The 144,179-nt window shown below is 37.9% G+C and overlaps 1 non-coding gene across 1 annotated transcript; it reads left to right on the forward strand.

Annotated features, from left to right (window-relative positions):
* The first annotated feature begins 52,554 nt into the window (after window positions 1–52,554).
* LOC145007700 (small nucleolar RNA R71) lies at window positions 52,555–52,661 on the forward strand. Its single transcript, XR_013663072.1, has one exon. It is a non-coding gene; the product is annotated as a small nucleolar RNA R71 (small nucleolar RNA).
* The last annotated feature ends 91,518 nt before the right edge of the window (window positions 52,662–144,179 follow it).

Below are 144,179 nucleotides of genomic sequence, written 5' to 3' on the forward strand. Positions count from 1 at the left end.
ATGTGGTAGGTCATCCTAAATTGATTGTACATCGGAGGCAAAGAGTGAAGCACCATGTCGATCGCCAAGTCTTCGCCGAAGTCAACATTTAACTTGCGAAGGCGGTCGACATACCTTTGCATCTTTTGCAAGTGCACGGTAAGAGATTCTCCATGACCCATCTTGGCGGAAATCATGTTAGTGAAGATCTCGTAACGCTCTTGTCTCGCGTTTTGGTGGTACCTCTCCAACAAGTCTTGATGCATTTCGTATGGATACATGTCCTCGTAGGACTTTTGGAATTCGGAGTTCATGGTGGCGATCATGATGCAATGTACCTTCGTTGCATCTCGCTCATGAGTTTCAAAGGCGGTGATTTCGGCGGGAGTAGCAACTTCGGGGTTGATTTTCTCGAGCTTCTCGTCGAGGACATACTCTTTATCCTCATAGCGAGCAATGGTGCGAATGTATCTTATCCATTCGCCAAAGTTCGTTCCATCGAAGGTGACCTTTTGGCAAAGGCTCATCAACGTGAAAGAACTAGCAGAAGCGTTGTTTGCGTTTGACATCTATAGAAAGGACAAACATAGATTAGAACAAGAATCCCTAATTATCACCCAATAAGAAAAATTAGGGCTAGGATCCAACAATAACATTTACATACTAGAAAAGGGATGCCGTAATCTAACATGCAAATAAATTGAAGGTAAGTGAATGACGATTCACTAATTCTCCATTACAAAACTTAAACTTTTAGTCCTAAGTGTTTTTGAGAATTCCTAGGTTCGGATGAGATTCATTGAACTATTCAATGGCATGTTTAAATCTCGATATGCCCCTCTTGTTTGTGACTGGGATGCCGAGGATCACAAAGCGGGTGTGAATTACCATGCAAATTCACATGGTGCCTTCATTGTAACGATCACCTATTCGATGTGCCGGTAAACCACACACGCTCCATCGAACTATGATGAACAATGAATCACCCTTTGCCACCTTCGCTTAGAACCAATTAGTGTGCCGGTAAACCACACACGCTCCACTAACATCTTAGCAAGGTGCAAAGTGTAATTTCATGGGATTGCATCAATTCAATTTTCCTAAAGTAACTAAGATTGGGAAATTTTTTAAAAAAATTTAGTTACTTCGTATTTCTTATTATACTTTTAATGAGAGGATGAGGTTGCCCTATCCTACCCGTTCGGCTAACGACCCTCCACCAATCAAGCAAGCGGTGGGTGTGAGTGTACACCCATTAAGCGCCATTTTATAGGCCGCAACCTTATACCCACCTTGTAGATCGGCTTCGTGAATGAGGCCTACTAGCGGTAAGACTAACATTTAGTTATACATATATATATTATACTATTAATATCATATTAGTATAGGGTTGTATTTTAAACCTTTTAAAATCTAGGGATTGAAATTTAAGTTGTCTAAATTAAAACTTTTAATCACAAATATAAATTTCAAAACCTTAGGGTAGGTTTTAAACATTTAAAACATTGAGGATCAAATAACAAATAATTTCAATTAACAATTAATATCTTAATTATCTTTATTTGATTTATCTTTGATTTCTTTGAAGATAATTACCAAAATTATCAAAATAATTAATTAATTATCATATAAGGAAATTAAATATTTAATTAGTTGATAATTACCTTTAACTAGATCAAGATAACACTTATATTTATCAAAAAAACGGATTTATATTGATCTAATTAGTTTATGGAAAGTTTGGATAAGATAAACACAAAGAAATCCCGAATCTGGCCATTCCTGACGCCTGGACTCGCCGAGTGCACAAGGGGACTCGCCGAGTCAGGCCTACTCGACGAGTCCACCTTGGAACTCGACGAGTCAGTGACTCAAAACCCAAAAAATTGAATTTTGCAGGTTTGTTTCAGTTAATTAAGCATCAATTTAAAGAAAACCAATCTTTGCTCTGATACCACTGTTGGGTTTTAGCCATAAGAACTTTCCTATGTGCGCATGCAAAACCCTATTGCTTGGATCTAGGCTTTCTAATAAACATGCTTTGAATCCAAGACTTCTAATAGCTAATTAGGTTAAATAACAATGATGAAATAGATCTAGAATCATACCTTTGAGTTCCTTGTTGATCTTGTTGTCTTGGAGCTTCTAGAGTCACAATTGTCACTCCTCTAATGGCTTACAAACACCAATAGCAAGCAAGATGATTTAGGAGAGAGGAGAGGGGATGGAATTCGACCAGAGGTTCCTTTCTTCAGGTTCTATATGGTTGTACACGAATTCCCCATCCCAAGGGCCTATTTATACCTTTAGACTCCTTAAGGGTTTCACCCTAAACCCTAATTGGATAATCTTCTCTTAAGGCTATCCAAATCCATTCCATAGATATCCCTATGGACGATTTTAGCTTATCTAAAGCTCTTAGAATCCGTCCAAGGTGTATCCTAATGGATTTACAGTCTAAAGTCTAACTATCAAACAATTGATAGTTTATACCCTCTTATTTAATTAATCTCTTTAAGTCACCAAATTAATACCAATTAATTTATGACTTATATTAACCAAATAGCCAAATATTATTCCTTATAATATTTACTCTCTCTTATACAAATCATCCTTCAAGTTGCTATGGTGAAGGCAACCCAAAAGGACCATGCACCACCGAATATAGTTATAGCCTTAGACACTATTCCAACACTTAGCACCGGCAGAAATGCAAGAACTATCCAGCCAACTGAATGAACTATTGAGTAAAGGGTTCATCAGGCCAAGCTTCTCGCCCTGGGGAGCACCAGTCTTATTTGTAAAGAAGAAGGATGGGTCTTTTCGCATGTGCATAGACTATCGAGAACTAAACAAACTCACTATCAAGAACCGTTATCCCCTACCCCGAATAGATGACCTCTTCGACCAGCTCCAAGGAGCCAGCTACTTTTCAAAAATCGACCTGAGGTCGGGTTATCATCAACTACGAGTTCAGGAAGAGGATATCCCCAAGACGGCATTCAGAACTCGTTATGGGCACTATGAGTTTGTAGTAATGCCATTCGGGTTAACTAACGCGCCTGCGGTGTTCATGGATTTGATGAATCGAGTGTGTCGACCCTTCTTGGATAAATTTGTCATCGTATTCATCGATGATATCTTGGTCTATTCGAGGAGCGAAGAAGAGCACAGACAACACCTACGACTAGTTCTGGAGATTTTAAGAACCGAGAAGCTTTACGCCAAATTCTCAAAGTGTGAATTTTGGCTCCGTGAAGTAGGATTCCTTGGCCACGTAGTAAGCAAAGAAGGAATACATGTGGACCCCTCAAAGATCAAAGCAATCGAAGATTGGTCAACACCTGCAACGCCAACAGAAATCCGATAGTTTTTGGGACTCGCAGGCTACTATCGAAGATTCATACAAAATTTCTCTAAGATCGCTAAGCCTCTCACCACCTTGACTCAGAAAGGTGTGGTGTTCGAATGGGAAGATAAACAAGAAGCCGCCTTCCAGACACTAAAGCAAGCCCTATGCAGCGCACCGGTCTTGTCTCTTCCAGAAGGAACCGATGATTTTGTGGTGTATTGCGATGCTTCGAATCAAGGCCTCGGCTGTGTGCTCATGCAAAGAGGAAAAGTTATCGCCTATGCATCAAGGCAGCTGAAGACACATGAAGTTAATTACACAACCCACGACCTTGAACTGGGAGCGGTGGTGTTCGCCCTGAAGATCTGGAGGCACTATCTCTACGGCACCAAGTGCACCATCTTCACTGATCACAAAAGTCTTCAGCACATTCTCAATCAGAAAGAACTTAACATGCGCCAAAGAAGATGGGTGGAATTACTGAATGACTACGAATGTGAAATTCGTTACCACCCAGGCAAGGCCAATGTAGTAGTCGATGCCTTAAGCAGGAAAGAATACTCAGGTCGCCGAGTAAAATCCCTAGCCATGACCATCCACTCCCAACTAGCCACCCAGATCAAGGATGCCCAATTAGAAGCCTTGAAACCAGAAAACGTGGCAAGCGAAGCACTAAGGGGGATGGATAAGAACTTGGAAGTCAAAGGGGATGGAACTCGTTATCTCATGAATCGAATCTGGACACCGAAGTTCGGTGGGTACCGAGATGTTGTAATGAACGAGGCCCACAAGACTCGATACTCCATTCACCCTGGTTCAGATAAGATGTATCTAGACCTCAAAAGGTTATTCTGGTGGCCAAACATGAAGGCTGAAATTGCTACTTATGTGAGCAAGTGCCTCACTTGTGCCAAGGTCAAGGTGGAATATCAGAAGCCATCAGGACTACTTCAACAACCAGATATACCCAAGTGGAAGTGGGAGCGAATAACCATGGACTTCATAACCAAACTGCCTAAGACATCAGGTGGGATGGATACCATATGGGTGGTTGTGGACAGATTGACTAAGTCCGCGCACTTCCTGCCAATAAAGGAAACAGACAAGATGGAAAAGTTAACCAGGACGTACATTAAAGAGATTGTGCGACTACATGGTGTACCAACATCCATTATCTCTGATCGAGATAGTAGATTCACCTCGCGTTTCTGGCAGTCCCTACAGAAGTCTCTGGGAACCAGGCTAGACATGAGTACGGCCTACCATCCACAAACTGACGGACAAAGCGAGAGAACCATCCAGACGTTGGAAGACATGCTGAGAGCCTGTGTGATAGATTTTGGGAAGGCATGGGATACCCATCTACCGCTTATCGAATTCTCTTATAATAACAGTTATCACACTAGCATTGGAGTCGCTCCATTCGAAGCTCTCTACGGTCGTAAGTGTAGATCACCACTGTGTTGGGTCGAGGTTGGAGATACTCAGCTAGCCAGAGGGCAAGTCCCTGATAGCACCCTCACTGGGCCTGAAATCATAAGGGAAACCACAGAAAAGATCATTCAAATTCGGGAAAGACTAAAAGCATCTCGTGATCGACAAAAGAGTTACGCGGATAAACGACGCAAACCTTTAGAATTCCAGGTCGGAGACCAGGTACTACTTAAAGTTTCCCCCTGGAAAGGGATGATACGTTTCGGTAAACGGGGGAAACTAAACCCAAGGTACATCGGTCCGTTCAAAATCCTTGCTAGGATTGGTCCTGTGGCGTACAAACTCCGACTACCACAAGAACTTAGTAATGTGCACCCTACCTTCCACGTATCCAACTTAAAGAAGTGTCTGTCTGACGAGACACTCGTAATACCACTCGAAGAAATCGAAGTTAATGAAAATCTCCACTTTGTGGAGGAACCCGTCGAGATCATGGATCGAGAGATCAAGAGAACAAAACAAAGTCGCATTCCCATAGTGAAGGTTCGATGGAACGCGAAACGAGGGCCTGAGTTTACCTGGGAACGTGAAGATCAAATGAAGCAAAAGTATCCACATCTTTTCCCAAACCCTTGAAGTTCCCAGCCGAATTTAAATTTCGGGGCGAAATTCCCTCTAACGGGGGGATGATGTGACAATCGTCAATCTTGAGTCAAGTCAAATCATCAAGTCAAGACCGGTCAACTCGATTAAACCTTGTGTATTAGGGTTTGTGTTATGTTCATACTGTATAACTTGCTATATTAATGGGAAAACATCACTTGAGAAAAGTCTTGTGTTAAAAATTTCCTAAACCCTAGTTCTAATCAATGAACTAGAACGATAAAACAATGTTGCATACTCATCGGGAGTGTGTAAGATCCTTAAACAAGGCTTAACAGGGTTCACGAACCATACATTTCGATGCCGGACACTCACAACTATCCCACATGAAACCTCTCTCAATCGTTTCCACACTATCTCTCTCTATGTCAAATCTCTCCCAAATCTCTCTAAGTATGCGAAATCTCTCTCAAATATCTCTCTGTATTAGAAATCTCTCCAAGAATGTCAAATCTCTCCCAAATCCCTCTAAGTATGTGAAAACTCTCGCAAATATCTCTTTGTATGAGAAATCTCTCCAAGAATGTCAAATATCTCCCAAATCTCTCCAAGTATGCGAAATCTCTCCCGAATCTCTCTCAAATAGTTCCCATCACTTTTTAGAATCATTCGGGTCATTCCGACGTTTAACCGTGTCAAAAACAGCTTAAAACGGGATAAAAACGAGAAAAATAGACATTAGGAACCGAAACCAAGAGAGAAGCTTCTTAGGACCCGAAGGTCCTCTTAGGGACTGAGAGCAAGAAGAGCAGAACCGAACCCTCCTGAGCCGAACCGAACCCTCCTGAGCCGAACCCGAAGGTACTGTTCACCACTAACCGAAACCGAACTCTGCTCAAGAGGAACCGAACCGAAGGCACTGTTCACCACTAACCGAAACCGAACCCTGCTCAAGAGGAACCGAACCGAAGGTACTGTTCACCAACCGAACCGAAGGTACTGTTCACTACTATTCACTACAGTACGTTCGGTTCTGACATTCTCGCCTCCTATTCCCGAACCGAACCCCACCCTCGCTACTGACTCTTCGGACCGAACCCTCGCCCATCGGTTCTCGCGTCTGACTCGCCCCTTTCGTTTCCCTCTGTTCTCTCCCTCTCCCTCTCGGTTCCTTCCTTCTCTCTTCCTCCCTCTCGGTTTCTGCCTCTCTCTCTCTCGGTTCAGCACCAGAAGGCCGAGCCTCGGCCAGAATTCGCATATTTGCCACTTTTAGCCCATTTTTGATATTTTTAACATTTTAAGCCCGTTTTTCATGATTTTAAAGCGGGATTTTCTCCAGAAATTATATTTTAACATAATAAACTCTAATTATTCATAATTTAAACATATTTTGAGGAAAATCATTATTTAAATAATAAAAATCAAATGGGTGAATTATTAAAGGTGGAGTGTTGACTTTGCCTTATCCAATGTCACAAGCAACCACCCCACACCCACTCTTTGACTAACCACACCTCCCCACCTTACCTAGGTCACATCAATGGCATTTCCACTCAATTTACACTCATTCCCACGTTTTTGGAGCTGGAACAAACATCCTCTCTCCTCATTTTCTCTCATTTGCCCTCATTTCACTAAGTATCAAACACCACTTTCTCTCAAACTTTTCCCACTCCAAACTCGAGATTCAAGGCTGATCTTCACGTGTTCTTCCACTCTTAGTAAGTATAATTCATCCTCCTTATGATTATTTCACTTCATTCTACTCAAATCATGAATATCTTACACAAACTCCATCATATTAGCGTTAGAGCTTCGAATCTTCAAGTGATTCTTCAAGTGTTCTTGGGTTGAACACTTCTCTTCTTCAACACTTACCTGATGAAATCACTCAAGGTGAGTTCATACCCCTACATTTTCATGTTTTCTTAAGTTTTCAGGGGGGGAATACAAGTTAAAACACTAAGAACATAATTAAAATTTTCTAACAGCCTTCATCAGAAAAGTTCAACTCCATTCACGGACTGTTTTGGGCATCTTAAACAATTTTGTTTTCAAAACTGTACAAGGTGCAAATAGTTCAAGTTTGTAGCTTTAAAATGACTACTTGCACATCTCCATACGATTTTTCTACAATTTATGGTGATTTTTACAAAACGGCCTATCATTTCAAACAATAATCCAGACCAGTCTGTGATTATGGACATTTTCACCCAAGTTGGAGGTCATTAAAAATCTTGATAAAAATTATGAGTAAACTAGACACATTTTGTGAACTCTCAAAATTTACGGATCTAGTTTTCGACTTCGTATGATTTTTCTATGATTTTTACAAAACTGGGAAGAATTGCTAAAGTTAGCCAACAACATGTAAATATCATAACACTTTGTAATATGTTGAGCAAAGTGTATAATCATAAGTTCTAATATTTGAATGTGTTTCCTTGTTAGTTTATCATTGTGAAATGAAACTAAGTTATTCATATTAAATATTATTCATTCATTTAGAACACGTATTATGTAACTATAAAAAGTATAGTTGGATAAATTCACAACGCTAATACATTTCCATAAAAAGAATTCATACATATTATATACATTTTAGATAAACTATAATAGGTATAGTTTATGATACATCACTCAACACAGTCGTACAAAAAGGGTACATTCATACAAGAAAGATTTATATCCACACACATTTCACGTAAACTTGTTAACCTATGTTGTGAGACTCTCTCCCCGTACGTCCGAGTGCGGGATATAATTCCTGGTAGTTATAATCAAAATCTCCTTGAGGGAGAACGTGATGCTTGTATATAGATCTATATTGGGTTTGACACCCCACACCTTGCTGCTAGCTACAGTGGGACCTGCAGGTCTACGGGTGACAAATGTCATTTCATTTTCGCGACGCCTGAGAAACATTGTGGCAGGTTCACATAGTCACAGTATGATTATAGCGACTCACCTAGGGAGATAACAATTCATAAAGTTTACGGGGTTTCATAAAACCGAAGTAGGTTTTAGGTTGATTAAGAAATTTACTTTCCATATCATTTTAAACTCACGACATTTCTACTAAGAAATGAGGATTTCTTATACATTTTAGTCTTTGGTTATAAGGCTACATTTTTTTCGGATTTCAAGGAAAATATCGGGTTTTTCTGACACAAACGCAACATTTACATGTGATAGACTTCTACTAAGTTTATTAATAAAAGCTTATGAACTCACCAACCTTTGTGTTGACACTTTTTAAACAACTCGTATTCTCAGGAAAACACTAAACAGGTAATCAAGTGCTTTTGAGGATGGGACGTTAAGACGTCAAACTTTTCATATTTTGACAACATATTGTAATTGATTTTGAAACATGTAATTCATACAAGTTATGTAACTTTTTCAATTATATATATGTTGGTTGTGTTTGCTTAAATTACTATTGAAATTGTGGTTATGATACTATACATGAAGTCCTCCACCCCCGGACGTTTCCGCCATCCTTGGTTTGGGGGTGTGACACGTTCTCTTGTCATATAAAACATCTTCAAGCAAAGACTTCTATTTCTCAATATTTTTACTATCATTTTTAAAAAATGGAGCAACCCCCAAACATACCACCAACCAACTAAAACATAAAACACACCTTGACATGAAAAACCTTTGTGTATAAACATTTTACTTATGGGGTTTTCACAATACGATCAAGATTTTTTGAATTCTCCCAATCATACCTTCAAAAGCTTAATCCAAAGCTTTCCAAAACTACCATATCAATAAAAATCATATCCAAACCCTTTGTTCCAGCAATCATCTTTTCAACACCCACAATTCTATCATTAAAATTTCAACAAAATTCATCTCAACAACCACCATTGCAATAATCCCAACAACCGCCAATTCAATCATTCCAAGAAGAGAGTGTACCAGAAACCCAACAAGCCGAACGAATAAAGGCAAAAAAGTCAACCCCCACCAAGGTCCTAAAAGTTGGACCCAAGACGAAGAAGAGACGTCAGCTTTCACTTCGATTGTCATCTCCTCCGATGAATTTAAAGGGAACAACCAAACCAATGTTAGTTTTTTGGAATAGGTTGTTCTGCATTTCAATAATGCCACTGGTTCGAGTAACCATTAGAACAAAGATGCTCTTACCAGAAAATAACATTGAAAATAAGTATTTAAAAATTTAGTGGAATCTAAACAATCTTTACGATAAATACAAGAGTTGTAGAAACAAAATTGACATTTATAATACGAAGCTTCAAAGACATGAACTTGAATGTAACCAGAAACCTTTTATGTTGTTAGGTGCATTTCATGCACCTATTTTTCTTGTTTATTTCCGTACTTTCATTACATTTTACTTCCTAATTGTTACCTTTAGTTAACTATTTAGGCACTTGCATGTTTTATGCATAATGTCTGGTACTTCGCTAATTTTGATTTATTTTGTAGGCATTATGGTGCATGGTGCAGTGGAAAAATGGAGGAGAGTATGGAGCTATGATGATGGAGCTTGGAGCATTGGAGCATTAAGAGAAGGTGGGTTGGTGGTGTCGCAGAAGAAACTTGAACACATAACCCGAGTTGTTGTGTTTCTTATGTTTGTCCTTTTCATCATACATTTGAGCAACACGATTTGGGTCGCATTTAGATAGAAGACGGATCCAACTTTAAAGTTTGATTGAAGTTTTAGCAAAAAAAAAAAAAAGAAAGAAAGAAAAGCACATCCTGATTCAACCTTGCTGAAAGCACATTGTCAAAACACATGGCTATATGGAAAACACATGGTCATGCTAAAAATGCATGGTCCTGATTCTGACCATGCGTTTCATCCATGAGCACGTGAGCAATTACTTCTTTTACTAAAAAGGAGGAAATCAATAATTTTACACATACAAGCGGTTTTTGAGAGCAGAGCAGGTGATTTTGGGTGCTTTTAAAGATTTATAATCATTACAAACATCTTTAATTTAAATTTGTAAGAATTAAACTTTTCATTTCCATCTTTTTGTTTGATTTATTATTAGCCATGTAATTTCTAGTTCTTGTTCAAAACATGTTGATTGTTTGATTTGATACATATGGCTTAATGTTTGATTTATGCTTCTATTTCAGTGATTATGTTCTTGGTTAAACTAGAATCGTTGAACATGATTAATGTTTGATTGACCACCTATATGAATTGAGTTCTTGTGTAGTTAATTACCTTTTAGGGCACCTAATCGGTCTATAAAGTAAATGATTGGTAACAAACAATAGGTTTTCTTATTGTAGAACATAGATCACATGTTTTCACACTTTTGAGCATATGAGAAGAAATGAATATTGTTAGGAAGCGTGTAAAAAGTTTAATGCGGTTTTTGAATACAATCTAAGAGTGTGTTTAGGTTGAATTAGTAAAGCTATGTCTAGTCAAAAAGCGTTTTTTGATAGATAATTTGGTAAGAAAGAGGTATTAGAGCATGTTAGTATCTTTCAATACCAACTTAGAATAACAATCATGAATCATATCAAGTCGTAATAAAGTTAAATGAAAACATTAAGAACTAGAACTGGAACCATTTTAACACCTTGTTTTACAAATCTATTTAATTTTTCTACATATTTTCAAAGTAGATTGTTAATTACATTATACAACTCCCCCCCCCCCCCCCCATTTGTGACTAAACTACCTTATGCAAAGAGGTATAAACTTTTTTGTTGGACTTATGAGGATCGACCTTACTTGCCTTGTACTACTTTCTAGTGCATTATAGCCAGTGGTGAAGCACCACCGATTTTGCACCTCACAGCGGAACAGAAGCACCACCGATCGATAATCCCAGACTCCCTTTTAGACCTCCCGGAGTCCCTACGCACCTCGCTACCACATCCGAATCAAGAGGCCAAGAGACTACTGGAGCATCCCTTCTCTATACCCACTGAGACCACAATCAACCTCACAACATCTTCACTCATTCCCTTAGCCTCTTGGTCCAAGAAGATGCCTCCCACTTTGCGAATCGACCGGCGAAACCTTGCTGCCAGCGAGCTTCTTCTTCCTTCGGTCATCTTTGTGACCTGTGACGATCAAGGGCTCCGATGCAACGCCTACGCTTTGTGCTTGTGTTCTCCAAATCTTCGTTCATCTGCCTTCGATCACTTTTCACCTTCATTCTATCTACATTCGTTCATTTTGTTTCTTTTCTTTACTCAATCAGCAAATGCTGAAGACGGGGATTAAAATCCCTAATTTCATTTAGCTTGTGAAATGACCAAACTAACCTCGTTATTAAATCATGTATTCAAAATCAGTCCCAACCCCAAACATTGAATCCATTTATTCAAAACAGCCCCTCCTATGAAGATTCTTAACAAAATCAATACAATTCCAAACTTAGATTCCATTTAAACCATTTCAGTCCCTCCCTTGAATTATTTTAACCAAAGGAGTCCTACTTTGGTTAATTAAATTACCAAACATCCCCAATTTAAATTTTTTACGAAACAGTCCGAGAGTATTTCAATGTTCAAGAATGATTGCTTTGCGTTTTCTCACGTCAAGCTTTTCAAAAGAAACCGGATTCGAATAACTTCAACTCATGCTTCAAGGGTGAGTTCTTATTGCCCGATTTTAATATTTCTAATTATTTCTAGGGAGAATACATGTGCCTATATACTTCATTTATACAAACAACTTATCGTTTTATGTGAAAATACAATAATCATAGTTTATAAATGTGTTGTGATAGGGAAGGTATCCACACCCCTTATAAGGAATGCTTAGTTCTCCTTCCCAGCCGATGTGGGATCAGATCTAACCCACTTTCACCCCCCATTATAGGGTTCGATGTCCCTGTCGAACACATCAACCTATGCCCTGGATTTGATACCATTTGTAACATCCCCCTCTGGCACGTATCACAATATTGTCCGCTTTGGGCCACTCGGCACAAGGACTTCCCAGGGGGTCACCCTTCCTGGTACTACTCCCGCCCGAGCACGCTTAACTGCAGAGTTCTTATGGGATCTGCTGCCCTCACGGCTTTAAAACTTGTTGTGATAAGGAAGGTATCCACACCCCTTATAAGGAATGCTTAGTTCTCCTTCCTAGCCGATGTGGGATCAGATCTAACCCACTTTCAACTGTTACATCCCCTAATTTCTCGGCCAGAAAAGACCGATTTAATTTATGCTTTTTAAAATAAAATTAGAGAAATCTTTTTAAAAGATGTTGTGGAATTGGTCCCCAAACAAAATATGATAAAAGTTTATCAAAACCCTTCATTAAGAAGGTATATGTTTTCCATATATATATATATATATATATATATATATATATATATATATATATATATATATATATATATATATATATATATATATATATATATATATATATATATATATATATCAAAACCTCGGGATGTCATGTTCCGATACAGATCAAAAGCATAAACAAGACATTATAAGCCTTTCAACAGTTATTTACAACTACTGGCCTATAATCCAAATCTCTCTTCATCCTCCGACTATGCTCGGGGTCCACTACCTGTAACATAAAAAGCTGAGTGGGTCAGGCTTGGGAGCCTGGTGAGCATATAGGGTTTTCAACCCACAATAATAATAAACTTACAAAGTTCATCAATCAACAATAACCCTGATTACCTGTTCCCATTATCCTCACGTTACATCCCTAAACACTTATCATAAGGGACTTAGCCTAAAGAATATCATCGGGATGGACACTACTGCTAAGGGGTTTCCTCAGCCATATATGTCCTAAAGGCAACCATGAGGGGGATGGAGTACAGCGAATGAACACTCTCAGTTCATTAACACCTACAAGTTGCGGACCTGCTAATGTTTCCTACTAGACTGTCTAGAATAGTCCATGGTCCTCATCCAAACTCTGCTAGATGACTGGATTTCAAAACACATCGAGGCCTCTCATCAATTTTATTTTATCACACATCACTATCCACCCATGTTCTACCCAACATATTTGTAGATAAAAATACTTATACAGTTTAAAACTTGTATAAAACATCAACTCAACAGTTACCTCAAATAAACAATTAATATATCTACACATAGCACATATTATAAGGTAAATACTTCATATCTATGTGTAAAATGAAAGTGACTATACACTCACATGATTTGAAAAATAATTGGGCAGCAATTCGTTTCCTAAAACGATTGTTTCTAATAAAACCCGGAGTTTTATTGAGAAACCGGGCTTTGCAAAAGTCGGGCTTCGAAACCGAAAAGATAAATTTTCCGGGCTTCTCGAGCACTTCGTGGCGTATTCCGGGCTTTACAATCGATACCGGGGCTTTGGGGGATTCTAAGATAAAGAAAATATGGGTTTAGGGGTTAAAATTGACAAATTTTCAAAGTTACCCAGGAGGTCTCGCACCCTTCTATTTATAGGGGCGAGGCTTCTGATCCAAGGGCTGAGAAGAGGCCACGCGTCGCAGATCCAAGGGTTCGCAAGGAAGGCTCGCACGAGGGTAGCATGTGCGAAGGGCTCGGTGGCGACCTCTAATTGGACCGCGGTCTATTGGCCCACATACGAGGTTCGGAGGTTAGGCGGTGCAAGGTTCGGTTTAGATGCGAGCTTCGGATTGGACCTCCCTTTGGTCGAATCAGAAGAGGACACGAGGTAGGCGTTGCGAGGCTCGGACACGAGGAGTAGAACACGCATCAGACCTCTACTGGACCGGACTTCGGATGCGAGGGCAGGCGACACGTCTCGCCTGGTGGCTTCGTGACTCAGCAGCTCGGATACATGGCGCATGCAGAGCGAGGACACGTGGCAAGCATGCATCGAAGGTGACGTGGTCGAAGCCACATATGCGAATTTTCTCGGTTTTTTGTGAAAAAACTTCTAAAATCCATAACTTTCACATACGAGCTCCATTTTTGACGTTCTTTATATGCACGCGTAGCTAAAATTACGCTCTGCAACTTCCATTTAGACTTCGTCGGCTGATTTTGAATTTAAATTTTATATTATTATTTTTAACAGACCGGGATAGGGAATCCGTTAAAAATTCATAACTTCTTCATCCGACGTCCGTTTTCGTCAGACTTTTTACCGTTGTGCTCCTAATGATGAAAACTTCAATTCTCGTTTAGGTTGTGTCGCTTAAAAATTGGTCGATCTAAAATTCGAGTTTTTATCTATCTACTGCTAAGCTAAAACTTCGAAAAGTCATAACTTCCTCATACGAAGTCAGATTTGGGCGTTCTTTTTATCGAACTTCTCGGTGTGATGAATACTATGACTTTTGTTTAGATTACTAAGGCTAAAAAGTAGATTATCAAAAACTCACTTTTTACGACATTCAGCACCGTGCCGATTTTGTCGCGAAACTTCGACAGGTCATAACATCTTCGTTATAACTCGGATTTTGGTATTCTTTATATCCCTGAAATCCTTGTTTCGAGCACTAAAAGTTTATGTAAAGATATCGGGCTTATCTATAACTTTAATTTTGATGCTTATTTTTATTCTTAATTAAAAAAACCCTAATAATTAAGCATAAAACACATAATTCACATAATTCCTTTTCATTTCTTCAAAATGAGTTACAAAGGTTAACCCAAACTATCAACTCAACATAAATGCCTAGGCTAGAAACACGAGTGTTACAATTCTCTCCCCCTTAGGATGATTCCGTCCCCGGAATCACATATCACCAAACAACTGCGGGTAGCGACTCATCATGTCACTCTCTGTTTCCCAAGTGAGATTTGGTCCATTCGTATGTTTTCAATGTATAAGCACTAAATCAACCATCTTCCATCGCAACTTCATAGTCTTACGGTCAACGATTGCCTCAGGTTCTTCGATCAACCTCTTGTTGTCATCCAACCTTAACTCAGAAATCAGAATTATGTCAGGCACATCTCCCGTGAACTTTCTCAAGTAAAACACATGAAATGTGTTATGAATACCCTCCAGTTCTTCCGCTAACTCTAGCTTGTAAGCTTGATTCCCGATCTTCTGAAGAACTTTGAACGATCCAATAAACCTTGGACTCAACTTTCCTCATTTCCCAAATCTTATAAGTCCCTTCCACGGTGAGACTTTAAGTAAAACCAAATCTCCAACTTCAAAGGTTATCAGTCGTCTTTTCTTGTCAGCATAACTCTTTTTTCGATCTTGAGCAGCTAACATCCTTTCTCTTATCACTTTCAACTTTTCGGCAGTCTGATGGACTATTTCAGGTCCCATAAACTGCTTTTCCCCAGCTTCCAGCCAACATGATGGCGTTCGACACTTTTCCCCATACAAAGCGTGATAAGGTGCCATCTTAATGCTTGAGTGGAAACTATTATTATAGGAGAATTCTACTAGAGGTAAGTGTTCATCCTAGTTACCTTGGAATTCTAGGGTACATGCTCTCAGCATATCCTCTAATGTTTGAATCGTTCGTTCACTCTAACCATCGGTTTGCGGATGATAAGCTGTACTTAAACACAATTTAGTACCCAATTCCTCTTGTAGACTCTTCCAAAACCTTGAGGTAAAACGGCTATCACGATCGGATACAATCATTAGCGGAACACCGTGAAGTCTCACAATTTCCTTCACATAAGAATTCGCAAGTTTATCGATAGACCATTTGTCTTTGGTTGCTATGAAATGCGCACTCTTAGTGAAGTGATCAATGACCACCCAAATCATGTCGTGACCGTTCCTTGTTTTGGGTAGTTTAGTCACAAAATCCATGGTTATGTCTTCCCATTTACCTATGGGTACAGGTAAAGGTTCTAAAATCCCATACGGTTTTTGATGTTGTCCTTTAACCCTAGCACAAGTTACACACTCGACCACATACTTAGCAAAATCAAGCTTCATCGTCGGCCACCAATAATAGGGTTTTAGATCCCTATACATTTTTGTACTGCCGGGATGAATCGAGTACATGGTCTTGTGAGCTTCTTCCATCAGAAGATCTCTTACTCCGCCCGTCTTAGGTACCCAAATCCTATCTTGGAATACCTTCAACCCTTGGTTGTTTGTACCGAACACTAATGTTTTGCCCAAACGTTCTTCCTTTCGATCATTTTTCTCTAAAGCTTCCTCTTGAGCTTTCTTTATACTTTCCACAGTTGTCGAGACAACTTCAATTCTCAACGCTCTTGGCCTTTTCTTTTCAAGGTTTACCTTCCGACTGAGAGCATCAGCAACCACATTTGCTTTACTAGGGTGGTAAAGTATCTCACAGTCGTAGTCCTTGAGTAACTCTAGCCAGCGTCGTTGCCTCATGTTCAATTCCTTCTGATTAAAGAGATATTGGAGACTCTTATGATCAGTGAAAATTTTACACTTTGTGCCATAAAGATAATGCCTCCATATCTTTAGGGCGAATACTACCGCTGCCAACTCCAAATCGTGAGTGAGGTAGTTCTTTTCATGTTCCTTCAATTGCCTTGATGCATATGCTATCACTTTATCCCTTTGGGTCAGAACACAACCTAACCCAACTACAGATGCATCGCTATAAACTGCGAAGTCATCAACTCCTTCAGGCAACGAAAGAATCGGTGCTTCACACAATCTCTTCTTCAACTTCTCAAAGGCTTCCTTATGCTTCTCATTCCAAGCATAAGTAGCTCCTTTGTGGGTCAAAGTTGTTAATGGAGTAGCAATCGAAGAAAAGCCTTGGATAAACCTTCGGTAATATCCAGCTAATCCTAAAAAGCTTTGAATCTCCGTAGGACTTTTTGGTTGTTCCCACTTAATTACAACTTCAATCTTTGCTGGGTCAACCATTATTCCTTCTTGGTTAACCACATGACCTAAAAATTGGACTTTTTGAATCCAAAATTCACATTTGGAGAACTTTGCATATAACTTCTCCCTTTTCAGGACTTCTAGCACTTCGCGCAGATGCTTTTCATGCTCCTGCTTGCTTTTCAAATAAATCAAGATGTCGTCTATGAATACTATCACGGATTTATCTAGGAATGGTTTACAAACCCTATTCATCAAATCCATGAAAGCTGCTGGGGCATTGGTTAGTCCGAATGACATAACCAAAAATTCATAGTGTCCATATCTTGTTCTAAACGCAGTCTTTTCGATATTCTGCTCTCTCACCTTTAGTTGATGGTATCCTGACCTAAGATCAATCTTCGAGAAATAGCTCGAACCCTGTAACTAGTCGAATAGGTCATCGATCCTTGGCAACGGGTACTTGTTCTTTATCGTCACTTTGTTCAACTCTCTGTAATCGATGCACATTCTCATGCTCCCGTCTTTCTTCTTTACAAATAACACAGGGACTCCCCAAGGCGATGAACTAGGTCGAATGAAACCTTTGTCCAATAATTCCTGAAGTTGTGTCATAAGTTCTTTCTGTTGGATATATTGTCTAAGTTCATAACTATATTTGGTATGTACTTGACCCGACCCGACATGGTCCATTTGGGTTGCACTTCACCCGAACAATTTATGGATAATATTTGAGAATAGTACAAGTTATGATTTATTAATATATTATAAGTTCTAATATATTAATATAAGATCATATTATTTAATTAGTAGTGATCTATAATTAATCTAGGATTAATTTAGAGATCAAAGATATTACTAATTAAATATGGGCTTCTATATTTATAGTGTGGGCTAAAGCTTATTTAGAATGGGCTAGGCTTGCATGGAAAAGTCCATGGATACTCCATGGAGCTTTAACCCATGGATCTCATGGAAATGAAGAGACATGGGTTTTAGGGATGTAACCCTAATCCTCCACACTATATAAAGGAGGCTTTGGTTCTTGAAATGACACTAGTTGACACTTGTTGAGGTGAGGGAAAATTTCAAGATAGTAGTGACTATTCTCTCAAAGTTCCAAGTTTGTGGTGATTTGTGATTTCCACTTGAGGCATCCACACTATTGGTGCTAGGCTCAAAAACTCCAAGCAATCAACTACAACTTCAAGGTAAGTATTTCTCCTAGCTTTATTTGATTCATGTTCCCCATACCATGCTAGCTAGGATATAAACCTTGGAAAAATTAATTATATGCATGTATCTTAGACAAACATAGATCCAAGTTTTATTAGGGTTGCATGTACACATAGGAAGTGTTAGAATGCTCAAAACCCAACAGTGGTATCAGAGCCTAGGCTTGTTTGTTTGATACTTGATGCAATATAGTTGAAAAAGTCGGAAAAAAACTTGATGTCTGACTGCTGGACTCGTCGAGTCCATGGGGGGACTCGTCGAGTTCACTTGTATCTTCAACCTACTCATCGAGTAGGCTCATGCACTCGGCGAGTAGGGTCGACAAAGTGCAGATTTTCGACTTTAGTTGCTGGAAATGGATTAGAAACATTACCCTAAACTGTTTTGGTACTTCAAAACTTGTTTTAGATGGTGTAATGTCATGGCTAATTCATTTACAACAACTAGTTATCAAAATTACAAAGTTTAAGTGTGATTTTGATTCATGAAAGTGTTCATATTCATGTTCTTGTTCTTATGATGTTTAGATGATCATAGGAATTATTTGTAACCTATGTGGTAGATTAATTTTGATCATAATGTGTTTTAATGGAGTCCATAACTTGTCCTCAAGTTATGGAAAACCAAAAGTCACTTGGATTAAAAACCATTAAAACAACACAAGAGTTGGAAAAAATGAAGAGTCTTCCTTTTATTACTATATTAAACTCATAAGTTACAAGAAATGAAAAGTTTTGAAAGTTTACAAAACTTGCCCTCAAGTTTTGGAACAAGTAAAGTCTTATTAAAAAACTTTAGTTCCAACCCTTAGAATTTTAAAAGTTAAAATTCAACCCTTATACTTATATTATTATGATTTAATAATATATATATATATATATATATATATATATATATATATATATATATGTATAAGAACAAAGTCGTCTTACCACTAGTACGCCTCATTCACGAAGCCGGTCTATAAGGTGGGTATAAGGTTGTTGCCTATAAAATGGCAACTTAATGGGTGTCCACTCTCACCCACCGCTTGCTTGACCGGTGGAGGGTCGTTAGCCGAACGGGTAAGACAAGGACTTATAAATTCTCATTAAAAGTATGATGAATATTATAAAGTAACTAAATGTTTTATTAAATTCCCAATCTTAGTTACTTTAGGAAAAATGTGAATAAGGTGCTAATCCATGAAATCACACTTTACACTTTGTCTAAGTCGTTAGTGGAGCGTGTGTGGTTAACCGGCACACTAACTTAGACTTAACAAGGTATGTAAAGGGTGACTTAATATTTATCATAGTATCGATGGAGCGTGTATGGTTAACCGGCACATCGATTGAGGGGTAATTTATTAAGGGTACCAAGTAGTTTGCATGGTTACTTCACACCTCGTTTTGTGATCCTCGGCATCCCAGTCACAAAACTTGGAGGGCACACTCGAGATTGAAACATGCCTTTGAAAAGTTCATTGAATCTCAAAAGAATCTAGGAATTTCTAAGTACCAAATCAAAAACTTAATATTTACTATTTCGTTTTTTGGTGGAAATTGGTGAATCGTCATTCACCTACCTTTCAAATATGTTATTACTTAGATTACGGCATACCTCTTCTAAGTTATAATATATTGTGATTGGATCCTAGCCTTAATACTACATTTGGGTGTTTTATTAAGGACTATCTCTATATCTAAACTAAAACCTTCTTCATTTTCAGATGTCTGCAAACACTACTTCTTCTGGCTCTAATCCCAATGGCTCTTTTACTCTTATGAACTTATGTGGGAAAGTCACTTTTGATGGATCCAACTTTAATGAATGGATCAGAAACATCAGAATGATTACTCGCTACGAGGACAAGGAATATGTCCTCGATAAGGAGCTTAAGGAGATTGATGATACAGTTGCTACTCCTTAAAAGATCGCTGAGTTTAGGGCACATGAAAGAGATGCCACCAAAGTGGCATGCATCATGATGGCCACTATGACCGCGGATCTCCAAAAATCCTATGAAGATTTCTACCCCTATGAGATTCACCCAGACTTAATGGAAAGATACCATCAAAGTGCTTGTCAAGAGAGGTATGAAATCATCTCCTCCATGATAACAACTCGCATGAAGGATGGTGAACCCATCACGGGCCACATGCAGAAAATGCAAAGATTTGTGGACCGTTTGCTGAAGCTAAATGTGAACTTCCCTGAGGAGCTTGCAATAGATATCATTTTGCACTCCTTACCTTCATGTTATGATCAATTCCGCATGACGTACCACATGAACAAGGAAGAGGTCACACTCAGCAAACTTCAAGGACTCTTAAAGACCGCGGAAAGTGGTCTTAAGGGTAAGGAGGTTGTAACTACTCCTACTTCTACAAACTCCGCCCCTGTCTTGGCAATCGGGAAAGGACGAGGGAAGAAGAGAAAGAGTTCTCCGAAGGGTACCAAGGTTAGGACCCTTGATGGCTATTCTTCAAGTGGAACCAAGAAAGGTTTCATCACTCCTTCTTCTGACCCAAAAGAGGCTGAATGCTTCTATTACCATGAAAAGGCACATTGGAAGCGAAACTGCCCAAAGTACCAGCAAGATGTAAAGGATGGGAAAGTTAAAACCAACCATGCAGGTATTTACACTATCATTTGTAATAACTCACCCCATTCTAAATCTTCGGTCCTTGATACCGGTTGAGGTATTCATATTTGTTGTGACTTGCAGGGACTAAGAAGAAGTGAGAATGTGGAGCAAGGAAGAATAAACTTAATCATGGGGAATAGGAAAGTTACACCTGTCACCAAGATTGGAGTTTATACTTTGTCGCTAAGTAGTGGGTTTAGTTTAGATTTGAATAAATGTTGTTATTCGCCAGAAATGGCAAGAAATATTATTTCCTTTCATGCATTGTATAAACAAGGTTTTACCTTTTCATTTAATAATGAAGTTGGTTGTATTGATGCTTTCTTTAATAATGTTCTTTATTTTAAAGCATTACCTTGTGATGGCGTGTATGAAACAGTATCTGTGGTTGATAACTTAGGAAATAATGTGATGTGTATTGATTATATTAATAATAATAACTTGGATAAAGCATCGTTATGGCATTGTCGACATGGACATATAAGCAAGAAGCGCATAGGCCAACTCCAAAAGGATGGAGTCTTGGAGTCATTTGACCTAAAGTCAGATGATAGTTGTGAATCATGCTTACTTGGAAAAATGACAAAGTCACCCTTCACAGGTTCTTGTGAGAGAGGTGAAGGTTTGTTGGACCTTGTACACACGGATGTGTGTGGACCATTCAAATATGCCACAAGGGATGCTAATCGTTATTATTTGACTTTTACTGATGATTACAGTAGATATGGATATGTCTACTTAATCAAGCATAAGTCAGAGACTTTCGAGAGGTTTAAGGAATTTAAACAGGAAGTCGAGAATCAATTGGGCAGGAACATTAAGATGCTTCGATCCGATCGTGGTGGTGAGTATCTTAGTTCAGAGTTCGTCGACTATCTAAGGGAATGTGGGACTATCTCACAATTGACACCTCCCAGGACACCGCAGTTGAATGGTGTGGCTGAGAGGCGTAATTGAACCTTGTTAGACATGGTTCGTTCCATGATGAGTCGAGCTTCGCTACCAATCTCATTCTGGGGGTATGCCTTAGAGACTGCCGCCCATATCCTTAATCTAGTCCCTACAAAGAAAGTTGCCAAAACTCCTCACGAGATGTGGATTGGTAAAGTACCCAAACTAAACCACATCAAGATTTGGGGTTGCGAAGCTTTTGTGAGGTGCGAGTCTCATGATAAGCTAGAACCCCGAAGCGAGAGGTGTATTTTCATCGGCTACCCACAAAGATCCTTTGGTTACCTCTTTTACAGACCTAGTGATAATGTGGTCTTTGTAGCAAGAAGAGGAGTCTTTCGTGAAAGAGAATTTATAAGCCAAGGAGACAGTGGGAGGCAAATTGACCTTGAATAACTTCAAGAGTCAAGTGGTGAAGGAACTTCAAACCCTAGCCCTCAACTTGAGGAGGAAACTCCTGTTGAGCCAATTGACGATTCTGTACCTCTGAGACGTTCCACGAGAGTTAGGAATGCACCTGAGCACTACTATGGTTTTCATATTACTGCGGAAGGTGAGACACTTATTAGTGATGAGACACTAGTAGGTATGGATGAACCTAACAGTTACGTGGAAGCCATGGCAGGCCCCGAGTCTGCGAAATGGAAAGAGGCTATGGATAGCGAGATACAATCCATGTATGACAATCAAGTTTGGAACTTGGTTGAGAATGTACTAGGTCGTCAGACTGTAGGGTGCAAATGGGTCTTCAAGAAGAAGACCGACATGGATGGTAAAGTACACACTTATAAGGCTGGACTGGTTGCAAAGGGCTTCTCTCACATTCCTGGGGTGGACTATGATGAGACCTTTTCTCCAGTAGCCAAGATTAAGTCTATTCGGGTTCTGTTAGCCATAGCTGCATTTCATGACTATGAAATATGGCAAATGGATGTCAAAACCGCTTTCCTTAATGGAAAGTTGACTGAAGATGTTTACATGAGTCAGCCAGAAGGTTTTGTCAGCAACGAGTACCCTAATAGAATGTGTAAGCTTGAGAAATCCATTTATGGATTGAAGCAAGCACCTCGCAGATGGAATCTTTTCTTTGATGAAAAGGTCAGGGAATTTGGCTTTTCTAGGAGTGAAGATGAATCTTGTGTTTATGTCAAGGCTAGTGGGAGTATAGTCAGCTTCTTGGTATTGTATGTGGATGACATACTACTCATAGGAAATGACATCCCAACTTTGCAGGAAGTAAAGTCCTGGCTTGGGAAGTGTTTCGCTATGAAGGACCTTGGTGAAGCTGCCTATATCCTAGGGATAAGGATCTTGAGAGACCGGAGTAAAAGACTAATTGGACTTAGTCAAAGCACCTATGTGGACAAAGTGTTGAAAAGATTCAACATGCATAACTCCAAGAAAGGTGAGTTACCTATTCAGAGTAATGCCAGATTGAGTAAGACACAGAGCCCTAGTACTGAGGCTGAGATAGCATAAATGAGTCGACTACCTTATGCTTCAGCTGTAGGATCAATCATGTATGCTATGACGTGTACTCGACCTAATGTAGCCTTTGCTTTGAGCATGGTTAGCAGGTATCAGGGGAACCCTGGCAAGGAACACTAGACTGCGGTAAAGAATATCCTCAAGTACCTACGAAGGACTAAGGACTGGGTCCTTACCTTCGGTGGGAGTGATGACTTGAGAGTTGAAGGGTATAGTGATGCTAGCTTCCAGACTGATAGGGATAATTTCCGCTCTCAGTCGGGCTGGGTCTTTATTTTAAACGGAGGAGCAATCACTTGGAAGAGTTCCAAGCAGGAGACAGTGGCTGATTCCACTTGTGAATCAGAGTATATAGCAGCAAGCGAGGCAGCAAAGGAGGCTATATGGATAAAGAACTTCATCGGAGACCTTGGAGTTATACCAACTATAAAAGAGCCGATGGCGATTTTCTGTGACAGCAATAGTGCGGTTGCCTTAGCCAAGGAACCAAGAGATCATGAGAGATCCAGACACATTGACAGAAAATATCACTTCATCAGACATCGAATAGAAGAAGGAATCCTCGTAGCGAAGAGGGTATCATCGGATGAGAACCCAGCAGATCCCCTCACGAAGGGACTGAGTAGGGTTAAGCATCTTCAGCATGCTCGGAGCATAGGGCTGAAGGATGATATAAGTTTTAGTAGTTAGATAAATTATGAAATTTGTAAAGTGTAATTGACATTTGATGATGAATAAAAGGTGTTTTATTTATGAGTAAAGTGTTGCTATCTCTTTTCAATCGTTTACTTTATTTCTTTTTGCATGTTTTGACTTCAAGAATAATTATGTTTGGTATATCATATTATTCAAACCTCCACAGTCGGTCATATGTCGGAAGTAGGTATGAATCAAGACTGTCATGATTAGTTGCAGAGGTCTAAGGTTTTGGACATGGCTACAACAATCATGAGTGCTCATAAGTTCTAAGCATTGGACTCAACCCACGCTCACTGGAATCACTTCATGGAATCCTATCTTGAGTGATCGTGAGACGGTAATATCATATAAGTCTTCAAACCTAGAGATATGATTTGTTACTTACAAGTTGGTTATGCATTGATTGTACGAAAACGCATTGGTAACTCAATGTTATAAAACGTGCCTTTGTGTGTAATTCAATGAGTGGTAGAACAAACATATGAGTCGAAGTTTATCTGTTCCTTCTTGGATTAGAAGTTGATATCTGGGCCCCTCGATGATTATGTTTTGACCTATGTACCGGGCCCGGTCAGAACTAAATTGATGTGTTCAGTTAAATTCTATGTCAAACAAATCGAAAATCGGGAAACAAATGCTGGACAATAAGCAAGACCATGTTCCATGTATTTGTCCGGCTGATATCTAGAACAGAGGATTATATGATCACTTATCTTCAATGGTGCATTCTAGTTCAACAGAGTTTAAAGAGCTACGATTGCTGATCGGTTCCTGAAGTCATACTTGCAACTATAGTTATTAGATTTATCCAAGTGGGAGACTGTTGGATATAGTGTCTAAGTTCATAACTATATTTGGTATGTACTTGACCCGACCCGACATGGTCCTTTTGGGTTGCATTTCACCCGAACAATTTATGGATAATATTTGAGAATAATACAAGTTATGATTTATTAATATATTATAAGTTCTAATATATTAATATAAGATCATATTATTTAATTAGTAGTGATCTATAATTAATCTAGGATTAATTTAGAGATCAAAGATATTACTAATTAAATGTGGGCTTCTATATTTATAGTGTGGGCTAAAGCTTATTTGGAATGGGCTAGGCTTGAATGGAAAAGTCCATGGATACTCCATGGAGCTTTAACCCATGGATCTCATGGAAATGAAGAGACATGGGTTTTAGGGATGTAACCCTAATCCTCCACACTATATAAAGGAGGCTTTGGTTCTTGAAATGACACTAGTTGACACTTGTTGAGGTGAGGGCAAATTTCAAGATAGTAGTGACTATTCTCTCAAAGTTCCAATTTTGTGGTGATTTGTGATTTCCACTTGAGGCATCCACACTATTGGTGCTAGGCTCAAAACCTCCAAGCAATCAACTACAACTTCAAGGTAAGTATTTGTCCTAGCTTTATTTGATTCATGTTCCCCATACCATGCTAGCTAGGATATAAACCTTGGAAAAATTAATTATATGCATATATCTTAGACAAACATAGATCCAAGGTTTATTAGGGTTGCATGTACACTTAGGAAGTGTTAGAATGCTCAAAACCCAAAACTTTTATCTTTGTTGGTGCTAATCGATAGGGTGCTTTTGCTATCGGCATCATTCCTGGTAACAAGTCGATACGAAATTTTACTTGTCAATCAGGGGGCAATCCGGGAAGATCTTCAAGAAAGACTTCCGGATAATCACACACGACCAAAATATTATGCACCTCCTTCTTTTCCATGTTAGCATCGATCACGAACGCTAGATATGATGTACATCCCTTGGCCAAACATTTTCTGGCTTTCATTAGGGAAATGATTCCAGAATTTACTCTGCGTTTGTCTCCATACACCATAAACGACTCTTTCCCTGGCGGGTTTACTTTTACTATCTTCTTTCTAGATAATAATTCTGCATCGTTGGCGCTAAGCCAATCCATTCCTAAAACTATGTCAAATCCATTTAACTCGATAGGCAATAATTCCTCTTGGAACTTATTCACATCCAAGTCAATGAGGATGTTTTTCATACGATGGCTAATAGGTACAAACTTGCCACTAGAAATCTCGAATAATAAGGCATTAACTACCCTATCTACAGGAAAAGCTAGCTTTCTACCAAATTCATGCGATATAAAGGAGTAATTGGCTCCAGAATCAAACAAAATTTAGGCAGGCAATTTGTTTACGAGAAAGATACCTGAAGCGACATCGACTTCTTCTTTTGCAGCTTCAAGTGTCATTTGAAAGGCTCTCGCCTTCGGCTTTGGTGGTAGATTGGGCTTTGCTGCATCCTTCCTCTTTGGACAGTGTTTTAGAATATGCCCTACTTCATGGCACTCAAAATATACCCTCTTGTCGGATGGAAACACATTGGCATAATGCCCAGTCTTTCCACATTTGAAGCAAGTCACCTCCTCACTGCATCTCCTAGAGTGCTTTTTCTTGCACTTCTCACACCATTTCACTTCACCTCCTCCTCCTCCAAACTTCTTGGACTTAGAAAATTTGCTTTTCTTGTTGGAACCTGAAGTTCCTTCAAATTTTCTCTTTTCACCAACTTTTTCCCTCTCCAGACCCTTCTCTCTGATCTAAACCTCAACATTCTTAGCAGCCCAAATGGCGGCTTTCAAAGTGGTTGCTTGCTTAACCATCGGACCAAAGTCCGCTGGTAATCCGAGGGCAAACTTGTTGACCTTAGAGAGTTCAGTTGGAACTAGATGAGGAACAAGCTTCATCTTTTCCATAAAACTAGCAGCGTATTCAGTAACGCTCATCTTTCCTTTCTTTAAATTCTGGAACTCATTGGTTATTTCCAGAAGATCCTACTCAGAGCAGTACTGCAATTTCAGTTGTACCACAAAATCTTCCCAAGACATCTTACTAGCTTCACCCTTGGGCATCGAATCAGCTAGTAACTTCCACCATCTCAACACACCAGACTTTAACAGAGGGATTGCAAGTGCAGTCTTTTGTTTGTTGTTGCACTCGCAACTTTCAAACATCGTCTCCATTTTGGAGATCTAGTTCATGACTTCCACTGGTGTCGGACTCCCAGATAGACACGACAGTTTAGATGCAATGAAATCTTTGTATTTGCATCCGCATCCATCAACTCCTCCATCTTGGTTGTTTTGTCTAACTATCGGTGGTTTGGCTTGACCAAGAGTCCCACTGTAGTTCCCTCCTACTGATTGCCCTTCATTCAATATGGGCTGTTCAACAGGCATCATGGTCTCTTCCTTATGCTGTTGTAGTAATCGCTTTGTCTCCTCCATTTGGCGATCTAACATCATGTGTATCATTGCTTGTACCCCAGCCATCGTCATTAGCGCAGATGCAGCTCCTACAACAGGTACTTGCTCAACTACTTGAGATTAAGCTTGTTGATCCCTGTTTCCGTTTGCATTTGCAGCTCCTCTATGAGTTCTGGCCATTACAATCTATATAACGAATAAGGCGAATTTAGGTCTTTATCCTTGTTAGACATGTCAATTCCCTTATCACTCCGAAACGTTTACATGTTAGTTCTAATCTCGTAATCATACGCTTAGAATCCTACACACATAAGGTTTCCAGATCCGGTTGGTAACAGACCATAGATCCGAACAAATAATGGCACACATGGCAAACACATAGCATTTAGCACATAAGGGCATTTTAGGCATCTTCCCTAAAATAAACTAGCGCTCGTGTATAAAATATGGTAGACACTCATCTCACAATCATCACTTAGCATTCTAAGTTCAAGTCTAGAAATTCTACAATTTCTTAGTTCGCTTAAACTAATGCTCCGATACCAACTGTGACATCCCCTAATTTCTCGGCCAAAAAAGACCGATTTAATTTATGATTTTTAAAATAAAATCAGAGAAATCTTTTTAAAAGATGTTGCGGAATTGGTCCCCAAACAAAATATGATAAAAGTTTATCAAAACCCTTCATTAAGAAGGTATATATATATATATATATATATATATATATATATATATATATACACATATCAAAACCTTGGGATGTCATGTTCTGATACAGATCAAAAGCATAAACAAGACATTATAAGGCTTTCAACAGTTATTTACTAGCCTATAATCCAAAAATCTCTCTTCCTCCGACTATGCTCGGGGTCTACTACCTGTAACATAAAAAGTTGAGTGGGTCAGGCTTGGGAGCTTGGTGAGCATATAGGGTTTTCAACCCACAATAATAATAAACTTACTAAGTTCATCAATCAACAATAACCCTGATTACTCGTTCCCGTTATCCTCACTTTACGTCCCTAAAGACTTATCACAAGGGACTTAGCCTAAAGAATATCATCGGGATGGACACTACTGCTAAGGGGTTTCCTCAGCCATACATGTCCTAAAGGCAACCATGAGGGGGATGGAGTACAGCGAATGAACACTCTCAGTTCATTAACACCTACAGGTTGCGGACCTGCTAATGTTTCCCACTGGACTGTCTACAATAGTCTGTGGTCCTCATCCAAACTCCGCTAGATGACTGGATTTCAAAACACATCGAGGCCTCATATCAATTTTATTTTATCACACATCACTATCCACCCATGTTCTACCCAACATATTTGTAGATAAAAATACTTATGCAGTTTAAAACTTGTATAAAACATCAACTCAACAGTTACCTCAAATAAACAATTAATCTATCTACACATAGCACGTATTATAAGGTAAATACTTCATATCTATGTGTAAAATGAAAGTGACTATACACTCACATGATTTGATGATAATCGGGAAGCAATTCGTTTCCTAAAACGATCGTTTCTAATAAAACCGGGAGTTTTATTGAGAAACCGAGCTTTGCAAAAGTTGGGCTTCGAAACCGAAAAGATAAAATTTTCAGGCTTCTTGAGTACTTTGTGGCGTATTCCGGGCTTTACAATCGATATCGGGGCTTTGGGGGATTCGAAGATGAAGAAAATATGGGTTTAGGGGTTAAAATTGACAAATTTTCAAAGTTACCCGAGAGGTCTCGCACCCTTCTATTTATAAGGCGAGGCTTCTGATCCAAGGGCTGAGAAGAGGCCACGCGTCGTAGATCCAAGGGTTCGCAGGGAAGGCTCGCACGAGGGTAGCATGTGCGAAGGGCTCGTTGTCGACCTCTAATTGGATCGCGGTCTACTGGTCCACATGCGAGGTTCGGAGGTTAGGTGGTGCAAGGTTCGGTCCGGATGCGAGCTTTAGATTGGGCCTCCCTTTGGTCGAATCAGAAGAGGACACGAGGCAGGCGTTGCGAGGCTCGGACACGAGGAGTAGAACACGCGTCGGACCTCTACTGGACCGTAATTCGGATGCGAGGGCAGGCGACACGTCTTGCCTGGTGGCTTCAGGACTCAGCAACTCAGATACGTGGTGCATGCGGAGCGAGGACACGTGGCAAGCATGCAGCGAAGGTGATGTGGTCGAAGCCACATATGCGAATTTTCTCGGTTTTTTGTGCAAAAACTTCTAAAATCCATAACTTTCGCATACTAGCTCCGTTTTTGATGTTCTTTATATGCACGCGTAACTAAAATTATGCTCTACAACTTCCGTTTGGACTTCGTTGGCTGATTTTGTCTTAAATTTTATATTATTATTTTTAACAGAACGAGACAGGGAATCCGTTAAAAATTCATAACTTCTTCATCCGACGTCCCATTTCGTCAGACTTTTTACCGTTGTGCTCCTAATGACGAGACCTTCAATTCTCGTTTAGGTTGTGTCGGCTAAAAATCGCTTGATCTAAAATTCGAGTTTTTAGCTGTCTACTGCTAAGCTGAAACTTCGAAAAATCATAACTTCCTCATACGAAGTCAGATTTGGGCGTTTCTTTTTATCGAACTTCCCGATTTGACAAATACTACGACTTTCGTTTAGATTACTAAGGCTAAAAAGTATTTTATCAAAAACTCACATTTTACGACATTCAACATCGTGCCAGTTTTGTCGCGAAACTTCGACAGGTCATAACTTCTTTGTTATAACTCGGATTTTGGTATTCTTTATATCCCCGAAATCCTTGTTTCGAGCACTACAATTTTTTGTAAAGATATTGGGCTTATCTCTAACTTTAATTTTGACGCTTATTTTTATTCTTAATTAAAAAAAACCCTAATAATTAAGCATAAAACACATAATTCATATAATATTCACATAATTCCTTTTCATTTCTTCAAAATGAGTTACAAAGGTTAACCCCGGCTATCAACTCAATATAAATGCCTAGGCTAGAAACATGAGTGTTACAAATGGGCCTAAAATGGATTAGTTTACCTTTGATAAGCCTTATTGGACCATAACTAGTCGAGTTAACTTTGTTGTGCAATAACTGATCTAAGTATCCCTAATGGGCCACAAACCTAATCTTTTTTGCTAATTGGGCGGTGAACCACCCTAAGGGCCCATTGGGCCAAAAACTTCTTTATGGGCCTCAAAAACTTCGAACCAAGATACGAAGTGGGCCAAATTGATCTATTTATTCCTCCTAGCCCAAGATTTCGGTCCAAGATAAAAAAACAAAACTAATATGGAAAATATTATGGCACCACCTCATAATCTCATGGTGGTTGTCCATGCAAATAGCCCCTAAACAAATAAGCAAATTACACACATCTATGCATCTATCACATCTTCATCTCTCCTCTCCCCTCTCTTCTTCTACCTTTGGCCGAGAGTACCAACACCCACACACATAATGCATTCTCAAACATTTCCAAATTCTCTCAAGAACATCCTTTTCTCCATCCAAATTTTCGAAGAATCTAGGGTGCTTCCAAGAAGATCCTTCACTTATATCACCATCATTGGTAAGTTAGTGTTAAAGATAAGTCTTTCTTTCCATTCTCAAGCTAGAACAACTCCTTATATGACTTCATTTGGTGATCATACTTTCTAGAAAACCTTATAGTTTGAAAATTCTCTTCAAGGAAGTGTCTATGGTCGAAAACCACATCATCTTCTTCCAATCCTTCTTAAAAAATGTGAGCAACTAAGCAATGTGATTTCATACCCCCTATTTTCGATTTTTACATGTTTTGGGGGGAGAATACAAGTACTATGTGTTAATCTATATGTGTATGCTTGTTATATGTGATTTCTTTGGTTTATGCTGTGAAAATACGATATTATTTACTAAATCTAGAAATCTATGGCTAAATTGTGAAGGATACATGAAAAAATAACATAATAAAAAACTTACTTCAAAGATATAAGGGTCTTTAGGCTCAAGAAGTGAAAACAAAGTACAAATCCTTATAAGTGTCATTTTTGCAAAAATAACAAAGATTTGGGTAAAATATGACATTTTTGGTTTTGTAAGGATAAAATGGTATTATTCACATAAAAATATGACTTTTATGAAAATAACACTTTTCTAGCTTATTGGGCTTTCATTTGGGCCTCATGAGTTTTTGGGCCCAAAGTTGCGAAAAATGAAGTTTTGAGGGAATTAAGTGGAAAACCTAACAAACTATGAGTCTAAAATGTAAATAAACTATTTCATGGTCTGAAAATGACATTGATGCAAGAATTGGACTAAAAATGCAAAGTTTTTGATTTTGGGGTCAAAATTGTAAAACTTACGGAATTTGAGCCAAAAATATAAACATTTTACAATTAAAGGCTGGAAACGACAAATATAATAGTTTTGGGCTGAAATTATTATTTAAATAGATTTTGAGTCAAAAATGTCAAGAAAAATGGTTTAAGGACCAAAAATGTCAATTTCATAAAAAGGGACTAAAAGTGCCATTTTTATAGATAAAGGGGTTGCAATGGTCAAATTAAATGTTTTGGGATAAATACAAAAATATTAAATTATTGGGTTATAAATATTAAGTTTATAACGAATGGTTTTAAAAATATATATATGTATAACCAAAGCTTCGGTATAAATCAAACGTTAAGATACTTTTTTAACATTGCGAATAAACATTTAGCATACAACAAACACCTACACTATGAATTTAAACTCGATAAACCATAAATGATTCATTGGTTAGGCCCAAAAATCTTATGTTCGTGCTATTGAGTCTTTGTGGCCCAATATCATGATTATTTGGCCCAATATATTCAAACATGTTTATCGGGTCTTGGTGATCCAATTGCAAGCCCAATAGGCCTTTATCAGCTTTAACATGCTATTAGGCCTTAGCGGACCATTTGCATTGCTAATAAGACCCTAAACATTCATAATATGTTTAATGAGCTATAACGTGTCCGTAGCATACTCAACAGTCTATAATAACATACATAATTAGTGGACTACCGTTGTCCTCTTTCATGTCTGTTGGGCTTACTTCATATTCACGTAATCATCATTCGGATTGTAAAACAAGGTTATTCAATTTCATGGGATTTAGTGAGAAACAACAGGTGGCACCAATAAGTGTCAGTCGCAGTCTTTAGTTATAGCCAGAGTTTCCTGGAGGGAGAGCGAGAGTTTGTGTATATATCTATACGGGGGTGACTCCCCCACACCTGAGCTGTTCGCTATAGTTAGACTCGGCCAGTCTAGGGTGACAAAATCTTGATCAAAACCGGCATCCAATAAAATGCCAAGACAGGCAAATTAGTCATTATTATGCATGGTTATAACGACTCACATAGAGATCCATTACCATCCAAGTAATCATGGGAAATCATATTCATACATTGTAATGATACAATAAGACAAATCTATTATACTATTTGTAATAACCCGAAATTTCCGTATCATTTTATTGTAACTCTTTCGTAGTGCAATTCGCGCAACCAATCGTCGTTTCCAATTTCGATTTCCGATCTTCCGTTTAATTAAGTCATTATCTGGTACACATTTAAAATGACTTAATGGGTTTCTTAATACATTTAGAAATCATTTTAACACCTAACTTTAGTGATCAGAATATTTCTAGAAATTACCGTATCGGGTTACGGTAACTCAATCGGGTACGACCAAAAACCTCGTCTAACGTCGGTATCGGGTAGAATTCCACCGTGTCCAAAACTTAAACACTATATAAACGTGTTTAAGACTCCATTTGAAGCCTTTGGTCAATTTACCATTAAACACTACCAACCTCTCTCCTAATCCAAGTTTAAGGGATCAAAACTCAAATTTAAGGCTTCAAATCTCTAAGGTACCTTCCTAGCCTTAATCTATAACATGTTTGGCTTCCAAATTCGACATTTAATCATAAAATAGGACAACATATGTGAGTTTACAGCCTAGGAACATGCCTAGGCCGTAAACACCAATTTGAAGGGTTTTAAGCCCTTAAACTCCTTCCTAAACTCATTTGGAGTTTAGATATGGCCAAGGGACTTCAAGATATGGACTCTAAACAATTAAAACATGAATTTTATGAGGTTTGAAGGAGTTTACGGCCAAGGATCATTCTTGGGCTGTAAACTCATATTCAAAGGGTTTTTGAGCCAATTAACCCTTCCAAATCATAGTTGGGACTTAGATATGACCTTTGGGCTTGCTAATCTAGACTTGGAACACTTTAAACTTGATTTTTCAGTAATAAAAGTGAGTTTACGGCCAAGACATATTCTTGGGCCGTAAACTCCTCTTAAATGATGATTTAGTGCCCTTAAACATGTCAAAATGCTTTCAAACTCAACCAATGGCTTTGTGGTAAATCCTAGATTCATCTAAAAATGGTTTGGAGACCTTAAACACAACATATACCCTACATAAGTGAGTTTACGGCCAAAGAACTCCTCCTAGGCCGTAAACTCCTATAAGTTTGTAAAATGGTAATCTAAATTCATAACAATGCTTAGAAAATTAGTTTGAATCACATGTGATTGCCCTAAATAGTTCAAATTAACCATTCTTAGCCAAGGGTGAGTTTACGGTCGTAAACTCTATGAGTGTGGCCGTAAACTCATGTTTTAAAATGGTATAAATTCATTCCAAGTGTTCCAAGGCATTTTAGATAATCCATTCTAGCAATCCCTATGTCCATTTGAGCCCTTAAACCATCAAAACAACACCCACATGAGTTTACGGATGTAAACTCATGTATGTGTGTGTTCCATAGTTGTAAACTCTTTAAAATGTTTACTCTTGGGGAGTAAACTCAAGTCCCAAGTCCCTAGTGCCATTACACGTCCGAAGATGTCACCCGGGTCACTCCAAACGTTCATTTTGAGGTGTTTAACCTCATTAGAGTGTAATGTTCCATATGATTAGTGAATGTATCCCTAATTGTATATATATGGACATTATTTCATTTTACATAGGGACATAGCGAGTAATCAAACCCCGAACCAACGTCTAGCATTCAAAACCGACACGTTTCCGAGTCCGGTGAGTTCATATCCCTACCCTTTTTCACTGTTTTCAGGGGGGGAACACAAGCAAAGTACAAGGGAATTCTTGTACTCAAAACATGTTTTCAAATGTGTGTTTCACATTCTTATGATTTTATTACTGATTTCCATAACTGATAACAAATTGAACATGCAGATTACATAACATATATTTGTGAAATAGGTCTTTAAACTGTTATGTTTTACATGTATTTCACAAATGGTTTTCCACATTTATCAGTTAAAAGCATGACATTAAACATTTGAACATAATACTTGTACACTGTTTTGTCCTCGGTAACACTCCACACACATACACAAGTGGAGGAATATCATATTATTACTAGTAAATTTGTTAATCCTGTATGATTGGAGACACGTCCTCGGAGAACACTCCACCGAGATACGCGAGTGGAGGACTACACCCATAACCAGAATCTCTGGTATTTAGAGAGCGTGACTTGAGTGTATAGATCTATACGGGGCTGACTACCCCACACCTGGCTGCTAGCTACAGCCGAACCGAAATGGTTCAAGGGTGACGAAAGTCATAAGTATGTGGACGACTTATTGCCACATGTGGACTACTTATTGCCACAGGTTTCAGTCTATTGTATGGTTATGGAACTCGCAATTAGGATAACAGAGATTTACTTACAGTAATAATGAATTACTTTATACATCGTTTACATCTTTTACATTTTTCACTTACTGTAACTAACATTCAGGAAAGTACGGGACTTTCCTGGGGAAAACATGGAACCTAATCACGATTACATCTTTTACATCTTTAACATCGTTTACATTAGAAACCTATATGCAGGAAAGCATGGGGCTTTCTTGGGTAACACATACATAACTAGAAAGAGTAACAAACTGGATAACATTACATCTCTTACAATTTGTAACATACAATAAGGAAAGTATGGGACTTTCCTAGTAACACATGATAAGTAAACAGAACAGTTTAACCAGTCAGATAACCAACTATACATTTTCACATGAATAAACATGTTTTCAGTGTACAAACTTACTATACTTTACAATTGGGAAACAATAACCAACTAATAAGAAAATATGGGATTTTCTTGGTGCATATAACATTTCAGAAACAGAAAGGAAACTCGAAACATTTTCACAAACAAAAACCGCTTATGAACTCACTAGCTTTATGTTGATTTTCAAACCGCTTGTGTTCTCAGGTCAACGTTAGAACAGGTACCCGAAGATTCCTTTTTGATCAGAAGATGGAGTACATGAAGACCCATTTCATTTTGCCTATATATACTATGTATCAAAATTGTACAAACATTACTTTTGAAACAACTATAAAACTTTTATTATGTAATGTAATGGTTGTTTTACTTTACTTACTATGTGCATTGGATTTGATACTCAACGTGGAGTCAACCCCGGAAATGTTTCCGCCTCCGGTTTTCGGGGTGTGACAGATTGGTATCAGAGCCCTTGTTTATAGTGAATGAAGTATACGAAACCTTACATGGTATAAAACTATAAACACTAAAGGGCCTAAGTGCTCTGAATTAAAAGTATCTTCAAACAACAAGTATTTTCAAAAGTATACAAGTATACCGAACCGTCGTCATCCGTAACCACAAGTAGAACAGAACATAAGTAAATGGGTGTTGTGTACTACGGTTAAACCTGGGCAGTTATGTAGTCGTGTCTAGGGTCAATATGGCCTGGCCAACTATATTCATTCAAGACACGGCCAACATGTGCTTGGGAGTGACTGTGGTATGTGGCATGCCTAAAACTTACCCTAATATCCCAAACATCGAATCATTGTCATAAACAATTCATGAAATACTATGGGAGTATTTCTCGATCCCAATTCTCTGTAGTAATCCTTATTCGAATGGTTTACTGTGATTATTCTTAGCGATAAATTATCTGTTCGATAACTCTTTCCTGCTTTATCGCTTACTCAAATCATATAACTATCATATCTATCGATTCAATGTAGAGGACTTACCATCCTCTCTTTCTTGATCTTATTAGATCAAGATGCCTCCCCGAAAGAGAACTAGCTCAAAGAACAACAACAATCCTTCCTCGCCACCACCTCCTCCCCAGTTTGACCTAGCATCACTCCAGACGATGATGACAGCTGCAATGATAGCAGCTATGTCACAAATGAACCCTAGTGGTTCAAGTGGTGGTCCTCAATCTCAAAACCCTGAAAGTAGCCAAGGACACCAAAGAGGGGGTTCCTACAAGGATTTCATGAACGCAAAACCAACATCTTTTAATGGCACTGGAGGTGTCATTTCCTTATCTCGATGGTTCGAGAAAATAGAGTCCATCTTTGAAATCTGTGCTTGTGCGGAGTCTGATAAAGTCAAGTTCGCAGCCTGTACCTTCGTTGATAAAGCCTTGACTTGGTGGAATGGCCGAGTCAAATCTCTGACCTTACCCGTAGCCAATGCCATGGGCTGGGAGGCCATGAAAGAACTTCTCATTTCCGAGTACTGCCCCCGTGGTGAAATGCAGAAATTAGAGCATGAGCTCTGGAATCTGAAGATGAAAGGTTCCGATATTGCTGCATATACTTCCCGATTTGATGATCTCGCACTTCTCTGCCCAGGATTAGTCACTCCTGAAAACAAAAAGATCGAAAGGTTCGTTTGGGGGTTATCTCAACCAACAAAGAGTCATGTTTTGGCTGCTCGTCCGGATACATACGATAGTGCCAAGACTTTAGCTCAAATTCTGATTGATCATAGCGATGATGTTAAGGAAATCACTACCACTTCTGAGTCGACTCAAAGGAGTGGTGAAAAGAGGAAATTCTGGAAGAAGAAGAAGGGTCAATCTTCTCAAGGATCATCCAAGAAACAACAGACGGTAGCAGTCCATGCTGCTACTACTACCCCTGTTGCTACTGTTTTTGTCATGGGATCCACAGCCTCAACTCCTACCAGTAAATATGCTGGTAACCTCCCTCTGTGTGATAAGTGTAAATACCATCATCATCCTGGTCCCTGTCGAGAATTGTCTTGCACCAACTGTGGTAAGAAAGGGCACACAGTTCGATACTGCAAAACTCCTACCCAATCAGCCAACCAATCATCGGGAGCAGGTGTTAGTCAAGCCTGCTACAACTGTGGAGAAGTTGGACACTTTAAAAGGAACTGTCCCAAGAAGTCAACTGCCGATAACACTGGAAGGGTTCTAACCATGGGACGGGAGGAAGCAGTTGCTGATCCCACTGTTGTTTCGGGTACGTTCCTTCTCGACAACTCATATGCTAGTATTCTTTTCGATTCGGGTGCTGAAAGGAGTTTTGTTAGTCATGCATTCAAACATAATCTAAAACCAAATCCTCAACCACTAACTGAAACGTTTACCGTCGAGATGGCTAACGGTGAGAAAGAAAGTGCTAACGATGTATTCATAGGCTGTACGCTTACCTTAAACGATCACTCATTTCCTATAGATCTCATGCTCGTTTCCATTAAGAGCTTTGATGTTATCATTGGCATGGATTGGTTGAGTCACAATCATGCTGATATTCTTTGTTATGAAAAAGCTATCCGTCTCAATCTTCCTTCGAATCAAACTCTCGTAATCTATGGCTATAAACCCAGTTCCAACCTTCATATCATTTCTTGCATCAAAGCTCGAAAGCTCCTTCGAAAGGAGTGTGTTGCATTCTTAGCTCATGTGATCAACGAGAAACAAGAAGTTAGAGACCTCGCGAGCATCCCCGAAGTCTGTAACTTTCCTGATGTGTTTCCCGAAGAACTTCCAGGAATTCCTCCCGAACGTCAGGTCGAGTTCCGTATTGACCTAATTCCTGGAGCTACTCCCGTAGCAAAATCCCCGTATCGCTTAGCTCCGACAGAAATGCAAGAGTTATCCAGTCAATTCAATGAGTTGCTCAGTAAAGGATTCATTAGACCGAGTTCCTCACCCTGGGGAGCTCCGATTCTGTTTGTCAAAAGGAAAGATGGATCCTTTCAGATGTGTATCGATTATCGTGAACTGAACAAGTTAACCGTTAAGAACCGATATCCTCTTCCAAGAATAGACGACCTCTTCGATCAACTCCAAGGAGCCAGCTACTTTTCTAAGATAGACCTTCGGTCAGGGTACCATCAGTTACGATTCCAGGAGAATGATGTTCCCAAGACAACTTTTAGGACTTGGTATGGACACTACGAGTTTGTAGTGATGCCCTTCGGTCTAACCAATGCACCGGCTGTGTTCATGGACTTGATGAACCGGGTGTGCCGTCCCTTCTTAGACAAATTTCTTATCGTGTTCATTGACGACATCCTCGTATACTCCAAAAGCGAAGAAGACCACAAGCAACACTTGAGGCTAGTGTTGGAAACCCTTAGATCCGAAAAGCTATACACGAAATTTTCCAAATGTGAATTCTGGATACGGAAGGTAACTTTCCTCGGTCACGTAGTAAGCGAGGAGGGTATTCATGTAGATCCTTCCAAGATTAAAGCGATAGAGAATTGGTCGGCACCGAAAACACCCACAAAAATTCGTCAATTCTTGGGTCTCGCCGGCTACTATCGACGATTCATTCAGAACTTTTCCAAAATCGCCAAACCTTTAACCACTCTGACATAGAAAGGTGTACCCTTTTGTTGGAGTGATAAACAAGAAACCGCATTCCAAACATTAAAGAAAGCCTTATGCAGCGCGCCTGTTCTGTCTCTACCCGAAGGGACAAAGGATTTCGTTGTCTACTGCGATGCGTCTAATCAAGGTTTAGGCTGTGTGCTTATGCAAAGAGGAAAGGTGATTGCCTATGCCTCTAGACAGTTGAAAGCACACGAGGTCAATTATACCACGCATGACTTGGAACTAGGAGCATTAGTCTTCGCATTGAAGATTTGGAGACATTATCTCTACGGAACCAAGTGCACAATCTTCACTGATCACAAGAGTCTGCAGCACATCTTTAATCAGAAAGACTTAAACATGAGGCAACGGCGATGGGTAGAATTACTCAGTGATTATGAGTGTGAAATCCGTTACCACCCCGGCAAGGCCAATGTGGTAGCAGATGCCCTTAGCCGAAAGGATAGTATAGGCCACAAAGTGAGGAACCAGACGATGACCATCCATTCCAATCTACCCATACAAATCCGAGAAGCCCAGTTAACAGCCCTCAAACCCGAGAACGTGTCAGATGAAACCTTGAGAGGGATGGAAAAGAAACTTCAGATCAGAGGTGACGGAGTTCACTGTTTCATGAATCGAATCTGGATTCCCAAATCCGGTGGATTCAGGGAAATAGTCATGGAGGAAGCACACAGAACCAAATACTCTGTTCACCCGGGTTCGGACAAGATGTACCTGGATCTCAAGAAACAATACTGGTGGCCGAACATGAAAGCTGAGATAGCTACATTTGTGGGCAAGTGTCTGACTTGCGCCAAAGTCAAAGTCGAACATCAGAAACCTTCAGGTCTGCTCCAACAACCCGAGATTCCCGAGTGGAAATGGGAGATGATTACCATGGACTTCATCACCAAACTACCCAAGTGTTCTAGTGGGTACAATACCATTTGGGTAATTGTCGATCGTTTGACAAAATCCGCTCACTTCATCCCGATCAAAGAATCATACAAGATGGAGAGACTCGCGCGAATCTACATCCAGGAGGTAGTACGTCTACACGGTGTACCTGTATCCATTATCTCTGATCGAGATAGTAGGTTTACCTCCAGATTCTGGCAATCCCTTCAGAAAGCCCTTGGAACCAAACTAGATATGAGCACGGCGTATCATCCTCAGACCGATGGACAGAGTGAGAGAACAATCCAAACCCTGGAGGACATGCTTCGGGCATGTGTCATTGACTTTGGAAAGTCGTGGGATGCACATCTATCCTTGATCGAGTTCTCATACAACAACAGTTACAACACCAGTATTAGGGTTGCTCCGTTCGAAGCCCTATACGGTCGTAAGTGCAGATCCCCTCTGTGCTAGGCCGAGGTGGGGGATACACAGCTAGCCAGGAGTCGAGTCCCCGATAGTGCTCTCACTGGTCCTGAAATCATCCGCGAAACCACCGAAAAGATCATTCAAATCCATAACCGACTGAAAGCCTCACGTGATCGTCAAAAGAGTTACGCTGATAATCATCGGAAACCACTAGAATTCCAGGTTGGAGACCGTGTTATGTTAAAAGTCTCGCCCTGGAAAGGCACTGTACGCTTTGGTAAGCGTGGGAAACTTAATCCAAGGTACATTGGACCCTTTGAGATCCTCTCCAGGATCGGTCCAGTTGCCTATAAACTCCATTTACCTCACGAACTCAGTAACATTCATCCTGTCTTCCATGTTTCAAATCTCAAAAAGTGCCTATCCGATGAAACCCTAACAATTCCCTTAGACGAGATCGAGATCAATGAAAACCTCAACTTTGTGTAGGAACCGATCGAAATCATGGATCGAGAAGTCAAACGTACAAAACAAAGTCGCATCCCGTTAGTGAAGGTTCGCTGGAATGCCAAGCGGGAACCGGAATTCACTTGGGAACGGGAAGATTCAATGAAATAGAAGTATCCACAACTCTTTTGTTATCCATGATTTGTATCTTGTCTTATGTTCTAAACTTGAATTTTGGGACAAAATTCCCTTTAACGGGGGGATAATGTAACAACCCGAAATTTCCGTATCATTTTATTGTAACTCTTTCGTAGTACAATTCACGCAACCAATCGTCGTTTCCAATTTCGATTTCCGATCTTCCGTTTAATTAAGTCATTATCTGGTACACATTTAAAATGACTTAATGGGTGTCTTAATACATTTAGAAATCATTTTAACACCCAACTTTAGTGATCAGAATATTTCTAGAAATTACCGTATCGGGTTACGGTAACTCAATCGGGTACGACCAAAAACCTCGTCTAACGTCGGTATCGGGTAGAATTCCACCGTGTCCAAAACTTAAACACTATATAAACGTGTTTAAGACTCCATTTGAAGCCTTTGGTCAATTAACCATTAAACACTACCAACCTCTCTCCTAATCCAAGTTTAAGGGATCAAAACTCAAATTTAAGGCTTCAAATCTCTAAGGTACCTTCCTAGCCTTAATCTATAACATGTTTGGCTTCCAAATTCGACATTTAATCATAAAATAGGACAACATATGTGAGTTTACGGCCCAGGAACATGCCTAGGCCGTAAACACCAATTTGAAGGGTTTTAAGCCCTTAAACTCCTTCCTAAACTCATTTGGAGTTTAGATATGGCCAAGGGACTTCAAGATATGGACTCTAAACAATTAAAACATGAATTTTATGAGGTTTGAAGGAGTTTACGGCCAAGGATCATTCTTGGGCCGTAAACTCATATTCAAAGGGTTTTTGAGCCAATTAACCCTTCCAAATCATAGTTGGGACTTAGATATGACCTTTGGGCTTGCTAATCTAGACTTGGAACACTTTAAACTTGATTTTTCAGTAATAAAAGTGAGTTTATGGCCAAGACATATTCTTGGGCCGTAAACTCCTCTTAAATGATGATTTAGTGCCCTTAAACATGTCAAAATGCTTTCAAACTCAACCAATGGCTTTGTGGTAAATCCTAGATTCATCTAAAAATGGTTTGGAGACCTTAAACACAACATATACCCTACATAAGTGAGTTTACGGCCAAAGAACTCCTCCTAGGCCGTAAACTCCTATAAGTTTGTAAAATGGTAATCTAAATTCATAACAATGCTTAGAAAATTAGTTTGAATCACATGTGATTGCCCTAAATAGTTCAAATTAACCATTCTTAGCCAAGGGTGAGTTTACGGCCGTAAACTCAATGAGTGTGGCCGTAAACTCATGTTTTAAAATGGTATAAATTCATTCCAAGTGTTCCAAGGCATTTTAGATAATCCATTCTAGCAATCCCTATGTCCATTTGAGCCCTTAAACCATCAAAACAACACCCACATGAGTTTACAGCCGTAAACTCATGTATGTGTGTGTTCCATAGTTGTAAACTCTTTAAAATGTTTACTCTTGGGGAGTAAACTCAAGTCCCAAGTCCCTAGTGCCATTACACGTCCGAAGATGTCACCCGGGTCACTCCAAACGTTCATTTTGAGGTGTTTAACCTCATTAGAGTGTAATGTTCCATATGATTAGTGAATGTATCCCTAATTGTATATATATGGACATTATTTCATTTTACATAGGGACATAGCGAGTAATCAAACCCCGAACCAACGTCTAGCATTCAAAACCGACACGTTTCCGAGTCCGGTGAGTTCATATCCCTACCCTTTTTCACTGTTTTCACTGTTTTCAGGGGGGAACACAAGCAAAGTACAAGGGAATTCTTGTACTCAAAACATGTTTTCAAATGTGTGTTTCACATTCTTATGATTTTATTACCGATTTCCATAACTGATAACAAATTGAACATGCAGATTACATAACATATATTTGTGAAATAGGTCTTTAAACTGTTATGTTTTACATGTATTTCACAAATGGTTTTCCACATTTATCAGTTAAAAGCATGACATTAAACATTTGAACATAATACTTGTACACTGTTTTGTCCTCGGTAACACTCCACACACATACACGAGTGGAGGAATATCATATTATTACTAGTAAATTTGTTAATCCTGTATGATTGGAGACACGTCCTCGGAGAACACTCCACCGAGATACGCGAGTGGAGGACTACACCCATAACCAGAATCTCTGGTATTTAGAGAGCGTGACTTGAGTGTATAGATCTATACGGGGCTGACTACCCCACACCTGGCTGCTAGCTACAGCCGAACCGAAATGGTTCAAGGGTGACGAAAGTCATAAGTATGTGGACGACTTATTGCCACATGTGGACTACTTATTGCCACAGGTTTCAGTCTATTGTATGGTTATGGAACTCGCAATTAGGATAACAGAGATTTACTTACAGTAATAATGAATTACTTTATACATCGTTTACATCTTTTACATTTTTCACTTACTGTAACTAACATTCAGGAAAGTATGGGACTTTCCTGGGGAAAACATGGAACCTAATCACGATTACATCTTTTACATCTTTAACATCGTTTACATTAGAAACCTATATGCAGGAAAGCATGGGGCTTTCCTGGGTAACACATACATAACTAGAAAGAGTAACAAACTGGATAACATTACATCTCTTACAATTTGTAACATACAATAAGGAAAGTATGAGACTTTCCTAGTAACACATGATAAGTAAACAGAACAGTTTAACCAGTCAGATAACCAACTATACATTTTCACATGAATAAACATGTTTTTAGTGTACAAACTTACTATACTTTACAATTGGGAAACAATAACCAACTAATAAGAAAATATGGGATTTTCTTGGTGCATATAACATTTCAGAAACAGAAAGGAAACTCGAAACATTTTCACAAACAAAAACTGCTGATGAACTCACCAGCTTTATGCTTATTTTCAAACCGCTTGTGTTCTCAGGTCAGCGTTAGAACAGGTACCCAAAGATTCCTTTTTGATCAGAAGACGGAGTACATGAAGACCCGTTTCATTTTGCCTATATATACTATGTATCAAAATTGTACAAACATTACTTTTGAAACAACTGTAAAACTTTTATTATGTAATGTAATGGTTGTTTTACTTTACTTACTATGTGCATTGGATTTGATACTCAACGTGGAGTCAACTCCGGAAATGTTTCCGCCTCCGGTTTTCGGGGTGTGACACTATTTATATCGGAAAACATCGGATTTTCCGTGGGAACAACATTATTCACTCCTACATACAACAAATATAATACAAGGATCAATTTGAATAACAATCACTTTTACATGTCTTGAAATCACATACATATGCACTTATGGGATCATCACATCTTTTTCGCAAACAGCTTTTGTACAGAAAATATCGGATTTTCTGAGTTTTTTAACCAATACAAACTAGTTTTATATCAAACATGCTTATGAACTCACAAACATTATATATGTTGATGTTTTCAAAATAACTTGTATTCTCAGGAAATTGTTAGACCGAAGAACCTCCAGGTGTGTTTCAGGGAATTTCGTTTGTGAATTTTTAATCATCAGAAAGTTTATGTTTTGAAATATTCCATGTAAACAATGTACTTGTTGTGAACAGAGTCAGTTGTAATGTATTAATGCATGGTGATGTTTATGTTATGCTTCATTTATATTCATTGTGATGATATTTCAATTTAGGTCACACGAACCCCCGGACGTCTCCGCCGTCTAGTTCGGGGGTGTGACACATATCGTTACAAATAAACTAGTATAAACTTTTTGTATATGTATTGTTAGATGACATTTTATGCATCTTTTAAGGTAGTTTTTATTATCCTTAGCATCATTTTTTTTACAATTGCATGTCATTTGTTTCAATAATGTTCAGCTTAGGTCTTTTATCAAAAGAAAACATGTGAGGTATGGAAAAACAGTTCGACCTCAATGAAGACGGAATACAATATTTTATGAAGAAAATTTAGACCCCAAAGTTTGGTGAAGTCAGGAGTACACTCTTAAACGAAGCTTGTAAATCGAGATATTCAGTACATCCTGGATCAGATAAGATGTATCTCGATCTCAATAAGCTTTATTGGTGGCCCAACATGAAGGCAAAGATTTCCATCCATGTCAATAAATGCTTGACTTTCTCCAATATCAAAGCAGAGTACCAAAAGCCATAAGGACTAGTACTAAAACCATCAAGCCTGTAATAGAAATCGGAACAAATAGTCATGGACTTCATAACAAAGGATCCATAAAAATCAAGCAATTATGACACCATTTGGATAGTGGTTGGCCGTTTGACCAAGTCAGCCCATTGCTTAGCCATCTAAGAAACTGACAAGATGGAAAAACTCACCAATACCTATCTCAAGGAGAAAGTCAGACTACATGGTTTACCGATATATATTATCTCAGACCAAGATAGCAGATTCACTTCCAGATTTTGGGAAATCACCGTAAAGGTTCAAAGGTACCAAAATCAAAATGAGTAATGCATATCATCCACAGACGGATGGCCAGAGTGAAAGAATAATACAAACTCTGGAAACATGCTTCATGCTTGTGTGATAGACTTTTGTAATGCATGGGATACTCACTTGCTACCAGTTGAGTTTTCATATAATAATAATTATTCACACTAGTATAAAGGTTGTTCCATTCGAGGCCTTGTACGGGCGCAAATTCCATTCTTTAATATGTTGGGCAGAAGTTGGAGATACCCGATTAGCTATAAGGCACGCTAGAGATATTCTACACACTGGCCCTGAGATCATTCATGAAAAATGGAGAAGTGTGTCTCTAATGAGAATCTTGTCTTTCCTCGTGATGTGATCCATGTCAAAACTAAACCTCACATCGTGAAGGAACCAATGGAGATCATGGATCGGGAACTCAAACGCCTCAAACAAAGTCGCATACCTATAGTAAAATTCAGATGGAACTCTCATAGAGGACCAGAGTTTACTTGCGAACGTGAGGACCAGATGAAACAAAAGTATCCATAATTTTTCATTGATGTTCCCCCAACTACTGGAACAGAATAAGAGTAGAATAAAGTATCCTAAAACATGCTTCATGCTTGTGTGATAGACTTTTGTAATGCATGGGATACTCACTTGCTACCAGTTGAGTTTTCATACAATAATAATTATCACACTAGTATAAAGGTTGTTCCATTCGAGGCCTTGTATGGGCGCAAATTCCATTCTTTAATATGTTGGGCAGAAGTTGGAGATACTCGATTAGCTATAAGGCACGCTAGAGATATTCTACACACTGGCCCTGAGATCATTCATGAAAAATGGAGAAGTGTGTCTCTAATGAGAATCTTGTCTTTCCTCTTGATGTGATCCATGTCAAAACTAAACCTCACATCGTGAAGGAACCAATGGAGATCATGGATCGGGAACTCAAACGCCTCAAACAAAGTCGCATACCTATAGTAAAATTCAGATGGAACTCTCATACAGGACCAGAGTTTACTTGTGAATGTGAGGACCAGATGAAACAAAAGTATCCATAATTTTTCATTGATGTTCCCCCAACTACTGGAACAAAATAAGAGTAGAATAAAGTATCCTAGAACTTAATAATTTTGGGATAAATTTCCCTTAATGAGGAGGTAATGTGACATCCCGAAATTTAGGTCAAAGTCTATGAACGACCAAGTTCACAGTAAATCTCTTGGTAATTTGACTCAATGAGTTTTAGTGCATCTTATGTGAAATAAATGAATTCATTTCAAGTATTATAAGGTACTAGATGGTATCTTACTTCCAAATATGTAATTTGGCAAACAAATCAAACAACTCAAATTGCAACCTTAGGAATGTGTCTAAAAAACTGAAATTTCGTATTAAGTAGTTGTGAGTAATAAAAAGATTCTAGTCTTGTAGTACATGTTTTCCTGTTTTTCAAAATATAAAGAACATCCAAAACAGAGTTTGTATGCAAAATATACGACCGTTTTAATAATCCAAATCAGTATAATACTAATTTCTTAAAACTGCTAAAATTGTTTCTATCCGTTGAGGAACTTGCACGCCTCAGATGGAAATTCCAAGAAAGCTTTTGGACTCAGGTCATAGTTTAATATTTAATTTCATACTTGAAATATTTTTAATAAGAATATTTATAGAAGTCGAAAAAATTAGATGTTTTGAATAAGTAAATCGCGAAACCTTAAACTATTGATATTTATATGATTTCAATTATTGGCAATTTTTTCTAGAAATAATATATTATTATCCAATCCAATTATTGTGAATCTTAATGAAGAGATAACTCAAATTTTCTAAAATCATGTACATCTATTTACATATATGTGTGGGGATTGTATTTTTCAAAAATCTATAATGTATTTGCTATAATTTTTATAAACCCATATTGATATGACAAATAGTCAATCATGTAATCACAATGCATATATGTTATATAATAAAAATTATATAACAGCATTAAATATATAAATATTTATAAATATCATGTAATATTTCCAAATCCTAATTAACGGTATATACAACAAATTGGACACTGATTATGTAAAAATCTCGAAACCTTTATATATCTCACAAACATCCTCCTTAATAAATGAAGGTTTCTTTTGCCACATGCCATCTTCTCCTTCATTTGGACACATGTCATTTTCTAAATTTTTTAAATTTTCTATTTTCCACTTGTCATTTTATTGTAATTTTCATTTTATTAAATTAAAATTCCATATTTAATATGTAAGGTAATATGTATGTAAGCTATTTATTAGAAATGATTTATATATGTAATGTATTCAATGATGTATTAAAGTCTCATTAATTTTAATAATTTAAATTTTTTCTCATTTTTCTTATAAATTCAAACTTCTCAAATTATTAAAATTTTATATTTAATTTTTTTTTAAAATAAACTCATGTATTCCTAGTACATAATAAACTCTTAATATGAGCATTATGTACGTGTTATTGTCATAAAACATCTCAAACAAATACACACAATATTATTAAATTTATAAGTGTATATAAAATATCCAAATTCAACCAAATCAATCTTACAAATAAATACATAAAATATACACATAATAAGCCTTTGCTTCAATTTTCACCCAAAGAAAAAAAGAACACATAATACATAAAAATCAATCAAAAATCAAATCAATTATGAGATAAAAACTAACAGCTAAGTTAGAGATTGCTTCCGCCTTGTGCTTCTTCTGTTTGTCCTTCGATTTCAACCATTCCATTTACTGATCATTCACTCAAAATGGATCTCAATGGTGCAACCAAATTATAGAGAAATCTGAGAAAATTTTACCCTAAGACTATCTTCAATCGATCACGGCTTCACCTCACTTCTCTTCTTTCTTCTTCTTCTTCTTCTTCTTCTTCTTCTTCTTCGTCTTCTTCTTCTTACTTTCCAGCCTAGAACACACCACTGAAGTGGGTGTTTTTGTGTCCAGTGCAAACACAAGAGCAACATCACCATCATTCATTCTTCATTCCATTCCATGTCAAAAATCAAACCCAAACATACACCAAAACTCCATTGATTTCTATCAAAGAGAGATAGAAAGAGAGAAGAGAGAGAGAGAGAGAGAGAGAGAGAGAGAGAGAAAAGAAGAACCGTAAGCAACAGGACCCTCCATCTTCAACTCAATTTTGCACCACACAGCCGGACAGAAGCACAACCGATCGACAATCTCGGACTCCCTTGCGGACCTCCAGGAGTCCCATCGCACCTCGCTACCACAACCGAAACAAGCGGCCGAGAGACTGCTTGAGGAGCCCGTCGCTTCACCCACCGAGACCACAATCAACCTCGCGTCATCTTCTCTCATTCATTCGGCCTCATCGAGCCCGAAGACGCCACCCACTTCGCGAATCGACTGATGATACATCGCCATTCACCACTGCCGGCATAACTCCCAAGACTTGAATGGTTAAATCAGTGTCCGGGAATTGGGTAAGATTGCTCACAAAGTCGTGGGTCAAAATATGATACGACCTAGCAAGGCGAGTAACCAAATGTCCCCCCTGTAATAGGACTCCCGGGCCAAGAATTAGCCGCTTTCTTCCCCATGAATCTCACCAACATAAATGGTAAATCACAGCAAACCCCAGGGGTAATAAGAGTCCACGGATAAAACAAATTCTGAATAGGGACTTTATCGCCATGATGCTTGTGATTTATAGAAAAAGTGATAAGGCAATGTATAAATCGGAAAACAGGATTCCGAATTTGTGACTCACTCGAGTCACGAGTATTATACTCATGGTTGGAAATACTCCACCAGAACTGGACATCCATAATACCGGGATTAAAATCCCGAACACATCCAAGTAGGAATGGTATGAAAAACGGGGATTTAATCTCCACTTCGGTATAAAGCCCCATCCGCCAAGCGAATTCCTGAAGACTACATTCCCTATAAAAACCACCAAAGCGAAACACAAGTGCCCGGTTGTAAGTAAAGTCAATGGTGCGTTCCTCGAAGCATACGGTAGAGAAAAACTCCATCGATAACTCACGGTACACGGGATCTTGAATTGCAAACAAATTCCTCCACCCGTGACAAGTGAAAGAAAATTGATCCCCTTCGTTTGTTTTTGTCCAATAGCATTCCAATTCAGCAACCATTCCCACACCACCGAGCCATCCCCAATCGATAATTGGAGCTATCGCAAATTCCTTGTTGTACAACCATCCCAACCGATTTTCATATGTAGTCAACAATGGTCGGGGGATGTTTTGTGGAAACTGATATAAAAGATGTATACTCGCCACATCAATCGAATTTTCCTCCTGCGGAACAACCCTTCGAGGTCCCATTTCTGCATACAAAATTAAACCAAAGCACCAAACACCCAAAACATTAAAAAAAAACAGGCTTCCAGAAATCACGACGTGGCCAAGCTTACCACATCGTGGACCGCAGTCGAGACCTGGGTATGGATCGGTTACTTTATATGCGATTTTAACCAAAAATAATGCTTAGGGTTTGTTCCTATGTATATTTAAAGGACATGCAACCTAGAATCAACAACTAATTTCAACCAATTTTCGTGAATCTCATTATTCACATAAACCCTAGCAATGAAAATGTAAAATTGTAGGAAATAACTACAATTAATGAGTGGAATACATACCAAATGGAGTTAGACAACAAGAAATTCGAAGGATTTAGAATATAAATTAAGAAATCGGCTGTGGGGACCTTCTTGTTTCCATTCGTGAGGCAGCATGTAAATGGGGAATTGGGAGTGTTGGTCAAAGGGTTTTACGAAATGCCCCCCCCCCTCGTGACTTTTTTAAAGGCCACGTTGCGGTTACCTTGGCCACGTCGTGGACTTTGAAATTGTTATTTGATCCCGTAAGTACACTCTAACCACGACGTGGCTCTATCAGACCACGACGTGGCATATGCTTGATTGCAAAAATTGTTTCAACCCACAGCTAATTCTTTACTAAGTATCGGTTATTAGACGATGAGTTGATATATTTCCTAATTAAAAACTCAAAAATTAAAAGAAAAGAAAATGCAAACCAAGCTCGGGTTGCCTCCCGAGAAGCACTTCTTTTTCTTGGAGTCTTGAGATGGACTCCGTGCCTCCTACGTTGAGTCCTCGGAAGAATCCACCACTAGGATCTTTTGTTCCTTGAATCGCCTCTTGTAAACTTGAACTCGCCTTTTGTATGCCTTCTTTGAATTCTCTTTTTTAACTTTGACCTCTTCTTCAAGCTTGCGTTTGGCCCTTTAGTTTCTTCCTTGCACTCTATAGTATCCTCCTCCTCTTTCACCACCAGCTCTGTCACTTTTGAAATGATCTTCTCTTCATCACTTGTCATCTCCTCATCCTCTTTGCTCACCCAAGAAGGTGGACTCTTGTAGGCCATGACTTCAACCAAAAATGGAACAGATGCTCTAGGTTTTGTTCTTTTAATTTGATGAACTGCCTTGATCTCTTCTTCCATAAGCTTTTCCAGTTCTTCTAGTTCATTATCTTCATTGATTGTATACACCTCTTCTTGAACATGTTCTTTTGGGAAGACATCTTCTATCCCAAAAACTTTTTTTTCATCTCCAACTCTCAAGGTGAGCTTAGACTCGCGAATATCAACCAAAGCTCTAGCAGTGTTAAGCAATGGACGACCAAGGATAATTGGAACATTGGGATCTTCCTTCATATCCAAAACTACAAAATGTATTGGAAAAAATTATTTTCCAATTTTCACCAAAATATCCTCCACTATGCCCCGGGGTTGTGTCAGTGAACGGTTCGCCATGTGAATCGTCATTTTTGTATCCTTCATCTTCTGAATTTCCAATTTTTTATAAAATGAAAAAGGCATCAAATTAATGCTAGCCTCAGAATCAGCTAAAGCATTAACCTTCAATTTATTACCAAACTCACTCGGAAGAGTGAGGCGTCCAGGATCCCCCATCTTCTCTGGTGTCTCTCCCAACACAGCTTTTGAGCTTTGTTCACTTAGAACCACCTTAGATTGCTGCTTTAATTGATTGCGAGTGTCTATCAAATCTTGCAGTAATTTCTGATGCTCGGGAATTTTGGATATGGACTCGACAAACCGAGTATTAATCGGGATCACCTTCACATGCTTGACAAACTCTATATGCTCCTTCTCCAGTAAACTAAGTGCATCTCGGGATGGAAATGGCAAAGGTGGCTGATAAACCGGAACGGGTTCAAGGACTTTTTGTTCAGACAAGAGCCACGTTATGGCCAGCGAAGTGCCACGTCGTGGCGAAGCTGTTTCAGCAACATCTTCATTTTCAAACTTTGACTTCTTTGGTTTTGGATCGGGCTGCTGTGGTTCTTCTTCCAATGCCTCCAGGAACTCAGAGATTGCTTCTTCTTCAATATTGATGGCCATTACATGAGATTGGGTCTTCACTTCGGGATTCTTCGGGGATAACTTCTCATGAACTAGAGTGGCTAGTTGACCAACTTGAACTTCAAGGTTATGGATGGAGGCTTGCTGATTCTTTATTAAATTTTGCGATTCACTAATAGCAAAATCAGTGGCATCAAGTCTCTTTTCTGAAGCTTCCATAAACTTTAACAACATGGTCTCTAGATCGGGTTTCTTCTCGGATGGTGGCTACTCCTTTTGATAGAAGCCTCGACCTGTTTGCCTATACTTCTCTTCTTTTTGCTTCTTATACTCTTCATATGGCAGCCACTCCTTCTTCGTTTCCTCCAGTCCTCATCAAACTTATCCCCACTCGAGTAGCACACTTGAGCTTTACTGTTCCTAAACTCATCTAAATTGCAGTCCTTGGTCAAGTGTGGACCACTACATCTCTCGCATCACACTCTTATGGCATGTATTGACTGGTCCATTTGAGTTATCCTTCGATCCAAATTATTCAGCATAGCCATCACAGTTGCTATTTCTTCAGTTTGGTCCCCTCCATCGCCTTTGATTTCATCTTGCCTAGGGTTGTGTTATTCGCGAGAGTGCTTCGCGAATTCTTCAATCAACTCCTTAACCTCCCTTGGATTTTTCTTTGTCAACGGTCCTTGAGAGTTAAGGAGTTGTCACTTCATAACGTTGACCCCATCATAGAAGATTGAGATCTCTTGTTGCACATTTAGATCATGCTGAGGGCAATTTCTAAGCAAGCCCTTGTACCGCCCCCATGCTTCGTATAATGACTCCCCCGTCTGTTGCTCAAAGTCGGCTATTGCCTTCTTGAGTTTGGCTATCTTGGATGGCGGGCAAAACTGGTCCAGGAATTGCTCACGCATTTCAGCCCAAGTGGTAATTGTACCCGGTGGAAGTGATTTTAACCATTCCTTAGCAGCTCCTTTGAAAGTGACGGGAAGCACCCTAAGCAAGACTGTGTTTCTGTTGACATTTGGGACATTGAAGTAATCCGCAATGTCATTGACTTCATCTAGATTCTTAAAAGCATCCGCATGATCTTTCCCAAAAAATGGGATATCTTTCAGTGCGGTTAATATGTGCCCCTTCAACTCGAATGTGGCAGTGGCAGGTATTGCAGGTTGGACTAAACCGGGACCCACATCTTCTCGAATCTGCTTCTTGTAAGCTCCCATGGACATCTCTTCAATTGGTACCATCTCGTTCCTTGGCTCGTTCTCTGGTTCGCTCGTATGTTCTTCAGATTTCGGCTCGGTATTGTATTCGGATTCGGTTTGGATGGATATTTGATCCAAGTGCTCAAGATTGCTCTTGTGCCTTGAGGATGAGCTTGAGTCTCTTGTCTTCTTTCCCGGCTTCCTTGAAAAAGATGACTTTAATTCTTGCAGTAGCGTCTTTTTCTTGTGAATTGCAGACTCGGGATCTTCAAGTGGTGGCACCAAGGGTGTGTTTGAGCTTTTGGTCATGAACTACTGCAACTTAAACACAATAAAAAAAACGTAAAACTGAAATAGACAAAAAAAAATACTAAAAACTAAAAACTAAATTCTCAGAAACCACGTTGTGGCGCGTATCTGGCGACGTCGTGGACTCTGTGACTATTTTTTTTACCTTGCTGAAAAACCAACTTTGTGCCGGTTTTACCCAAAAAAAAGGATCGATTAACTTAATGCAAATAAATAAGATAATAAACTAAGTCGTTCCCTGGCAACGGCACCAAAAATTTGATGTGCACAAAAGTACCCACTAATTTTAATATTTATAACCTAACAACTTAAACTAACTATGCACTTATAGGCAATGTACCTAATCGGATTACAGTATAGCTTGGGTAAGTCGGGTGTCGATCACAGGGAACGGTGTTACTAATTAATCTACTAACTATTAAATTAACCTAATTATTAACAAGTTTGAAAGGGTTTTATCTGATTTTACAAGATCACACGAACTTAACTCACATTCAATAAGTAAAAATACACTCTTGTCTAGTTTGAATCAACATCTTCCTTATGGCTAGCTAACGATTATGGATTATTGAGTTGGTTTTAATTATATTAGTAATTTAGTTTTAACTTTACCAATAATCAACTAATTCATGTTAAACTATGTATGTTCACACACAACCAAACACATAACTAATTGTGAATGTAAATTTGCTATATAAGATTTGTTATATAAACGCAATTATAGTCACAATACACATTCTCTAGCACAGCTAAGCTTATTTACTCTAATTACTAACTAAGATTGGTCAATCCTAGCTCTAACAATTCAATGTTTACTAAATCATTAGGTAAACAAGTTCATGCAGTTAATGGTCACTAAGCTACACAGAACATGCAATCAAGCAATTAGAGAAACAAACATAAGCATGTTAGGTAACACAAATCAAACACAAGCAATTTTACCAAATAAATAAATCCATAAAAATTAAGCTATTCATAAGTTGGAAGCTTCATCTAGCTAAACAAGAGTAGCTAGATTCAGCTGCTCATCATGGCAACTAACAAACTAACACAAATCAAAGTGATACAAAACATGTTCTTAATTAAGTAAAATATGGACCTTTTACTCTTTTTGGTGTTGAAAGCCTCTTCCCATAACCTTTCTTTTGCTCCAAATCGCTTTCTGGAGCTCCTTTCTTTAGCCAAAAAAGTTCTTCTTCGTAATGATCAAGAATGCTTAAATAGCCTCCAAAATCTCGCACCACGTCGTGGCTATCCAGGCCACATCGTGGGCTCCAAGTTATCTTACCGGGCAAGGATTCCTCCATAACGCGATCTTTATCTTCTAGAATTCCCATGCCACGTCGTGGCTGGATCTGCCACATCATCGGTTTAGTAATTTCCGTGGATTTATTCATCTCTTGTGTTCCAAGTCTCCCATGTTCTACATATTGTCACTTTTGGTCCCTCTCGTCGAAAATATTTTTAATTGACTGAAAATAACAATTTAAAGTCATAAGTACCATTATTCTAAACATATTATCAACTTATTAATAAAAATGTACTTAAATATCGCTTAAAAATAGGTATAAATATGGCAATATCAGTACCTATCTCTAGGAGAAAGTCAGACTACATGGTCTACCAATATATATTATCTCAAACTGAGATAGCAGATTCACTTCCAGATTTTGGGTAATCACCGTAAAGGTTCAAAGGTACCAAAATCAAAATGAGTAATGCATATCATCCACAGACGGATGGCCAAAGTGAAAGAATAATACAAACTCTGGAAACATGCTTCATGCTTGTGTGATAGACTTTTGTAATGCATGGGATACTCACTTGCTACCAGTTGAGTTTTCATACAATAATAATTATCACACTAGTATAAAGGTTCTTCCATTCGAGGCCTTGTACGGGCATAAATGCCATTTTTTAATATGTTGGGCAGAAGTTGGAGATACTCGATTAGCTATGAGGCACGCTAGAGATATTTTACACACTGGCCCTAAGATCATTCATTAAAAATGGAGAAGTGTGTCTCTAATGAGAATCTTGTCTTTCCTCTTGATGTGATCCATGTCAAAACTAAACCTCACATTGTGAAGGAACCAATGGAGATCATGGATCGGAACTCAAACGCCTCAAACAAAGTCGCATACCTATAGTAAAATTCAGATGGAACTCTCATAGAGGACCAGAGTTTACTTGTGAACGTGAGGACCAGATGAAACAAAAGTATCCATAATTTTTCATTGATGTTCCCCCAACTACTGGAACAGAATAAGAGTAGAATAAAGTATCCTAGAACTTAATAATTTCGGGATAAATTTCCCTTAATGAGGAGGTAATGTGACATCCCGAAATTTAGGTCAAAGACTATGAACGACCAAGTTCACAGCAAATCTCTTGGTAATTTGACTCATTGAGTTTTAGTACATCTTATGTGAAATAAATGAATTCATTTCAAGTATTATAAGGTACCAGATGGTATCTTACTTCCAAATATGTAATTTGGCCAACAAATCAAACAACTCAAACTGCAACCTTAGGAATGTGTCTGAAAAACTAAAATTTCGTATTAAGTAGTTGTGAGTAATAAAAAGATTCTAGTCTCGTAGTACATGATTTCCTGTTTTCAAAATATAAAGAACATCCAAAACAAAGTTTGTATGCAAAATATACGACCGTTTTAATAATCCAAATCAGTATAATACTAATTTCTTAAAACCACTAAAACTGTTTCTATCCGTTGAGGAACTTGCACGCCTCAGATGGAAATTCCAAGAAAGCTTTTGGACTCAAGTCATAGTTTAATATTTAATTTCATACTTGAAATATTTTTAGTAAGAATATTTATAGAAATCGAAAAAAGTAGACGTTTTGAATAAGTAAATCGCGAAACCTTAAACTTTTGATGTTGATATGATTTCAATTATTGGCAATATTTTCTAGAAATAATATATTATTATCCAATCCAGTTATTGTGAATCCTAATGAAGAGATAGCTCAAATTTTCTAAAATCATGTACATCTATTTACATATATATGTGTGGGGAATGTATTTTTCAAAAATCTATTATGTATTTGCTATATTTTTTATAAACTCATATTGCATATGACAAATAGTCAATCATGTAATCACAATGCATATATGTTATATAATAAAAATTATATAACAACATTAAATATATAAATATTTATACATGTCATGTAATATTTCCAAATCCTAATTAATCGTATATACAACAAATTGGACACTGATTATGTAAAAATCTCGATGCCTTTATGAGCATTTTGTACGTGTTATTGTACGTGTTATTGTCATAAAACATCTCAAACAAATACACACAATATTATTAAATCTATAAGTGTATATAAAATATCCAAATTCAACCAAATCAATCTTACAAATCAATACATAAAATATACACATAATAAGCCTTTGCTTCAATTTTCACCAAAAAAAAAAGAACACATAAAACATAAAAATCAAATTAATTATGAGATAAAAACTAACAGCTAAGTTAGAGATTGCTTCCGCCTTGTGCTTCTTCTGTTTGTCCTTCGATTGCAACCATTCCATTTACTGATCATTCACTCAAAATGGATCTCAATGGTGCAACCAAATTATAGAGAAATCTGAGAAAATTTTACCCAAAGACTATCTTCAATCGATCACGGCTTCACCTCATTTCTCTTCTTTCTTCTTCTTCTTCTTCTTCTTCTTCTTCTTCTTCTTCTTCTTCTTCTTAATTTCCAGCCTAAAACACACCACTGAAGTGGGTGTTTTTGTGTCCAGTGCAAACACAAGAGCAACACCACCATCATTCATTCTTCATTCCATTCCATGTCAAAAATCAAACCCAAACATACCCAAAAACTCCATTAATTTCTATCAGAGAGAGAAAGAGAGAGAGAGAGAGAGAGAGAGAGAGAGAGAGAGAAAAGAAGAACCGTAAGCAACAGGACCCTCCATCTCCAACTCAATTTCGCACCACACAGCCGGACAGAAGCACAACCGATCGACAATCTCGGACTCCCCTGCGGACCTCCATGAGTCCCATCGCACCTCGCTACCACAACCGAAACAAGCGGCCGAGAGACTGCTTGAGGAGCCCGTCGCTGCACCCACCGAGACCACAATCAACCTTGCGTCATCTTCTCTCGTTCATTCGGCCTCATCGAGCCCGAAGACGCCACCCACTTCGCGAATCGACCGACGATACATCGCCGCCTGCGAGCTTCTTCTCCCTCCGTTCCTCATCGTGACCTGCGACGATCAGCAAATGACGAAGATGGGGGCTTAAAAGCCCTAATTTCATTTAGCTTGTGAAATGACCAAACTAACCTCTTTATTAAATCATTAAATCATGTATTCTCCAAACATTGAATCCATTTATTCAAAATAGCCCCTCCCATAGAGATCCTTAACAAAATCAATCCAATTCCCAAACTAAAATTTCATTTAAACCATTTCAGTCCCTCCCTAAGATGTCATACTTTGGTTAATTAAATTTCATATATATATATATATATATATATATATATATATATATATATATATATATATATATATATTGTTGCCTTAACTTAAGTCTTGAAAAATATCATATTTCGTCATGACTCGTAAAAGATTAAAGCTTGACTTAGCCACCAATATGAGCAACATATAAATGCCCGAAACAAAAATTCTCTATATTTTTGCATAAGGCACGCCTAAGCACCTCAAACCATCCACATCCCTCCTCCTAGCATAGAGTTTAAGATAGGTTTGATTACACCAACACAAAATAAATTTGTATCGCCCCATTTCCAAACAAGAAGCTATTATTCTATAGATGTTTGGCTTTCATCATTATTCGATGTTTTTTCATCCTTTTCTAAATGTCCGAATGTGTTGCTATATTTTAGTTTACAAGGTTTGTATTAGGATTTTTTTGATGCGTTAGCTGAAAAACTGACTTTTTTTTATGAGCTAGATTATCAATAAGTTATCTCAAGCTAGCTTATCCATAAGCTATTTTTGTAGTCTCACCAAATAAGCTTAAAAAATAAACTAACTTATACGGGCCTTAGTGTTATTTATATTTGGGTAACTGGTTTGGTGTTTGATTAAAACATTTAAGAGCAAGCCAACTAGTTTGGGTGAGCAATATCACCTCACATAGCTTAACAAAAATCATGTTGCCTTTTCGGGTCGACTTAGAGATAAAAATAAAAAAAAAACAAAACCCTTTCACAAGAATGCTTAGGCAAATTTTGAAGTTCGGTATTTCACATATAATGTGTTAAAGGCTACTTAATTTGTAACAGCCCGGATCCCCAGGTATCTCCATTTCCTTATATATTTTTTTGGCATTCTGTGAGGGGACTCGGCGAGTTGGTGGTTGAACTCGTCGAGTCGGGTCGCGGTTTTTAGCGGGGGTTCGCGTCCGGACTCGGCGAGTCCAAGGGATGGACTCGACGAGTCCGTGCTGTTTGATGAAACCCTAATTCCCCGGCCCTAAGCTCTATTTAAAGGACCTTATGGCCCTCATATGCGGCCACCTTGAACCCTAAGAGCCTCCATACGTCTGTAATCCCTTGTGTGTGTGTTTGAAGGCCTCTTGTTCTTCATTTTGTGTGTTAGTGCAAGGAAAGGAGGGAGAGGAGCAAGCTTGAAGTGTTGAGGAGCTTAGATCTGTGCCATTTCTTCAAGGGGGTCTTCTTGAGGTAACTTTCTGAGCCAATCTTCGTGTTTTGTGTTGATGGGCCAAATCTAGGGTTTCTTCTTGCCTTTCTTGGCTTGAATAAGAAGTATGAGAGGTCCCATGGAGACATGGAACCTAGATCTGGACTTTAGCAGGTCCAGGAGACCCCTTAGGACAAGCTTTATGCCCATCCATTTGAATTAGAAGCTATACTTGCCATATTGATGGTTGTTTCTTCAAAATAAGCCTTGTATGCATTGCATGGCAACCAAGACTGAGACTTTACGTGACAAATAAGCTTGGGAAGGTCAGATCTATGTATTTATGGAACGGATCTGACCGCAAGAGCCAGTTTTAGCTGGTGCATGGCATGGACTCGCCGAGTCTGAAGAACAGACTCGACGAGTCACTTGAAGATTGTCCTTGAGACCATCTTGTGTGTAGACTGGACCGAGTTGTGGGCGACTCAGTGAGTCGCAGAGAGTTGGAAAGGTTTTGACAGGTGGAACTCGTCGAGTCAGGGGAGTACTCGACGAGTCAAAGGGGAAAATTCTTGAGAGTTGGTAAAAACACGTAGACTCGCCGAGTCACTATTGTGCACTCGCCGAGTCTAGTCCTAATTAACTAAAGACTGCTGACCGGGTCAACCGGTGTTGACTTGAGTTGAATGGTCCACCTTAGTGGTTCAAGTAATATTTATAGATTTATATATATATCGTAGGAGGATTTCAGCTCGAGGGTTCGAGCCCGAGTGATTCCAGGATTTACGGGTAGCAACTTAGCGAGGCATACGAGGTGAGTCTTCTCACTATACTGTACCCGGAAGGGTTTTGACTATGCGACCGGAAGGTCGAATATGATATGGAATATATGCTTATGTGTATTAAGTTAATTGCTATATGTGATATGTGTGATACGTTGGATATGGGCCGGAAGGCGTGGTCATATGGACTGCAAGAATTGATGTGGGTAGGACCGGAAGGTTTACCCAGTTGGGACGGAAGTCCCCTGAAATACATGGACCGGAAGGTCAAGGCCTGGAAAGGCGTATGTGCATATGTTGTTTTTTGGGAACTCACTAAGCTTTATGCTTACAGTTGTTGCTTATGTGTTTCAGGTGCGAGTGAGGACCGTGGGAAGGCGCCAGCGTGATCGTACACACACTCGGGGAAAACTATTTTATTTTGTTATGTAATCGTTGGAGACTACGACGTTATTTTGGAAATCTAAATTAATTACTCATGTCTTAATGGTTGTAAAAACGAAAATTTTTGGTTGGAAATTTTACGACGTTACAAGTTGGTATCAAAGCCTTGGTTTGAGGGATTCGGGTACACCTTCGGGTGTAACTGGACTCAAACCGGGGATTGAAGAAAATTGTTTTTTTACAAAATTTAATTTAAGTAAATAAAATTTAAATTTTGAAAGAAGAGACGACCAAAGAAGAAAAAGTGTGTACGGTCAGCCAGCGCCCGAACGGTAAAAATCCCCAAAATACTTTTATTATATGTGTTACGATATATGATATGATATGATACGCATGCTAGTAGACTAGGTATACATATTAGGGCTAGAGTGGCCTGATTTTGTGATGCCATAGTCTAGGAAAACTTGCTTCTATGGGGTGCTCGAGAGCGAGTGAGTAGCAAGAGTATGAAAAGAATAGTGTGCTCAGGATTCGAGGATGGGGAGGATGACTTGGGTGAATACCGACGCGGGGTAACTGGCAGTATTGGGCCCGTACTGCCAAGGACACCGGGTCAGTAGGCAGCCAAGTGGGAACCCCTGAGTGTCGGAAACTGAGCAGGACTGCGTCATCGAGTGCGATTTTTGCCCGATAGGGTCTCTGATATTCTTTTGTTGTATTTCAGAGACATCATGGTGGGACCACGACACAGACCTGGCACGAGTGGGGTGACTGACGAGGAGCTCCGTCAGATGATCCATGAGGAGGTAGCCGCAGCGATCCGGGCCGAGATTCCGGAGATGTTTGGGTCTATCAAGACCACGCTGATGGAGACGTTTGATGAGCGGTATGCCGCGTTGTTTGAGGCTGCTGCTGCTGCAACTACCGCAGCTGTGGCTGCTGCCAGGCCACAGGGGGGTGACTCGTTGCTGTTCTGGGAGTTCAGCAACACGAAGCCACCAGAGTTTGACGGGACTCAGGATCCGATTGCTGCGATGAGGTGGATTGCCGATATTGAGGGATGTTTCTATACTTGTTCATGTCCGGAGCATCTGAGGGTGCGGTTCGCCCTGAACCAGCTCCGCCTGGGAGCGAAGGATTGGTGGAAGTTCGTGACGACGAACTTCACTCCTGCGGAGGTTTCAGCCTTGTCTTGGGAGAGATTTACTGCTATGTTCAGAGACGAGTACGTTCCCCCGGTAGAGAGGGAACGGTTGTTTCAGGAGTTCTTGACCCTCAAGCAGGGTAATGATTCGGTTGCAGTGATCACGCGGAAGTTTCATGAGAGGGCGATGTTCTGCCCCGAGCAGGTGTCCACGGAGCAGGCTCGGATGAGCCGGTATTTGGGAGTGCTGAGGAGAGACATCCGGGAGTTCGTATCGAACTCATCATATCAGACTTTTGCTGAGCTTCAGGCGAATGCCAGGAAGCGGGAGATCGAGTTAGAGACCCAGGCCAGGGAGGAGGCCGAGTCTCAGCGGATGGATCGGCGACCGATGCAGTCGCAGCCGGCAGCCAAGCGGACCAAGTCCGCTGATTTGAGATCCGGAGGACAGAAGAGCCGTACGTGTGGGAAGTGCGGCAAGGGTCATGAGGGGGCGTGTCGATTGGGTGCTTGCTACAAGTGTGGCAAGGAGGGGCACATTGCGAGGGATTGCCCCAAGGGATTTATGGTTTGCTTCCATTGCAACCAGACTGGCCATCGGAAGGCCGAGTGCCCCCAGCTTCGCCAGGGATCTTCGCCTGCTGCCAGGGTTCCTGAGGTTCGGCCAGTGAAGACCGAGGCCCCGAAGGCTCGTGGGAGAGCTTTCCAGTTGACTGCGAAAGAGGTCCGCGCGGCGCCTGACGTAGTGGCCGGTATGTATTCTTTCACGTATTTACATTTATGCTGAGACATTATGCTTACATTCCTATATGTGTAGGTACTTTTCTTGTGAATCATGTGCCTGCTTTGGTATTGTTCGACTCAGGTGCGAGTCGGTCCTTTGTTTCGCTGACCTTTAGCCAGTACATCGATATCGATCGGGAGACGATGAGTCGTCCCCTGCGAGTTGCTATAGCAAACGAGAGAGCAGTATACGCCGCCGAGGTGATTCGAGGATGCGTACTCGAGATTTTTGGGGTCGAGTTTCCTATAGACTTAGTCCCTATAGCTATGGGGGATGTTTGCGTTATCGTGGGCATGGATTGGTTGAGTAAGTTTGGAGCTGTCATTGACTGCGAGAGACAGCTGGTGATGATTAGAGACCCTAGTGGGGGAGTGCTCAGGGTTTATGGCGAAGGGACCCGGTGTGGGTCAGCATTTTGTTCGGCGGCCAGGGCAAGGCAGAGTTTGCAGCAGGGCTGTGATGGATTCATAGCCTATGTGATGGATACTCGTGTGACCGCGGAGAGGCCCAATTCGATTGATGACGTTCCGATTGTACGCGAGTTTGCGGATGTGTTCCCCGAGGAGTTACCAGGCATGCCTCCGGAGAGGCAAGTGGAGTTTCGTATCGATTTGGTTCCGGGGGCGGCGCCCATCGCCAAGGCGCCTTACCGTCTCGCTCCACCGGAAATGCAGGAATTATCCTCGCAGCTTCAGGAGCTGTTGGGGAAGGGATTCATTCGACCCAGTAGCTCGCCTTGGGGAGCGCCGATTTTGTTCGTCAAAAAGAAGGATGGTTCACATCGGATGTGTATTGATTATCGGGAGTTAAACAAGTTGACGATTAAGAACCGGTACCCGTTACCTAGGATCGACGATCTATTCGAACAGTTGCAGGGGGCATCTTGGTTTTCCAAGATTGACTTGAGGTCGGGATATCATCAGATGAGGGTTCGCGAAGAGGATATCCAAAAGACTGCCTTCAGGACTCGTTATGGGCATTATGAGTTTGTAGTGATGCCTTTTGGGCTCACCAATGCCCCGGCTGCATTCATGGATCTCATGAACAGGGTGTGCCGACCGATGCTGGATCGGTCGGTGATCGTATTCATCGATGATATTTTGGTATATTCAAGGACTAGGGACCAGCATGAGGAGCATTTGCGGGAGATTCTTCGGGTTTCGAGATCGGAGAGGCTGTATGCCAAGTTCTCCAAGTGTGATTTCTGGTTGCGAGAGGTCCAATTCCTCGGGCATCTTGTGAACCAGAAGGGGATATTGGTCGACCCGGCCAAGATTGAGGCGGTGTTGAGGTGGGAGGTGCCGAGATCGCCCACCGAAATCAGGAGTTTTCTGGGTTTGGCTGGATATTACCGCAGATTTATCAAGGATTTCTCCAAGATCGCTGTGCCACTTACTAGGATGACCCGGAAGGGTGTTGCGTTTTCATGGGGACCAGAGCAGCAGCCCTCGTTTGAGACGCTTCGTCAGAAATTGTGCGAGGCTCCAGTGCTTGCACTCCTGGAAGGGATGGAGGACTTTGTGGTATATTGTGATGCCTCTATATCGGGTTTGGGGGCGGTGCTTATGCAGAGGGGTCATGTGATAGCGTACGCTTCGAGGCAGTTGAAGCCTCATGAGTCGAGATATCCCATGCACGACCTGGAATTAGGGGCGGTGGTGTTTGCCCTCAAAATCTGGCGACACTATTTGTACGGGGTTCGGTGTACGATTTACACGGACCATAAGAGCCTGAAATACTTGATGGATCAGCCAAATCTGAATATGCGTCAGAGGAGGTGGTTGGATGTGGTGAAGGACTACGATTGTGAGATCCTGTACCACCCGGGCAAGGCTAATGTGGTAGCTGACGCTTTGAGCCGTAGGGCGGATAGTGCCCCGATCCGAGACATTTGTATGAGATTGACGGTTTTGACCCCGATTCTGGATATTATTCGAGGGGCTCAGATGGGGGCTTCAAGGCCGGAACACCAGAAGAAGGAGCGGGTAGTAGGTCAAGTACCAGAATTTATCACGGATGGTCGGGGGCTTATGACTTTTCAGGGGCAGATCTGGGTGCCGTTTGTGGGCGGTGCGCGCACTATTTTGATGGAGGAAGCACATCGATCGAAATTCTCGATTCACCCTGGTGCCACGAAAATGTATTTGGATCTCAAGAAGGAGTACTGGTGGCCATGTATGAAAAGGGATGTCGCTTGGTTCGTCGAGAGGTGCTTGACTTGTCGGCAGGTCAAGGCCGAACACCAGCGACCGCACGGTAAGCTGCAACCGCTAGAGATCCCCGAATGGAAGTGGGAACAAATCTCTATGGATTTCATTACCAAGTTACCGCGAACGGCGAGAGGAGTCGATGCGATTTGGGTAATCGTGGATCGACTAACAAAGAGCGCTCATTTTCTAGCTATAAGTGAGAGCTCTTCTGCGGAAAAGTTGGCTGAGTTATATGTGAGGGAAGTAGTATCGCGGCATGGGGTGCCAATCTCGATTATTTCAGACCGCGACGTACGTTTCACTTCCAGGTTCTGGAAGAAATTCCATGAAGAGTTGGGTACTAGGTTACATTTCAGTACGGCATATCATCCTCAGACAGACGGCCAGAGTGAGCGGACCATTCAGACGCTCGAGGACATGCTTCGGGCATGTGTGTTGGATTTCGGAGGGTGCTGGGATACCTACCTACCTTTAGCAGAGTTCTCGTATAACAACAGCCATCATTCGAGCATTGGTATGCCGCCCTTTGAGCTGTTGTATGGGCGGAGGTGTCGCACCCCCATCTGTTGGGGTGAGGTGGGACAGCAGGTTATGGGTAGCACGGAGATCGTGCTTCAGACGACCGAGCAAATTCAGATGGTCAGGCAGAGGTTGCTGACCGCTCAGAGCCGGCAGAAAAGTTATGCAGACAGGCGACGGTCCGAGCTTGAGTTCCAGGTTGGTGATCTCGTGCTCCTGAAGGTCTCTCCTTGGAAAGGAGTGATTCGATTCAGGAAGAGGGGCAAGTTGGGGCCCCGGTATATTGGTCTTTTTCGCGTGATTGCAAGGGTGGGACGGGTAGCCTACCGTTTAGACTTGCCAGCAGAGTTGGGACAGATTCACGACACATTCCATGTGTCGCAGCTGCGGAAATGTATAGCCGACGAATCAGCGGTGGTTCCGTTAGGAGACATTCAGGTGGACGCAAGTCTAAATTATGCAGAAAGACCTGTAGCCATCATAGATCGGAAGATCATGGTTCTGAGAAACAAGGAGGTGCCCCTGGTATTGGTTCAGTGGCAGCATCGAAAGGGATCAGAGATGACTTGGGAGCCGGAGCGGGAGATGCGGGAGCAGCATCCGGAGCTTTTTGACTAAGCGGGACTTCGAGGGCAAAGTCTTATTCTAGTGGGGGAGATTTGTAACAGCCCGGATCCCCAGGTATCTCCATTTCCTTATATATTTTTTTGGCATTCTGTGAGGGGACTCGGCGAGTTGGTGGTTGAACTCGTCGAGTCGGGTCGCGGTTTTTAGCGGGGGTTCGCGTCCGGACTCGGCGAGTCCAAGGGATGGACTCGACGAGTCCGTGCTGTTTGATGAAACCCTAATTCCCCGGCCCTAAGCTCTATTTAAAGGACCTTATGGCCCTCATATGCGGCCACCTTGAACCCTAAGAGCCTCCATACGTCTGTAATCCCTTGTGTGTGTGTTTAAAGGCCTCTTCTTCATTTTGTGTGTTAGTGCAAGGAAAGGAGGGAGAGGAGCAAGCTTGAAGTGTTGAGGAGCTTAGATCTGTGCCATTTCTTCAAGGGGGTCTTCTTGAGGTAACTTTCTGAGCCAATCTTCGTGTTTTGTGTTGATGGGCCAAATCTAGGGTTTCTTCTTGCCTTTCTTGGCTTGAATAAGAAGTATGAGAGGTCCCATGGAGACATGGAACCTAGATCTGGACTTTAGCAGGTCCAGGAGACCCCTTAGGACAAGCTTTATGCCCATCCATTTGAATTAGAAGCTATACTTGCCATATTGAAGGTTGTTTCTTCAAAATAAGCCTTGTATGCATTGCATGGCAACCAAGACTGAGACTTTACGTGACAAATAAGCTTGGGAAGGTCAGATCTATGTATTTATGGAACGGATCTGACCGCAAGAGCCAGTTTTAGCTGGTGCATGGCATGGACTCGCCGAGTCTGAAGAACAGACTCGACGAGTCACTTGAAGATTGTCCTTGAGACCATCTTGTGTGTAGACTGGACCGAGTTGTGGGCAACTCAGTGAGTCGCAGAGAGTTGGAAAGGTTTTGACAGGTGGAACTCGTCGAGTCAGGGGAGTACTCGACGAGTCAAAGGGGAAAATTCTTGAGAGTTGGTAAAAACACGTAGACTCGCCGAGTCACTATTGTGCACTCGCCGAGTCTAGTCCTAATTAACTAAAGACTGCTGACCGGGTCAACCGGTGTTGACTTGAGTTGAATGGTCCACCTTAGTGGTACAAGTAATATTTATAGATTTATATATATATCGTAGGAGGATTTCAGCTCGAGGGTTTGAGCCCGAGTGATTCCAGGATTTACGGGTAGCAACTTAGCGAGGCATACGAGGTGAGTCTTCTCACTATACTGTACCCGGAAGGGTTTTGACTATGCGACCGGAAGGTCGAATATGATATGGAATATATGCTTATGTGTATTAAGTTAATTGCTATATGTGATATGTGTGATACGTTGGATATGGGCCGGAAGGCGTGGTCATATGGACTGCAAGAATTGATGTGGGTAGGACCGGAAGGTTTACCCAGTCGGGACGGAAGTCCCCTGAAATACATGGACCGGAAGGTCAAGGCCTGGAAAGGCATATGTGCATATGTTGTATTTTGGGAACTCACTAAGCTTTATGCTTACAGTTGTTGCTTATGTGTTTCAGGTGCGAGTGAGGACCGTGGGAAGGCGCCAGCGTGATCGTACACACACTCGGGGAAAACTATTTTATTTTGTTATGTAATCGTTGGAGACTACGACGTTATTTTGGAAATCTAAATTAATTACTCATGTCTTAATGGTTGTAAAAACGAAAATTTTTGGTTGGAAATTTTACGACGTTACATAATTCATCATCTGGGCATTCTTAATGAGCGAAAAGCAAAAGTTTATGATTGTCTATTCATTAATGTAAACCTAGTAATTTATTTTGTGATATTCATTTTTAGAACTCGAATATAGGATCTTTAGGTAATCTTGACTAAAACTAATATATGATTAAAACGAGTTTAATTGAAACAAAAATGTTGGATGAAACCTAGACCTGACAAACATGTTGTGTCGTGTCGGATTTGTGCCGTGTCAAGATATTAAACTGGTGGAGAGTGCTTGACCCTAACTCGACTCGTTTAATTATTATGTCGTGTCGTGTCAACCCGTTTATTTTCGTGTCGATTTCGGGTTAAAGTTTAAACCTTATAAATATATTGTGTCATGTCGGGTTGAAACATTTTAAAGGTTGAAAAGTAAAAATCATGGATGAAAAACAATCAAAAAGTGAAATGCTAGAATTGGGAGGTGGAACGGAAAAACATTTATAGTAATAGTAAATTTAGAATGCAAAATGGAAAGAGTTAGAGTTAGGTAGAAAATAAGATAGGTAGTGAGGAGAAGTAAAATTAAGGCACTTTGAAAATTTGAATTTTACTTTTAGTTTTTGAATTTGGGCCACTACAAATATATAATATTGAAAATATTTATAAAAATATGAATGAGTCATCTTCGACTTGAAAGTCTTAACCCTAACCCTACCCGTTTAATTATCGTGTCATGTCGTGTCAACCCGTATACATAAACGGGTCGAAATCTCTGACCCTGGCCCGCTAACTTCGTGTCGGGTTCGTGTCGGATTGTCATGTTGTGTCAATTTTTCCCGGTCTAATGAAACCCAAAAGTTAAATATGAAGTGAAAGTTGAAAATGTTTTCTCTTTTCCATCCTAAGTGGAAAATTTTCGATTTTAAGGTTTCTTGAAATCTATTGAGGTTGAAATATTATTGGGTTCATAATCTTGTTCAAGAACAAAGAGAGAGAAAATGGAAGTCTTATTCGGTTCTAATTATTTATATTCACTATAGAAGTAGTAAAATTTGTTCATGGTTTGTTCAGTCGTTTGTCCATGTAATCAAGTTCTAAATATTTTTTATGCTATTTGTATTACAAAATATGATTTTTTTTTTTAATTCATGCATGGCATAAGATGTGCATTGATTTTTATATTATAACATAAACATATTATGTATTGAGATTGTCGATTTTGTTTAGGCGGGGTATATGTTGCTTATATTTATCTTTATGTTTGATATTATTATTATTATTATTATTATTATTATTATTATTATTATTATTATTATTATTATTATGTGGTTCGTTTTAAAGTATATTTTATAACATTTATAATACATTGAACTCCATAAATGTCAATGATTTGACACATCATTATTCTATACTAGACGTAACCTCGTGCGTTGCGCAAGAAGACATTTAAGTGGTTAAAATAATTATGAGAAAAAAATAGAAATATGTTGAAATTTACGTTTTTAGTCACGTTTTGGGCATTTACCAAATTTTCAAATAACATAAAAATCCATCGACTTATATTTTGATACTATCTAATATAATTCATACTTTATAAACTTTACTTTTACTTTTATAATATCCAATATATATTATAAGTTTTTGTATAACATTAATATAATGTACTTTTCTTATGTCCGATAATATTTGTTGGATAAAATAAGAAATAAGTTGTTTTGAATGAGTAATTAATAAACAATATTGAACTAATAAACTTTGTATTACACTAGTTATATTACACCAAAACATCCAAGGTTTCATATATTAACTTTCAAATATTAAACATTGAAATTAAGAATGAAGTCATACAAAATATATTATTATACATAAACTTCATCAAGAGTTTTAAAATAAGCCAATTAGTAAATATGATATTTAATTTTAATTACATATTTTGCAAGGCGTGCGTTTGACTTTATATTGGTGCGCCGAGAATCATCTTCCTTAATTTGTACCTAAAAAATTAAGGTGAATAGGAATATAAAATAGATATTACTAAACATTAATATAAATAATTAAAAAGGGTATGTAGATCTCCTCCCACCAGTTAAAGACAACATACCTATCTATTGGTATCGATTCATATATGAAATTGAAGTAGTCATTCTGTGTACACAATTGTTTTCTAATTACATAAACAAATATGAGTAACAAAGCACAAAAATGTTATCTTTATGTAGGAAAAATATTTTAGTTAACTAACAAATTAAATAATATAAGTTTAAGAGTTATGATTTTCAAAACATTAATATTTTTACTAATCAATCAATTAAGTAACTCATGCTGAAATTTTTACAATCATTATTAAAAAGCATTTGAAATATCAGATTTTAAATGAATTTTGGTTGAAGTGTTTTGACCTCTAATATATATATATATATATATATATATATATATATATACTAGAAAAGTTTGAGGCTCGTGCTAAGCACGACCCATGGAGGATAATTTGAGTTTCTTTTACTGTTATCTAAAATATATCGTGCTAATAACCAAAAAAGTGAAAGTATAGTGCTATAAATGGGTAGATTTTCAATGTATAATGCATGAGCTTTAGTAACTCTGTCTGCAACAAAAATATGCAACATAGCGATACTCACAAACACCCTCAATTATTAAGAAGTCTGAAGTTAATGGGTATGTAGTCGATTTTAAATACAACTTACAATAAAGTCTTAAATAACAGTCACAAAGAATAAGCCCAAACATGTTGACTACAACAAAACTATCCATACGTACAACTAATAGAAAAAAAAAATCAAACCAGAAAACATAGATTTTCCGCAGTTGCTTGCAAGTGTTGGAGTTCACCATCCTAGGATAACATAAAACTATTATTCATTCTGATAGTTCATGTGAATAATTTCTTTACCTGTCATTTAATAAAAAAGAAATACATCAACTACCGGATACAATCTTAATAAAAATTGAATAACAAGAATGTAATCGTACCGACTCAAGTGTTCAAAACATTATAACATAGGGTATTATTGTAATTTAACTTTTTTTGTCACCATATGAATTTTTTGTATGAAATATGCATATGTTGTTCTTATATGTCCCTTTAAAAAACAAACAAAAGAATATCAAACATTAGGTCTAACCTACACCTAGATTACAAAATAAAATACATAAAAAAGTTACCAGGGCAATATTAAAGGTATTTTAACCCTAACAATGAAAAAAACTCATCTTGACACCTTAATTCATGATAAAGAGAAAGGTGGGAATTATAGTAAACCCATTGCTATATATGTAACATTTGGGCTTGTTGGTTGACATTACTTGCAAAGCAAGTTCAAGGTCTGGTTTAATAAAAAGAGTTGATCATGATAAATTAACAAAAAAATATGATTAAAAAAAATTAACTTTATTATACTTTTATGCAAGTATAAACTACTTATTTGCTTGTTCACTCTTGTAGTGTTTTACATGGTACTAAATTCAAGTTCACTCTTGTTTTGAAAATTCTTGATTTTTTGCTACTAACACGTACAGTCCAATGTTCAATAGGTTGAGTTTACGGATGATTTGTTCGGGGTGCTTGTTGGGGAAGAATCCAAATGTTCGGTTGGAGGAGATGGATAATTGGTTTTCGAAGTGAAAATGTGAAGCATTGAAGGAGAAAGGGAGGATGGGAATAGACCTCGCAATGGGGCGGGTTTGGAGCGAATCGACCTTGATCCAAACCCGCTCGTAACCCGCAGGGCTTTGAATAATCAAACTCATACCCTTATCCACCGAATCAGCAGATATCCAAACCCGTCCCGTAACCCGTAGGTTTTTTGAATAATCAAACACATTTTACTTAAATCATAAAATCACATTTGTTAAATAAAAATTAGTTTTGATTTATAAAACACATTATGTACTCGAGGGCTTTCTATTGGAATTAAAATCATTATTTTAGTTATTTCCGATTGGTTTTTGACCGTCGATTGCATTGATAGAAAATAACAATTACAAACTTTCTTCTGATTGTTAAATAACCTTATTGATTTATAAATGAAATTGGTGATTACATGATGAAATATAAATGAAATGAAATCATGACTCTTGGGAGAAGACTGGAAGTCTAGAAGGTGAGTCCTCAGAGTCCTACGTAAAAACAATTTAGTATTTGGCCTTTTCTCTTTAGACTTCTAATTGGAATTTAATGTAAACTTTAGGCAATATAAAATATAAATTTACATTTCTAAAATTTATACGGGGCGGGTTATAAACGGAGTGGATTGGTGATGATCCATACCCGACTCTTTTAATAAAAGGGTTAGTGGGTACGGGTCGTTAACGGGTAAACAAATCAAAAACTATTCTCCAAACCAATATAATTGTTAAGGGTTTTGATCGGATCAGGGTCAAAACCCGCTCCATTGCCAGGCCTAGATGGGAAGGATTGAATCGGCCTTATGGTAATTGTGTCCGTCGGAGTAGGCTTCTACTTCGAGAGGATAGGTAATTGGTATTTCTGTTTCCGTTTGAATGGATACGACGATCAGGAAGGATTTAATCAACATTTGGGCAAAAAGCATCATTCATTAATGGGTTACATGGAAGGATTAGAATCCTATGAATTTTTTACCAGAATAAAAAGAACGGCCAGTGGAGGGTAATTGGATGGATTTTAAAAGTGCAATGTTTTGATTAATATGGAAAATATAAGTACATTATCATTATATGTAAAAAAAAATTGCAAAATTTGAAAACTATCTATGTCTAATAGAACTTCCCCGAAAAAGAGCCTGTTTGGTAGGATCTGAATTTCTAAAATGGTCTGAATTTTTAAGATCTGAATTTTTATCATGCTGTTTGGTTGAAACATCTGAATTGCTATGCTAAATTATAAAAATGACCATTTTACCATTTTGTTGAAAAATGTTCTTATGTAACCTTGTATGTGACCATAACTGAAATAAGATGAACTGTTTTTCTACAATCTAACAAATATTATCAGTTATTTTAGGTTGCATGAATGCGTGATAAAACGGAAAATACGAAAACACGCGAATGGCGAAAACACATATGTGTGACTAAACAGTTTCAACAATATATATATATATATATATATATATATATATATGTATTATACACATATGTATCTATTATATATGTATATGTGTATTATATATATATACATATATATATATATATATATATATATATATATATATATATATATATATAAGTTGTATATATGTTGAATAGTCAAAGATGAAGAAGCCAAAAACCCTTCCCACGTTTTTTTTGCTCCTACTACTCTACATCAACTTGCATGACCAGCCATACTCTATCACTTAAACTCAAGTACACTAGATGAAGATATTTGTTTCAATGCATATATGTATACGTGAGTATGTAGTGTGTGTGTGTGTGTGTGTTCATTTTGTAATATTATAACACTTCTACAAACTAAAAACACTCCCAAGAACATCACAAATCTTCATCTTCCTCAAGAACAAAGATAAATCCCTGGAGCTAAATGAAGAACACCAAGATCAAACAAGAAGCTAAATGAAGAACACCAAGATCATCAACAATGAAATGAAGAACACCATCAACCACCTTCATCTTCTTCATTGAAACTAAAGGTTTTTCATCTTCACCACCTTTGATCATCACATCATACACCACCAAACACTTTCCTTACATCAAAACACCAAAACACAACCATGAAACAACCCGAAACCTTCTGCATCAAGATCAACCACAAAACCCATCACTATTCATCATCATCTTCATAAGAAATTTCACCACCTTTACCACCTTATATCAACCTCCTTCCAACCTCTAAACAACCTTGAAAACATCCTCAAAACACCATAACACCATTACCCTAGCCAAAACATCACAAACAAAACTTACCTTCAAATCACAAAAATCCCGAAATTGACTCTGACACGAACACGCCCCGTGTTAAAAACCAAGGCAAAATCAACACGCCCCGTGTTGCCCTCTGATTGTCTTCTTCATACTTCTGAACCTCTACACGCCCCGTGTTCAGCAAGGCTAAATCAACACGCCCCGTGTCAGCATCAGCATCATGAACACGCCCCGTGTTCAGCAAGGCTAAATCAACACGCCCCGTGTCAGCATCATTCATCAAGAAAACCCTCCAAAACCCTCCTACACGACCCGTGTCACTTGTGCCTTATCTTACACGACCCGTGTGCATGTTTTTACCCAAAAATACCTCAAATAAAAATACATAAACCCATGTATTTTGTACCCTTTTGTAAACACTTGTTTTACATAAAATCGAGCTTTACATGAACTTTTTGTTACTTATCCAATGCCGGATTGATCTTTGAACAAATATCGACCAGTCGCTCCAAGAGTCCCAATATCAACCAGTCCATTCAAAGAACAAATATCGACCAGTCGCACCAAGAGTCCCAATATCGACCAGTCCATTCAAAGAACAAATATCGACCAGTCGGTCCATAAGTCCAGTTCAGTCAATTTATTGACGAACCTACTTGATATATATTTATATATTTATATACTTTATTATAGCTTTATGTCATTTAAATATAGTCATTTATATTATTTATAGCTTTATGTCATTTAAATACAGTCATTTATATTATTTATAGCTTTACGTCATTTAAATATAATCATTTATATTATTATAGCTTTCATATTTATACTTATTTCGCAATTATTATTCTTTATATATATATATATATATATATATATATATATATATATATATATATATATATATATATATATATATATATATCTTATATCTTAAACTGATATATCTGTCACACAGTAACTGGTAACCGAGCCTTTTGTTGTGGTGTTCAGATTGTCATATTTCCAACAAATCGGTATCTGAGCTGATATATAAAAGGAATAATATCCAACAATTGGTATCAGAGCTTGTGTGATTTACCTTGAATTTTTTGTCGAAAAACTTTTGGTTATAGCGTTTATAAACCTTCCATAAGCTTTTCTTTAAAAACTTCATTTTAATATCACTTGTTCAGAATCCTTTCAAAAAAAATGTCTTTGGCAAATTACTCCAACATGAACTCTGTCTCCATTGCAAATAGCTTAGGATCTGGTTCACGGGCACCCATACTTATTCCTGAAGAGTATAATTCATGGGTTGGCCGTATGAATCTTCATATTAATGCTATAAATGAAGATGTCTGGAAGTGTGTAGAAGGAACATTTGTTACTTCAGAAAATATGGCTACTCTTGCTACAAATCAAGCCACTCAAGCTGAAATTACAAAAAAGTTGGAACTCCAAGCCAAAAAGGAACTTGTTTCTGGAATACCTCACAGTATTCTAAGTCAAATGGATGACATTATACTGTTAACTGCAAATCAAATTTGGGAGAATTTGAAAAATCGTTTTTGTGGAAATAAAAGAATTATCGGAAACAAAAGAACATCTGTTTTGAATGAATTCGATAATTTCAAAATGCTTTCATCAGAAACCATCCATGATGCTCATGATAGGTTCAATTTGATTATGGTTAAAATGAACAATTTGGATATCAAAAAGACCCAACACGAGATAAATCTCAAGTTTTTAAATAATCTTTTCGAAAGCTGGAAAATGGTTAAACTCATTATTTAGGTAAATCCAGCTATTCATACTGAAACTTTGTACAACTTGTATGGAGAACTTCAATCGTATGAATCCTCGATTGACCCACCAACCACTGCAGCTTTTGGAGGACCACTTGCACTCGTGTCCACAACTTTTCAAAACCAAGCCTTCCAGTCTGATTCAAATGATGAAGCAGATTATCAACAACTGTGTGCGTTGGTTGCAAACACAAATCTCCAGAGATTTATCCCAAATCATGGTCAATCAAATTTTAGACCAAATTTTCAACCAAGACCATCTTTTGGACAAAATAACTCAAGTTTTCAACCAAGACCATCTTTTGGTCAAAACAACTCAGGTTTTCAACCTAGACCTTACTTTGGACAAAATTCTCAAAGACCTTCTTTCCAAAATAACTCAAACCAAGGTTTTCAAAACCAGGGATTTCAAAACGATCCCAACTCAGGTCATAATCACAATCCAAAAAACAGTTTTCAAAATCAAAACAGAGGTTTCCAAAATCAAGGTTACAACAATCAAAACAATGGTTTTCAAAACAACCAAAATTTTGGATTCCAACAAAACCATTCTCAACCTTCCCAACAAACCCAAAGTCAAACACCTGAAAGACTTCCGATTAAAAGTCAAAAGGATGATAGTGATGAAGAAGTGATCATTTGTCACAACCGCAAAGGAACAAATCACTATGCCAGAGAATGTCGAGCCAAAAACAAAACCAAAATCAAAGACTCAGCATACTATGCTCAAAGAGCCGATGAATTGAAGAAACTGGAAAACCAAGAAAAGCAAAGAGCATTGATGGAAATCCATGAACCAAGTGTGGAATACTGGCCAACTTCTGATGACGAAGCTGAACACGAACCAACACAATCAAACTTCTGCTTCGTAGCTGGTGTTGAAATACCTTCAAGAGCTCCAAACGTCATAGAACAGGTATGGTCTATGATCTCTGAACTTGGTTTTTCCAAAACAACTTTTGAGTCCCACATAACCAAAATTGAGACTAGTCTGGAAGTTGATCTCAAAACATATCATGACACAATGGTTAATTATGATATTTGAAAATCTGCGTTACAAACCTTGCAACTCAAATTTGGAGAATCAACAAGAATGAAAAGCAAATTGGAAAGAGACGTTGAAAGAAAATCAGAAGATTATAATCACGTCTTGGAATAATTAAATCATACCCTAATTCAGAAAAGGGATTTGGAACTAAAAAATCAGTCAGTCATTTCTTCTGAAATAAAAGATGTTTTATAAATGGAAATCCTTCAGTTGAAACAAGACTTTCAAGAATCAACTGACAAATACAATGTTTTAAATGAAAAATTGACTGATTCTTTAAAACAAATCAATTCTCTTGAAACCGAGAATAAAAGAATGATATGGAATATGGATTCTATCAAAGTTGCCAGAAAACTAAGTGATGATATTTTCACCAAGGAAAATGCCTTAGGAACTGGCAAAATTGATACGAATTATAGACCAGGATTTGGAAGAGAATCCTTTGAAATTGAACAAGCAAAACAGGAAAACATGACGAATTGTGAAAACTCTGAATCTACTGTACCTAATCTTTTCACATCTGTTAATGAGGAAGATTCAGATGAAGAAACAGTTATCAACTGTAGTCCAGATGATACTGCTTTCAGTGTTTCCAAAAAGTCTTTCAAAAGAGTTGTAAATTCTGAAATAGACTCTGCAAGTTCTTTAACTCACCAAATCAAACATACAGATGGAACCACTAAACTCAAAAACTTTTTGAATGGAGAAAATTCCTCTTATGAGGATGGTAGTACTTCTATACCAACTGCTTTTCCTACAATGACTTCATCAATTGTTGGAAAAACTAGTTTGGGACAAAAATACTCCATGAAACAACAAACAAGCAAAAAATCCATTCAAGTCACCAAAACCCCACTAATCAAGCCAAACATTTTTGAAAACCAACCAAAGAAACCAGTTAAACCCTACATTATACCTCATAAACAGGTTTCAAAACAAAAACCAAAACCTTTTCAAAAACCTTTTGAAAACCGCTTTCAAGATATTACTTTTAATCATTCAAGGATCTTTCAAAAACCATCACATCATAAAGTTTCAAACCATCATCATCAAAAAGCTTTTCAAAATCGCCCATCACATCCCAGATATGAAGAAAACTTTTCAAACAAACCTTCACATCTAGGATATCTTTCACCAAATCACAGATCTTATCAACCCACAGGTTTTCAAAAACAAATCACATGTTGGGTAAAATTGATAGATCAAATCAAACCTTAACCATTCCATCATCATAAACCAAACCATTACAATAATGTGAAGTCAAATGATAAAAGAAATTCATTAAGAAAAGCACCCAAAATAACAACTGACAAACCAGGACCCATTCAGATTTGGGTACCTAAACTTTTTGTCTGATTACAGGTACTTAATGCTGGAGAACCCAATGATGATACATGGTATATTGATAGTGGGTGCTCCAAGCATATGACAGGAAACCGGAACTACTTACGTGACTTCAAACCTATACAAACCAATCAAGATGTTACCTTCGGCAACAACATGAAAGCAAAAATCAAAGGTTATGGAAACATAACAAATGGTAATTTTACCATAAAGAAAGTTGCCTTCATCAATGACCTGAAACACAACCTCATCAGTGTTTCTCAACTGTGTGATAACATTCTTGAAGTTCTTTTCACCAAACAACGAAGCTTGATCATGGACGCCAAAACCAAAGATGTTATAGTTGATTCTGACTGTGCCGGAAATATGTATCCACTTGACATGGATCTTATCTATGGTAAACCCGATATATGTCTGCTATCTAAAGCCCTAGCAGATATTAGTTGGTTATGGAACCGCCGCCTTTCCCATCTAAACTTTGGGTACATCAACAAATTAATCGGCGATGATCTTGTTCGAGGGCTACCACTTCTGAAGCTTGATAACGATACTCTTTGTGCTGCATGTGAAAAAGGAAAACTTTCCAAATCCACTCACAAAAGCATCTCAGAATCTAGTGTATCCGAACCACTAGAGTTGTTGCACATAGACCTTTGTGGCCCTGCCAAAACCCAAACCATACAGGGAAAAAAGTACATTCTTGTTGTCGTTGATGGTTTCTCGCGCTTTACTTGGGTCTTTTTCTTAAGACTAAAATCAGAAGCACCTGAAGAGATGATCAACTTCATCAAACAAATCGAGCTGAAGCTGAAACGACCTGTTCGAAGAATCCGAAGTGATAATGGTTTAGAGTTCAAAAACAATACTCTAGATTCATTTCTCAAAGACAAAGGAATTGAACACAACTTCTCAGCCCCATACACTCCACAACAGAATGGTGTTGTCGAAAGAAGGAACCGAACTCTATGTGAAGCTGCAAGATCAATGCTTATCTTCGCTGATCTGCCACAATACTTCTGGGCAGAAGCAATAGCCACAACTTGCTATACTCAAAATCGTTCCTTAATCCATAAACATCTTCATAAAACACCATATGAATTCATTAACAACCGAAAACCAAACATCAAATTTTTTCATATTTTTGGTTGTCGATGCTTCGTAAAGAATAATAAAGATCATCTTTCAAAATTTGAATCAAGGTCGGACGAAGGAATTTTCCTTGGTTACTCGTTTTCTTCAGCTACTTATTGAGTACTGAATAAACGTACTAGAGTAATTGAAGAAAGTATCGATGTTCATTTTGATGAATTTTATGTTAGGAAATTGGATCGTGAACATTTTGGTTCAAAAATGATTGAAAATATTTTTCAATATCCAATTCAACAAACACCTTCTCCTGACATAGACATTGAAATCGATCTTGATTTGCTTTTTGAACAACCAAAAACCGCTTACAATTCTGAACTTCTAACTACTTTAATTGACCCTACAGGAACACACAGTGAAGTAATTCCACAAACAAACCAAAATGATGCAAATCAATTCGAGGGGGAACCACCAACGCATACTTCCTCTTTGGAACAAACACCAAATCCTCCTTTAAACACCCCATCCCCAAATAGCCAAAACAATCCCGATGCATCATTTATGGGGGAACCTTCAAACCTATTCCAAGATGAAACACCCGGAGAAGAACAATGGGATACTGAAACTCCAATTATTATAGCGGAAGAGAATCACTTAATAAAGTGGACCAGAAATCATCCAACATACCAAATCATCGGAGATCCCAACTTAGGCATTCAGACTAGAGGCGCATCCACAAATGAATGTTTATTTGGAGCCTTCTTATCCATGAATGAACCCAAAACCATACATTCTGCTATAAAAGATCCAGATTGGGTAAAAGCTATGCAAGAAGAGCTAGCAGAATTTGAAAGAAACGACGTATGGAATCTTGTTCCTACTCCACCCGATGTTACTGTTATAGGTTCAAGATGGGTATACAGAAACAAGACTGACGATCAAGGAATCATTTGTCGAAACAAGGCACGTCTTGTAGTCAAAGGATATTCACAACAAGAAGGAATCGACTACGATGAAACATATGCTCCAATTGCCCGAATTGAAGCAATTTGCATCTTTCTTGCATATGTTGCACATAAGAATTTCAAAGTATTCCAAATGGATGTTAAATGTGCATTCCTACATGGAGAGATAGATCGCGAAGTATACTTCCAACAACCACGAGGTTTCGAAGATCCCAAATTTCCAGATCACAGCTTTAAATTGCAGAAAGCTGTCTACGGCTTGAAACAAGCACCTCGAGCTTGGTATGCCACGTTGTCAACCTTTCTCGAAGAATCAGGTTTTAAAAAAGGTTCAATTGATCAAACCCTCTTTCGTAAAATCTTTAATAAACATCTGTTAATCGTACAAATATATGTTGATGACATTATTTTCAGTTCTACTGATGAATCTTTAAGTGTTAAGTTTGCAGATGTAATGAAGAGCAAATTTGAAATGAGCATGATTGGGGAGATGACTACTTTTCTCGGACTTCAAATCAAACAGTCAACTGATGGCATTTTCATCAACCAAGAGAATTATGTCAAAAACCTACTCACTCGTTTTTCAATGGAAAAATCCAATACCGCAAAAACCCCAATGGCTTTTGGATACAAAATTGATGCAGACTTAAATGGCAAACCCGTTGACCAGAAAAGATATCGTGGAATGATCAGATCACTCTTGTACCTCATTGCCAGCAGACCTAACATCATGTTTTCTACATGTGTTTGTGCTAGATACCAAGAAAATCCTATGGAATCCCATGTAGTTGCTGTGAAATGCATCTTCAAATACCTTAAAGGCACTCCTAAACTTGGCCTTTGGTATCCAGCTAAATCCGATTTTCAGCTGAACGCTTTCACCAACTCAGACTACGGAGGATGCAAGCTAGATAGGAAGAGTACATCTGGTAGCTGTCAATTCCTAGGAGGTAGACTAGTGAGTTGGACTTCAAAGAAACAGACTTGTGTATCCACATCAACAGCAGAAGCTGAATATGTCGCTGCCGCCAGCTGTTGTTCACAAGTCATATGGATGCAAACTCAACTGCGTGACTATGGCTTCAAAATCTCACAAATTCCCATATTTTGTGACTCAACCAGTGCAATTGCCATTTCTCACAATCCCGTTCACCATTCCATGACAAAGCACATCGACATTCTATATCACTTTATCAAAGACAACATTCAAAAGGGTCATATCGAACTACACTTCATCAACTCCGAAGATCAAATTGTCGATGTCTTCACTAAGGCTCTCGATGAAACGAAGTTTCAATACTTCCTAGGCCGTCTAGGAATGTTAAATCCAGATAACATCCATCCTTAAACTTTTACTTTTTGTTTGTACAAAAGTGTGTTTACTTTCACTCAAAAAGAAAATTCAAAAACATTTGAAAACTGCTTTCTTTTCAAAAAAAAAAATAACCAAAAACATTGAAATAACCAATATTTCCAAAAACATTCAGAAAAACAAATCTTCAAAAATATAATAAAAGACTTGTCGTAATAAGCTTTTATAGAACCTTGTGATTAATCGTCTTTTGACTTAATTTTCAGATGCTTATGCTCGATGAAGATTTTAAGTCATATTGATTCTCAATTGGAGTGAAGGTTCAAATCTCCTACTTTTCATAATGTACATAACTTTATTTCCTTCAATTTTATTTCATTATTGATGATTTTAAAAAGGGACATAAGGTTAGGAGGTTCAGATGAAAACAAAAACCCATGTGAGAATTTGTGCCTCATCAATTTGAATCATCATGGAATTCATTTCTTGTGAGCTTAGGTGTGTCACTATTGCTTATAAGGTATATCCGGTTATACCTTGTCACGGTCTCATTTTTGCTTAGATATCAAAATGACCAGGGACGATACATTCATTTCTTACATACTAGACAAACTGTCTTTTATGCCACTAATCCCTACCTAGATATAAGCCAACCAAAAATGATGTCTTGAGATCCCGTGATCCATCAACAAGAAAAGACGAAACAAGATAAAGAAGAATCAACAAGAAAGCTAAATCATTCACCGAAGAAATACCAAACAAAACAAAAAAAAAAACTCTACATTTGGTATTTTCAAACAAAGTTCAACCAAATGGTTATTTCAAAGCAAACATCAAAAGATCTCGTGATCTGTTTTTAACCATTTTTCACAAAAAGGGATATCTTAATCCCGCAAGATAGATACTCTCAAAAATCCCAATTTTCTCAAATGTAGAAAATTCTCGATGCTAAAACAAAATATCCTTTTACAACAAATAGATATTGATCAACAAAAAGGATACCATCAAAGAAAAAGCTGCAACAACAATGGATTTCCCGGGATACTGTAGCCTTCATCACTGAAGATTCTTAGTTGCAAACTGCACTATGAAAATTACTAAACCCCTCTACATGTATTTCCCGACGGAGAGAGAGAGAGAACTTAAATGGTATGAATGAAGAAACCCGCTGAGTAATGCAAAAACCAGTCTTATGTGATTGATTATCTAATAATGAGACTAAGTGACCTTTCGGGAAAAGCATAGTTGAACACCTCCAATATGAGTGTGAGTCGTCAGAGAGAGATATCACTCGTTTTTAGTGATCATTAACTTGTTCTGTTGCCAGAACAACCAAACACCCAAGTGAAGTGTGAGCTATACCTATGAGCGTTCATCTGAATCGACATGTTAGACCACTTGTCGTCATTAATAATGCTATAAAATCTTAAGAAATTTCTTTAGATACATATATGGCTACCCTTTGATAACCGAACCCGAGACTTTGATTCGGAAACAAATTTCTGAAAATCTTTTACATAAGATATGTTAAACCAAGTCACAAACTTTCAAATCAATTGCTATGGTTTTATATATATCTTATCTATTGACAAATCTTTTATCTCGAATCTTCAAAAGTTAAACTGTCAATATGATTATATCATACCTGTCCTTATTTCAGCAATGATCACATAGGGGGAAATTATTGAAAAATGCTCTTATGTAACCTTGTATGTGACCATAACTGAAATAAGATGAACTGTTTTTATACAATCTAACAAATATTATCAGTTATTTCAGGTTGCATGAATGCGTGATAAAACGGAAAATACGAAAACATGCAAATGACGAAAACACATATGTGTGACTAAACAGTTTCAACAATATATATATATATATATATATATATATATATATATATATATATATATATATGTATGTATTATATACATATGTATGTATTATATATGTATATCTGTATTATATATATATAAGTTGTATATATGTTGAATAGTCAAAGATGAAGAAGCCAAAAACCCTTCCCACGTTTTTTTTGCTCCTACTACTCTACATCAACTTGCATGACCAGCCATACTCTATCACTTAAACTCAAGTACACTAGATGAAGATATTTGTTTCAATGCATATATGTATACGTGAGTATGTAGTGTGTGTGTTCATTTTGTAATATTGTAACACTTCTACAAACTACAAACACTACCAAGAACATCACAAATCTTCATCTTCCTCAAGAACAAAGACAAATCCCTGGAGCTAAATGAAGAACACCAAGATCAAACAAGAAGCTAAATGAAGAACACCAAGATCATCAACAATGAAATGAAGAACACCATCAACCATCTTCATCTTCTTCATTGAAACTAAATGTTTTTCATCTTCACCACCTTTGATCATCACGTCATACACCACTAAACACTTTCCTTACATCAAAACACCAAAACACAACCATGAAACAACCCAAAACCTTATGCATCAAGATCAACCACAAAACCCATCACTATTCATCATCATCTTCATAAGAAATTTCACCACCTTTACCACCTTATATCAACCTCCTTCCAACCTCTAAACAACCTTGAAAACATCCTCAAAACACCATAACACCATTACCCTAGCCAAAACATCACAAACAAAACTTACCTTCAAATCACAAAAATCCCGTAATTGACTCTGACACGAACACGCCCCGTGTTAAAAACCAAGGCAAAATCAACAAGCCCCGTGTTGCCCTCTGATTGTCTTCTTCATACTTCTGAACCTCAACACGCCCCATGTTCAGCAAGGCTAAATCAACATGCCCCGTGTCAGCATCAGCATCATGAACACGCCCCGTGTTCAGCAAGGCTAAATCAACACGCCCCGTGTCAGCATCATTCATCAAGAAAACCCTCCAAAACCCTCCTACACGACCCTTGTCACTTGTGCCTTATCTTACACGACCCGTGTGCATGTTTTTACCCAAAAATACCTCAAATACAAATACATAAACCCATGTATGTTGTACCCTTTTGTAAACACTTGTTTTACATAAAATCGAGCTTTACATGAACTTTTTGTTACTTATCCAATGCCGGATTGATCTTTGAACAAATATCGACCAGTCGCTCCAAGAGTCCCAATATCGACCAGTCCATTCAAAGAACAAATATCGACCAGTCGCTCCAAGAGTCCCAATATCGACCAGTCCATTCAAAGAACAAATATCGACCAGTCGATCCATAAGTCCAGTTCAGTCAATTTATTGACGAACCTACTTGATATATATTTATATATTTATATACTTTAGTATAGCTTTATTTCATTTAAATATAGTCATTTATATTATTTATAGCTTTATGTCATTTAAATACAGTCATTTATATTATTTATAGCTTTACGTCATTTAAATATAGTCATTTATATTATTATAGCTTTCAGTCATTTATAGCTTTCATATTTATACTTATTCCGCAATTATTATTCTTTATATATATATATATATATATATATATATATATATATATATATATATATATATATATATATATATATATATATATATATATCTTATATCTTAAACTGATATATCTGTCACACAGTAACTGGTAACCGAGCCTTTTGTTGTGATGATCAGATTGTTATATTTCCAACAAATCGGTATCTGAGCTGTTATATAAAAGGAATAATACCCAACACATTTTATATTATTTTTGCTGAATTTAAAGTTTATGTTTATAAAATAAACGAATCAACTTCTTAAGAAACTATAAAACAAATATATAAACACCATAAAAAAACTAAATTAAACATAGATTAAAATTATAACACAACTTCAAATCAAAATGAAGCTTTTACCTTTGTAAACAATTTCCTTTAAGAACATGAAATAACAAAGCAAAACTTGTCATATTTACAGCAAAATAATACATATAATATAAATGAATCACAAGCAAAAACAAAAATTCCACCACCAGATCCCTGAAACTAATCTAGAATTCAACAATAAATATTTTGTTTATTTTTCTTGGTATTAGATTGAACAAACCATATCTATTTCCATTTGTTTTCTCAAAAAAGAGGTCCAACTGTTGCTTGGCTAGAATTCATGCTCATATCTATAGAAATTTGGTTCCATTGGGCAACCATCTTCATATACATCTAGATACTTGCAGCACCAAAATGGTTGAACAATCCTCTAGAACCTTGAACGACTTAATTGTGTACATGAACACAACTCTACTTCTTGTAAACTCAAACACCCATTTGTATAGACTGGCAGTGTGCATCATCATAAATAAACAAATATCATCAGCAACACTAATAATTGAATGCAAGGTAAATAAGAAGAAAAAATTGAAATATTCGCTGAGAATTGTTTTTCATTGAAAAAAAAATGCAATGTATGTGGTAACCGTATTTAGAGCAAAAAAGAAAGAAGAAAAAATCAATGTATGTGGTGAGATTTCATTTTGAGGGACAAAATAAAAGAAAACCTTACCGGGAAAAATTGGAGACGATGGCGGTGGTCGAAGACGACAGAGTCATTGAAGCCGGCGACGGCTTCGTCAATTGCGGAAGAGAGAACACAAGACGAGTTTTGAAGATAAAATCTTTTGCTGCAGATCGAGAGGTAGGAGAAAATGGGGGTGAGGGTCGATGGAGTAGAAAGGAAAAAAGAAACGGATGAAAAATTATTAGGGCAAAGGCAAGAGCAAGGCGCGTCCTTTTTTTAATTCAGATGTAATATTATATCTGAAACTTTAAGAGGATTTTTGAAAATTAAGATGCTTTTTTTTCATACCCAAACAAACACTCTAAATCTTAATAGTTTAGACATTGCCTCTTAATTTTTCAATTAAGAGGCTAACAAACATCCCCAAAGTCTGCAACAAAACAATTTTCTATGTATCATTTTTTATCGAGAGAATTTTACTAAGAATTCTTAATTAATACCCTTCACTCCAATTCAAAATACCCCTGCAAGAGCATGGTAGCTGCCATAAATATCACCATAGATTGTTACCTGGCTTTTAAGCTGAAGGACATTGCAGAAAGTTTGTAAATTTATTATGTAATTACAAAAAGATGAACTAAAACGTAGTTTTACTCCAAGTTTAGTTGCATATAAAACCATAAAAAAGCATACCCGTACATTGCTTTTCACCATCAAAGTCTCCGTGGCATTTTCACATAACAACGTAACCTGCATGTCATTAAAACATAACACTATAAACTTTCTCCTACAATGGCAAAAAAAAAAAAACAAAAAAACCAAAAAAACCAAAAAAAAAAAAACAAAAAACAAAAGAACAAAAGAACAAAAAAAAAACAAAAACAAAAACAAAAAAATATCTAGAAATCATTATAGTTGAAACTCATATAATGTATGAAATAAATAACAATAAATTGCTGGACCTTTGCATTAATCAAGAATTACCATTTATAAAATCAAGTGGAAATTTTTTCAAGAAACATTTGCAACAAATAATAATATGCTCACGAGGCATTTACATTTGAAGTTTCAAACAAAGATATGAAATTGCATCATGATAAACAAATCCTTACATATAAAATCGATCCAATCGAAGCACCAAAATAAAGTAAAACATATGGAACCCATCTCCAATTCTTCATTCACATGCCTCAAATTTAACAAAAATGGTGAGTTCTTCCATGGCATCCGTTTACCAAAATTAGAACCCAATTAGAGGGAGAAATTACACCGATACCTTACTTTTATTCAAAACAGATAAAACCAAGAATGATGAGATTATAATCTATATTGAAACAACGAAGAAAGCCCTAGTTTTTTTGTTACCTTCTTTGTTACCCATTTCTTTCGATTCCTATGAAGATTTATGGATCGGATAACAAAACGCGTTACATATTGGAAATGGTTGTGGGGTTTAACTTTCTTCATGACTTTCACATTAGGGTTTGTAGGGGGCGATTGGAGGCAGGCTTCATAAGAGGGAAAGAGAATTCTAAGAAACAAAACCTAATCAGATAGTAAACAGAAACCAAAAGTACAAAGAAACGTACAAACAAAAAATGACATAATCGAACCAACCTTTATAGGAATGGACGTTGTAAATTGTTGATGAATTAAGATTAGGGTTCCGACTTCCAATTGTTGATGCAAGAGGAGGGAGATGAATGAATTACCAACAGATAAAAATATGGATGAAGTATTATGGTTAATAGAGAACCGGTATATGAATGCAGAGGGTAAATGTTTCTTGGCGGATACAGGAGAGTCCAAAATGAAACGGTGTGATCCGCTTGGAAGGAACTGGCTTTACGAAGACGACGGTACCCATGGATCCACCTCAATGGGTTCCACATCAAACCCGTCCAAATATAGTACTTGGAGACACTTTCACGCGTTGTACGCGCCTTAGGAAAAAAGGGTTTATATATATATATATATATATATATATATATATATATATATATATATATATATATATATATATATATATATATATATATATATATATGGAAAGTATAACATATATATGAGTTTTAATTAATTATCTTTTTGAAACAGTATAATTACAAAAAAAAAAAAAAAACATATTTAAAATGTTTAATTAAATATTTTCGACATTACCATATATAACATATGATAAATATATTAACGATTAAACCACAATATACAACAACTGTATTACAATAATCAAAAGATGAAGAAAATATAAAAAAGAATTAGTATAACAAACTTACAAATTGAAAGTTTTAATATAATAATATATCTCCAAAAGTGGTTATAAGACCTCAACCCAACACAAAAACCTTTAAGTTAGCATTGTTATAGTAAACTTTCCACTAAATGCTAATTAAACATAATATAAATTATAAAACTTGTGAGTGTTAAATCATAATTAAGAAAAATTTTGTGTTGCATTAGTTAAAAAAGGGGGTTTCAAATGAATGTGGTTTGAGGAAGTTAAAAAAATGGTTTCAAATTCATGAGATTCAAGAAAAGATGCTAGCTTTATAAGTATGTATGATTTTATATAATTATATAAATTTTTTTTCCTACAATACACTGAACTATATAAAATTTAGTGGAATATATTTAAATATTTATTTAAGAATTAGTAAATTTTATTTTTCCTAGCGAAGGGTTTAGTAGTAGCCATCAAACTCATAAGTTTATTAAATGTCAAAACAACATTGCACAATACTATGGTTTTATCCATGGAATGACATCTAAGCTTAATAGCTTATTCAACTTTCTCATTGAATTCTTCATTATAAATGCTCTAACATTCACTATTTTTGTTTATCCATATGGCTCCTCTACCAAATAACAAATTAACTGACCGAGGAAACAAGTAGATCCTTGGTTAATTTTTATTATGGAAAGTACTTTTTCCTTTGATTGTGAATCGATTAGCAAAAACAAGCAAAACTTTGGACATAGCTTTTATACTCTAATTTTAATGTTTAGTGGAGATGTCCATAAACATTTATATTTTTTTAAAACAAATATAAATATTTGTAGGTTTAAGTATCAATAATACTTTATAACATCCTTTTAGATTTTTAAAGACTTTTAAAAATTCAAATATAATAAATAATCCTTTATTTTTGAGTAAATTACACGAATGGTCCCTATGTTTTAGGGTAAATTACATGTTGGGTCCCTAACATATTTTTTTGAACTCGAAAGATTTCTACTGTTTGTTTTTGTTACGCGCTTGGTCCCTGTCTTACCTAAAAAGAATATTTTGCCATTGAATTTTTATTTTATTTAAATAAACACACCCTCAACCTCATCCCTCTCATCTTAGCTAACCTACCCCATCATTCTTTCCTATTTAAATAAGTCTTTTTAGGTAAGGCAGTGACCAAACGCGTAACAAAAACAAACAGTAAAGACCAAGCGCATGACAAAAACAAACAATAGAGACCATCCGAGTTAAAAAAATAAGTTAAGGATCAAATGCACAAATTATCCCAAACCATAGGGACCATTCGTGTAATTTACTCTTTATTTTTATGTTATTGGGGTCTTCAGGTTTTCTAATGAAGATAATATATCTATTTATTTTATAAATCACTTCCATTTTCAGCGTCATAGTGGAAAATTTATCATAGGATGTATCATTTAGGGTTAGTGTGTGTGTGTGTATGTGTGTGTGTATATATATATATATATATATATATATATATATAATCCTTATATATTGAGGATAAAATTGCGAAAATGGTCCTTGTGGTTGTCAAAATTATATGGTTTTGGTTCAAAAAAGTTTGGTGATGCATCGGTGGTCCAATTACGGATACCTTGTGTGGTTTTGGTCTCTATGGTTGATAATTTGTTGTGCTTTTGGTCCATACCTCACCTAAAATGAGTACTATACCCCTAAATTAGTTATTTTTATTTATTTTAAATACAAAAAAAACTAAAATAAATCCCATCCCACCCCACCTAATTCATCACTCCTACCAATCTCTCTCAAGAAACACAAACACATCGTCTCCACCAAAAAAAATTCCACTTCACGACCACCCTGACTGTGACAACCCGATATTTCGAGACAATGTAATGTAAAACCAATCAAATTTAGGTCAAAATATAACTTTCCTAAAATCTTATTTGTGTTAAATAAAGTAGTAGGAATCGTATCAAGGTTTTCGTACATATAAAGAACCCTAAAATCCGAGTTATAACGAAGAAGTTATGACCAACCCAAGATTCTCGGCAAAACCGGCAACACCAATTAAACAAAAAACGCGAAGTTTCAATACAATAGTTTTTAGCCTTAAGTATCAAAATGAAAGTTATAGATAACCTCAAACCGTGAGCGTACATAAAAAGAACGTCCAAATCTGACTTCGTATGAGAAAGTTATGATTTTTCCAAGATTCGGGTATAGCAGTAGACAGCTAAAAACTCGAAATAAAGCTCGAGATACTTTTGACCAAAACAACCTAAATAAGAATCTAAGGTCTCAACATTAGTAGCGCAACGGCAAAAAGTCTGACGAAAACGGACACCGATAAAGAAGTTATGGATTTTTAACGGACTTTTCGTGTCCTGGCCCGTTCAAAATAAATAATTAAAAATAATGTCAAAATTTGCCAATGAAGTCTAAACGAGAGTTGTAGATAACATTTTCAGCTATGCGTGCATATAAAAAACGTCGAAAACGGAGCTCGTGTGCGAAAGTTACGGATTTTACAAGTTCGGGGTCCAAAATCTGAGGCTGTCAGGCCCCCACAACGTGGCACAGCTTGGCTGCGACCCGGCAAGTGACTGAGGGCGTCCAATCAACGGAAGGGGATAAGGCTTGCTCCCCACGACATGGTCAACCTTAGCCATGACGTGGCACACCAGAAATTCCCCTATAAATAGAACTCTTGGGGTGCCGGGTTTAGGTGCTCCATTCTTCCATCTCTCGTGTTGAAACTCTGCGGTTAAGCTCCCGAAGCCCACCCGAAGCCCCGGTTTTCACCTTCAAGTCCCAAAGGAAGGTTTGGTGTTCCCGAGATTCCTGAAATTTTCCCCCGCTTTCAACTCTTCCTATCAAAGTTCTGCTCGATTCTTCTCTAGACTATTTCAAATCAACCACTTCAATCATGTGAGTTCATACACCATAACCAATGTTTTAAACTACTTTTAAATGTTTAATGGGGGGGGGAATACAAGTAGAATCATGCTAGTATTATATCAATCACATGTGATTAATAAGTAGAATTACGCTAGTTATTACATCAATCACATGTGATTAATATACAACATTAAAAAGATTTGGCTACTCATTAGCCGTTTTACCAAACAGTTTCCTTCAAATGATTTTTATAAACATTTTATATGTTTTAAACTACTTAATACACTGTACATCTTACTCGGTACATTACCTTTCAAACTTATTTACAACTGTGTTTCAATCAAATGTTTCCTTATACTCAAAACTGTTTTATCATACTTATGCCTTCAAATTGTTTTATAGATCGACATCAAGTCGATCTTTTCTTAAAATAATATTTATGTTTCAAATGTCTTACAAAATTTATTTATGCTTTTATATTATAAATTGCATGCCTCTATATGTATAGTTATATAAGAAATGTTTAAAAGACTTAGGAAGGCTATCCACCCTATTTCCTTTTCGCGCCTTGAGATGTGGTCTGGTGGGATATTGGGTATTCGTCCGAAAGTCGTTTAAATATTAGTTATATATCATGTGTACATATATAGTCATAAAAGGTCTTTCCAGTTCATCCCATGCCCTTAGTTAGTAAGGGTATACATCCATGACCATACGTACCAGTTAGACTGCTAGTAAACTACCATATGGGTAGTTTAGGAAGATACTAGAACCATTACTAGAACGCGATATCATACAATGAGTCAGTTCATTCATCAGTCAATACTTTCTAGAACATTACATATACAACTATACTAGGATGAGAACATATACAATTATACTAGGACGAGAACATATACAACTTTACTAGGAAGAGAACATATACAACTATACTAGAACAAGAAACATTACCCTTACATTAATACGTTAACAACTGTGATCCACTGTATCGGAGCATGCCTTAAATGTCATGGCCTGAGTTGTAGCCAGAATTCTCTTGGAGGGAGAGCGTTGAGTTTGCGTATAGATCTATATTGGATTGACAATCCTACACCTTGCTGCTAGCTACAGTCGGACCTGCAGGTCTGCGGGTGCCAAACGTCATTCCGTTATTACGACCGTTCTTTATGTCGTTGTTATCAGTCGATAGTATGGTGCAATTATCACATTATACGTTAATATAAATCCGGTTTAAGGTAGTTAGTACAGCAGTAGTTCCTATAATACAAAACTACATTACTACAATGATTTACCCATTACATTTTTAGCGATAACCTCACTTAAACTTTAATGTACAAACTATATTTTGTTAATAGATAGTTACACTTGGGAAATTACACACTTTTACATCAAACGAGCATACAAAACAGTTAAGCCTTGGTAGAAGGCTACTTTAATAGAAAATATAGGTTTTTCTGAGAGATTCAAACTTTTTCAAATTCATACAATACATAGACTTACAAATTCTTACATACAAATTAAGACACTAAATACTTATGATCTCACCAGCTTCAAAGCTGATACTCGCTTTCAAAATTACTTGTATCCTCAGGTCATCATAGGCAGGTACCGATGCAAGGAGAAAGGAAGATGGAGCTTGTTCAAGACTTATCTTCCCATTTTGATTTATGCTTTAGTGTTTATCAAAATTTGACAAAATACAATTGTATAATAATTATTTTATTAATGCAATGGATGATGTTGTTGCTTGTTTACTACTTTACATTGTTGTTGATATTATATATGACGTCCTCCGCCCCAGAACGTTTCCGCTGTTCTCGGTTTTGGGGTGTGACAGATTGGGATCAGAGCATTGTTTATAGTGAATTGAGTATATCAACCCATAAAAGATATACTAACTATAAATACAATGGGATTAAAAATACTCTGATTTAGAGTTTATACTTTAAATAATAAAATATTTAAGTAAGTATATGTGCCTGCATTCATACTAAAATCAGTGCACTAGGGCAGTACAAAAGAATTACGATTGTTGGGCAACACAAGTGGGCTTAGAGACATATGGTCAAAACTGGGAAGGTATAGCCTGATCACCTATATTATCCGAGGGTTGACTAGCATGTGCCTAAGTTTAATTGTGTGGTTGCAACAATGCTAAAATCTTACCAACCCTACCACAATGAGAACAATAGAACATAACATTAAAAATTTAAAATACTATACGAGTATTTGGTGTTACTATAAGTACTTTATACTTGAGAACTAAAATGGGATCTTCATTATTAAGTTGATAGTTGCTAAGTGGATACACTGAGGCTATATGTAATTAGGATGTTATAGACTTAGAATATGTGATAATTTTGCCTTGCCCTTATTCTGTGTGAATTTGGAATTAAGGTCACTTATTCGAAGGTCTATCCTGTTTAGATTACACATAGCTGGTATGCACTTCACAAATAGCGATGTAACTAATGAAGGTTTTCTAAATAATTATCTAGATAGTTCGTCAAATAATTATCCTCTTACCCTAAATTCTCGCTTAGAAATCATAGCTGGACTCCATCCCCTCAGCAACCAGTATCTTCCGAACGAAGTCATAGCTGGTTGGTTTGAAGAAGAACCAGTGAATGATCATCCTATCCCCTTGGATGATCACCATGATGAAGACTTTTCATATGATGCTAACTCCGAACCAGAAGTTGAGAACCTACCCCGAGCAACTCCCGTTCCAACTCTTAACCCTCGTCCGGCTTTTCATGGCCCGACCCCGAGTGAGTGGAATGCTTGGAAACAGGGAGCCAAGGACAAGATCAGTCTATGCCATTTGATGGCGACCGAAGCTTTTGCAACTTGAACAATGGGGGCTCAGCAGATAGAGTCTTGTCAATCTTGGTCTGCAGACTGTCCTGAAATGAGATTCAAGGTAGGACAACCCTACATCAGATTGCAGAAGTAGTCGCCTATGCTAGAATGCATACCCTCCACACCATTCATCTAGAAGATGCTCACGAGAGATCAGAGAGAAACCATGAAACCCTACTGCAAGCACTGAATGAATCACGAGCCGAAGTGATAGGGCTCCGAGTACGCCAGATGGTGTGCGAAAGACACCTACGTGACGTGGAACGTCAATTGGCTGAACTAAGCGTTCACCAGAGGGAGGACCATCGCCAGTAGTAGATGCTTTACTTTATTTCCTTATAAGGAGGAATCGTATTTTTCTATCTATGCCTGATGTGGCATTTTCTATGAAATTATCTTGTACCGTAAGTACTTTAGTTAGGTCTTTATGCTGTCAGGAACTATCTCCTGTGGATATGATGTAAGACCTTTACAAGGTCATTTTCCTGAACCTTTACGTCGTAAATATCCATGATATTGACAGCCGGCTAGCTTTTGTGTCATTTCCTTCATTCAAGTACTCTTATCGTACTCTCATTGGAGTCTATCTAAAACCTGATTTAGTTAAGTCATTGGACCATAACAAGTTAGATACGGAGACATTTCCAAGTCTCTTTCAGTGGTTGGATTTTGTTATTCACCAACCCACGATACCTCAACTTGTACAAAAAACGTCTTGAGACCATTCTACAAACTTACCCCTACTCATTGCTAGGACTGCATCATAGGGATGTAGGTCAAACCTTCGCGAACATACTTTCATTCTGTACTAGGACTGCATCATAGGGATGTAGGTCAAACTTTCGAGAACATCGTCCTACTCTTTACATGAACAATCTAAGTACATCAGGGTCAACCAGAATCGCTCACAAAATCCTTACTTTTCGTGTTACAGAATCATCCAGAAGCAATCAGTCGATCAGCGATACCCCCACTTTTCCTATGGACGCCGCTACCTTTCAAACAACAGTTACAGCTGCAGTGGTGGCTGCCGTAACCGCGATCCTTGCACACCATAGCGCTAACAGCACAGTCAATGCAACTAATGGGAACGAAGTTTCCAATCGTGGTATCCATCCAGGAAGTCGTCAAACAGTAACAGTCACAGGCTCGCAAAGCCGAAAAACATAAAACAAGAAACGAAAGCGTCAAGCCCGGAAGGAACGCAAGAGATCCCAAAAGCTGGCTATACAACAGCAGCAAGTGGAAACCCCTGCCATCCCAGTACCGAGCAGGCCATACGAGGGAAAACTCCCGAAGTGTGATAAGTGTAGTTTCCATCATCATGGGGCTTGCCATGAGATGCAGTGTTGCAATTGCCTAAACATAGGGTACCATGCTCGTAACTGTGGAGCACCAGCGTGACCCATCACTCAAGTCCCTTTCATCGGGACTAAACCTGCACACAAGATTTGTTATAGCACCGAACGATTTAAGAAGCAGTTTTCAAAGTGGAGTAACTAGGAAGGCACTCGTGTCCACATAACATTGGCTAAACACCGCAATCCCGTCTCCAAGGCTAGTACTAGCCAGTCATGCCACCAATGCGGTGAGGTAGGGCACTTCAAGAAAGATTGCCCGATAACAAAGAACTCTGGTGCAGATGGGAAAATTTTCAGGATCACAGCTGCAGGAGAGCCTACTCCGGAACCACGTTAAATGTAATTTGGGAGTTTCGTTGTAACAAACTTATAAACTATCTAGAACTAGTGCAACTAGAGTCTTACCTTTTGCGAGATCCTATCTGTATAGGAATTCTCGTGCTGCGTATACTTGTCTTTTGTAGTATATCTTATTCGCAGCAATAGTCTTGTGGTAAATCTAAAGTACTATAACTCTGTTCATGGTTGCACAATTGTGTTTTCTCTGTAATCGTCTATGTTTAATTCTAATGTCTTTAAAGTTTCTGTATGATTCCGACATTATCATACAATCATATTCAATTTGATCGACGCCAAAACAGCTTCATACGTACATCTCTTTCTTCTAGATCGTTTTTCCAGCGAAGCCGTCATATCAGAATACTGTAGTACGAATGCCAGGAGTACCACTTAGTTATTTTCTTTCCGAAGAAATCCCCGAAGTACCACTCGTGCAGTACGTCAAGTTCAATCCCAGGATTTATATGATTGATCTATCACTAAGAAATGTATGCATAAGAGTGATATATAATCAAGGTTCTACAGGTTTAGAATTGATGATTCCACTTTAACTTCTTTTCCCGAATGGGATGTGAGGGTAAGGAAGAATCAGTTATTCGACTACCTTTTCAATCTTAATTATATACGACTCGTATACACGAGATTGTGATCATGAAGCCCTGTATAAATTCTAAAATGGACTTCAGGGCGGAGAACTGCCTAAGTATACGAGTAATCACATCGTCATGTGGACAAACTTAGAACCCAGTACGACTCCCGAAAACAAATCGCCCTATAGTTTAAAATTAAGCACCCTCGGAGATACCAGAACAGTACAAAACACTTGACGAACTACACAGAAAGTGAATTAGAAGGCTAGGCTTCTCACCCTAGAGAAACCCGGTCATATTCTCACGGAGATCGACGGATTGCAACGTATGTGCCTCGGATATCGAGGACTCCGTCAAGATTTTCATAGAAATCGTTATCTCTGCCTCGCATAGACAAAATGGTTGAGCAAACGCAAGGAAAGAAACTACTTCCAGGAATGGATCTGGAATCCGAATATCACCAGTTCGAGTGTTAGGGGAGGATGTCAGGAAGACTATCTCCTGAACTCGATGCGGACACTTCGAGTTCGTAGTGATACCTTTCGGATAGGACCAATATGCCCATAGTTTTCATGAGCTAAATAAATAGAGTTACGTCTTTCTTACTGGGATCAGTCATCATTTCTCCATGTAATGACTTACTTATCTACCCTCGTAGTAAGAAGAAAGCCCATGGTAACATTCCTACAGAGGAACTCTTAGCAAAGTTCTCTAGGCACGAGTTTTGAAATTGAAGAGTCAAATTTCTAGGACACACTGTTAGTAATGTGAGAAATTATGAGTACTCTTTCAATTAGTCAAAACCGTTGAGCATTTATCGACACCAGAGACGCCGACAGTTTTTCGCTAGATTCTAGGTCTTACCGACCTACCGCCGTAGTTCATTCAGAACTCCTCGCAAACTACAGAAACTCGTACGACTTTGACCCAACAAGGGGTGGCCTTTGACTGGGAAGTTACGCAAGAAAAGGAACCTTTGAGATTCCAAGTGAGTGACCAAGTTCTTTAGGATAACTCACTCTGGGAATGGCTTAATACGCTTCGTAAAGCGTGGAAAGCTAAATCAAAGTTAGACAGGACCTCCGAGATTCTTATCAGAATCGGTCCTGTGCCTCACACAAACTAGACCTACTCCGCGAACTCAGTAACGTACTTTCTACTCTTCGCATCTCAATCGTGAAACCATACCTTTCCGTTAGGACTCTTTCAAGTCCACTCGTCGAGATCCTCGCCTTCGTATTAGAACCGTAGTGACCCTCGACCGAGAGGTCAAGCAGACGAAGAAACGCCATCGCCAGTTAGTGAAGGTTCGTTGGAATGCCAACCGAGAACTCGTTATCACTTAGGTGCAGTAGAACCAATCGATTAGGAAGTTTCCTCCTCATGACTCAATCATTCGTGCATACTTCCTTGCTTAAATTCTAATTTCGGGACGAAATTCCTTCTAACGGGGGGATAATGTGACAACCCGATATTTCGAGAATACGTAAAGTAAAACCAATCAAATTTAGTTCAAAATATAACTTTCCTAAAATCTTATTTGGGTTAAATAAAGTAGTAGGAATCGTATCAAGGTTTTCGTACATATAAAGAACCTAAAATCCGAGTTATATCGAAGAAGTTATGACCAACCGAATATTCTCAGCAAAACCGGCAACACCGATTAAACGAAAAACGCGAAGTTTCAATACAATAGTTTTTAGCCTTAAGTATCTAAATGAAAGTTATAGATAACCTCAAACTGTGAGCGTACATAAAAAGAACGTCCAAATCTGACTTCGTATGAGAAAGTTATGATTTTTCCAAGATTCGGGTATAGTAGTAGACAGCTAAAAACTCGAAATAGAGCTCGAGATACTTTTGACCAAAAAAACCTAAATAAGAATCTAAGGTCTCAACATTAGTAGCGCAACGGCGAAAAGTCTGACGAAAACGGACACCGGATAAAGAAGTTATGGATTTTTAACGGACTTTTCGTGTCCTGGCCCGTTAAAAATAAATAATTAAAAATAAAGTCAAAATTTGCCAATGAAGTCTAAACGAGAGTTGTAGATAACATTTTTAGCTACACATGCATCGAAAGAACATCGAAAACGGAGCTCGTATGCGAAAGTTACAGATTTTACAAGTTCGGAGTCCAAAATCCGAGGCTGTCAGGCCCCCACGACGTGGCACAGCTTGGTCGCGACCCGGCAAGTGACTAAGGGCGTCCAATCAACGGAAGACGATAAGGCTTGCTCCCCACAACGTGGACAACCTTAGCCATGACGTGGCACACCAGAAATTCCCCAATAAATAGAACTCTTGGGGTGCCGGGTTTAGGTGCTCCATTCTTCCATCTCTCGTGCTGAAACTCTGCGGTTAAGATCCCGAAGCCCCGGTTTTCACCTTCAAGTCCCGAAGGAAGGTTTGGTGTTCCCGAGATTCCCGAGATTTTCCCCAGCTTTCAACTCTTCCTATCAAAGTTCTGCTCGATTCTTCTCTAGACTATTTCAAATCAACCACTTCAATCATGTGAGTTCATACCCCTTAACTAATGTTTTAAACTACTTTTAAATGTTTAATGGGGGGGGGAATACAAGTAGAGTCATGCTAGTATTATATCAATCACATGCGATTAATAAGTAGAATTACGCTAGTTATTACATCAATCACATGTGATTAATATACAGCATTCAAAAGATTTGGCTACTCGTTAGCCGCTTTACCAAACAGTTTCCTTCAAATGATTTTTATAAACATTTTATATGTTTTAAACTACTTAATACATTGTACATCTTACTCGGTACATTACCTTTCAAACTTATTTACAACTGTGTTTCAATCAAATGTTTCCTTATACTCAAAATTGTTTTATCATACATATGCCTTCAAATTGTTTTATAGATCGACATCAAGTCGATCTTTTCTTAAAATAATATTTATGTTTCAAATGTCTTACAAAATTTATTTATGATTTTATATTATAAATTTCATGCCTCTATATGTATAGTTATATAAGAAATGTTTAAAAGACTTAGGAAGGCTATCCACCCTATTTCCTTTTCGCGCCATGAGATGTGGTCTGGTGGGATATTGGGTATTCGTCCGAAAGTCGTTTAAATATTAGTTATATATCATGTGTACATATATAGTCATAAAAGGTCTTTCCAGTTCATCCCATGCCCTTATTTAGTAAGGGTATACATCCATGACCATACGTACCAGTTAGACTGCTAGTAAACTACCATATGGGTAGTTTAGGAAGATACTAGAACGCGATATCATACAATGAGTCAGTTCATTCATCAGTCAATACTTTCTAGAACATTACATATACAACTATACTAGGACGAGAACATATACAACTATACTAGGACGAGAACATATACAACTATACTAGGAAGAGAACATATACAACGATACTAGAACGAGAAACATTACCCTTACATTAATACGTTAACAGCTGTGATCCACTGTATCGGAGCATGCCTTAAATGTCATGGCCCGAGTTGTAGCCAGAATTCTCTTGGAGGGAGAGCGTTGAGTTTGCGTATAGATCTATACGGGATTGACAATCCTACACCTTGCTGCTAGCTACAGCCGGACCTGCAGGTCTGCGGGTGCCAAACGTCATTCCGTTATTACGACAGTTCTTTATGTCGTTGTTATCAGTCGATAGTATGGTGCAATTATCACATTATACCTTAATATAAATCCGGTTTAAGGTAGTTAGTACAACAGTAGTTCCTATAATACAAAACTACAATACTACAATGATTTACCCATTACATTTTTAGCGATAACCTCACTTAAACTTTAATGTACAAACTATATTTTGTTAAAAGATAGTTACACTTAGGAAATTACACACTTTTACATCAAACGAGCATACAAAACAGTTAAGCCTTGGTAGAAGGCTACTTTAATAGAAAATATAGGTTTTTCTGAGAAATTCGAACTTTTTCAAATTCTTACAATACATAGACTTACAAATTCTTACATACAAATTAAGACACTAAATACTTATGATCTCACCAGCTTCAAAGCTGATACTCGCTTTCAAAATTACTTGTATCCTCAGGTCATCATAGACAGGTACCGATGCAAGGAGAAAGGAAGATGGAGCTTGTTGAAGACTTATCTTCCATTTTGATTTATGCTTTAGTGTTTATCAAAATTTGACAGAATACAATTGTATAATAATTATTTTATTAATTCAATGGATGATGTTGTTGCTTGTTTACTACTTCACATTGTTGTTGATATTATACATGACGTCCTCCGCCCCAAAACGTTTCTGCCATTCTCGGTTTTGGGGTGTGACACTGACTGCCACAACCGTCCACCACCACCACCTCCATCTTCACCTAGATTTTAGATGAAGTTGTCCCAAATACCATGAAAAATCCAAGCTTCAAGAATAATATGCAGAAATACAATCAAATGAGTGTTGATTTACAATATTTGAATTCAGGTAACAATTTCCCATCTCAAATCCCAACAAGAAATTAGGCTAATCCTTCAAGAAATAGAGTTGCTTGATACATAGTTGTTGGAGACACCTCACTTGAGCCGACTTTCACATTCCGATCACCATCATTAATCAACACCATCACTCTCCGGTTGTTTGGGATCTATAAATGAACTTTATCACCTAGCTAGGGTTTTTAGATCTAGCCTTTCTATTTCTTCGGTGAGTTCAATTCCGAACATACTCTCCCCTTCTTCAACGGGTTCGATTCCACCTATACTTCACCCTCTATTCCTTTCTCAGGCGTGAGTGATGTTGATATATAGTAAATTGAATATTCTCTGACGAGTTCGATTCCGACCATACATCTGTTTAAGTTTGTCCCTTCCATAGGGAAAAGGAAACCTACAACTCAGCCTCTCCTTCCACTATTCTAAAACCTGCAACTCGAAGAAGATAATGGTGAATCGATTTTGCTTCACAATTTTAGATCTACCACCATTAACGTCCTCCGTTGATTTTAGATTGAGGTATATGGATTTTCAAGTATAAAATGTTTCTTTGTTTCCTCACACATAGGGAGTGACATGGGAGGTGTACCAGATGTTAGGGACGACAACTTTGCACTCATTGATGATGTAGGGAAGAGATGTGTTGACATGTGAAGGGGGAGGGGCAGGGGAGGGGTTATGTGAAGTGGGAGATTATCAATGATAGAAGGCTTTTGTAGAAGACATCGATGATGTTCAAGGGTTTTTTATGAAGGTTGTAAACAAAGGAAGGGAAAATGAATATGGTGGGTAGGTGTGCCTTTTCTTATTCTTCATTAATTAAAAACAATTGAAGAAATTATATATATATATATATATATATATATATATATATATATATATATATATATATATATATATACATATATATATATATAGAGAGAGAGAGAGAAAGAGAGAGTTTTTTTTCCAGGTTAAGTCACACCTCCTTTTCTCCTAAAAATACATTGTGCTTTTCATTTTTTTCAATTTAACTCTTTTAGGAGGTCTACCGGTAATCGTCCAGTTTATATATATATATATATATATATATATATATATATATATATATATATATATATATATATATATATATATGATGAGATTAAACTAACCTTTAATCTATAAAGATCGATTAGATCTTGAACAAGTATATAAACGTAAACAATAAGAACGCAATAAAAAGAATAAGTCAAGATGGAATCAAACGAGTCGAATGATTAAACAAAATCCTCAGAAGAGCTCGATTAAGAGCATCAACTGTAGAGGATTGGAAGGTTACAAGAACGATCAAAGAAACCTGTTATCGTCTAGATGTATCGCTATTCTCAGATCTCTAAAAACCTTAACCTAATATGCATGCAAGCGTAAACTTATATACAAAACATAAAAGGTCCACGGTTGGACAGGCCCAAACCGTAATACAAAAAGCCTTATGCTAAACGAGCCCAAAAGACGCAATCTTCAAAAATAATCTCTAGCTCAACAATCTCCCCCTTTGCGTCAATTTGGAGCGAGACCTTCACTAGTTACTTGGGCCAGCGGTTGAAGCAGGTACCTTCTTCTTCACGGTACTAAACAGACATTTGGTGATGGAAAGAATGGTCTGTCTAAACCGGATGTACCAGTTAATCATATCTTCAAAGTACTTGACGTCATCAACCGAGTTCTCTTTACACCGTTTGATAATGAACATCACATGCTCCAAACAGGTTGTGGTGTAAAGATGCTTGTCAACTAAAGCGAAGAGACATTTCTGTCCTTCCGCTCTAGTGAACATAACCGAGTTGCGTCTCGGGTCGATCCTGCCCAGTAGCATTTGATTGAGATCACTGGCCGATCCCACGGGAGCAATTTTGGGTTTCTTCTTGAAGACTGTGGTGACCTCCTGATCCATTAGGGCAACCTCCATGATGTAGCAGGCTAACATCCTTTTGACATGGTCAAGAATGGGACCATATTCAGCTTCATTAGTCAAAAGGATATTATACAGGACAATCCAATCATGAGGATTTAGATTCGGTAGATCTGCCAGGGAGATAAGATGAGTAGTTCTTGCAGATCCCCGAATCAACTTGAACCGAACATTTATAAAATGTCCTTCAGTATAAGGTTTCAGCACCCGAACGTTTACAATCTTCTGGGCGCTCCAAGTAAGGAATTGTGGACGAGCAGCCACCAGATAGAAGTCAATGAGCTCTCTGTCAAGCTCAGCGTTCGGGTGAGGGACTTCAAAGATGTTTGAGAAGACGTGGAAAATGAACGCCTTTCGAGTCAGCGGCATATCGAACTGCGAATCGATAGTGTTGTTGCAGTCGAACGATATAACCGGCTCTAGCCATAAGATGCTAGGAGTTTCAATGGCCTCTTTAATCAAACGTTCCCTGGTCCAGGAAGGGAAGAGAGTCTTTCGGCTCTCAAGGAGATCGTGGGCTTCTTTTTGTTTGCGTTCGGCTTCAGCAGCCTCTCGCGCCACACGACTGGCATCATCATCAACCTTGCGACTGTTCTTTCTTTTTAAAATGTCAGCAATGGTCTCCTTGTCACCTTCTTCATCTTCTTCCTCAGCAATGTTTTTGCCTTTGTCCTTCACACCCGAGCCTAAAGCTTGACCAGTCGGAGATGGTTCGGTCGTGTGAGTAGCTTTGGAGGAAGGAGGTGGTTTTGATCCCGTCGTCTCATCTCCCCCTTGTTTCGGAATGGACACGAAACTTGGTAGCCCTTCTACTTTGTTAAGAAGATCGATGGCTGGAGAGAGTTTTTCAGCAAGAGAACGCCTCACGGAAAATTTTAAGATGGGATCGTGTGCTTCCAGAATGTTGGATATAGCAGCGTGGACATCCGAAACACACGTCTTGATCACCTCCCTTTCAGAGCGAAGATCTTCCAGTTGTTGTTGGGATTGGGAGAGTTGAGTTGTCTTGACCTCAAGTGCGGTTGTTTTGGTTGCCAGATCGTCCATTAACGAACGCTCGGTTGCAAGACCCTCTTGTAGATTGTTGAGGCGAGCATCAATGGAGGCACGAAAGGCCGAGTTGTCGTCGCTTATGTTTTGGCGGAGAGTAGCGAACGAAGGCAACTCCGATGAGACAAAGTTGGCCAATTGTTGAACAATGGGTTCCAAAGATGTTTGGGTGGCATTGGCACTTTCCTGCAGGGACTGCAGCAGGGTAGAGGCGTCAGAAAATAGTTTATCGACTTTTTCGGTCGCTGCCTCACAGGCTCTGGTAGAGGCTTCAATCGCAGCAGTTGCTGAGTCCACCGAATCATGTTGAGCCCTGGAGAAGGCATCAACAATCTTCTAAAGGGCAGCTTCAGACAGAGAGGACTGCTGGTTGGAAGAGGAGGCGAGAAGTAGGTCAATCTTCTCGTTGAGCTCTTTTAGATGCTTCTTTGTTACTGGAGCATCATCATCCTCTTCACTTTGAACTTGAAACGGACTATAGTAGACCGAATCAAAGATCAGATTTTCACCACCAAGATAAGGGTTTTCACCCTCAGAGGCATTTTCAGGAGATGAAGGGGGTGGTGAAGTTGGGGGTGTTGTGGGTTTGGTAGGATCAGGTTGAGTGGGTGTTGGTATAATTTTGGTTGGTGGTTGAGTATGGGTAGCTTCGGTTGTTTGGGTTTTGGTTTGAGGTGGTTCGGTTACGTGTGGTGATTCGGTTGTAGTTGTAAAGATTGGTGGAGGGGAAGGAATTGGGGAAATTGGAAGTTCCATCTCTGGGGTAGGGGACCGAGGTGGTGTGTTGCCTCGTTGAGGAGATGCGTCTCCTTGAGAGTCGTCAGAACCCGAACTCTCACCCTCAGAGTCACTCGAAGAAGAAGGAATTACAAGCTTTCGCTTCGGTTGGGTCTTCCTCTTCTTCGGCAGTGGGGATTGTGCGGCTTTCGGTTGTTTCCGCTTTTTAGGAGAAGGTCCCTTTGGAGCTTTGGATGTTTGCTTCCTTTTTTCTGCCTTTTTGCCCCTGCTCACCAGTTTGTCTGCATCGTGAATTGACCTGAGCATATCCGGGGTCAGATCCCTTGGACCAGATGGCCTTAGCTCCTTGAGCTTCCGAATCAACCTGCTATCAGATGGCACGTCGTCATACATTGACTCCGGGATAGAGCCAATGAAGGAGAATTTTGATGCATCTGAGACGATGATCTTCTTGGTATGGAAAGTACCAACAGAAGACATCGATGCACCATCAGCAGTAGGAACATCAAATCTATCCATGGCCCATTTTGTAATCAGGATCCAGAATCGGGCCAAAGATACCTTAGAGTGTCGGGATGAAGAGGAGAGGCTTTGAATAAGTTGTTGCCATAGGACAAACCCATAGTCCAGGTTAATCCCATTGTAAACCCCGTACATGATGGTGAGGAAGAGACGACTTGCACCATCTGATCCTGAACTTCTCTCCGACAAGCCCTTGAAAAGGACTGTAAATAGACCGTTCCACTGTGGCGGCATGCATGACTTTTTGAACCTTGCGACAGAAGTAAGAACTTCTGTGTATCCCATGTTGTAAAACATGTTATACAGATGACCTATCTAAACCGACTCCGGATGAACTCTTGAAGGGTCAGCAGCAAACCCTAGCAAGGTGCAGAAACGTGGGCGAGAGACGGAGGTTTTGTGTTCTCCAATCTTGAAGAACACCCGGTCGACGACCTTGTCGTAGTATGCAGTCGCGTAGACCTGCGATAGGGCCACCATCGGCACCGATTCGATTCTGGAAAGAGCCGGAACAAGTTGGGAATACTTCAAACACTCTATGACCGGCGACATATAGGAGTCGTACGCCAGTGGGTTAAGATCAATGACCAGACATTGTTGTGGGCGAATGGGAAGGATCTGTGAGGTAGCATGAACAGAAGAGGAATCAGCCATTGTTGTAGGTATGAAGAAGATGATGAACAGGAAACTGTTTGGGAGTATTTGCGTTCTGGAAATTTTGAAGGTTGTAAAGAGGTAAAAGGTGGTGTAGTGGGCTATTTATAGTGGGTGATAGGAGAGAGAAAAATCGTTTCAAATCTCTTATGGAAATTTGAATCGGGTTGTTGAGTGACAGATGGATGACAGTTGGGGCGTGCGATGATCACGTAGGAGAGAGAGTGTCAGGTTCCTAGGATCACGCCGCCCAACAAGCGCCGTTTCATAGGGACAAGCCGTTACTATTCCCACACGCGCATTTAATGTCACAGGACAAGAGAGAACTTAAGGTTTAAAAGAGGATTCCCGTTAAATTACGATTAACCATTTATTAAGAAATGTTGAAAGGCTTCTTTTAATTAGGCTAAATAAGAGTGGCTTGAAAAGAAATAAAATCTCAGAAAGAAAAATAAGAACACGATCCCAAGGGAAGAAATGTTTTGGGTTTAAACAATTTCATAGGAATCACATAAAATTGGAGATTTTAATAGGGTACTTTCGTCAATTCTGTAGTGAAAACTTGAGCAATTTAATTGTTCACCGTCAATTCATTAGGTGTGGAATTTTGGGTTTCACTTAGTTCGTAGTGACACAATACTAAGATCATAAACACAGATGTTGTGTAACCATAAACCTCAGTGGTAATTTCTGAGGGTCTCAAGGGTTACTATGATGGAATGAGTGTAGTGGAGAAGTAATGTGGAGATGGTGTAAGAGAGCGAAGTACCTCTGCTGCGAAAAGAAGGACCAAGCAGGAAACTCTTAACTCATGTGAGAAAAGAGTGAGGTAGCTCACGATTAGAATAAATGAGTTGGCCTTATTGGGAAGACAAGGTTTGTGTATACCAAGTCATGAGGGCCATTATTCAAAATCTTATGAGGCTTGAGACACATACAGCAGCATGCTTCTAGGGACACTTAGGTATTTCATCAAATTTATCCCCATAAACGAACACGAACACACAAGAAATGAAAAAAAATAAAAAAAATTTGGAGTTTTTGAGATTTTTAAAAAAAAATAAGACTTAAAAAAAATTAGACATAAAAAAAACTTTAAACAACTTGAAAATTTGACAAATGAAAAACCGAACCTGAACATTCAGTTGGTTTCGATTGTTGAAAATTTTGAAAAACCGAACCCGAACCTTCGGTTGGTTTCGGTTCTAGAAAATTCTGAAAAACCGAACCCGAACCTTCGGTTGGTTTCGGTTCTAGAAAATTTTGAAAAACCGAACCCGAACCTTCGGTTGGTTTCGGTTCAATAAAATTTTGAGGAACCTGGAAATTTAAGCAAACAAGGAAAAGAAATTTTTAACACGAGGAAAAACAGAATTGTACAAGAAATATACAACATTGAAAAACTACCTTTGAAGTAATGAGTGAGTCAGATAGTTGAACCGAACCCGAATGTTCGGCTGGTTTCAGTTCTTACGTTTGAGTTTGAGAGATAGTGTGAGGTACTGACTCTGATTCCATCATACCTAGTCCTTGCAATATTTTATTGAATGATGCTTCAGGAAGAGCTTTTGTAAAGACGTCAGCCAGTTGATCAGTGGTTCTTACGAAGTGAACTTCGACGTTTCCATCTTCCACGTGATCTTTGATGAAGTGATACCGCAGTGCTATGTGTTTGGTTTTGGAGTGTTGCATTGGGTTATGACAGATCCTAATTGCACTTTCAGAGTCACAATATAGTGGGATCTTCTTCATATTGAGTCCATAGTCTCGAAGTTGACTTTGGATCCAAATCACTTGTGATGTGCAGGATGCAGCTGCAATGTATTCCGCTTCGGCAGTAGATAGCGACACGCACGTTTGTTTCTTGGATTGCCAGTTGACTAACTTCCCGTCAAGAAATTGACAACCACCAGTTGTGCTTTTACGGTCGAGTCCACATCCTCCAAGGTCAGCATCAGAATAGGCTTGAACAAAGAAGCCTGAGTTGGATGGATACCATAGACCTAAGGAGGTGGTTCGCTTAAGATATCGTAAGATGTTCTTCACTGCAAGCATGTGAGGTTCGCGTGGGTTTGCCTGAAATCGAGCACAATAACACACAGAAAACATGATATCAGGTCTGCTAGCAGTTAGATACATCAGTAATCCAATCATTTGACGATAGAGTGTGATATCGACAGCCGGTTTGTCTAGGGATGGGGTAAGCTTGGTGCCGAATGCCATTGGGACTTTGACGTTTGTGTCTCCCATCATACCAAACTTTGCTAGGAGAGTCTTCGTGTAAGCTTCCTGATTAATAAAGATGCCTTCGGGTCCCTGTCTTATGTTTAAACCAAGGAAAAAGTTAATAGGACCCATTGAGCTCATTTCAAACTTAGTCTCCATCAGCTTTCTGAATTCAGCTGTTAAGCTGGGATTCGTGGAGCCAAAGATGATGTCATCGACATAAATTTGAACTATCATAAGGTGGTTACCTTCCTTTTTGCGAAAGAAGGTTGGGTCAACCGAACCTTGTTTGAATTTAGACATCTTTAAAAATTTTGTAAGCGTTTCATACCAGGCCCTCGGAGCTTGCTTGAGGCCGTACATAGCTTTATCCAAAATATAGCAATGATTTGGATGCTTTTCGTTCACAAACCCGAGAGGTTGCTCCACGTACACAGTTTCTTCGAGTTCTCCATTGAGAAATGCACACTTGACGTCCATTTGGAAGACCTCAAAGTTCTTGTGAGCAGCATAAGCCAGAAATATTCTAACAGATTCTAGCCTAGCTACTGAAGCGAAAGTCTCTTCATAGTCTATCCCTTCCTCCTGACAGTATCCCTTTACCACCAGACGAGCCTTGTTCCTTATAACATTACCTTCCTTGTCCAATTTGTTCCTAAAAACCCATTTGAGACCAACAACCGAAGCATCTGGAGGAGTTGGAATGAGGCGCCAGACTTTGTTCCTTTCAAATTCGTTCAGTTCATCTTGCATAGCTTGAACCCAATCAGAGTGATCTAGGGCAGAGTTAACTATCTTCGGTTCAACTTTTGATACGAATGAGTTAAACATACAAAACTCAACTTTTGAAAATAAGGATGTCTATTTTGCCTTCAGTTGTGATCGGGTCAGAACCTTTTCAGAAACATCGCCAACTACTTGAGAGACAGGATGATCTCTGGTCCATTTGATAAGAGGAGGGTAATTCGGATTAAAGGTTGGATCTAGTTCAGCATTGATCATTTCTTCTGGCTCAGATTGGCTATCGTAATCGAGTGTCAGATCATCATGTTCGTCCTCAATTGATGCGCTTTGAGAGGCATGAGGATCAGGTGTTTCTTGTGGTACTGAGCTTCCAGGCGTTGAGGCATCTTCGGATGGAGAGGTATCTTCTGTTGGAGAATCATCTTCGGTTGGTGAAAGACCTTCGGTTGGAGTGGTAGAATTTAGTTTCCCCTGGACTTGTGAGCTTGGCTCCCCCTCGACTTGAGCGTTGTTGGAAGGCAAGTGATTAGTGGTTGAACCTTCTTCATGCATTCTTCTTGCAGCATCTTCGACAATCTGCTTCATAGGATCAACTTTGTTGTCTGCTGCACCTGCTTCGGAGAGTGAAGCTTTCTCTGGTTCGTCAAAGAGCTCCAGAAATGTCTCGTATAAATTGGCGACCGAAACTGTGACTTTGTTAGTTAGAGGAAAGATTTCCCCTGCAGTGTCTTCTTTGGCCTGTAGCTTCTTGACATAGGTATCGTCAAAGGTCACATAGTATGTTTCTTCCATCTTTCTCGAACGCTTGTTTAGGACCCTGTACGCCTTGGATGTGAGAGAGTAACCCAGAAAAATTCCCTCGTCTGCTTTGACATCAAACTTGTTGCGGTGTTCTTTAGAATTAAAGATGAAACACCTCGAGCCGAACACATGGAAAAATTTCACATTGGGCTTTCTGTTGTTCAGTATCTCATATGGAGTGAGCTTGAACCTTTTGTTGAGATAGGACCTGTTCTATGTAAAACAAGCAGCCGAAATAGCGTCAGCCCAAAAATAAATAGGTAAGGAAGCGAAACTTAGCATGGTTCGGGCACCTTCACACAAAGATCGGTTTCGTCTTTCAACTATTCCGTTCTGTTGCGGTGTGTAGGGAGCTGAGAAATTGTGACTTATTCCCTTTTCTGCAAGAAACTCTTCAAACTCCCTGTTCTTGAATTCGAGACCATTGTCGCTTCTGATGTTGTGAACAACCTTCTTGAGTTGTACTTCAATTTGCTTGATAAACACTTTCAGCTTTTGAGTCGCTTCAGATTTGAGCTTTAGAAAGAACACCCATGTAAATCGTGAAAAGTCATCAACAATAACAAGAATATACTTGCTACCACCGATGCTTTCGATAGATGAAGGACCACACAAATCGATATGAAGTAATTCGAGTGGTTCAACAACTTTTGTGTTGATTATAGATGGGTGACTTTTACGACTCTGCTTCCCCATTTCGCATGCAGCACACAAGTGATCTCTGTCGAACTTGAGCAATGGAAGACCCCTAACATGACCTCCAGTGACAAGTCGGTTGATATCTTTAAAATTGAGATGAGATAATCTTCTGTGCCACAACCAGCTTTCGTCGGATTGAGCTTTTGACAACAAGCATATAGTTGGGTTTCCTTTGATGGGTTTAAGATTTAAGGGAAACATTTCACCCTTTCGCTCTGACTTGAGAATCACTTTCTTTGACTTTTTCTCTATGACTTCAGAACCTTCATCATCGAACGTGACTTTGAGACCTGTACCTCCAACAAGCTGAGATACACTAATGAGGTTGTGTTGGAGTCCTTCCACATAAGCCACCTTCCTTATAGTAAAGTCCCCATTTGTTATCATCCCGTATCCCTTTATGGTGCCGAAGGAATTATTTCCAAACTTGACGTTGCCACCATTTGCAAGAGACCTGTATTCCCTAAACTCCTCTTTCCTCCCTGTCATGTGACGTGAGCAGCCACTATCGATGTACCATTCTTCGTCGAACTGCTCGTCACTTATAACCTGCAAAAATTAGACAGATTTAGGAACCCAAAGTTTCTTGGGTCCACGTGAGCTTTGCATGGGAACGGGAACAGTAAGAGAGACGTCAACAAGATAAGTTTGTTTTATAAGAGTTGTTTATTCTTTCCTTTTAATGGTAAAAACTTTTATTTTGTTAGGATTGGATGTGTTCGGTTTGGACTCTGGTTTGGATTCATTCACCTTCTGCTTTCCCTTTTGTTCAGCTGACGAGTGAGATTTTTGAGAACAAGAGGAATCAGTTTTAGAACAAGATGGAGATAAATCAGTGGAAGTAGAAGAATTAGATGAACGAGAAGAATTAGAATGAGAGGGTTTGGATTGAGAAGATTTCCTGGCTGGAGACTCTAGGTGACCCTTTTGCTTTTGATCGTTGGAGGGACTGACCTTAGATTTTTGTTCTCTTTTGACTTCAGAACCGAACCTTTGCGTTCGGTTGGAGCTGTCTTTGGAACCGAACCTTTGGTTTCGGTTGATATCTTCTTGTGAACCGAACCTTGGCTTTCAGTTTTTGTGACTTTCAAGCTTTCCTACAGGATTGTTTTCATACTTTGGATTTTTGTCTTGGTGTGAGAAATATGCATTCTGGGAATGCCAGAATTGTTTCCTCTCAGAAAGGTTCTTCCTGTATCTATTGTTCCTTTCTCTCTTCCTATTCCTCATCTGTGTAGGTTGATGATGAACATTTGCTTTCGTTTTCGGTGTCTTCTTGGCTGGTTCCTTTTGAACTGCAGGAGTTTTACTTTGAGCCGAAGGAGCAAAGTGAATGTCTTCTTTTGCCGAACAATCATTCTTCTGAGGAATATCTTTTGTACCACTGGTGCTTGGCTCATCGAAGTTGTCCGGCTTATTCAAGGGTTCAGATATGTATCTCCCTTTGCTCTTCCAGGAAGTTCTTTCAGATAAACCAATGGTTTCGTTTGCATTATCAATTGGAGCTTCCCAGAAGTACTCATCGCAGCCATCAGCATTGTCTTCGTTTACAATGGCTACAAGTTCAGCTGTTTGATGTTCGGTTACTCCTGTTACTTTGTATACTTGATTCGGAGTGGTCCTGGCCTTTTGATACACAACTGCTTTCTCAACTAAAACTGGGGACTTTTGATGGGACAAACGAGCGAACTCTACTGAATTTTCAGAAATAAGATTCTTGTGGTTTTCAGGTTCGCTTTTAGTAAATTCTGAGCAGTCAACCGTGTCCTCTACAGAAATTTCACTCATGTTTTCGTCCTCGTTAAGCTCAGATGCATTTTCAACATCAATTTTGTTTTCTGAGCTTACGTTGGCGTTTAAAGAGTTAAATTTTTGCATGGTTTCGGTTCTCAGTTTAAGTCTATCATTTTCATCCAAAAGGTTTTTAAGCATGTCCTTGTGGTCCTTGGATTTAATGAAGGACTCAATTTTGTCCAGTCCATACATGTAGGTCGGATTGACATCATCAGACGATATCACACTCTCACAATTGTAGGCTTCGGCATCGATTTCATCTTCCTTAAACTCTAGGAAGGGCAAAATCATGCGGTGGATCTTTTGGCCTATTTCACAATCCAAGTGAAGCTGAGTAATATTAGAGTATAAACATTTAGCTATTAAACAAAAAACATTCCGCTGTTTTAACAATTTTAAATTGTCTCTTTGCAAATAAATGTTTTCATCTCTAACTTTAACTAATTCCGACTCCTTTAACTCGATCCACATTCTCCGCTCCTCACTTTTCGATGCCACCCTGCTCAATTGATCAGTTAGGTTAGAATTGGTGACTCGAGTTTGAGTTAAGCTACTATCTAGATGAGAAATTCTTGTATTAACATTTTTTAGTTCTTTCTCATATAAGGTTGATGGTACTTTAAATGAAACAAAAACAGATTGTACCTTCTTTATCAGTTCATCGAGCTCACTGAACTGTTGGCTAAGTGGTTTGGCCGCAAAACACATATCCTCCTGTACCTTCGGTCCATCGCTTCCTCCATCGGTGTTGTATCCCCTCATTTGAGATAAATCAGTCACCATGAAGCATCTTCCTCCACTGCTTTCCTCCTTAGTCACATAAGCCTTTCCATGGGTAGGCTTCCTCACTTCATCGTCTTCTGAGTCGGTAGACCAAACTTCCGTGCTACCGAACTCGTCACCTTTAACCGAACCCTGCACAATAAGAGCATTAATAGAAGGGTTAGCTGTAGACTTCTTCTTTCTCAACTCGTCCAATCTTTTCTACAACACAGCTTCCTCATCATTTCCATCATCTTTTTCAGCCATCTTCTTGAGGACACAGTCCTTGACATAGTGGTTTTTCCCACCACAGTAGAAACAGCTTACTCCGGAATCCCCATCCACCTTCAGTTCCTTCTTGTGCTCCTCAGCCTTCGGTTCATTGTTCACCTTTTCAGAGCTGTAACTCCCCTGCCAGTTTCGGTTTTTGTTGCTGGGGAATCTCTTCTTTATGAACCTCTTGGGATTGGACACCATCATGGCATAATCTTCAGACGTGAGATCATATTCCTCCAGGTTGAGGTCTTCATCCTCCATCACAGCTTTACTTTTAGATAGGAGGGCCAACGAACCAAGACTAGTAACGACGTTCTTTTCTTGCACCACAATCTTCTCTTGGGACTTAAGAATACCCACCATTTTTGCCAAAGAGTATGATTTAAACTGCTCATGGGCTTTGACTGTGGAAACTACTGCTCTCCATTCATACCTCAATCCGTTCAAGAAAGTAACCTTCTGTTCGATAAGCTTCCTTTCAATATCATGTTTAATCATCTTGCTGAGAAGATGATTAAAAAGATCAAACGTCTGGGTCACCGTTTCTTCGGCTCCTTGCCTGAATTCTCCAAACTCAGATAAAAGCAAAGTTTGAATAGAATGTTCAAGATCCTCGTCTGTAGAGTACAGTTCACGAAGTCTATCCCAAACTTCCTTTGCCGTCGTGCATGAGCTGACCAACCTGAATGTGTCGGACTGAAGGGCGAATCTAATCAACCTTAATGCCTTGATATTGCATTGGAATTTATCCTTTTCATCTTGTGCAATATCCTTCACGTCCTTTAGCAGATCATTGTACTCCTTTTGTGTCTTGATGATTCTGGACGTTGCAGAATGAGAAAACGGTCCATTGGTGATGGCTTCCCATATGAGATACCCATTATCCTCCGATCCAATTACGTAGTCTTCGAAGTGATGCGCCCATACTTCATAGTCATGGGTGTATAAGATTGGAATCCTTGTCGTCGAACCGATGCTGTTGGAAATATTAATAAGGTTTGATTGCGCCGCGTCCATTATGATCGTAAAAACCTGTTCAAAGATCAGACTTGTAATAAAGCAGATTAGGGCAAAACAATAAATATCAAGATACGTCAATAAAGAGATGACGGCTCAATAAATATTGATAATTGCGGAAAAACCCTAATTGAAATCTTTTTCACAGAAAAGATGTGTATCGATTACACAGCCTCCCGCTCTGATACTAATTGATGAGATTAAACTAACCTTTAATCTATAAAGATCGATTAGATCTTGAACAAGTATATAAACGTAAACAATAAGAACGCAATAAAAAGAATAAGTCAAGATGGAATCAAACGAGTCGAATGATTAAACAAAATCCTCAGAAGAGCTCGATTAAGAGCATCAACTGTAGAGGATTGGAAGGTTACAAGAACGATCAAAGAAACCTGTTATCGTCTAGATGTATCGCTATTCTCAGATCTCTAAAAACCTTAACCTAATATACATGCAAGCGTAAACTTATATACAAAACATAAAAGGTTCACGGTTGGACAGACCCAAACCGTAATACAAAAAGCCTTATGCTAAACGAGCCCAAAAGACGCAATCTTCAAAAATAATCTCTAGCTCAACAATATATATATATATATATATATATATATATATATATATATATATATATATATATATATATATATATATACATATATTTATATATATATGAAAAACACAAAAGAAAAAACATTCACATTTTACAAACTTTTTCAGTTTGGCTATAAATTCTTATGTTCTCCTTATTGTCATTGCTTATAGTATTTTTTTATATGGTTTTTAACATTAAAATTTAAAGGAAATGTTTAAGTTTTAACATTAAAATTTGGAGGATTTCAAATATTGTAACATGTGAATAGCAACTATTTAGTCTTACTTGGGAAAATTTTCAAACATGCTGATTAGATCTGAAATATAAATTCGTGTTAGAAAGTTGCTTTTTGTCCGTTTCTTTGAAAAATCTTAAGATATCGTGCCAACATATCCTAATCTAAACGGTTGCTTTTAATTTGCTACAATATTTGAGACTCCTGCAAATTGAAATATATTATTATATTCATTTTGCTAATAAAAATTTGACACGATAGTTTTTCTAATAGTTTGAACAAATAGATGTTTCCTTTATATTTTAATGTTGATAACCATTAAGACTATTATAAACAAGAAGAATAACATGGAGTCAAAAAAAGTTAGTTCAAATGAAAACAATTTGAGTTACAAAGGACTTTAATTGCATTATTATTGATGAAACCACTTATAAGATTGAAAATGGTTCTAGCATAGAAAACATGAAAGTTGGAAATGGATTTAAAAAAATTGTCAATGAGGATTTTTCTTACTAGAAAAAAAATGTATAAAATCGGAATATTGTCCATAAACATGTTAAAAGAGCCAAATCGAAAAAATTGAATAGACATAATGTTTTTATTGGAAAATGTGATGTTTAATCTGAAGAAAATCTCAATATATATATATATATATATATATATATATATATATATATATATATATATATATATATATATATATATATATATATAGTCTTTTATGATATTAACCATACACACACATACATACATACAAACATACACACATATATATATATATATATATATATATATATACATGTGTGTGTATGTATATGTATGTATGTATGTACATGCTAGGAACACATGAACCTAGCCATATATATGTTTGTGTGTATGTATGTATGTATGTTTGTATGTATGTAGAGAGAGAGAGAGAGAGAGAGAGAGAAATTAATTAAAAAGAAAATATAAAAGTAAATTAGCCAAAAGTAGTCTTAAATGTATATTGAAAGGCCATTACTGTTTAGACTATGTTGTGTAGGTATAACGCGATGGCATTATGCCTACGTTATGCGCCTTATAACACATGAAAGCCACTCCTACCCCCTTTTGTAATGTTATGGATTGTTAATAAACTACCATCCAACAATGGGAAGAAATGTAACTGTTGAAGTGTTTTATGTGGGTATATGAATTTTTTTAATACAATTTTACCTATATAAATACCATTCTCTTGTCATATAAAACATCTTCAAGCAAAGACTTCTATTTCTCAATATTTTTACTATCATTTTTAAAAAATGGAGCAACCCCCAAACATACCACCAACCAACTAAAACATAAAACACACCTCGACATGAAAAACCTTTGTGTATAAACATTTTACTTATGGGGTTTTCACAATACGATCAAGATTTTATGAATTCTACCAATCATGCCTTCAAAAGATTAATCCAAAGCTTTCCAAAACTACCATATCAATAAAAATCATATCCAAACCCTTCGTTCCAACAATCATCTTTTCAACACCCACAATTCTATCATTGAAATTTCAACAAAATTCATCTCAACAACCACCATTGCAATCATCCCAACAACCGCCAATTCAATCATTCCAAGAACAAAGTGTACCGGAAACCCAACAAGCCAAACGAACAAAGGAAAAAAAGTAAACCCCCACCAAGGTCCTAAAAGTTGGTCCCAAGACGAAGAAGAGACGTCAGGTTGCTCTTCGATGGTCATCTCCTCCGATGAATTTAAAGGGAACAACCAAACCAATGTTAGTTTTTTGAAATAGGTTGTTCTGCATTTCAATAATGTCATTGGTTCGAGTAACCATTAGAACAAAGATGCTCTTACCAGAAAATAACATTGAAAATAATTATTTAAAAATTTAGTGGTATCTAAACAATCTTTACGATAAATACAAGAGTTGTTAAGTGAATGTAATCAGAAACCTTTTATGTTGTTATTTATAATACGAAGCTTCAAAGACATGAACTTGAATGTAATCAGAAACCTTTTATGTTGTTAAGTGAATTTCATGCACCTATTGTTCTTGTTTATTTCCGTACTTTCATTACATTTTACTTCCTAATTGTTACCTTTAGTTAACTATTTAGGCACTTGCATGTTTTATGCATAATGTCTGGTACTTCGCTATTTTTGATTTATTTTGTAGGCATTATGAAGCATGGTGCAGTGGAAAAATGGAGGAGAGCATGGAGCTGTGATGACGGAGCTTGGAGCATTGGAGCATTAAGAGAAGATGGGTTGGTGGTGTTGCAAAAGAAACTTGAACACATAACCCGAGTCGTTGTGTTTCTTATGTTTCTCCTTTTCATCATACATTTGAGCAACACGGTTTGGGTCTCATTTAGACAGAAGACGGATCCAACTTTAAAGTTTGATTGAAGTTTTAGCAAAAAAAAAAAGAAAAAGAAAAGCACATCCTGATTCAACCATGCTGAAAGCACATGGTCAAAACACATGGCTATACGGAAAACACATGGTCATGCTAAAAGTGCATGGTCCTGATTCTTTGACCATGCATTTCATCAACGAGCACGTGAGCAATTACTTCTTTTACTAAAAAGGAGGAAATCAATAATTTTACACATAAAAGCGGTTTTTGAGAGCGGAGGAGGTGATTTTGGGAGCTTTTGAAGATTTATAATCATTACAAAAATCTTTAATTTCAATTTGTAAGAATTAAACTTTTCATTTCCATCTTTTTGTTTGATTTATTATTAGCCATGTGTGGCTAAGAAACCTCAATTTCTAGTTCTTGTTCAAAACATGTTGATTGTTTGATTTGATACATATGGCTTGATGTTTGATTTATGATTCTATTTCAGTGATTATGTTCTTGTTTAAACTAGAATCGTTGAATTTGATTTATGTTTGATTGACAACTTATATGAATTGAGTTCTTGTGTAGTTAATTACCTTTTAGGGAACCTAATCGGTCTATAAAGTAAATGATTGGTAACAAACAATAGGTTTTCTTATTGTAGAACATAGATCACATGTTTTCACACTTTTGAGCATATGAGAATAAATGAATATTGTTAGGAAGCGTGTAAAAAGTTTAATGCGGTTTTTGAATACAATCTAAGAGTGTGTTTAGGTTGAATTAGTAAAGCTATGTCTAGTCAAGAAGCGTTGTTTGATAGATAATTTGGTAAGAAAGAGGTATTAGAGCATGTTAGTATCTTTCAATACCAACTTAGAATAACAATCATGAATCATATCAAGTCGTAATCAAGTTAAATGAAAACATTGAAAACTAGAAGTGGAACCATTTTAACACCTTGTTTTACAAATCTATTTAATTTTTCTACATATTTTCAAAGTAGATTGTTAATTACATTATACAACCCCCCCCCCCTCCCCCATTTGTGACTAAACTACCTTATGCAAAGAGGTATAAACTTTTTTCTTGCACTTATGAGGATCGACCTTACTTGCCTTGTACTACTTTCTAGTGCATTATAGCCAGTGGCGAAGCACCACCGATATTGCGCCTCACAGCGCAATAGAAGCACCACCGATCGATAATCCCACACTCCCTTTCAGACCATCCGGAGTCCCTACGCACCTCGCTACCACATCCGAATCAAGCGGCCGAGAGACTACTGGAGCAGCCCTTCACTACACCCACTGAGACCACAATCAACCTCGCAGCATCTTCACTCATTCCCTCGGCCTCTTAGACCACGAAGATGCCTCCCACTTCGCGAATCGACCGGCGAAACCTTGCTGCCAGCGAGCTTCTTCTTCCTTCGGTCCTCTTCGTGACCTGTGACGATCAAGGGCCCCGATGCAACACCTACGCTTTGTGCTTGTGTTCTCAAAATCTTCGTTCATCTGCCTTCGATCACTTTTCACCTTCATTCTATCTACATTCGTTCATTTTATTTCTTTTCTTTACTCGATCAGCAAATGATGAAGATGGGGATTAAAATCCCTAATTTCATTTAGCTTGTGAAATGACCAAACTAACCTTGTTATTAAATCATGTATTCAAAATCAGTCCCAACCCCAAACATTGAATCCATTTATTCAAAACAGCCCCTCGCATGAAGATTCTTAACAAAATCAATACAATTCCAAACTTAAATTCCATTTAAACCATTTCAGTCCCTCCCTTGAATTATTTTAACCAAAGGAGTCCTACTTTGGTTAATTAAATTACCAAACATCCCCAATTTAAATTTGTTACGAAACGGTCCGAGAGTATTTCAATGTTCAAGAATGATTGCTTTGCGGTTTCTCACGTCAAGCTTCTCAAAAGAAACCGAATTCGAATAACTTCAACTCATGCTTCAAGGGTGAGTGCTTAAGGCCCGTTTTTAATATTTCTAATTATTTCAAGGGAGAATACATGTGCCTATATACTTCATTTGTGCCTAAAACATTAAAAATGATAACATTTGTGCCTAAAACTTGAAAGTATGCATGATGTTTATTCAATAACACCATATTTCCATGAATCACCCTATGCAAACACTTTTAATAGTCAACAAAAAATTGGAAACCCTAAAAATCCCGGTTTAAATCCATTGAGGACTAGGATTTCCATATTTGGCCTAATGGACCAATAAGCATCCAATTTGACTACTTTGCACATAGAACCCTTAAATGGGCCCTAATTGGACCCACTTTCATGAAACATAACATTTAGGGCTATAATGGGCCTAAAATGGATTAGTTTACCTTTGATAAGCCTTATTGGACCATAACTAGCCTAGTTAACCTTGTTGGGAAATAACTAATCTAATTAGCCCTAATGGGCCACAAACCTAAACTTTATGCTAATTGGGCCGTGAACCACCCTAAGGGTTTTATCTATTATACAAGATCAGACGAACTTAACTCAAATTCAATAAGTAAAAACACACTCTTGTCTAGTTTGAATCCACTTCTTCTTTATGGCTAGCTAATGATTATGGATTATTGAGTTGGTTTTAATTATATTAGTAATTTAGTTCTAACTTTACCAATAATTAACTAATTCATGTTAAACTATGTATGTTCACACACAATCAAACGCAGAACTAATTATCAATGTAAATTTGTTATATAAAATTTGTTATATAAACGCAATTATAGTCACAATACACGTTCTCTAGCACAACTAATCTTATTTACTCTAATTACTAACTAAGATTGGTCAATCCTAGCTCTAACAATTCAATGTTCACTAAATCATTAGGTAAACAAGTTCATGCAGTTAATGGTCACTAAGCTACACATAACATGCATTCAAGCAATTAGAGAAACAAACATAAGCATGCTAGGTAACACAAATCAAACACAAGCAATTTTACATAAAAATTAAGTTATTCATAAGTTGGAAGCTTCATCTAGCAAAACAAGAGTAGCTAGATTCAGCTGCTCGTCATGGTAACTAACAAACTAACACAAATCAAAGTGATACAAAACATGTTCTTAATTAACTAAAATATGGACCTTTTACTCTTTTTGGTGTTGAAAGCCTCTTCCCATAACCTTTCTTCTGCTCCAAATTGCCTTATGGAACTCCTTTCTTCATCCAAAAAAGTTCTTCTTCGTAATGATGAAGAATGCTTAAATAGCCTCCAAAATCTTGCGCCACGTCGTGGCTATTCAGGCCACATCGTGGGCTGCAAGTTATCTTATCGGGTAAGGATTCCTCCATAACGCGATCTTAGTCTTCTAGAATTCCCATGCCACGTCGTGGCTGGCTCTGCCACGTCGTGGGCTTAGTAATTTTCGTGGATTTGTTCATCTCTTGTGTTCCAAGTCTCCTATGTTCTACATATTGTCACTTTTGGTCCCTCTCTTCGAAAATACTTTTAATTGACTGAAAATAACAATTTAAAGTCATAAGTACCATTATTCTAAACATATTATCAACTTATTAATAAAAATGAACTTAAATATCGCCTAAAATAGGTTTAAATATGGCAATATCAGTACCTATCACAAGGAGAAAGTCAGACTACATGGTCTACCGATATATATTATCTCAGACCGAGATAGCAGATTCACTTCCAGATTTTGGGCAATCACCATAAAGGTTCAAAGGTACCAAAATCAAAATGAGTAATGCATATCATCCACAGACAGATGGCCAAAGTGAAAGAATAATACAAACTTTGGAAACATGCATCATGCTTGTGTGATAGACTTTTGTAATGCATGGGATACTCACTTGCTACCAGTTGAGTTTTCATACAATAATAATTCTCACACTAGTATAAAGGTTGTTCCATTCGAGGCCTTGTACGGGCGCAAATGCCATTCTTTAATATGTTGGGCAGAAGTTGGAGATACTTGATTAGCTATAAGGCACACTAGAGATATTCTACACACTAGCCCTGAGATCATTCATGAAAAATGGAGAAGTGTGTCTCTAATGAGAATCTTGTCTTTCCTCTTGATGTGATCCATGTCAAAACTAAACCTCACATCGTGAAGGAACCAATGGAGATCATGGATCGGGAACTCAAACGCCTCAATCAAAGTCGCATACCTATAGTAAAATTCATATGGAACTCTCATACAGGACCAGAGTTTACTTGTGAACGTGAGGACCAGATGAAAGAAAAGTATCCATAATTTTTCATTGATGTTCCCCCAACTACTGGAACGGAATAAGAGTAGAATAAAGTATCCTAGAACTTAATAATTTCGGGATAAATTTCCCTTAATGAGGAGGTAATGTGACATCCCGAAATTTAGGTCAAAGACTGTGAACGACCAAGTTCACAGTAAATCTCTTGGTAATTTGACTCATTGAGTTTTAGTGCATCTTATGTGAAATAAATGAATTCATTTCGAGTCTTATAAGGTACCAGATGGTATCCTACTTCCAAATATATAATTTGGCAAACAAATCAAACAACTCAAACTGCAACCTTAGGAATGTGTCTGAAAAACTGAAATTCCGTATTACGTAGTTGTGAGTAATAAAAAGATTCTAGTCTCGTAGTACATGTTTTCCTGTTTTCAAAATATAAAGAACATCCAAAACAGAGTTAGTATGCAAAATATACGACCGTTTGAATAATCCAAATCAGTATAATATTAATTTCTTAAAATGGTAAAACTGTTTCTATCCGTTGAGGAACTTGCACGCCTCAGATGGAAATTCCAAGAAAGCTTTTGGACTCAAGTCATAGTTTAATATTTAATTTCATACTTGAAATATTTTTAGTAAGAATATTTATAGAAATCGAAAAAATTAGACGTTTTGAATAAGTAAATCGTGAAACCTTAAACTATTGATGTTGATATGATTTCAATTATTGGCAATATTTTCTAGCAATAATATATTATTATCCAATCCAGTTATTGTGAATCTTAATGAAGAGATAGTTCAAATTTTCTAAAATCATGTACATCTATTTACATATATATGTTTGGGGAATGTATTTTTCAAAAATCTATTATGTATTTGCTATATTTTTTATAAACCCATATTGCATATGACAAATAGTCAATCATGTAATCACAATGCATATATGTTATATAATAAAAATTATATAACAACATTAAATATATAAATATTTATACATGTCGTGTAATATTTCCAAATCCTAATTAATAGTATATACAACAACTTGGACACTGATTATGTAAAAATCTCGAAGCCTTTATATATCTCACAAACATACTTAATAAACTCTTAATACGAGCATTTTTATATCTCACAAACATACATAATAAACTCTTAATATGAGCATTTTGTACGTGTTATTGTCGTAAAACATCTACAACAAATACACACAATATTATTAAATCTATAAGTGTATATAAAATATCCAAATTCAACCAAATCAATCGTACAAATCAATACATAAAATATACACATAATAAGCCTTTGCTTCAATTTTCACCCAAGAAAAAAAACACATAATACATAAAAATCAATCAGAAATCAAATCAATTATGAGATAAAAACTAACAGCTAAGTTAGAGATTTCTTCCGCCTTGTGCTTCTTCTGTTTGTCCTTCGATTGCAACCATTCCATTTACTGATCATTCGCTCAAAATGGATCTCAATGGTGCAACCAAATTATAGAGAAATCTGAGAAAATTTTACCCTAAGACTATCTTCAATCGATCACGGATTCACCTCATCTCTCTTCTTTCTTCTTCTTCTTCTTCTTCTTAACTTCCAGCCTAGAAGACACCACTGAAGTGGGTGTTTTTGTGTCCAGTGCGAACACAAGAGAAACATCAACATCATTCATTCTTCATTCCATTCCATGTCAAAAATCAAACCCAAACATACACCAAAACTCCATTGATTTCTGTCAGAGAGAGAGAGAGAGAGAAAAAAAAAGAAGAACCGGAAGCAACAGGACCCTCCATCTCCAACTCAATTTCGCACCACACAGCCGGACAGAAGCACAACCGATCGATAATCTCGGACTCCCCTGCGGACCTCCAGGAGTCCCATCGCACCTCGCTACCACAACCGAATCAAGCGGCCAAGAGACTGCTTGAGGAGCCCGTCGCTGCACCCACCAAGACCACAATCAACCTCGCGTCATCTTCTCTCGTTCATTCGGCCTAGTCGAGCCCGAAGACGCCACCCACTTCGCAAATCGACCGATAAAACATCGCCGCCTGCGAGCTTCTTCTCCCTCCGGTCCTCATCGTGACCTGCGACGAGCAAGAGTCCGGATGTGGCGCCGCCGCTTCGTGCTTTTCTTCTCACCTTCTTCGTTCATCTGCCTTCAATCACTTGCCGCCTTTTTTCTATGTGCATTCGTTCATTCCGTTTTTTCCTTTACTCGATCAGCAAATGACGAAGATGGGGGCTTAAAAGCCCTAATTTCATTTAGCTTGTGAAATGACCAAACTAACCTCCTTATTAAATCATTAAATCATGTATTCTCCAAACATTGAATCCATTTATTCAAAGTAGCCCTTCCCATAGAGATCCTTAACAAAATCAATCCAATTCCCAGACTTAAATTTCATTTAAACCATTTTAGTCCCTCCCTTGATTATTATAACAAAGATGTCCTACTTTGGTTAATTAAATTTCATATATATATATATATATATATATATATATATATATATATATATATATATATATATATATATATATATCATGTTGTCTTAACTTAAGTCTTGAAAAATATCATATTTCTTCATGTCTCGTAAAAGATTAAAGCTTGACTTAGCCACCAATATGAGCAACATATAAATGCCCAAAACAAAAATTCTCTATATTTTTGCATAAGGCACGCCTAAGCGCCTCAAACCATCGACATCCCTCCTCCTAGCATAGAGTTTAAGATAGGTTTGATTACACCAACACAAAATAAATTAGTATCGCCCCCTTTCCAAACAATAAGCTATTATTCTATAGATGTTTGGCTTTCATCATTATTCAATGTTTTTTATCCTTTTCTAAATGTCTGAATGTGTTGCTATATGTTAGTTTACAAGGTTTGTATTAGGCTTTATTTGACGCGTTAGCTGAAAAACTGACTTTTTTTATGAGCTAGATTATCAATAAGTTATCTCAAGCTAGCTTATCCATAAGCTATTTTTGTAGTCTCACCAAATAAGCTTAAAAAATAAACTAACTTATACGGGCCTTAGTGTTATTTATATTTGGTTAACTGGTTTGGTGTTTGATTAAAACATATAAGAGCAAGCCAACTAGTTTGGGTGAGCAATATCACCTCACATAGCTTAACAAAAATCATGTTGCCTTTTCGGGTCGACTTAGAAAGAAAAATCAAAGAAAAACAAAACCCTTTCACAAGAATGCTTAGGCAAATTTTGAAGTTCGGTATGTCACATATAATGTGTTAAAGGCTAGTTAGTTCATCATCTGAGCATTCTTAACGAGCGAAAAGCAAAAGTTTATGATTGTCTGTTAAGTAATGTAAACCTAGTAATTTATTTTGTGATATTCATTTGCAGAACTTGAATATAGGATCTTTAGGTAATCTTGACTAAAACTAATATATGATTAAAACGAGTTTAATTGAAACAAAAATGTTGGATGAAACCTAGAGGTGTTGTGTCGTGTCGGATTTGTGCCGTGTCAAGATATTAAACTGGTGGAGAGTGCTTGACCCTAACTCGACCCGTTTAATTATTATGTCGTGTCGTATCAACCCGTTTATTTTCGTGTCGATTTCGGGTTAAAGTTTAAACCTTATAAATATATTGTGTCATGTCGGGTTGAAACATTTTAAAGGTTGAAAAGTAAAAATCATGGAGGAAAAACAATCAAAAAGTGAAATGCTAGAATTGGGAGGTGGAACGGAAAAAAAATTATAGTAATAGTAAATTTAGAATGCAAAATGGAAAGAGTTAGAGTTAGGAAGAAAATAAGATAGGTAGTGAGGAGAAGTAAAATTAAGTCACTTTGAAATTTTGAATTTTACTTTTAGTTTTTGAATTTGGGCCACTACAAATATACAATATTGAAAATATTTATAAAAATATGAATGAGTCATCTTCGAGTTGAAAGTCTTAACCCTAACCCGACCCGTTTAATTATCGTGTCATGTCGTGTCAACCCGTATACATAAACGGGTCGAAATCTCTAACCCTAACCCGCTAACTTCGTCTCAGGTTCGTGTCGGATTGTCATGTTGTGTCAATTTTTCACGGTCTAATGAAACCGATAAGTTAAATATGAAGAGAAAGTTGAAAATGTTTCGTCTTTTCCATCCTAGGTGGAAACTTTTCGATTTTAAGGTTTCTTAAAATCTATTGAGGTTGAAATATTGTTGGGTTCATAATCTTGTTCAAAAACAAAGAAAGAGAAAATGGAAGTCTTATTCGGTTCTAATTATTTATATTCACTGGAGAAGTAGTAAAATTTGTTCATGGTTTGTTCAGTCGTTTGTCCATGTAATCATGTTCTAAATATTTTTTATGCTATTTGTATTGCAAATTATGATTTTTTTTAATTCATGCATGGCATAAGATGTGCATTGATTTTTATATTATAACATAAACATATTATGTATTGAGATTGTCGATTTTGTTTAGGCGGGGTATATGTTGCTTATATTTATCTTTATGTTTGATATTATTATTATTATTATTATTATTATTATTATTATGTGGTTCGTTTTAAAGTATATTTTATAAGATTTATAATACATTGAACTCCATAAATGTCAATGATTTGACACATCATTACACTATACTAGACGTAACCTCGCGCGTTGCGCAAGTATACATTTAAGTGGTTAAAATAATTATGAGAAAAAAATAGAAATATGTTGAAATTTACGTTTTTAGTCACGTTTTTGGCATTTACCGAATTTTCAAATAATATAAAAGTCCATCGACTTATATTTTGATACTATTTAATATAGTTCATACTTTATAAACTTTACTTTTACTTTTATAATATCCAATATATATTATAAGTTTTTATATAACATTAATATAATATGCTTTTCTTATCTCCGATAATATTTGTAGGATAAAATAAGAAATAAGTTGTTTTGAATAAGCTATTAATAAACAATATTGAACTAATAAACTTTGTATTACACTATTTATATTACACCAAAACATCCAAGGTTTCATATATTAACTTTCAAATATTAAACATTGAAATTAAGAATGAAGTCATACAAAATATATCATTATACATAAACTTCATCAAGAGTTTTAAAATAAGCCAATTAGTAAATATGATATTTAATTTTAATTACATATTTTGCAAGGCGTACGTTTGACTTTATGTTGGTGCGCCGAGAATCATCTTCCTTAATTTGTACCTAAAAAATTAAGGTGAATAGGAATATAGAATAGATATTACTAAATATTAATATAAATAATTAAAAAGGGTATGTAGATCTCCTACCACCGGTTAAAGACAACATACCTCTCTAGTGATATCGATTCCTATATGAAATTGAAGTAGTCATTCTATGTATACATTGTTTTCTAATTACATAAACAAATATGAGTAACCAAGCATAAAAATGTTATCTTTATGTAGGAAAAATATTTTAGTTAACTAACAAATTAAATAATATAAGTTTAAGAGTTATGATTTTCAAAAATATTTTAGTTAACTAACAAAATTAAATAAATAATCTTAACATATCATGCCAACCTATGCTAATCTAAACCGTTGCTTTTCATTTGCTACAATCTTTGAGACTCCTGCAAATTGAAATGTATTATGATATTCATTTTACTAATAAAAATTTGACACGATAGTTTTTCTAATAGTTTGAACAAATAGATGTTTCCTTTATATTTTAATGTTGACAACCATTAAGACTATTATAAACAAAAAGAATAACATGTAGTCAAAAAAAGTTAGTTCAAATGAAAACAATTTGAGTTACAAAGGACTTTAATTGCATTATTATTGATGAAACCACTTATAAGATTGAAAATGGTTCTAACAGAGAAAACATGAAAGTTGGAAATGGATTTAAAAAAATTGTCAATGAGGATTTTTTTGGTAGAAAAAAAAAATGTATAAAATCGGAATATTGTCCATAAACATGTTAAAAGAGCCAAATCGAAAAAATTGAATAGACATTATGTTTTTATCGGAAAATGTGATGTTTAATCTGAAGAAAATCTCAATATATATATATATATATATATATATATATATATATATATATATATATATAGTCTTTTATGATATTAACCATACACACACATACATACATACAAACATATATATATATATATATATATGTATACGTGTGTGTGTGTATGTATATGTATGTATGTATGTATGCAGATGCTAGGAACACATGAATCTAGCCATATATATGTTTGTGTGTATGTATGTATGTATGTTTGTATGTATGTAGAGAGAGAGAGAGAGAGAGAGAGAGAGAGAGAAATTAATTAAAAAGAAAATATAAAAGTAAATTAGCTAAAAGTAGTCTTAAATGTATATTGAAAGGCCATTAATGTTTAGACTATGTTGTGTGGGTATAACGCGATGGCATTATGCCTACGTTATGCGCCTTATAACACATGAAAGCCACTCCTACCCCCTTTTGTAATGTTATGGATTGTCAATAAACTACCATACAATAATGGGAAGAAATGTAATTGTTGAAGGGTTTTATGTGGGTATATGAATTTTTTTAATACAATTTTACCTATATAAATACCATTCTCTTGTCATATAAAACATCTTCAAGCAAAGACTTCTATTTCTCAATATTTTTACTATCATTTTTAAAAAATGGAGCAACCCCCAAACATACCACCAACCAACTAAAACATAAAACACACCTCGACATGAAAAACCTTTGTGTATAAACATTTTACTTATGGGGTTTTCACAATACGATCAAAATTTTATGAATTCTCCCAATCACACCTTCAAAAGATTAACCCAAAGCTTTCCAAAACTACCATATCAATAAAAATCATATCCAAACCCTTCATTCCAACAATCATCTTTTCAACACACACAATTCTATCATTAAAATTTCAACAAAATTCATCTCAACAACCACCATTGCAATTATCCCAACAACCGCCAATTCAATCATTCCAAGAAGAAAGTGTACCGGAAACCCAACAAGTCGAATGAACAAAGGCAAAAAAGTCAACCCCCACCAAGGTCCTAAAAGTTGGACCCAATACGAAGAAGAGTCTTCAGCTTACACTTCGATGGTCATCTCCTCTGATGAATTTAAAGGGAACAACCAAACCAATGTTAGTTTTTTGGAATAGGTTGTTCTGCATTTCAATAATGTCATTGGTTCGAGTAACCATTAGAACAAAGATGATCTTACCAGAAAATAACATTGAAAATCAATATTTAAAAATTTAGTGGTATCTAAACAATCTTTACGATAAATACAAGAGTTGTAGAAACAAAATTGACATTTATAATACGAAGCTTCAAAGACATGAACTTGAATGTAACCAGAAACCTTTTATGTTGTTAGGTGCATTTCATGCACCTATTTTTCTTGTTTATTTCCGTACTTTCATTACATTTTACTTCCTAATTGTTACCTTTAGTTAACTATTTAGGCACTTGCATGTTTTATGCATAATGTTTGGTACATCGCTATTTTTGATTTATTTTGTAGGCATTATGGAGCATGGTGCAGTGGAAAAATGGAGGAGAGCATGGAGCTGTGATGACGGAGCTTGGAGCATTGGAGCATTAAGAGAAGATGGGTTAGTGGTGTCGCAGAAGAAACTTGAACACATAACCCGAGTCGTTGTGTTTCTTATGTTTGTCCTTTTCATCATACATTTAAGCAACACAATTTGGGTCTCATTTAGACAGAAGACGGATCCAACTTTAAAGTTTGATTGAAGTTTTAGCAAAAAAAAAAAAAAAAAGAAAAGCACATCCTGATTCAACCATGCTGAAAGCACATGGTCAAAACACATGGCTATACGGAAAACACATGGTCATGCTAAAAATGCATGGTCCTGATTCTGACCATGCATTTCATCCATGAGCACGTGAGCAATTACTTCTTTTACTAAAAAGGAGGAAATCAATAATTTTACACATAAAAGCGGTTTTTGAGAGCAGAGGAGGTGATTTTGGGAGCTTTTGAAGATTTATAATCATTACAAACATCTTTAATTTCAATTTGTAAGAATTAAACTTTTCATTTCCATCTTTTTGTTTGATTTATTATTAGCCATGTGTGGGTAAGAAACCTCAATTTCTAGTTCTTGTTCAAAACATGTTGATTGTTTGATTTGATACATATGGCTTGATGTTTGATTTATGATTCTATTTCAGTGATTATGTTCTATTTTAAACTAGAATCGTTGAATTTGATTTATGTTTGATTGACCACTTATATGAATTGAGTTCTTGTGTAGTTAATTACCTTTTAGGGCACCTAATCGGTCTATAAAGTAAATGATTGGTAACAAACAATAGGTTTTCTTATTGTAGAACATAGATCACATGTTTTCACACTTTTGAGCATATGAGAAGAAATGAATATTGTTAGAAAGTGTGTAAAAAGTTTAATGCGGTTTTTGAATACAATCTAAGAGTGTGTTTAGGCTGAATTAGTAAAGCTATGTCTAGTCAAAAAGTGTTTTTTGATAGATAATTTGGTAAGAAAGAGGTATTAGAGCATGTTACTATCTTTCAATACCAACTTAGAATAACAATCATGAATCATATCAAGTCGTAATCAAGTTAAATGAAAACATTGAGAACTAGAATTGGAACCATTTTAACACTTTGTTTTACAAATCTATTTAATTTTTCTACATATTTTCAAAGTAGATTGTTAATTATACGCCGATCAGGGATAGTTGCATGAGGATGACTGTAGTGACTCCCTTGTTGGATCAGATTCGGGAGGCTCAACAGGAGGCTATCAAGGAGGAACATCGGAAGAGCGATCGCGTGGTGGGTCAGGTTTCCTCCTTCGATTATGATAATCGAGGACTATTGACACTACACCGTAGGGTGTGGGTGCTGTATCACAGAGGCGTGCACCAGATTTTGATGGAGGAGGTGCACAAGCACCGATTATCTATTCATCATGGGGCGACGAAGATGTATAGGGATCTTCGATTAGATTATTGGTGGCCCTGCATGAAGCGGGATGTGGCATGGTACGTTGAGCGGTGCTTGGCCTGCAGGAAGGTCAAGGCCGAACATCAGAGACTGCATGGGAAGATGCAGCCGTTGGACATCCCGTTGTGGAAATAGGAAGACATCACGATGGATTTTATCACAAAGCTTCCCAGGACTGCGCGCGGAGTAGATTCGATTTGGGTCATCGTGGATCGATTGACCAAGAGCGCCCATTTTATTCCGATCCAGGAGGGCATCTCAGCCAAAAAGTTGGCCGATATTTACATCAGGGAGATAGTAGCGCGACACGGGGTGCTGGTGTCAGTGATATCAGACCGAGATGTGCGATTCATTTCCATATTTTGGAAGAAGTTTCATGACGAGTTGGGCACTCGTTTGCATTTCAGCACCGCCTTTCACCCGCAGATGGATGGTCAAAGCGAGCGAACCATCCAGACTTTGGAGGATATGTTGCGGGCATGTGTGTTGGATTTCGGTGGTAGCTGGGATACCTATATTCCCTTGGTCGAGTTCTCGTACAATAACAGCTACCACGCGAGTATAGACCGTCCCCCATTCGAGATGTTGTATGGTCGGAGGTGCAGGACCCCGATATGCTGGGGTGAAGTCGGCCAGAGGGTCATGGGGAGCATCAAAGTGGTGCTCAGAACGACCGAAAGGATCCAACAGGTTCGAAGCAGGCTTCAGAATGCTCAGAGTCGACAGAAGAGTTACACCGACAAGCATCGATCCGATTTGGAGTTCCAAGTCGGGGACATGGTTCTCCCGAAGGTGTCACCTTGGAAGGGAGAAATTCGATTCAGGAAGCAGGGCAAGTTGGGCCTGAGATTTATCGGACCGTTCAGGGTTGTAGCCCGGGTGGGCAAGGTGGCATATAGATTGGATCTGCCAGTCGAGCTCATCCAGATCCACAGCACTTTCCATGTCTCTCAGCTGCGGAAGTGCTTAGTGGATGATTCAGCAGTGGTGCCGTTGGAGGATATTCAGGTTGATGACAACCTGAATTACATTGAGTGCCCAGTCGCAATCCTCGACAGGAAGTCGAAGGACTTGAGGAACAAAAGGGTGGAGCTAGTAAAGGTGAAATGGCAGCACCACAAGGGTTCGGAGTGGACTTGGGAGCCAGTGGATGAAATGATGGAGCATTACCCCGAGCTGTTCCAGGATCGAGCAGCAGACTTCGAGGATGAAGTCTAAAATAAGTGGGGGAGATTTGTAGCACCGAGTTTCTGGTACGTAAATCTTATTTGAGTATTTTCCATTTTAAGCCTTGGACTCGGTGAGTCATAGGTCCGACTCGCCGAGTACGGACGGGACCCGGGACACGTTTAAGTTGGTGACTCGGCGAGTCCATATCCTGGACTCGGTGAGTCACCGCTGTTGGATGAAACCCTAAGTTTTAGGGGTTTGCACCCTATTTAATCCCCCTTTCCGCCCCCAAGCCAGCCCCCATTCACCCTCAGAGCCATACACCTCGTTCTAAGCCTTGTTTTGTGGATTTGAAGCCATTTGGTGTGTCCTTTTGAAGATTGGAGTGAGTAGGAAAGGAGATCAAGAAGAAGAAGAGGAGGTCAAGCACTTGTGAGCTATTTCAGAGTGTTCACTAAGGTATGGCTCGTTTTCCTTCTTGTCTTCATGCTTATGGCCCCATTAAAGTCCTTCATGACTCATTTTCCAAGCTTGTATGTGCATCATATTTCGAAATCAGTTGATTGGCCTCTAGATCTAAGAATAGTTGAGCTCCAGGAGCTCAGATCTACTACCTTTATGAACCCATATTGCATGAAAACCTTAGATCTACTCTTTTGGTGCATTTTGAACCCTAAAAACCCCATAGATGGATATTTACACGTAAAGTTGGAAACTTTATGTGTTATTCATGCTCTAGGAGCCCAGATCTACAAATGGCATGGACTGGATTCGAGAAAAATCGCGTTTTTGGCTCTTGCATGAAACAGACTCGGCGAGTCGCTCATCGGACTTGGCGAGTCTAGTTGCGAGTCTCCGAGTTTGTCCCCTTTTAGCTATGTCGAGTTGTGTGGTGAGTCCAGGGTGGACTCGGTGAGTTGGAAGCCAAAACTCACCCATAGTGGAACTCGACGAGTCGATGACCAGACTCGGAAAGTTCAAGGCAATCTCCTTAGATCAAGATCAGACTCGGTGAGTTGTTCAAACGACTCGGCGAGTCTCAGCATAAGTGTTCGTTGGATTAAGATGAACTCGCCGAGTTATTCATACAACTCGGCGAGTAGGATGAAGGACTTGAACATCAGTTTGGATGGAGAACTCGTCGAGTCAATGCCTAGCTCGACGAGTAGAAACAGAATCCAAGTCAGTCGTTTGGACATGGACTCAACGAGTTGGAGAGCCAACTCGGTGAGTTGGGTCAACTGGAAGTTAACTCTGACTGTGACTTAGGGCATGATCAGGGGTAGAATGGTCATTTTACCCAAAGGACAGTTAGTAGTATTTGACTAAGTGTTTGGTGGGAATTTCAGCCGGAGGATTTCCGAAGCAGCAGCAGCAGACAGACTATTCCCACACAGATCAGCAGCTACTACAAGGTGAGTTACCTTCCAGTAGTGGTGGGTCTAAGGCCATAATGTTGGCCCACCAATAGGAGATATATGATTAGATGAATGTCTCTGTGATATTCATCTAGGGTTGCTACTACCTGTGTTATGTTTATGTGTTTGTATGATATGATTCTATGTGCTAGTGATAGTAGGGGAGATAGTCCCCAGGTTACCGGTCGATAGGGCCGAAAGGGCAGTCATGCCCAGCCATGCTAGATAGACTATGTGATATATGTGCTATGTGGTAGTAGTAGGGGGTGAAATAGTCCCCGATACCCGGTCGAGAGGACCGAAGGGGGGGCCAGCACCCAGATATGCTAGGCAGTATCCGGTCGAGAGGACCGAAGGAGAGGCCAGCACCCAGATATGCTAGACAGTATCTGGTCGAGTGGACCGAAGGGGTAGGTCGGGCACCCAAATATGCTTGACAATTTATGTATGGTATGTGATTGTATGGTATGTGGTACAATGGGGGAACTCACTAAGCTTTGTGCTTACAGTTTACAGTTTTGGTTTCAGGTGCCTCTTCGTCGATGGGGAAGGAGTTGGCACGGTAGCGGCACATCATGCACACATGATTGGTTTCCGCATCATTTAGATTTCCCTGGGATTTATACTCTGATATTTTGATTGGTTGTATGATTTGGCTTTTAGACATGGTTTACGATGTGATGTGGTTGATCAAACAATGTTTTTAATTATTAACATTTTCCTAAAGTAATGTTTTAAAACGAAATTTTTGGACGTGAAAATTGGGTCGTTACGCATGTCTTGAAATCACATACATATGCACTTATGGGATCATCACATCTTTTTCGCAAACAGCTTTTGTACAGAAAATGTTAGATTTTCTGAGTTTTACAAACAATACAAACTAGTTTTATATCAAACATCCTTATGAACTCACCAATATTATATATGTTGATGTTTTCAAAATAACTTGTATTCTCAGGAAATCGTTAGACCGAAGAACCTTCAGGTGTGTTTCAGGGAATTTCGTTTGTGATTTTTTAATCATCAGAAAGTTTACGTTTTGAAATATTCCATGTAAACAATGTACCTGATGTGAACAGAGTCGATTGTAATGTATTAATGCACGGTGATGTTTATGTTATCTTTCATGTATATTCATTGTCATGATATTTCAATTTAAGTCACACGGTGATGTTTATGTTACACGGATTTCAAAGAAAGTCATGAGCTTTATTTGTAAAAAAAAATGTAATTAGAAAGTTTGTACATATTTGTGTTTATAGTTTAATTAGATGTTGTGTTTAGGAAAAATACTTGGCTGTCAAAAGATTCCCTTGGACTTGGATTTGAATTTATGACATTGGACTGAATTTTAATTACTTCGACTGGTGTAAGTGGTTTGAAGTTTTTAACCAATCTGGATAAATATTAGGGAATTTTTAGAAAATATTTTTCAGAAAAAGATTGTTGTTAACCAACAAATAGCTGGAATCGGACATTGTTATATTTTATGAAACAAAGATGGTTGAGCATGTTTTGTCACATATAATTTCACAAGAGTAAGACCATAATTTGTTCCAAGAATTGACTTGATGATATCGAAAAGGAATAAGTGTTGTGATCTTTGATTCTATTGAGTTGTACTAGGGAGTGGCTAAAATCTTGTCTCTATTATCATATAATATTTTGAGATTAAAGCCAAGTTAACTCAAGGCATGACAGGTATATTCTCAACTATGGTACAAAACAGGGTTAATTAGGTTGGATATATTTTTTCATGTTTGTTTTGATTTCTTGCATCAAGTTTCAAAAAAAAAAGTTTAACTTTGATTTTCTTTTCTTCTCTTTTATTTTATTTTCTCCGGTTTGAATTTTCTTGTTCTTTCTTGAGGACAAGAAAGGTTTAAGCTTGGGGAGATTTGTTAGGTGCATTTCATGTACCCATTTTGTAGCTTTATTTCATAAAAGTACATTGCATATAGGATTAAACTCATGCATTTTGCATGTTTTTTGGGATTTTTCATGATGCAATTTCATTCAAATATTTTTGTGATATTTCAGGGACTTTTGGAGGTAGGATATTGTTGGAGGAGTTAAATAAAAGTTGCGGACAAAATTTCAGGACTTGCAGAGCACCGAGGAGCAAGATATCAAAGAAAAGAACATTTTGGCTTTACAGAGATTTACACGGCCGTGTAAATGCAAGCCTTGCGTTTACGCGGGCCGTGTAAACATAGATTTCTGCGCAGTATACTTTTGCGTTTACGCGGGCCGTGTAAATGACAGTGTTAATTTACGCGGGCCGTGTAAACGTAAATGCGAGTTTTAAAGCAGTTTTTCACCATTTTTAAAGGGGGAACCGACTTTTTACAGAGGGGGTCGACTTTTGGAGTAGAGAAGGTGAATTTCTGGAGGATTTTGAAGTTTATTAACACTTGGGAACATTTGATTTCATTTTGTAAGAACTTTAATTTCATTTTCTAGATTTGTGATCTTGTTCTAGCCATGAGTGGCTAGAACCCTAAATTCTCCAACTTTATGTCTTGACATTTGGATGTGATTTCAATCATATGACTTGATGTTTGCTTTCAATTTTCTATCTAGTGAATTTGATTTTGTCTTAATTGAATGTTTGATTCTAATTGTGATTCTTATTGGCCATTTGGATTAGGGTTAGATCATTCAAGTTATCTAATTGCAAAATCCATAATTGTTTTGTAAATTGGACTAGGTAACAAGCACTAATCTGATTTCTATTGAATGAAATTAGTGTAAATCTATTCACACATTTTTATGCTCCCGAGCTTATGAGGAGTATTGATTATTGTTGGGAACATTCACATAAAGTTTAATGCAATCTTTCAACCTAATTCTAAGAGCTTGTTTAGATTAGATTGGTAAGGTTAGGATCAATCAAAGAGCTTGTTTTGGTTAATTATTGTGATGAATGGGAAGTGTTAGAGCTTGTTAACACTTTCAAGTACCAACTTAGATAGAATTAAACAAATATCTTGTCATCCATGGAATCACATTGCTAATTTGTCTTGCATAGAGTTGGAGTTCTCACAAATCCTGAATTTGTTTCATTTAATTGATCATTTACTTATTGCTTTATTCTTTTGTTTAAATCATTGCATACCAACCCCCCATTTATGTGACCATTATTGTACCTCCCGTAAAAAGGTATAAACATTTGTTCTGTGTCTCTGTGGATCGACCCTACTTACCTTGTATTACATTTCTAGTACAAAGTAGTAGGGTTTAAGGAGTTATTTTAACCATTTATTTGTTGGGTGTGACACGCCCTAACAAATTGGCGCCGTTGCCGGGGACACGGTGTTACTAATTGTTTATGCCAAGCATTTTGTGAGCAGGTGCTTTAAAAATAACAGTCAGGTAGAAGATAAGTTTTCAATTGAAGGAAGTGACGAGAAAGTTAATGTGTTGTAAAGGCCCACCTACTTAGAACAAAGCATATTCAGGGGCCAAGTCGAGCTAACGACTTAAAACAAGGGCAGCTAACCGGGAGGCAACCCGGGGTTTTTTTTCCTTTCTATTAAAACTTCGTAGTCTTTGGTAAATTTCAATTGTTTTTTAATGTCCCAAATGGTTTTGAACTTATTTTTTATGCCTATAAAATGAATCTCTGGCTCCAAAAATACTTCACGGGTAGCTTGGGGAGGATGAAGAGGAGGTTCACACCATAATTGTGAGGCTCCAAGAACGATTTGGTAAATTCTTTCCATATCTTTAACCGTTCATATTTTACTTAAAATTCAATCATAGTGCATTTGTTACTGTTTTAGACCCATTCCCAACCCAGCTACCATCCTCCATCATCCGACTCTTAATAGGCCGACTATGCCTCTCTCCAAGCATCGAGGACGATGCTATATTTTAAGCTTGGGGAGGGGAATCCATCCATGTATAAATCCCGTTGCATGTAAAAGTACATATTGCATTAATTTTCATTTCATTTTCTTTTTCATTTTTTTTCTGCATGGAAAATTTTTCAAAAACCAAAAAGATTTTCTTTCTATTCTAATTTTTATTATTTTCTTTGCATTTTGTTTTCATCTAAATTTTTGCATTGCATAAAAAAAAATTTTAAAAAAAAATTTGATCCAATCCCAAGCAACCGAATCTTTTCAAAACAGTTGAGATGGTAAGTGAGTTGTGTGCCTTGAAATTGGCTTGGTCTTTTTATTGAAAAATCTAAAAGCAAGTTAATCACACACGAGCACATTTCCCGAAGCTACTTGTGCAAAACAGAAAATGAGAAGATTGTCAACATTGGAGCATAATAGTAGGTATGAGTCAATTCGTTGGGACATATGACCGGTCTTATGAGTAGTAATGCTCAATTGAACTTAAAATGCCAAATTCAAAAGTTTATAAAAAGAATGCAAAATCTCAATGTTCCGCCTTCCAGCGCTCTTAAAAGTCCTTTTTACTCATTCCCTTTTATATACCCTGCTTGGGGACACAACTTTCAACTATACTTATGGGTCTTTGCATGTCAACCTTTAGTCCCCTGAAAAATGTCTTAGAAGTCCTCACAGTAATAGACCGTGAGATGTCCCACAATAGAAAAGTCAAGGACGAAAATATAAAGAAATTGGCCAAATAAATAAATTAATAAGAGTGTTATGTGTTAACTTAGCTATTTGTATATGTGTTACACTAAAAAAAAACTATTATTAAGTTAATTTGTGACCTTTGGGATTTGAACAAGTAAACTCTGAGGGGTGTTTTACACCTAATCGCCTAAAGCTAAATTGTTTGGGACTGATTGAGTTGAAAATTCGTTACACGGGTTCCATAGAAAGTCATGAACTTAATAATTGCAAATAAAGCTAATCTGTTGCCTTTGAGGTTCGGGCAAGTAAACCCGAAGGATCTCTATAAATCTAGCACACTAAGGTCATTTGATTTGGATGTGTTGGTTGAAAGCTTGTTACACGGATTTCAAAGAAAGTCATGAGCTTTATTTATAAAAAAAATGTAATTAGAAAGTTTGTACATAGTTGTGTTTATAGTTTAATTAGATGTTGTGTTTAGGAAAAATACTTGGTTGTCAAAAGATTCCCTTGGACTTGGATTTGAATTTATGACATTGGACTGAATTTTAATTACTTCAACTGGTGTAAGTGGTTTGAAGTTTTTAACCAGTCTGGATAAATATTAGGGAATTTTTAGAAAATATTTTTCAGAAAAAGATTGTTGTTAACCAACAAATAGCTGGAATCGGACATTGTTATATTTTATGAAACAAAGATGGTTGAGCATGTTTTGTCACATATAATTTCACGAGAGTAAGACCATAATTTGTTCCAAGAATTGACTTGATGATATCGAAAAGGAATAAGTGTTGTGATCTTTGATTCTATTGAGTTGTACTAGGGAGTGGCTAAAATCTTGTCTCTATTATCATATAATATTTTGAGATTAAAGCCAAGTTAACTCAAGGCATGACAGGTATATTCTCAACTATGGTACAAAACAGGGTTAATTAGGTTGGATATATTTTTTCATGTTTGTTTTGATTTCTTGCATCAAGTTTCAAAAAAAAAAGTTTAACTTTGATTTTCTTTTCTTCTCTTTTATTTTATTTTCTCCGGTTTGAATTTTTTTGTTCTTTCTTGAGGACAAGAAAGGTTTAAGCTTAGGGAGATTTGTTAGGTGCATTTCATGTACCCATTTTGTAGCTTTATTTCATAAAAGTACATTGCATATAGGCTTAAACTCATGCATTTTGCATGTTTTTCGGGATTTTTCATGATGCAATTTCATTCAAATATTTTTGTGATATTTCAAGGACTTTTGGAGGTAGGATATTGTTGGAGGAGTTAAATAAAAGTTGCGGACAAAATTTCAGGACTTGCGGAGCACCGAGGAGCAAGATATCAAAGAAAAGAACATTTTGGCTTTACAGAGACTTACACGGCCGTGTAAATGCAAGCCTTGCGTTTACGCAGGCCGTGTAAACATAGATTTCTGCGCAGTATACTTTTGCGTTTACGCGGGCCGTGTAAATGACAGTGTTAATTTACGCGGGCCGTGTAAACGTAAATGCGAGTTTTAAAGCAGTTTTTCACCATTTTTAAAGGGGGGAACCGACTTTTTACAGAGGGGGTCGACTTTTGGAGTAGAGAAGGTGAATTTCTGGAGGATTTTGAAGTTTATTAACACTTGGGAACATTTGATTTCATTTTGTAAGAACTTTAATTTCATTTTCTAGATTTGTGATCTTGTTCTAGCCATGAGTGGCTAGAACCCTAAATTCTCCAACTTTATGTCTTGACATTTGGATGTGATTTCAATCATATGACTTGATGTTTGCTTTCAATTTTCTATCTAGTGAATTTGATTTTGTCTCAATTGAATGTTTGATTCTAATTGTGATTCTTATTGGCCATTTGGATTAGGGTTAGATCATTCAAGTTATCTAATTGCAAAATCCGTAATTGTTTTGTAAATTGGACTAGGTAACAAGCACTAATCTGATTTCTATTGAATGAAATTAGTGTAAATCTATTCACACATTTTTATGCTCCCGAGCTTATGAGGAGTCTTGATTATTATTGGGAACATTCACATAAAGTTTAATGCAATCTTTCAACCTAATTCTAAGAGCTTGTTTAGATTAGATTGGTAAGGTTAGGATCAATCAAAGAGCTTGTTTTGGTTAATTATTGTGATGAATGGGAAGTGTTAGAGCTTGTTAACACTTTCAAGTACCAACTTAGATAGAATTAAACAAATATCTTGTCATCCATGGAATCACATTTCTAATTTGTCTTGCATAGAGTTGGAGTTCTCACAAATCCTGAATTTGTTTCATTTAATTGATCATTTACTTATTGCTTTAATCTTTTGTTTAAATCATTGCATACCAACCCCCCATTTATGTGACCATTATTGTACCTCCCGTAAAAAGGTATAAACATTTGTTCCGTGTCTCTGTGGTTCGACCCTACTTACCTTGTATTACATTTCTAATACAAAGTAGTAGTGTTTAAGGAGTTATTTTAACCCTTTATTTGTTGGGTGTGACACGCTTAACAGTACCTAATCGGATTACAGTATAGCTTGGGTTAGTCGGGTGTCGATCACAGAGAACGGTGTTACTAATTAATCTACTTACTATTAAATTAACCTAATTATTAACAATTTTAAAAGGGTTTTATCTGATTTTACAAGATCAGACGAACTTAACTCAAATTCAATAAGTAAAAACACACTCTTGTCTAGTTTGAATCCACTTCTTCCTTATGGCTAGCTAATGATTATGGATTTTTGAGTTGGTTTTAATTATATTAGTAATTTAGTTCTAACTTTACCAATAATTAACTAATTCATGTTAAACTATGTATGTTCACACACAATCAAACACGGAACTAATTATCAATGTAAATTTGCTATATAAAATTTGTTATATAAACGCAATTATAATCACAATACACATTCTCTAGCACAACTAATCTTATTTACTCTAATTACTAACTAAGATTGGTCAATCCTAGCTCTAACAATTCAATGTTCACTAAATCATTAGGTAAACAAGTTCATGCAGTTAATGGTCACTAAGCTACACATAACATGCATTCAAGCAATTAGAGAAACAAACATAAGCATGCTAGGTAACACAAATCAAACACAAGCAATTTTACCAACTAAATAAATCCATAAAAATTAAGCTATTCATAAGTTGGAAGCTTCATCTAGCTAAACAAGAGTAGCTAGATTCAGCTGCTCGTCATGGCAACTAACAAACTAACACAAATCAAAGTGATACAAAACATGTTCTTAATTAACTAAAATATGGACCTTTTACTCTTTTTGGTGTTGAAAACCTCTTCCCATAACCTTTCTTCTGCTCCAAATCGCCTTCTGGAACTCCTTTCTTCAGCCAAAAAAGTTCTTCTTCGTAATGATGAGGAATGCTTAAATAGCCTCCAAAATCTTGCGCCACGTCGTGGCTATTCAGGCCACATCGTGGGGTCCAAGTTATCTTACCCGGCAAGGATTCCTCCATAACGCGATCTTTATCTTCTAGAATTCCCATGCCACATCGTGGCTGGCTCTGCCACATCGTGGGTTTAGTAATTTCCGTGGATTTATTCATCTCTTGTGTTCCAAGTCTCCCATGTTCTACATATTGTCACTTTTGGTCCCTCTCTTCGAAATACTTTAAATTGACTGAAAATAACAATTTAAAGTCATAAGTACCATTATTCTAAACATATTATCAACTTATTAATAAAAATGTACTTAAATATCGCCTAAAAATAGGTATAAATATGGCAATATCAAAATACCCCACACTTAGGCTTTACTTGCCCTCAAGCAAATTTAAACTTAACCCTTGATTACTAACATCACATAGAACAATCCGACACCAGCTCAGCCATTATGCCAAGACCTCAATGCATGCATTTGTGTCTAAAAGTTCCTGAAGTACCCCCCCCCCCCCCATACTTTAAAATACTCACAATCTTCATAAAGATTCGCCACTTTTTCCGAACAATGCTCATTTTATGCAACCCTCCGAATCCGTCCGCAGAAAACCTCCTTTACCTCAAGGTATTTTTAGCTGAGCAACCTAAGCATACATAATCTAGAATTACAATCTATGATACCACTATGGAGCTCTTATGGAATTCTTCACTTCCTTGATAATTTGATCCTTGACTTCTTTGAATTCACCACCTTATTTGATTTCTGGTATCTTTAACTTTTTGAATTTCTTGGAATTTTGATCTTTTGATCTTCACTTTATTTGCTCCAAAATTCTTCAAACTTTTCTTCCAATTCTCTTTTTTTTATTATTATTACATGTACCTTACTTTTTACACTCAAAACCTACATGCTTAAGCAGAGGCGCTCAACCTCAACCTTTATTGGTTAATGATAATAATTTTCCTGGATACATTTCAGGTTTAGGCTGCTAAACATATTGCATCCCTCAAACCAAGCGGGGTTATGTTTTTGTTCCATGATTTCACTAAAATAAGGGAGGCCACAAATGCACTATAACGTGTATTGGCTCAACTAAACATTTGAACTTTTATCGGATCATCCCACATAACACCAGCAACTACAGTTCAAATTATTATTCCTAGATTCAATTATTGAAAATTTCAATTTTTAATTTTTCAATTTTTACTCAAATTCTATCATTATCTAGCAATTTACTTTTTCTACCCCTACCCCACACTTATTTCATACAATGCCCTCATTGTATGCATAAAATAAATCATAATTAAAGAAAAGGGAGAAAAAGGAACAGACTCCCCTGGGATAGTGGCGTGAACATCTCCAAAAGTGTGGAAAACGTGCATCTTGAAGATGGACCTCCCAAAAATAGAAAGTTGGTGTAGAACTGGATGAATATGTAAATAAACCACGAACATGACTTGAAACTTCAATTCATCAAAGTGGGTGCTAGTAAGTAGAAATGTGGCAAAGGATAAACTAATGCACGTCGTGGCAAAGAGTACAACATCGTGATATTAGATGAAAACACGAACAGAAGGCTGCTTTAATTCTTCAAGTTGCATGAGGGCCACGACGTGGCGTGAAGAACCCACGTCGTGGAAACTGAACATTAACAAGGATGCCTTATTGCTTCATGCATCCTAGCAGCTTGACCAATGTCTAAATAGGTTAAGACTCTTCTATATAAATATACTTCCTAACTATAACCTCTCTCCTTCGGACGTACCCCACACTTATCTTGAATTGTGGGTTCCAACTCACGACTTTAAACTTCCTTGACTTGACTAGACAAACACGACTCTAGACTTAACCGTATATGCTCCTGAGACTTCCAATGCTAATCTGAAAAAAAAAACGGAACAACCCAAAAGAAATAAAAGAGTAACATCATAGTTCAAGAAAGTCTTACATTACAAACCAAATTCAAACATAAAAAAAAATAGAAAAGAAAATCAATCATCATCTCCTTGGTCCTACCCCATCATTCTTCGGATGCCAAAGCTCCTCCCATGTTGGAAAATAAGGATAATGTGGTGGCATAGAAGGTGGTCGGGTCACGCCCAAATGCGAATAAATACCCTCAGTAAGCTGGGTATGATAAATGGCATGCCCCCGGAGGTTATCCAAATAAGTTCCCACCCGACTCTGAAAAGGGTCGGTGGGCACTCCCTGTACATGCTGTGAAGTAGCACACTCTCTCTCTCTATCTCTCCTCTAGCTCGCACATTTCGACGCCGCGGTCTGGTTGGTGGTTGCTACCCTGGTTGCGCCTCCTCTTGCTCCATATCTATCAGCGGTATAACAAAACAACCCCCGACATTCACCACTGCCCGCATAACTCCCAAGACTTGAATGGTTAAATCAGTGTCCGGGAATCGGGTAAGATTCCTCACAAAGTCGTGGGTCAAAATATGATATGACCTAGCAAGGCGAGTAACCAAATGTCCCCCCTGTAATAGGACTCCCGGGCCAAGGCTTTCTTCCCCATGAATCTCGCCAACATATACGGTAAATCACAACAAACCTCAGGGGTAATAAGAGTCCACATATAAAACAAATTCTGAATAGGGACTTTATCGCCACGATGCTTGTGATTTATAGAAAAAGTGATAAGGCGATGTAGAAATCAGAAAACATGATTCCGAATTTTTTACTCACTCGAGTCACGAGTATTATACTCATGGTTGGAAATACTCCGCCAGAAATAGACATCCATAATACCGGGATTAAAATCCCGAACACATCCAAGTAGGAATGGTATGAAAAACGGGGATTGAATCTCCACTTCGGTATAAAGCCCCATCCGCCAAGCGAATTCCTGAAGACTACATTCCCTATAAAAACCACCCAAGCGAAACACAAGTGCCCGGTTGTAAGTAAAGTCAATGGTGCATTCCTCGAAGCATACGGTAGAGAAAAACTCCACTGATAACTCCCGGTACACGAGTTCTTGAATTGCAAACAAATTCCTCCACCCGTGACAAGTGAAAGAAAATTGATCCCCTTCATATGTTTTCGTCGAGTAGCATTCCAATTCAGCAACCATTCCCACACCACCGAGCCATCCCCAATCGATAATTGGAGCTAACGCAAATTCCCTATTGTACAACCATCCCAACCGATTTTCATATGTAGTCAACAATGGTCGGGGGATGTTTTGTGGAAACTGATATAAAGGATGTATACTCGCCACATCAATCGAATTTTCCTCCTACGGAACAACCCTTCGAGGTCCCATTTCTGCATACAAAATTAAACCAAAGCAGCAAACACCCAAATCATTAAAACAAAACAGGCTGCCAGAAATCACGACGTGGCCAAGCTTGCCATGTCGTGGACCGCAGTCAAGACCTGGGTATGGATCGGTTACTTTATATGCGATTTCAACCAAAAATAATGCTTAGGGTTTAGCCTATGGTGGGAGGAGATTGGTCATGCTTTGGGTGATGATGTCGCGTTGGACGCGATGACTTGGAGTGATATCTCAGCTAGGTTCAGAGCGGAGTTTTCGCCGACTATTGAGGTGCAGCAGTTGGCCCAGAAGTTTTAGGATTTGACACAGACTACTGAGACTGTGGCGGAGATCACCTCCAAGTTTAGAGAGAGAGCCCTTCTTGTTCTGCGGTATGTCGCGGATGAGGAGATGAAGAAGGCACGATATCACGAGATGCCGAGGGATGACATCAAGGAGTTCGTGAGCAGGTCCGGATGTAAGACTATGGAGGATATGATTTCTCGGGCCAGGGAGAGGGAAATTGATTTGGAGCAGATCCGAAAGAGAAATCCGAATGAGGTTCAGGTAGCCGCAAGTTCGGGCAAAAGGCCCAAGGGATCGGAGTCGAGATCAAGGGATTATCAGGACCGCAGTTGATGCGGAAGGTGTGGCAGGACGCACGGGGGCACGTGCAGGAGTGGTAGTGGTGGTGAGTCTTGCTGTTTCGGGTGCGGTCGGACTAGTCATTTTAGCAGAGATTGTACTGCTACCATCACTCAGGGATCAGACTTGATATGTTTTCACTGCAATCAGCGGGGCCACAAGAAGGCCCAGTGCCCCAGTTTGCTTTCAGCAGGACGGGTGATGGCACCTGCCCCTGCAACTTTGAGGATCACAAACGACCGTCAGGGCCGTGCGGAGGCGCCTGCGGTAGGAGGCAGGGCTTTTCAGATGGATACTTTGGAGATGCGAACAGCGTCGGACGTTGCAGGTATGCGACTTCTATTTTCAGTTCTTTTATTTTGTGCATGATTATATTGTTATGGTTCTGCATCATTAGCGGTTGAGCATTTTATTTTCGAGCGGGTTCATTGTGATCGAGTTATATGCCATTTGCATACCTTGGATATTTGGGTTAGTAGTTAAGGGGTGTGTTGTATCGAAGAAG

The sequence above is a fragment of the Lactuca saligna genome, chromosome 7 (genome assembly GCF_052625555.1).
Source record: "Lactuca saligna cultivar CGN05327 chromosome 7, ASM5262555v1, whole genome shotgun sequence".
Lineage (NCBI taxonomy): Eukaryota > Viridiplantae > Streptophyta > Magnoliopsida > Asterales > Asteraceae > Lactuca > Lactuca saligna.